Source organism: Podarcis muralis, chromosome 17 (genome assembly GCF_964188315.1).
Source record: "Podarcis muralis chromosome 17, rPodMur119.hap1.1, whole genome shotgun sequence".
Lineage (NCBI taxonomy): Eukaryota > Metazoa > Chordata > Lepidosauria > Squamata > Lacertidae > Podarcis > Podarcis muralis.
In genome coordinates, this window is record NC_135671.1 from 27,385,315 (window position 1) to 27,524,531 (window position 139,217).

At 43.4% G+C, this 139,217-nt stretch overlaps 2 protein-coding genes across 6 annotated transcripts in view; one reads left to right on the forward strand and one right to left on the reverse strand.

The window, feature by feature from the left end:
- ACER2 (alkaline ceramidase 2) overlaps positions 1-12,427 on the forward strand; it is a 19,635-nt gene extending 7,208 nt beyond the window's left edge. Inside the window, exons 2-6 of the mRNA XM_028712712.2 lie at positions 654-768; positions 1,686-1,827; positions 3,016-3,153; positions 5,215-5,352; positions 7,905-12,427. Of these exons, the coding sequence (XP_028568545.1) occupies positions 654-768; positions 1,686-1,827; positions 3,016-3,153; positions 5,215-5,352; positions 7,905-8,091 (720 nt within the window). The 3' untranslated portion in view covers positions 8,092-12,427. The remainder of the gene's footprint in view (positions 1-653; positions 769-1,685; positions 1,828-3,015; positions 3,154-5,214; positions 5,353-7,904) is intronic.
- Positions 12,428-26,826: 14,399 nt separating this feature from the next.
- Positions 26,827-115,562, reverse strand: SLC24A2 (solute carrier family 24 member 2). 5 transcript variants are annotated; one of them, XM_077921003.1, is made up of 11 exons: positions 115,334-115,561; positions 111,707-112,787; positions 62,480-62,509; positions 60,210-60,318; positions 49,484-49,534; positions 44,898-44,993; positions 43,147-43,235; positions 35,857-35,985; positions 31,108-31,197; positions 29,953-30,119; positions 26,827-28,721 (listed from the first exon to the last, which is right to left on the reverse strand). In XM_077921003.1, exons 2-11 carry the CDS (start codon positions 112,637-112,639, stop codon positions 28,472-28,474), a joined length of 1,944 nt encoding a protein of 647 aa, XP_077777129.1. In that variant the 5' UTR covers positions 112,640-112,787; positions 115,334-115,561; the 3' UTR covers positions 26,827-28,471. The 5 variants fall into 5 exon arrangements, with proteins under 5 accessions (XP_077777129.1, XP_077777130.1, XP_077777131.1 ...); XM_077921004.1 differs by lacking the exon at positions 115,334-115,561 and adding an exon at positions 114,262-114,494; XM_077921005.1 differs by lacking the exon at positions 49,484-49,534 and having other exon boundaries at positions 115,334-115,562.
- Between the last annotated feature and the right edge of the window lie 23,655 nt (positions 115,563-139,217).

Sequence of the window (139,217 nt, forward strand, 5' to 3'; positions counted from 1 at the left end):
TTTGTGGTTGCAGCCTTGGCAGTGGTCTTCCAGGGACCATACCTGTTGGTCTCCACCATTTTCGTATTGTGTCAACATGAGGGTGATGTCTTCTCCAGGCAGTTGAGAGCACCGCATGTCCTAGAAAGAGTTGACTCAGGCAAAGCGATAGTCTAAGTCGTGCATGGCATGAGGTCTATCTACACCATGGGTAGGCAAACTAAGGCAGATCCGGCCCAATCGCCTTCTAAATCTGGCCCGCGGACGGTCCAGGAATCAGTGTGTTTTTACATGAGTAGAATGTGTGCTTTTATTTAAAATGCATCTCTGGGTTATTTGTAGGGCATAGGAATTCATTCACCCCCCCCCCAATATAGTCCGGCCCCTCACAAGGTCTGAGGGACAGTGGACCAGTCCCCTGCTGAAAAAGTTTGCTGACCCCTGGTCTACACTTCTATCTTAATTTGTGTGTCAGGGCAGGGATGGAGTCTTGGGGACGGGGGGAGATGTTGTTTTTATTTCTGCCTCCTCTTATCCAGATATTTGCCTGGGAAAGTGCTAAGCTTATTCCGTTGTGCAAGATCCCTCCCAACATTTTTTGTTTTGGTTTTGTAAAATACCACTTTATTTAATCATTCCTTTCTGCTTATTTTTTTTCTCGTTTCCCCCCTTAGATAAGCAACATCTTATTTTTTGTTTTGCCACCCATATGTATGTGCTTATTCCGACAATATGCAACCTGCTTCAACAGCGGAATATATTTAATATGGACCCTCCTTGTGGTGGTTGGTAAGTCCTTCTGTGTCTGTCCTATGTGACCTGAAATTTTGAGAAATCATATTCATTTATTTATTATTTGAAAACCAGGCACACTGGGGTGGGGGTGGACAACAAATAAGGTGCTTGGAGAACGTGCCCGATTTCAGAAGTACAGTACACTCCCAAAATAAAATATTGGAAGTTGGGTGCCATTTTGAGCCTCTCAGTTTCCCCTGCTATGTATTAAAGAAGGTAGTTTTCCATTATTATGAACATTGTGGGATACGTCATGGTGCTTCCAGTTGGATTCTTATTCTGGGATGGCTTCTCCTCAAGCCGACAAGTTTTATCCACCCTCCATTTAATCTGGATTTAGCCTTTCTGGCAGAAATCCAGTAAGTATAAAAAAAGTCTGTCGCCAGTGACCCATTTCTGCTAATATGCAGATTAAGTCCCTGTCTGTAAGCATTGAGGTTGGTTTCGGTCCTGGTCTTAATGGTCTAGAGAGGAAGGGCAGTGTGTATTATTTTACTTACCTCAAAGAGTAGTAGGCCAGCCCTGTGGGTTTGCTCAGTCAGGCCCTGAACTACTCATCAGCTGATTTCCTTTTTGCACCTTCATATATAGAGATATCTATTTTAAAACATCCTCACAGTTTCTCAATTAAGTTCTGCAATGAGATAACTGACTGTGCAAACAAATCCCCTCCCCACTGAAGTTTCCCACAAATACTTTGCTCTAAAGTTAATTTGGAAGCTTTTGGGAGTGGGTTTCAATCTTCAAAACCTAGCTCTTCGCCGTGTGTTTGGTCGCTTGCTTGCGTTAAATTTTCAGACGCTTGTCTGTGCAAAGCCGCCCGGCTGTTGTTGAATCTCGCTGAGAAGAGAAGAGGACGTTTGAACTGTGCTGTAATGACCTCTTCGATTCTGAATGTGTCTCCCCTCCAGGAATTGGATCTGTCTACTTCCACGCCACGCTCAGTTTCCTGGGTCAGATGCTTGATGAACTCGCTATACTCTGGGTTTTGATGTGTGCTCTGGCTCTGTGGTTTCCCAGAAGATATCTTCCCAAAATGTTCAGGAACGACAGGTAATGTCTCTTAAGCGCTGGTGTGCTGGTCCCGAGGATTTACCGTGCGGCGAGGTCCAAGTCCAGTCCGAGGTCGAGGGTGTGGTATGGAGGCTGCCCGTCAGAGCTGAAGCTGGGTCCAAGGCAGGGAGTCGGGCGAGGTCAGGAACTCTGGCAGAAGAGCAGGACAGGGTGCAGGCAGGAACAGGCTACCAACAATGTTGTTCCCACAACTTGGGACTGGGGCTGGCTGGCTTTTATCTGCCACGAGGCATAGGGCGGCCCCTATCCTCTGGTGACTCGCCTCTCCTGGCCTGGAGGTGAGCACTCCTCCTGTGGGAACTTAGTTCCCTCCGCCTCTCTGCCCTGAGCCTCTGCAGCTCAGGAGAGGCTGGAGGGTTACTGGACCCAGAGGCAACCTCAGCTTCCCCTGACGGGGCTGAGAGTGGAGCACCTGCAGGCAATGGGTCCCCCATCACCTCAGGAGCCAGAGCAGACTCAGCTGGTGCCTGCACCTGAGGATCCAGCACAGGTGAGGACCTTTCAGGCTCATGCCACGGCTCAGCTGGTTCTGGAAGCGGGGACTCCTGTGCAGGCTGGGATTCCTCAGGTTCAGCCTCCGAATCCCAGGCCATCACAGCTGGCCTTTAAAGAGTGGGCTGCATTAATAACACAGTGCCCTTCTCCTCGGAAGAGGGCAGGAGAGAACCAGAAAGAAAGAAGGGCATTTTCGCTGGCCAGGTTTAATTCAAATCCATCAAACCTCCTTTGGGGAAGGTTCTCAGGCAGGGTGGAAGGAGAAAGAACTTGCCCAGGTGAAGACCACCTGGTGGAAACCCTTACACACATGGTTCTCAGTTGTAAACTATATGCTGATCTCCATCAGCAATTTCTATATCAACTCTGCATCCCCAAATGGAAACCAGAGTCGGAGATCATACATTTTCTATTACTGGGGAATGATCAGGAGCTCTCCAAGTTAGTGGCTAAATATCTCCATTTGGTTTTTTGTTGTCGAAATACACTGCAGACGTCTGATCTCCCTGGAGACCAAGAGATGTGACCATAGACTGTTCTGCCTCCTTTCTTTTAGCAAATGTTTTGTACCACTGGGGAAGTGGAAATTCTGTATTGATTTGCTTTGGATGTTGTATGTGATGTCAGTAAAAGGTTTAATGATGCTGACTCTTTTTTAAAAAAAAAATCCAGGGGCCGATTTAAGGCAGCAGTGGGCATCCTCTCTGGGGTCACCACCTGCCTCGCCTTCATTAAGCCTGCCATCAATAACATCTCGCTGATGACATTGGGTCTTCCCTGCAGTGCCTTGCTTGTCGCAGAGCTGAAAAGGTGGGTGTCTGTCGCTGTGACAAAATAGATCTTCTGTTTGGATGCCTGCTTACCGTTTGGAGCGAACGCATTCTGGGTGTGTGCAGGGCCAGATTTAGATTTGATGAGGCCCTCAGCTCCTGAAGGTAATAGGGCCCTTTCTATGTCCAGCTGTCCTATGTCCACAACAAATTGGTGCTGTGTTTTGTGTTGAGTATATGCTATATGGTAGTTGATGGCCCTAGTAGGTATCTCAAGCCATTTACACATCACAAAACTTGTATTTTATCAAAGTAATTGTTGAACTGGAATACATTAAAGAAGAAGTATATTAATAGTGAAATGCAATTAAGAAGTATATTAATAGCGAAATAATTATTAAGCTCTACCTTAAAATGATTTTTTTATTCATAACAAACTTAATAATGCAAACACATTGGCATTTGGCAATAACAAAAGTTCCATTAGAAACACAATTTACACAGACTAATTATCTAGTCTCTAGAAACTTGCTATAACATGAAATAATAATAAGTGAAAATATATGATGCAAACTACTAATAATTTTAAATATCAGAATGTAGGCACCCTATATATAGAAATGAACAAACCAGTGATATTTTAGGGAGGAGGATAGCAGGCAGGGCCCATGACTTACATCATAGGAGCCTACACAACACAAAACACAGTTGCTGTATGTAGGTTTTATTTTATTTGTTTTTTATCTTATATTTTGGAAATGTACATCCAGGTTTTTTCCCCTTTTTGGGGGGGGGGGCAAGAGAGTGGGGCCCTAAGCTACAGCTTGTTTAGCTTATACGTAAATCCGGCACTGGGCGTGTGACTTACCTGTGTGCAGGGTGGCAGAAGCACACCTGGAATTAAGACACAAAAGAGCTTAAATGTTCCCACGGAAATTGCAAGCATCCGGACAGGAACTGTTTTGGGTGGACGACTTGACAAGGTGATAAATGGTTCTGTAAATAGCCTGGGTGCATTATAATAACTTCTCTCCCTTAGGGTTGCAAAACAAAATATCTTGTCACGTTGAAGAGGTAACGCAGGCTCCCAGTTTGAAAGCTGCCACCTGGGCCCTCAAAAGGGGCTGTGATGCTGAGAAGAGGGATTATAATTTTTTAATAATTTATTATTTATGCCCTGTCCATCTCTCTCCCCCCCTCCCATTTTTAAAAAATATCGTCTGTAACTGCCTGGCTGTTAGGTAAAGGTAAAGGGACCCCTGACCATTAGGTCCAGTTGTGGCCGACTCTGGGGTTGCGGCACTCATCTTGCTTTATTGGCCGAGGGAGCCGGCGTACAGCTTCCGGGTCATGTGGCCAGCATGACTAAGCCGCTTCTGGCGAACCAGAGCAGCACACGGAAACGCCATTTACCTTCCTGCCGGAGTGGTACCTATTTATCTACTTGCACTTTGATGTGCTTTTGAACTGCTAGGTGGGCAGGAGCAGGGACCGAGCAACGGGAGCTCACCCCGTCACGGGGACTCGAACCGACAACATTCTGATCGGCAAGCCCAAGAGGCTCTGTGGCTTAACCCAGTGCCTGGCTGTTAGTCACCATCTGAATGGTCTCATTTATTTGGAAACCAGAAATGCCAGTGGAACTGCACTGGGATGAGAACCCCTTGGGCAGGTGTAACGCACCCTAATTTACCGCCAATCCTTCTTGCAACAGTGTTGTGCGGAAAGTAGGAAGACGAACTCAAAGTACCGCTTCACACGGGATCAGGCACTCTATGGCATTCGCTCCTGCCGTGCGCAATGACGGCCATCAGCTTGGATACCTCTAAAAGTGGCTTAGACTTTCTGTGTTTTAGTTGTAAATTTTGGCTTGTGGCATTTTCTGAGCCACGTGCTTGTGTGTTTTTTTAAAGAGTGCTTTTAGACGATGCCCTTGATATTTGTTTTCATGCCATGACCTGCCTTGGGGCAAGGGGGTGTATGCAACTGTTGCCCCCAAATGTACAAAGCTCATCGTCTCCGAGTTTTGTTCAGTTCTTAATCTTGGGTCAGATGTCATTCCGTTGCTGTGCTTTTAATGATCTCCTGGCTTGGCTTTCAGATGCGACAACGTGCGAGTGTACAAGCTGGGACTATTTTCTGGCCTCTGGTGGACTTTGGCTCTTTTTTGTTGGATCAGCGACAAAGCATTTTGTGAGATCTGGTCGTCATTCAACTTCCCATATTTGCACTGCGTATGGTGAGTCCATTGTGTTCGGATTCTAGACCTTGCCACAATTCCCGCCCCCCTCTCTCTGCCCTCCGCTTCCCGGTGTTACACCTTGCCATATTTGTTGGATGAAGAGACTATATAGAAAACTCAGACCACCCTTCACCAACGTCAGGGGTCCCCAAACTAAGGCCCACGGCCCGGATAAGGCCCGAGGGACTCGTTTATCTGGCCTGCGGCGACCCCCGCCAACCGCGGCCGCCACCTGTGGCTGCCACCCGCTCTTACCGGTGCTGCTCTGTGCAGCTGCCCACTTCCGGGTCGGAGGAGCACCGAAAATAGCTTGTGCGCATGCACAAGCATTATTTCTGGTGCACATCTGGGTCAGAGGAGGCCCGTGCACATGCGCACAAGCTAATTCCGGTACCCCTTCGACCCGGAAGTGTGCCGGAAATAGTGTATGGCACGCGCTCCCCCGCCCTCCGGCCCACAGTGCGATCAGCGCTGGAAACACCAGCTTGAGGTGCGGTAGGTTTGCTGACCCCTGACCAACGTGGTACCCGCCTCCCCGATGCCCATCAGCCCCCCCCCCCCAGCCCCACACACTGGAGGGCACCATGTTTGTTACAGCTGGTCTGAGTTCAGTGTAGTCTGTGAAGGCTGATCCAGACACTACAGGTATTCAACTCTGTTGTTTTTACAAAAATGAGCGTTGGGAGTGAAAAAAAAGTTTTGTTGCCTTAATGCCAGATTTACATTTCTAAGGAAACAGCCCTGTGCTTGGGGCAAAGCGCATCTTTTGCCTGCCTAAGATCCCCGGTTCAGTCCCTGACATCTCCTGCTTCAGCCTCATGATACAGTGATACAGTGGTACCTCGGGTTACATACGCTTCAGGTTACAGACTCCTCTAACCCAGAAATATTACCTCGGGTTAAGAACTTTGCTTCAGGATAAGAACAGAAATCGTGCTCTGGCAGCGCGGCAGCAGCAGGAGGCCCCATTAGCTAAAGTGGGGCTTCAGGTAAATAATAATAATAATAATTTTTTATTTATACCCCGCCCTCCCCAGCCAAGGCCGGGCTCAGAGCGGCTTACAAGCAATAATAATAACAAGATGAATGATTACAGCTTAAAAACAAAAATAAAATACAACATTAAAATAATGGAACATTAAAATGTAAAGAACAGTTTCAGGTTAAGAATGGACCTCCGGAACGAATTAAGGACTTAACCCGAGGTACCACTATATAGTGATACATCACGATGCCAAAAAGGAAGGAGTGCAAGGCACCAGGGCGAAACTGCTGCTGCTCCCACCAGCGCCTGGCCTGTGGAGGGAGGAGCCCTGGCCTCACAACAACAACAACAACAACAACAGTATTATAATAATTTATTATTTATACCCCATCCATCTATCTAGGTTTCCCCAGCCACTCTGGGCGGCTCCCAACAGAGTATTAAAAACATGATAAAACATCAAACATTAAAAGCTTCCCTAAACAGGGCTGCCTTCAGATGTCTTCTAAAAGTCATTTAGTTGTTTATGTCCCTGGCATCTGGTGGGAGGGCGTTCCACAGGGTGGGTGCCACCACCGAGAAGGCCCTCTGCCTAGTTCCCTGTAACCTTTCTTCTCTCAGGGAGGGACCTGCCAGAAGGCCCTCGGAGCTGGACCTCAGTGTCCAGGCTGAACAATGGGGTGGAAACGCTCCTTCAGGTATATTGGAATATTGTGAAGCTCCTTGACATCTGACGGGAGGCGGGTGCCACCATCAAGAAGGCCTTCTGCCTGGTTCTTTGTAACTTCACTTCTCGCAGTGAGGGAACCGCCAGAAGGCCCTCAGAGCTGGATCTCAGTGTCCGGGCTGAACGATGGGGGTGGAGACGCTCCTTCAGGTATATGGAGATGCTCTTTCACGAGGCACTGGAGTGAAGCTTCTGCCAGCACCCAGCGCATGGAGGAAGCACTCAGCCTGCCTGCTCAGCCAGAGAAGGAAGCAAAGGTGACGGCCTGCAGGGAAGCCCCCCCCCCCCAATATACCACTGGGTTAAACCCCCATTGCAATCTGGCCCTCAATCCAGCCCTGGACAATGTATCGATACATCGCCCAGGCCTAACGCATGGTTCCTTTTCACATTTGCAAGGAAATCAAGACAGAGCTGTTCTGCCTGGCCTTTGGTTTGGACTTTGTCTGACCCTTATGCTGCCCTCCCTTTATGGGTTTGATCTATCAGTTACTTTTAAAACGAGGCTGCATTTTAAATTGCATTGTAACCTCTATTTTAAACTGGTCCCGTCCCCCCCATTATGTTTTTACTGTGATTTTTTTTAAAAAATTTTTTTTTTGACAAATATTTTATTATTAAAATAATTCAACATTAATACATACATATTACAAATATACTCTCTCTTTTCCCCCTGCTACGTTTTTACTGTGATTTTATTGGCATTAGCTGCCCTGAGCCGGGGAGAGTGGGGTATAAATAAAATTTATTATTATTATTATTATGAATATCGGTTGCACGCTGGTGGTGAGGAGCAAGCTGTACTCACCCTCCTCCATTTCTGTTCTGTCCCCTCAGGCACATCCTCATTTGCATTGCCGCTTACCTGGGCTGCGTGTGCTTCGCCTACTTCGATGCCGTCTCGGAGATCCCTGAGCAGGGCCCGGTCATTAAGTTCTGGCCCAGCGAGAAGTGGGCGTTCATCGGGGTCCCTTACGTCTCCCTCCTCTGCGCGCACAAGAAATCGCCCATGAAGATTACATGATGTGCAGCGGTTCTAACCTGCCGGAGGAAGAGAGGCCAGAGAACGAGACCTGCGCCTTTCTTCCTCTGTCTCTACAAACTGCAGTTCTGCAAAGGGAACCCATGAGGACGTACCTGCGTCTTCCCTGCCTCCCACCCCTCTCTCGGGCTCCCAAGCAAAGTTCTTAGGAGCGAGCAGCAATGGCAACTCTTTTGCACCCCTTATCTGTGGTTTTGGCAGAACTGGAGTTTTCCCCCCTATTAGAAGTCTTGAATTATAGTACTGGCAATGTTTTGCCGTGTGCGCTTTGCATAGCGTTCTCTAGCTGGAACTAGACATCGTGGGAGATGTGCGGTTGCTGTTGAAAAGGCGCCAAGCCAGGACCGCCATCTCTTTTCCCCCTTCCTCAACCACCTACCTCCCCCCACAATGTGTGGCGTCTTCCACAATTAAACTCTGCCTCCCTTTTAATTGGCTGCCAGCTGCTCTTGCAGGGCGGGGACTCCCAGAATGCTCTGACATCACAGCATGTCAACTTTGACAATGCCACGCGATTTCCCATAAAGCCCAGCTCCTGACAAAACCCCTCCAATCAACTCCGAGAGAGTATTTATACAGGCAATCTTTCGTTGTGAAGTAACCACAGGATCCAGCTGTTCCTGAAGGCTTTTGAAAGGTTTGCTTTGTAGTTCTACCACTATCACCTCTCTCACAAACTTGGGAGGATATTTATACCGACAGCATCTTCAAGGACAAAATATATTTCTAGCCAATCTGGTCAGAAGTTGTTGGGGGTTTTTGGGGAGTGGGGTGGGCAGGGATTCACAAGGAAATATGTTTTGAGAAGCCGGCTTTTCTTCTCAGTTGCTTGATTAAGTAGTTTGTAGGCTTAACACTGAGACTGTTCTGCTCTAGGTCTCCTCCTGTTGTACTATGGTAAACTCATTCTCACTGGGCATTGCCAATTTACAAATGGCAGCTGGGTCTGTGAACCTTTCCCTTGTTGATTTCTGCAGATCAGGCTGCTGCTAACGGCATAGGAACAAGCCAGCCCTGGTTGCCTCTGTCTTGTCCACTGTCCCCCTTACTTGGCAGGGTGATTATCTAGTGGCCACTTGCCACTTGAAGGGAAAAAACAAAACTCACATGCTTCTATACAATAATCTTTATTCTCCGACGGCTAGTCCTAGGCTTTGTGACTCAGAAGGCAGAAGCTGAAAGAGATCATTTCTGCGGTGCGCACCATCCTGCACTATCTCTGCAGCTTTCTTTTCTTTCTTTTCTTTCTTTTTAATTTTCACAGTATTATAAACAAACAAACAAACAAACAAACACATAAAACAGACAAACATAAATCATAGCCTTATTGAAAATTACAGTTATTAAATTTGTTAAGTGACTTCCTCGCTTCCCCTTGGTTGAATTTCATTGCATGTCCTTTTAGCGGTTTTCCAAATCCCAATTTTTATGAAATTTAACTTAAACATTAACATCCTTAGATCTTCACCTTATGGAATTAAACATATTAATTCATCACTTAACATAAATAAAATCCTTAGCCCATTAAGTATCTGCAAGCTGTTTTCAGTTAATTTAACTTAACAAATTTAACTAAATAATCATTAAATTTATTCCGCTCTTCCTGATACTCCTCCTCCTTCCGGTCGCGGACACTTCCGGTTAGGTCGGCTAGCTCCGACTATCTCTGCAGCTTCTTATGGCACCTGGAAGCATAGATTTGATCCCAGGTGGGTGAACACAATTATTCTCTCTGCAGTCTTTACAACCCTATTCAGAGGAAGGGGCTTTTTTCCACTTACCTTTTTGTGATGTTCATCTCCCGGGCTTCCGCAGAAGGCCTTGAACTTGTGCAAATTCGCAGTTGCCACCTCGGATCCTCTCTCCTTACTCAGGACTACGAGGCTGGTGGTGTGGAAGACCCCTCGGGAGAGATGCCTCCAATCCATTGGTGGCGTGACTGCATTGCTCAACCACCATTTTAAGCAGAACTGTGGCACTTGGTGGTGGAGGTGGTTTGGTAGTGCCAGGGGGTTGGGGGTCCTGGGACAGACCTTTCTCTCCCCCCCCCCGAACCTTCACAAGTTGGAATGCTGGCTGCCTTGTGCAACCCTTAGACATCATGTGTTTGTCAACGACCTGCTGCTTTTCAAGTTATCGCAGCAGAAATCTGGGTTGAGTTGGCAATGGAAGTGGAGAAGCGTTGGCAGATCAGCCATAGGTGCTCTTTATAAGGTTGGGCCTTTGAGGGCAGTGTGAATAAGGTATTCAATATTAGTCCTACTCAGAGGTGTCCCATTAAAACCAACTGGTATTACTAACTTAGGCCCATTCATTTCAGTGGGTCTACTCTGCGTGAACTCAGTTGGGCTGGAAAATGAGATGGTAGGTTAAAAGCTCTAAATGCATGAAAATCTCTCCTTCCATTGAGAGATTTGAATTGCAAGATCTAAGAATGAACCTTCAGATTCCGATCTACTTGCTTGAGCTCTGAGCTTCACCCTTATTATTTGGGGCTGTTTGTCAATCTATGACAATAAGCAGACTAAAAAAACACTGTTAGGTGATTGTGGGCAAGGAAGCAATTAACCAATTAAACACTTCGTTATTAACATATAATTAACATATATGTATATATCATGATGCACACTTTTCTGGCTTCTGTTTCTGTTGAGACATCTTGGCCTTGATTTTTAATAGATTAATCCCCACCAATGAAATGAGATGTTAAAACAAATAAAAATAAAATAAAATCCACATTTAGCTAATTGTGCCCCAAGTACTGATTGAAATGACAGAACATGGCTTTATTATCCCACCTTCAGTTCCCTTTTGGTAGCAACTGAATAATGCATTGAGTTCTTGGAAAGAGATTAATGCAACAATAAGCCACCAGATTTTTTGAAAAACCGATTTACCTTTTAATCTGCATTTAAATCCACGGCTCTTTGCGAGCAAATAAATGAACTCTGAAAGGTTGAAGTTTAGCTGTCAAATATGGTTTTTTTTTTGCCACATGTTGCCATGACAGAGTTTTAGAGAGTGCTCATGCAGAGAGCACTAATATTCTGGCACCTGTTTTAGTTTTAAGGAGGTTGCAGTTTCGTTTCAACAACAGTGAAGACTGTGGTTCACAAGCTGAATTCATAAAAGCTGTTTCAACTTTTAGGACAACATGATGCAAATGTTGCATGAGCCATTGGCACAGTCTATAACATCTGACCAGAAAGCATGATGATTAATATAGGCCTCAGAGAATCTAGCTGCTTTGGAGAGATACATCATATTTTTGGGTCCCAACTCCAGGCATAACATACCTTGTTCTAAACTGTATTCTAACAAAAAAAAAAATTAGCTTTTTAAGTTTACCCAGCTCCATATAAAGCTTAATGACAAACCACTTTCAATGTTGTGTAGGTGCTTCCTGCCTTCTCCCTTCACAAGAACTAGGAAACGGACCAGGTAGCCTTCCAGTTAACCATAGTTTCCTGATTTGTCCAAACCATGAAAAATTATGGTTAACACTTTGAAGGAGCCGGGGTATTAAACCACCATTTGAAGCTGGCTTCAACGCCTGGCTTGGGCAGAAGCTACTCACTAACCATAGCTCCCCGGTTCCAACAAAGAACAGTGGAAGATGGCTTGGTTTGTTTTCTGATGTACACAAAAGTTCACGCTCATTGGCTTATTTAGCTGAGATATGGTCCCTCTAACTAAATAAGCTGAGAGCTCAAGCTTGATTTCTAATGGGCCACCTAACTGACCCAGGTGGTACCTTCATGTTTTGCTGTGACAGGAGCATAGCTTACCTCGTGGTGTAGAATGGGCTTCTGGCTCGGAAAACCCACGGCAAGGCCCGTTTCAAACCAAAGGGCTTTGTCTCTGGCTGACCTCAAAAGATTTTCATGCAGAAGAGCCTAGATAGGAATGTGACCCCTTGTTCCTATTTCTTTTCTTTGCACTTCTCTTTGCTCCAATTTATTTGATGTTTATTAGGATTTTCTGGGTACCACCTTCTGTCTTTGTTTTTGTTTTTAAGCTTAGGAAATTTGTGACAATACTCCGGTACAGTGTTAACCCTCAATGTGTGTTTTGGTTTTCTGCGGATGTTAAAATACACACACATGCACAAACCATATACCGTGAATTGCTTAAGGACTCCACGCGACTCATGGGATGGTACCACTTCAAGAATGCAACCTAGCTAGCGTTTTAAAAGTGAGCAAGTTTCATGTAGAACCTAGCAAGCTTTTAATTCCTTTGTGTATGATTTAGTAAAATGTTCAGTGTTAAATCTTCTTCACTGTGTACTGCAATAAAATCTTTCCTTTGGAACTTCTCTCTGAAAAGAACGGGTTTAATAGAGGCTGTGACGGAAAGATCTGTTAGTAATTTCCATTGCCATCAGGGAAGCCAATGCGTTGCCCCTTTCTGTAGCCTGAAAGAGGCTGAAATGTATATAGTTCTTCTCTCTAATATAGCAGGTGTCTTTTCCATTACAGAGATGTAGTATTTCGAGCAGTATTAATGGAGGTAACTGCAGAGGGGTCAGGCAGAGGTTACCGATAGGTTTGCAGAAAGCTCTGCACTTCTTATTATTTTTTCTGCAAAAGGAAAAAAAAAAAGTACTTGGAAAAAATTAAACATTTCTGTAAAAGTCACATTTTTTTCAGTGTTTGGAATTTTGCTTTCAGACTTTTTATTTTGATCCACTTTGGAACTGGGTAAGGCTGGTTGGGAATCGTGAAAAAGTGGAGAGGGAAAGAATAAACAAACATTGCCAGAACGTCTTCACATTTATTTTTTTAAGGCGTCAAATTCCTCATCCCTGAAAGCCTGCCTTGGATTTGCTGTAACCCTTGGGATAAATGTTTCATCTGCTTCCTTGAGGACTAGAACCCTGTTCATATTTTGTTTTTTATAAAATTAACACTGAGAAGTTTTCCTTTTACTCTGCTTTCTTAAAAGTACATTCCAGCATTTGGGACTTACATAATAGGAAGCATGTTTTAAGATTGAAGCTAAAACATACATTTAGTGTGCAGGATTCTGGTCTCAGAGAGATACGGTGATTGCTCTTAAGAGTCTGTGTCCTGGTGTCCTCACAGGCTACATGCCAATTTAATGCAAAGCGTTGCTCAAAATTCATATGTTTTGGTTTGCTGTATCAGTACAACTCTTCTGCTGGAAGAGGTCTGCCAGTCTGAAGTGAGCAGAGGCCAGGCACAATGTCTCTCTGTGTGTGCATCAAAAAGAAGAAAAGCAGAATACACTGGGGGAGAGTCCTCTTCACAGTATTAAGTTCTGAATTGCTTTCAAAGCTTGCAAATCCTCTACGGGTAGTATTCTAAAATGTGCATGCAATGTACGAACAGACCCATATTAAGCATCTTTTGATCACGGAACAGCTCGGTTTTTACCTTGGCCTTATTTTCTCCAGGTGGGATCTTAAGAGCTCAAAGACTTGGGCATTTCCCACCTCTTCGGGTGACTGACACTCTGTCCTCCATATTGCAACTGGTGGTTGTTGTTAACCCATCTCAGTTCCCAAAGCCATTTTGTCATAGGGTAAGGAAAGTTCCTCTTTGAACATCACAACTCTATAGGCCTTTTGGATGCATGAGAAGCACTTCTGTGTCCAGGGCAGCTGTCTACCAGCTCCATCTGGTACGCAGGATGAGACCCTACCTGCCCACAGACTGCCTCACCAGAGTGGTGCATGCTCTGGTTATCTCCCGCTTGGGCTACTGCAATGCGCTGTACATGGGGCTACATTTGAAGGTGACCCGGAAACTGCAATTAATCCAGAATGCGGCAGCTAGACTGGGGACTGGGGGCAGCCGCCGAGACCACATAACACCGGTCCTGAAATGCATATATTGGCTCCCAGTACATTTCCGAGCACAATTCAAAGTGTTGGTGCTGACATTTAAAGCCCTAAACGGCCTCGGTCCTGTATACCTGAAGGAGCGTCTCCACCCCCATCGTTCTGCCTGGACACTAAGGTCAAGCACCAAGGTCCTTCTGGCGGTTCCCTCACTGCAAGAAGCCAAGTTACAGGGAACCAGGCAGAGGGCCTTCCCGGTGGTGGCACCTGCCCTGTGGAACGCCCTCCCATCAGATGTCAAAGAGAAAAACAACTACCAGACTTTTAGAAGACATCTGAAGGCAGTCCTGTTTAGGGAAGCTTTTAATGTTTGATGTATCACAGTATTTTAATATTTTGTTGGAAGCCGCACAGAGTGGCTGGTGGGGGGGCACAGCCAGATGGGTGGGGTATAAATAATAAAGTATTATTATTGTGTTCTTTGGATTCTGGCTAGTATAAATGTATTAATAATGGGGCAAGCATCACACAGAGAGAGAAAAATGGGAGGGGGGAGAGAATACAGTTTCACAAATTTATTTGGCTTTCCCAGACTCTCTAAGTGTCCCTATTTTCCAGGGACAGTCCTGGATTTGCAGAAGCCACCCCAATTTCTGATTTGAATGCCCCACTTTCCCTTACTTAGAACATCCTTATTTTCATTGGAGAAATGCTGGAGGATATGATTTCCTTTATGAAGTACAGTGGCACCTTGGTTCTCAATCTGTTCCAGAAGTCCGTTCCAAAACCAAAGCATTCCAAAACCAAGGCACGCTTTTCCATAGAAAGTAATTCAAAACGGATTAATCCCTTCCAGACTTTTAAAAACAACCCTTAAAACAGCAATTTAACATGAACTTTATTCTCTAACGAGACCATTGATCCATACAATGAAAGCAATAAACAATGCATTGCAGTCACACAATCATTCAGTAGCTGAACTGGGTTCCACAGTCACAAAAACAAAACAAAAATGCAAAATAAATAACAAATACAGACAGACCTCAGCGTAACACTCAAATTGGAAGTGTGGCACTCAAATTGGAAGTGTAACACTCAAAACGGAGCATGTTCGGCTTCCGAAAAACATTTGCAAACTGGAACACTTACTTCCGGGTTTGCAGTGTTTGGGTTCCAAGTTGTTTGAGTACGAAGGCGTTTGAGAACCAAGGTACCGCTGTATCTCTTATCGGAGAGAATTGGGGAAAACCTCTCACTGTGGCATCTAGTTCCACACGGGGGCAGCATTGACCTAACAGTGTGAACTTAATGCAGGTGAGAAACTCTGCAGAAACTTGGCAGCATGTCACAAAGAGGTTTCTCCATAGCAAAGCAGTGGAACCATTTTTCTTTTAAAAATACCTGCCTCTATTACTTGAAATTCACTAAGGTATGCTGCATTGCGAGGGTGTGTGTGTGTGTGGTCAAGATGACACTCTGACACTCTGTGTCCCTTCAGATGACACTCTGTGTCCCTCAGCCTGGACACTGAGGTCCAGCTCTGAGGGCCTTCTGGCAGTTCCCTCATTGTGAGAAGTGAGGTTGCAGGGAACCAGACAGAGGGCCTTCTCGGTAGTGGCACCCGCCCTGTGGAACGCCCTCCCATCAAATGTCAAGGAAATAAACAACTATCTGACTTTAGAAGACATCCGAAGGCAGCCCTGTTTAGGGACGTTTTTAATATTTCATGCTGTACAGTGGTACCTCTGGTTACATACACTTCAGGTTACATATGCTTCAGGTTACGAACTCCGCTGACCCAGAAATAGTACCTCGGGTACTATTTGCTTTGCTTCAGGATGAGAACAGAAATTATGCGGCGGCGGCATGGCAGCAGCGGGAGGCCCCATTAGCTAAAGTGGTGCTTCGGGTTAAGAACAGTTTCAGGTTAAGAACAGACCTCCGGAACGAATTAAGTACGTAACCAGAGGTACCACTGTATTGTTTTTAACACTCAATTGGAAGCCGCCCAGAGTGGCTGGGGAAACTCAGCCAGATGGGCGGGGTATAAATAAATAAATAAATAAATTATTATTATTATTATTATTATTATTATTATTATTATTATTATTCCAGCTCTTATGATTCTATGGCTGTGACATGGGACTTTCCTGCACCTACTGCCCCACCACCACCTGGCCCCAGCTGATCCTGAGGCTGTGAGGTGTAGTGTGAGGAGTTGCAGCTGTAGGTCACAGTGGACAGAAATCAAGGAACCCCCTCCCCTTGCCTGAGCCAATGTAGCCCTCTTGATTGAACCCAAAGTTAGTCACCCTTATGTGTGATCATGACAACATACCAAAATTTTTGGGGGGAGGCTGCAAAAGAGCTGAGCCAATAGGAGTTTGCACCTATGATGCTCACAGATATTGTAAATCTAGGACCACCAGGGCAGATTTACCTGGGACCAACGTGGCCCCCTCCCCATTTGGGTTTGTTTTTTCATTTATTTTTTGTTGCTGAAAGGCTTACCCACTTTGGGGGACCCCTGCCCTTTTCTGTTGTTTTGGGGTGCGCTTAGCTGTTTTGCCTGTTTGGGGGCAGTGGAACTGAGCACTGCTGATTTTTCCTCCTGTGAGGAGGAAAGTTTATTTGATGTCTTAAAGGTCCTCCTGCACCAAAAAACATTGGGGCACCTCTTGCAAGTTCTTGTGCTAAAAAGAACAACCAGTGTTTTAAAGGTCCATTGCCCAATTAATTACGGATGCTTGAAAATAATAATCAAAAATCTGATTCTTCAACTAAGCATTGTAACTGCCGCTTAAATATTGCAGCCCTGCATTAAATTACTTAATTAAGGAACTGGAAGACTTGTTCTCTGTGTATATGTATGTTTTGGCATTTGTCTGCCTTGCTTTCAATGGTTCTGTGGCAGTCCATTCTGTACCTTGCGCAGAGCTGCCCTCGTCCAAGAAAGGTGCACTGGTAAGAGGTTTAAGGATATATAAAGACGCTTGCATCAGGTTCCTGCCACTGAGAGATGTCCGGCTCCATGCAAGAGCCGCTCACAAGCTGGACGGCACATGGCTTCTCCCTGTGCGCGGCGGCTGTGCGTGAGAAAGAAGGCTCTGAGTTAATGAAACAAGCTTTACCTCAGACCTTGCTTGAGCCAGTCAGAGAGGGCAGCTCCATCTGCAGCCCTCCCAGTTCTCAGTGCTGTTATCTCAGCCTGTGCTGTTTCCTAAATTGTGACTGACAGGTGTAGATAGATTTCCTCGCAAACGAAACCGTAGCATTAGAATGGAAAAAGCTTATTTGTCCAGTGTGGTGGGAGACTTCACAGAGCCGCTCAGTCAGAAGGGGGAATGTCAAACTGTGTCCGCAGCCCAAAGGATGTAAAAACCAGCAGTCGGACGCTGTGATTTGTAAGTGGCAATTGCGCTACACAGACTTAAAGGTAAAGGGACCCATGACCATTAGGTCCAGTCGTGACCGACTCGGGTTGCGGCGCTCATCTCGCTTTACAGGCCGAGGGAGCCGGCGTACAGCTTCCGGGTCATGTGGCCAGCATGACTAAGCCGCTTCTGGCGAACCAGAGCAGCGCACGGAAACACTGCTTACCTTCCCGCCGGAATGGTACCTATTTATCTACTTGCACTTTGACATGCTTTCAAACTGCTAGTTTGGCAGGAGCAGGGGCCGAGCAACGGGAGCTCACCCCGTCACGGGGATTCGAACCACCGACCTTCTGATCGGCAAGTCCTAGGCTCTGTGGTTTAACCCACAGCGCCACCCACAATTGCGCTACACAGACTTAGCACCAAGTAATTTCTGGTCCATTTTGCACCAAGGAGACGCTTCTGTAAATTACGCGAGTGGATGCTAAAGTTCGTTGCGACAGTGAAATATTTACAGCCTTTACAGTGAAATATTAGGTATGTCTACTCAGAAGCAAGTCTAGCTGTGTTCAGTGAGATCTGCTCCCAGGGGGGTTGCCGTTCTAGTCCGTCCATTAGCCATTTAAGTCCATAGAGCCTATGTTGTGTGGGAATAAGTCAAAATGACCCCCGTGTGACTTGCTTCAGAGTAGACGTACATAGAATGGCACTGCTACTTCTGTGTGTAATCTCTTACATAATTTGCTAACTTATTTTCCTACTTGCCTGAACCCATCAATCATTTCCTTCTTTAGTCCCACTTAAATGATGAATGCCTTATTTGCTACTTGGGTGCATAGCAACCGAATTGCTTTATCTATTTTATTTAAACGCCAAGCTTCAAAGGAGACTAGGTCCCCTGCTATGTATTCCCCCTGACCCCCAAATCTTGGCACACCACCATCTCAGTCCCCCACATAGCTGTCAAGCGTTCCTTATTTGGCGGGACAGTCCCTTATCCCAGTGCCATGTCCCGCTGCTGTCCCTTATTGATGAGGCTTTGTTTGGCTGCTGGCTGGGCTTTCTGCCTTTGGCTCAGAGGGGCTCAGAAGTTGAACATACCTGTGCCCAGAAAATCCCTTATTTTGGCTGCTGATCCCTTATTTTCGAGGCTGCTGGTCCCTTATTTTCAAATCTGCAAGTTGACAGCTATGGTCCCCCAATGCTTTCTTTCTTTCTTTCTTTCTTTCTTTCTTTCTTTCTTTCTTTCTTTCTTTCTTTCTTTCTTTCTTTCTTTCTTTCTTTCTTTCTTTCTTTCTTGTCATGATCACTGTTGGCACATATTCTGATAGGATAGCTCAGCTTGAAGAACATGAGGCTCTTAATCTCAGGGTTTGCCCCCCCCCCCACATGGGGCAAAAAAATTCCTGCACTGTAGGGGGTTGGACACTCATAGTCCCTTCCAACTCAACAGTTCTAGGATTTTCTATATATGGTTAAGGCTTATGACTTATGTGCATCGTCTGTGTGTCCCACCAGTGGGTTTATTCAAGTGTTTGGAACAACTGATTGCAAAGAGAGGAAAGTTCTTCCTGCCTGGGTTGATTCACATGCTCATCGGGCCCCCTCAAATACTCTCCTCATATCACAGGCCTTGAATGGACAATATGTTTGCTGAATATATACCTTTTTACCTTGGTTTTTGACACTTTATTTTTAGGACCCACCGTATGCCTATTTTTGTTTGTTTTTAACACTTGTAGCTGCAAGAACAGGTGCTAAGGAACACGACAATAAAGTTTGCCAGAGAATGTACTATTGAACATGTAAAAATTGACAAAACACATTTGCTGAAATTGTTAAGAAGCTGGAAACAACACTATAATCTCTTAGCTCAGCTCTTTTTTTAAAAAAACAAAACCCTCGTCTTTGTAATAATTGCACGTCAATTTTTGTACAGTAACTGATGCAGGCACGAGATTGAAATTGGCAAGGAGCTTCACTAACCCTGTGATGTACAAGTCTAACAATAATGAGCTGTAGCCCTCTTCCTTAGTCAATGCCACCCCCCAGAACTACTTTCCCCCCCTTACAACCTCTTGCGAAATGCTTCAGTTCCTGCTGAGTTGCCCTCATGACACACTGTCGACTTTAAATCACCAGATTTCCTGCATGTGCTCTTGAGCACTGTGACGTTAACATATGAGATTGCTGGAGGTGAATTAGTTAAACAAGTTACCCAATCAGAACCCGGGGGTGGAGTCAGAGAGACTATAAAACCAGCTCAGGGAGGGGTGAAAGGGGAGTTGGTTGCGAGTTGGGTGGTTGGTTGGAGTGGGAGTGAATTGGGATAGAGTCTGGGGGTAGGTTGAGTTAGTGTAGCGAAATATGTTGAGTCAGGAACAGTTAGGAGCTAGGAAGACAAGTAAATACCTGAGAGGTGGTTTAGTGAGTGAGATCAGGTAGCGGAGGTTATAGGTCTGGATAGGCACCCTATGATTGTAATTGACTGATACCGTTTATGAAACCACACGCTTGTTAAACTGCCATAAATAAACAGAAGTTTATGTTCCAATTTAAACCTGACTGGACTCAGTATTGTACCAGGTAGGGCCTGGGTGGTGGCAGCGAGAAATCAAGTGGTGGCACAGGGATCAATAGATGGTGAAACGTCCGGGGACTCTGTGTGGTCGCCACAAGCACACCTGTTGCTAAACACAGAGGTGCTGGCACAGTCCCACACGAGCCCAGCACACGCTTCCTGGCACCTGACAGATGCTAATCTGGGTGAGATAGGACTGCTTTTTCGAGGAGCTAAATTTCCTTCGCTGAGACGCTCTGCCTTCTGCCTGCTACCTGCCCTCTGTCCTCCATTAAGGCTTCCAGGAAAAGCCTCTAGCAGGAAGCCTTGTGGGGCAGGCTGCAAGTCGCGAGAAAAGCTTAAGGGTGGCAGAGCAGCCTTGCACTTAATAAGCTGTTTTGATAGGTATTTTGACTGTTGACTAGCTGAAGCCATCAGCAGGAAGTGGGCATTGCGGGAAAGCCAAGCTCTTTGAGCACCCAGACCTGCTTGCCTATCTAGGCTTGTTGGACTTTCGAGGGACCACTAGATTCAGAAAACAGAAAAGCATCTTGCTGAGAGACTAGCATATGACTTCCTTGCTGCTAAGCAGCTTTAATCTAAAAATATCTAGGTCCGAAGTTGCTACAGTGATAATTGGAAACGTACCAATTTAAATCTTGCTGATGTGTTTGGTGCGATGACAACTATCTCTGGGGGGAGAGCTGTGTCATGAACAGTACAGGGGCAGAGCCCAGAACAGGAACCTCATGCCAAATTCCCTCCAGCAAAGAGTTATAAATAAAGTTTATATATTTAAGAAGACACATTACTCCCCTGCCCGAAGAGGCCTAAGGTTTGTTAGGCTTGCTGGGAACTGTAGCTTTGTGTGGCACAAACTATGTTTCCCAGGGTTCTTTGGGAGGTGGAGTTGAAGGAGAAAAAGAAAACACAGCCTTGTTTAGGTCGCTCACGTTTTAAATTTGTTCATTTATTTCCACACTTATATGATTTTTAAGTTACACAAGGTGCCTTATGAGGAGTTACAGGAACACAGAGTAGCTGTGGAAAAGTGTACACGAGTTACAATAATTAAAATTCAGTACTTATAGTGAAGAAATACATTCAGAAGAATATTTCTGCAACACTTATGTACAAATAAGAGCTTTCACACTATGTACAAATTTTTTATTCACAGAGAAAATACTGATTCATTTGTCCCATTTTCATTCGAGGAATAGCAATAAATAAATTCACATAAAAATAAATTATTATTTTGGGCCTGCATATATTAATTTCTTTTTTTAAAAAAAACAAAACACAATTCTTTAAAATAAGTAAATAATTAGCAGCTTGAAATCAATACTCTCCCCCGTAAGTAACAAAGGAAACGTGGGTTTGTTTGCTTGGGGTTTTTAAAAAATACTCTATTAAAAAAATAATATATGATTGTCATTCATAACGCTTTATCAATGTTTTCACAATCAATGGCTGATCTTGAGAAAGTGCAAATTTGTTACTGAACTGCAATTTACAGGATACTTATTCAGAAGTAGTTCTACTGACGTATGTAGATCTATTCTGGAGAAAGTAATTTGCAAACTGCAGCAGTGGAACAACACAGGTACAGCTTTCCAGGTCATTCCCCCAATGACTAAATGTGATGTTGGAGGCTTTTGCAATATTAATTTCTGAAATCAACTTAAAAACAAAAAAAAGTTGCTATCAAGGTGGTAATCTGACCTTGGAGAATCAAATTTTTGGAATTACACCGGAGAAGAACTGCACGGAACATCTGCTTTGTATGAATAAAGTTGAAGGAGCAATCCCTGGGATCTCTTCTTAGGGCCAGGGAAGAAACTCTTAAGAAGGTGCAGTCAGCTAGTAGAGACAGTACTGAGCTAAATGGACCAGTGGTCTAACTCTGTGTAAGGCAAGCTGCCTAGATTGGTGGCCAGTGTTCCCTGTTAAAAAAGAAATGCAATTCGCATTGAGTGCCACTATCTACAGAACACCAGCAGCCTTCAGAGGTCCTCTGCAGTACTGTTAGCAACCCGCTTTTTCACATCAGAATGACGTGATTCTTCAGGGGTCTAAGGTAGACCCCTGGACTGTTAAGTCCAGTCAAAGGCGACTATGGGGTTGTGGCGCTCATCTCGCTTTCAGGCCAAGGGAACCGGCATTTGTCCCCAGACAGCTTTTGGGGTCATGTAGCCAGCAGGACTAAACCGCTTCTGGCGCAACAGGACACTGTGACGGAAACCAGAGCACACGGAAACACCATGTACCTTCCCGCCGCAGTGGTACCTATTTATCTACTTGCACTAGCATGCTTTCGAACTGCTAGGTTGGCTGGAGGTGGGACAGAGCAACGGGAGCTCACCCCGTCGCGCAGATTTGAACCGCTGACCCTCGGATCGGCAAGCCCAAGAGGCTCAGTGGTTTACACCACAGTGCCACCCCCGTCCCTGGTAATTCAGGGGTCTATGGCAGACTGAAACAACGCAAAGCTTCACGTTTTGTTATTGCTGAGGTCTCCAAAGGGGAGGGGGAGCACAAGGTGGAAAGAGGGAGCGCTTACAGCACCCCCTTAAGAATTTAATTGGGGGAAAGCCATCACAGGCAACCGTGCAGAATTCCCTGTACACCTGAAAGATGGAACGCATTCCATCTCCATCAGGGATCAGTTACTTTATTTTCAGTTTGATACTCTTTTCCCATCACTTCTCACACAAAAAATTGGATCGATTTATATTTATATAACAGGGTGTCTGTTTTTCTATACTGTGCATAGATTTATTAATTGGCATTTGCGGGATAGTTTGGTGCATGCTGCCTTCAGTTTCTTTGCGATGCTGCAAGCTCCTGTCTGACAATGGTTTGTTCTGCTGCTTTGTTCTGTTTCTTATCTGGCTTTTTGAGGATAGCTAAGAAATATTGCAGTGTTTCAGTGCTGCCTGCAGCTTGGAATGCCTTGTTGAGGCAGCAGGGCAGGTTGCAAAGGTGTTAACCACATAAGCCTACGGACACCCATTCCTGTTACTTAGTTTTTGCATCTAACAGTGCAACCCTAAAGGTAACAGGTAAAGGTAAAGGATCCCTGGATAGCTGGGTCCAGTCAAAGGCGACTATGGGGTTGCACGCTCATCTCGCTTTCAGGCCGAAGGATCCAGTGTTTGTCTGCAGACATCTTTCCGGGTCATGTGGCCAGCAGGACTAAACCGCTTCTGGCACAATGGAACACTGTGACGGAAATGCAGTTTACCTTCCCGCCACAGCAGAACCTATTTATCTACTTGTTACTTAGTGTTTGCATCTAACACTGCAACCCTGTACAGGTCTATTCAGTCGCACTGAATGCAACGTAGCACTGTTACGGTCGCCTGGTCTGCACAAGGGTTTCTGCTTGCTAGCTGTGCTCTCCCAAACTCCACAGCTGTTTGCAGGGTGGCGGCGGTGGCAGAAGCACACAGAGGGAGAAGAGGGAACCACAACTGTGCCAGCGCTGCTACTGCAAGTTTTTAGTCAAGTCTGGCTCACGGGTCTCACTTCCAGGTAAGTGGATACAGGATTGCAGCCCAAATGTGTGTGTTTAAAATGAACCTGAAGCATGTTTGGGCGCAAGTTCCATTGGGGTCCACGTGCTTTACATGCAAGCTGAATGTGTTTCTGTACACGAGAAATCTGCACTTAACGCCTAACATCTAACCATTTCGAACTCAATTCAAAATCGCCATCTACATCCATTCAGGTGACCGTCACTAGATAAGCTTTTCCGTCTGCATGCAAGGAAAACCTCACTTGTATTAGGGCTCTGATGGGAATGTCGGTACTAGTTTAAACTAGCAGGAGCTGAAGCACTCAGGGGACATTTTATTTTTAACTACAGAAGGACCAGAAATTTGCAGAGAAAGCTATCAAGAGCAACGCACCACTTAAATCTCACTGGTGCTTCTCAAAGCAGGAACTGCAGCACTTTACAATGGCGATGTGAAATTCAACCAAGCCTAATCTATGAGAAGTACTACTTTCTGTACTCTATAAAGGATCTCAGGCATACCTGACTACGGAGTTTTGAAAAGCATACAGTCATCTCATTGATATTAAAATGTCCAAGAAAGTATTGGGCAAAGTCCTGGATTAACTGAAGTCAGCCTGATGTTTCATAACTATACAGAATTAGATAGCACCAGGGCTGTTGTGTACTCTGCGCTAAAAACAAATTTTAATTAAGTGCCTAAGGAATTCAATTTTAATTCAATTTTAATTAAGTGCCTAAGGGTGGCGCTGTGGGTTAAACCACAGAGCCTAGGACTTGCCGATCAGAAGGTCGGCAGTTCGAATCCCCGCGAAAGGGTGAGCTCCCGTTGCTCGATCCCTGCTCCTGCCAACCTAGCAGTTCGAAAGCATGTCAAAATTGCAAGTAGATAAATAGGAACCGCTCCGGCGGGAAGGTAAACGGCGTTTCCATGCGCTGCTCCGGTTCGCCAGCAGTGGCTTAGTCATGGTGGCCACATGACCCGGAAGCTGTATAATAAAGCCGGAAGCCAATAAAGCAAGATGAGCGCCGCAACCCCAGAGTCGGTCACGACTGGACCTAATAGTCAGGCGTCCCTTTACCTTTACCTTTAAGGAATTCAAGTCCTGCACCAAGAAAAGCTGAATTCTGCAACTGGAATTAATTATGTTAATTTGCCTCTTTTGTTTTCCTGAGAAGGGTCAAAGAGTTACTAAGAGAAGAGAAGTCATACTCCCTACTGTTGGAAACTAAGCCTCAATTCTGGTTTCTGAGATTGTCTACAGTTTCAGTGGTCTAGTTCCTGATGGGGTTATTCTTCCCATTGTGTCTTGTAAATACATAGTTATGCCTTGACAGCACTAAGGGGGTAATCAGGGCACAAATAAACATGTGTGGCTGCATTTCATGTGCTGATGTTAAGTAACCTGCCAACGATTTGTGCTACAAGGTTCTAATAACCTAATATTGCACTTTTAACTTTCCAAACAACTAGGAATGCTGAAGCCATGGAAACCGAGTGCTGGGAAGCACAGAACTCTGCGAGGAGCATCTCTGCCAAACGGAGGCTCCAGCCATTTGTTGGAACTGTTTGTTCCTAAGGTTCCCTGTCCCTCTCCAAATGTCACTGTGTTGTTCTGCAGAACCACCCACCCCACAGCTTCCTGCACAGTTGTCTCCCCAAATGGTGTTTTTGAAAAGCTAGCCTACTTCTGAGTCAGCGGCCTTTCTTCCTATGACATGCATTCCAAACCCTTAATCATAATCTTGCATCTGAAGCTGCTCCAATTTTAACGTGGATTTTGATTCCTGAGAGATGAAGCGCCGTACAGCTTCTTCCTACCCCAAAATGCATATTCTCTCTCTCCCCCCCCCCCAATGTCTTTATTGCAGGTGTGAATCTGCAAGTAAAGGCTACAAACAGCTATTGGATAAAAATGATCTATGATGTTTTGTCAGCCCACCCAACTCAAGCAAGTTAGTACATGCCGTCTTCATCAATGTCATTACATCATTACCTTTAGAAGTGAAGCTACTGAACTGCAAAAGAAGAGAAAAAACAGTTTTTCTCAGCTAATTATGCAAAGTGTTGTTCAGCTTAAGAACTGCAACCAGCTTTTCCACAGAACCAGCTTACGGACTTGCTGTTAGCATAAAAGGCTCTAAATGACTCGGGACTCAAGGACCTGAGGATCATCTTACTCACTGCCAACCGACCCAGGGATTGTGATTGGCAGGAGATGCCCTGCTCTTCATTTCATCCGTGGCAGAAGGCAGAAGGGCAGTGGCATGAGACAGGGAGTTCTTGGTGACAGCGGCCCATAGATGGAACTGCCTTCACAGCTGCCATTTTGAAAAGAAAGCTGAAGACCGCTATGGCAGACATGTCCAACCGGTCGATCACGATCTACTGGTCGATTGCGGGGTGTCTGTGGTTGATCATGGTGGATTGCCCCCCCAAAGCTCCCCCTCCCCCCAAAAAACTCAACAACAGTAGATCACAGTCTCTTGCAAGTTGGATGTGCCTGTTCTATGGGCATGAACAAATTACACTTTAACTTTTCAAACAAAGATAAAAAGGGCCAAGATAAAAAGAAGTGCTTTGGGCATGTCCAAGGGCTTAGATGCATCCCGAACAATCTCTGACCTCCCCCACAACCTCCCCACCCAGTGTCCTATCACAACCGATTTGCATTTCAGAAGAGATGTTTGTGAAACACAAGTGCAAAGCTCCCTCTTTAGGGGCGAACAGATCTTTGAATCCTAGCCCAGGTATTTTAACACAACGTACGGATATTAACTTTGGCTGCAATCCTGTGAGATGGCAGAAAGCCCTGCTAGATTCTGGAAGCTGGAGTAAACCTCTAGGAACATGCATAGAATTGACAACATGGTGGTATGTGTGTCAGTATCAAGCCCAGCCCTGGATGCAACCCCAAAGGGCACAATGAACAAACAGGGCCTCTAAAGGGCACCAGAGATGTTCCAGGAAACAACAGCAAACAAAGGTTTGGCCAGGAAGATGCTGTAGCAGCTTAGAAACAAGAAAGGGAGAGCAGTTATGCTGCTAGTATTTGGTGGAGGGTGGCTAATTTTCCTGCTTTCACTTGTTATCTCACTTTCACCACTTTTGTTTTAATATGCCTAGGCTAATATCTAGGCTTGTTTTCTGTGAGTTCTGTGATTTACCTGGATATAGCTATGCATGAATATAGCTATGTACAGATGCATGAATACACAGAGTACAAAGGAAAGTGGAAGCGTGAGACGAACAGGAAAGCTCAGCATCAACATCAGCTGAGTCCTCAGTTATATGGTCTTAAGTATCATGTTTCCATGGCACATGGGTGACCTAGGATATCAAGAACACTGGTAATGTATCAATCACGGAACTGAGATGGCATGAGTTTTAACAAGGTAAAAGATGCTTCACAGATAAGTGCTGATTATTGTAGAAGGAAGGGCTGGTTTTTTAAAAAAGTTTTTTACAGCTGTTCTATTTAATGCTGAGTCTTAGTAAATATGAAACCTCTTTTGCGTCTCCTTTGCTACTGTCCCTCTTCCTGGGGCTTCTACAGGAGATGGATGAAACTTTAATTGTTCACTGTCCCAATTTGATCTTCACATTTCTCAGCAACTTCAGAAAACGGCTTCAAACCACTGAGTTCCACATCCCTAGAAATGATTTACCTTCTCAAACATCCCCAAAGCTTTAGCAGAAAAGGAACGTGGAAGTGTGCACAGCAGTGCAGGTAACAAAAGGAAATAACCTATGGGATTTATCCGCTTCTGTTCTTGTCCCCATCATAGAGCAGTTTTGAAATTCTATTTTAAAGAGCTACACGGAAGCCACACAAGCATCTTTCATATGACAAGGCAAATGCACTAATGGAAACAGCATTTAAAATGACTTCGTATCCTTACAGTATTGCTGCACTACCAAAATGAGTATATTTACTTAGTAGTGGTAACACTTTTATGTAAATGCTGTGGGCGATGGGAGTCCACACTTCAAGTGTGGGTTTTACCTGTGAGTACCTCAAAGATGTCTTGCTAATATATATAAATATATATAGATGAAGAACAATAGCAAAAACGCAGAGATCCTTCTAAGGAAGCCAGAGCAAGCCAGGGTGCATCTTTTTTGGGATTAAAGGCTGGTTCTCACATGCATGAACATCGCTTGACCACTCGCCTCTCCGATGCTGCACATCTGAGTGTGCAAACTTCCGCCACTGGTAAAGTACTGTATAAGAGGCAATGCACAACCTCTGTGATATGCGACCTGTGGCGCTTCTTTCACACATGTACATAATAGTTGCTTGCTGCTGGAGTAATGCTGTGATAAGCAGGAACATACAGGAGATGCAAGTTTCCGAACTTTTTTTTTTTTGTTTAACTCAACTGGCCTCATATAAAGGTTATTGATTTCTCACAGTCTGGGTGTGTGTGGATCAACCCAACTTCTACTGATCTGTTCTAAACATCTGCACGCTTCTCAAACCTGCAGAGCCTCCGTGTCCATGTCACGTGCTAGCTGCACACGATCCACGGAGAGTTGCCTCTTGTCTGTCGTTCGCTTCATGCTGACAGCACTGGGTACTTTCTGTTACATTACACGAACAGATAAAATCCCAAACAGGAGAATTGCGTCTCCCAAAAGATGGATATTGGCATTTTCCTGTATGTTTATAAGATATTGCACGCTCTCTCTCTCTCTTTGTGTAGCATGTATTTGTTAATATATAGATAGAGAGAGAAAGATGCATGGGAGCAGATCCTAGGTGTAGCATATGTAATAGCTTAACATTGTTATAAAATACATGCACAATACCTCCAACAGATAAGCAGTGGGACTTCTCCAAGACCATGTTTCTGAAGCAGCCACATCATGGTTCAGCGGCAGCAATTGTATGAGCTGAACTTCTCCACGCCTCGCTTCATGACTTCAGCTCTCCCTCTCCCCACTGTTTTAAATTAGAGGGTTCCAAAGACGTTGCTTATCTTGTCTTGCAAGACTGTTTCTTTGTTCTTGTCTGGTTCTGGTTTGGGCATTTGCTTTTGCAATTTGTGTGTGTGGGGGGAGGGGGGTGTTGTTCAAGAAAGCGGCACCTCCTTCCTTGTCAAATAGACACAGGGCACACGATGATCCTGTCTTCTAGAAGGACGCTGACGATCAGGAACACAAAGTAAAGCCCAAACATGGTGAAGCCCAGGAATTTGTTCATCCTCCACTTGCAAGCCGCAATGGAGAGGATGACGAAGAGCAGCATGATGAAAAGGAGGACTATTGCGCAGAAGAGCCCGTTGCTGCTCACGGCCACAGGGACGAAATTGTTGATCACAGCATAGAGGAGCCATGGCAGAGGAAGGCTGTTGGGGGAAGAGAGAGAGAGAGAGACAATATTGGAAATGCTTTTGCAAAGGTAGGCTTTGCTAACAACTGGAAGACAATGTGATTTAGCTCACAGGCGACATTGGAAAGGCTATCAGTAGAGAGCATGGAAACATTTCTTTGGAGAATGGTAGTGCATTAGAATCTGGAGGAGACTCTTGAGAGTCCCATGGACTGCAAGAAGATCAAACCTATCCATTCAGAAGGAAATCAGCCCTGAGGGCTCACTGGAGGGACAGATCCTGAAACTGAGGCTCCAGTACTTTGGCCACCTCATGAGAAGAGAAGACTCCCTAGAAAAGACCCTCATGTTGGGAAAGATGGAGGGCACAAGGAGAAGGGGACGACAGAGGACGAGATGGTTGGATAGTGTTCTCGAAGCTACTAACATGAGTTTGACCAAACTGCGGGAGGCAGTGGAAGACAGGAGTGCCTGGCGTGCTCTGGTCCATGGGGTGTCAAAGAGTCAGACACGACTAAATGACTAAACAACAACAAGTGCATTAGAAGGGGCAAAGGGTTTTCTGCGCCAGAATATGACGAGGAGGTTGCTGGCTGAGGTCCACTGCAAGGAGAACCAGCTCCTGTCACCTTGAGCATTACACCATTCTCCGGACAGTGGTCAAAGGCAGCAAAAGTGCATTTTGCCACACCATCAACACGGTGGCAGTGAAAGCTATATGATAAAGCCAACACCAACTAGTGTAAGAATGTCACATTTAACATGCCTTTATGCATGGGTGGGTTGTTAATATAAACCACTCACTTTTATTTGTGATACGCAGTTGTGTCTTATTTTAACTTGTTTTTAATCCAGATTTTAGAGCATTTTATTAGCTGGTGTTCAATTTACTCAGAGTAGACCCTTTCAAATGAATGTGCCTAACAAAGTCAGGTTCACTGTTTTCAATGGGCCTGCTTTAAACTTAGTTTGAATACCACCCACTGTTCCTATGTAAACCTCTTAAGAGATTTTTAGTATGTTAAGTGGTAAAAATGATAAACAAATCCACGAAGAGAAGTAACTTTGAGGAGCTTTCACAGGTTGAGAACTACTTTTCCCTTGAGGTGTCGTATTTCTAATTTACATCTTTTCCCCAAAGTAGCAAGGAAGAACTGCAACTAATAACTGTAGTGTGAAGTTTCAATCTGTGGCTTAAGTTAAAATTGGGTGTTGCCGCTTTTTTAAAAAAGAAAAACATTACTTACCCCACAGTGATGTCAAAGATGTTACTTCCGACAGAGCTGGATACTGCCATGTCCCCCAGGCCTTTACGTGCCACAATAACACTGGTAATTAAGTCAGGGATCGATGTGCCAGCAGCTAAAATCGTCAGACCCATGATTTCTTCACTGATGCCAATGGTTTCTCCCACCTAAACACAAAATAATACGCTGAAATCGTGGAAGCGAGAAATATTTCTTTGTGAAACATACTTAGCAGAGTAGAGAAGTATACTCTAGCCCAGGCATAGGCAAACTTGGCCCTCCAGATGTTTTGGGACTACAGTCCCCATCATCCTTGACCACTGGTCCTGTTAGCTAGGGATGATGGGAGTTGTAGTCCCAAAACATCTGGAGGGCCGAGTTTGCCTATGCCTGCTCTAGTCTCTCTGTGTGCTTAATTCAGGGCTGACGTCCTCAATGGAGCAGGTCGCCAGGAGGAAGAATGGTTACATGTCCAAGCAGTCCTTCCCTTTGCTCTTTGGTGATTCCATCTTTAGTCTTAGCTGATCTATGAAGAGAGCTTTCCTTATTGACCTAATAACACTGATGGTCTTCTTTCAAAGGGCTTTCAGCATTTGTTACCTGGTCCCTTAGCTGGTCTGGCGTTCTTCAAGCTGTTAGGTGTGCTGCTGATTTCGCTTTTGAGCACCGTGCTGTTTTAGCTCCCCAACTCCATAAGTACATTTCTGGATATAAAAATTATCCTCAGAGGTTTTTCTCCAGATCTATAGCACTTTTTCAAAGGTAGAGGGCTGTGATTGGATACAGGGCCTTTTCGATTGTGGCACCACTTGTCTGGCATCTTTCCAGCACCAGCTGAAGACCTTTTTATTTTTCCAGGGTGGGTTTCTTCAGTACCCTGTTCTGTTTTTATGCTGAAATGGCTGTTTTACTTATTTTATGGTATTGTTCTACAACTCCATATCCCTTTCCTGTTTTAGGTTGCCCCGGAAGGTCTTAAATAACAGTACTAAATAAAAAACAGCTTCCGTCCCCCATCCTTACATCCAGAGCTTCATCTCACTCTACCAGTTTTATCGTCAAGGTACAGAAGCAGAGTAAAAAAGCCATTAGATGTATCAAGTTAAGTCAGACCGGAACGGTTACACACAAAACAGAGATGTATCTTTCACTTACTTGATGTGCCCACCAGACCATTAGGTAAGAAAATACTGCTATCCAAGAGATCGATCCGAAAAATGTTAAGGGGAAAAACTTCTTTGAGCTCTGAAAAACAGAAAGAATGGGAACAGTAAGCAGAGGTGCTACTAGTTTACTCCAAAGTCCACAAAATGAGGCATTCTACTGAAATTTACCCAGATTTCCCTAGATGTATAATCTGTTTTGCTTCTATGTGCATGGCCAATCCACCCCAACCACATTTTTATCCTTCTGACTTGAGGGATTAAGGCAGACAGAAATAATCACAAGAAATTCTCCTGTAATAAACCTTTTCACAATTTAATCCTTAATGCATCCAGGAGCCGGCCCTTGCAATTTGCTGGATGTTGTTACCCTCCTCCTCTAGTTTTGAAATGCCCCTGTGTCTTGGAAGCACATTTCCGCAAGATCTTTGCATCTCTAGTGTGAGAGAGGGCATGGCAAAAGGGTTCTGAAAGGATTAGTTGAAACTATCCATCGGCTTTTCCCAGTAGTGATGTATGGAAGTGAGAGATAGACCATAAAGAAGGCTGATCGCCGAAGAATTGATGCTTTTGAATTATGGTGCTGGAGGAGACTCTTGAGCGTCCCATGGACTGCAAGAAGATCAAACCTCTCCATTCTGAAGGAAATCAGCCCTGAGTGCTCACTGGAAGGACAGATCCTGAAGCTGAGGCTCCAAGACTTTGGCCACCTCATGAGAAGAGAAGACTCCCTGGAAAAGACCCTGATGTTGGGAAAGATGGAAGGCACAAGGAGAAGGGGGCGACAGAGGACAAGATGGTTGGATAGTGTTCTCGAAGCTACCAGCATGAGTTTGACCAAACTGTGGGAGGCAGTGGAAGACAGGAGTGCCTGGCGTGCTCTGGTCCAGGGGGTCACGAAGAGTCGGACACGACTAAACGGCTAAACAATAACAATCCATCGGCTATTTCCCATCTGAACATTTCCTTCCAGAAGAAATGCATAATTTTTTTTTGTAATGCGTATTGGAAAGAACCTAGCACCTTCCTTATCACTAGCCAGCTTTCCTGCCGTCATGGCAATAGGACATGCTGACAAGTATTTTTTATAAAGCAAATATCCAATTTCCACCCTGACAACACCAATTGGATTCAGCAACTTGAAGGAAGATTAGCTGGCTCAGTGCAGCTGATATGCAATGCTTCATCTGAGCAATTTAGATTTCCTTGATGCACATTTCAGCTCTTAAATTATGAAGTGCAATAAATTACAACTAGAGCGACAACCTTTAAACATTAGGTTAATCAATGCAAAAGCTCCCCAAATAATCGGGCAGCACATTTTAATAAAGTTAATTATTTTAACTCTAAGTGCTTTTGTGTAAGTACGTGCAGAAAAATAATTTACATTATTAAAATGTGCTGCCTAGCGAGCTTTTGAATACAGCGCAGCTACAGATGATAGGCACCATCAAAGAAGATACATTTATTCTTCATGGGATGTAATGCCTCTCCTACAATGGTATCACTTTTGAAAATACACCCACATCCCCCAAAGCATGAAGAATGAATTACCAGTTTGATTAAAGCCAATCCATAATTGACTAAGATTTCTTTAACTGGGTGACAGTCATCATTACTACCAAATAACTTTTGATAAAACAAACGAGTTGTTCCTTAAAGCATATTCCTATGAGCAGCACGAATCCATTGTTAGAAATACGTGAATTAATTAAGATTTCTTTGGAAAACGTGCCCAAATAGGTTTTGAGAACAAAAAAAAAGGCGTACAGGGACATCATTTGAATCAGTACATTCCTCAACCCCAGGCCCCAGCTGGTTTGCAGTAGCCCTGCCTTGCTAAGACAATTTTTCTTTAGGTGTTTAATCTGTCTACAGTGGTGTCCAAACGTTTTTCAAAGAGGGCCAGATTTGATGAAATGAAGGACCGTGACTTTTTTTTAGGAATGAAGTTGTTGAGCTTTTATTGTTTTTTATGATTTCCCCTCAAAGTTGTTGAGCTTTTATTAGGATTGAAGTTGTGGAGGTTTTTTTTTTTTTAGGATTTTACCCCAGGAAATAAACTGCCACAGGGGCCAGATTAAACTGACCGGCAGGCCAGATTAGGCCCCTGAAATGGACTTTGGACATGCCTGGTCTACGCTTTACGATGGTGCAACCAGTTGCCTTGCTGCTCATTTGCGCATGCTACAAAGGTGTTAAAGCCTAAAGGTAAAGGTAAAGGGACCCCTGACCATAAGGTGCAGTCATGACCGACTCTGGGGTTGCGGTGCTCATCTCGCTTTATTGGCCAAGGGAGCCAGCGTACAGCTTCCGGGTCATGTGGCCAGCATGACTAAGCTGCTTCTGGTGAACCAGAGCAGCGCATGGAAACACCGTTTACCTTCCCGCCAGAGCGGTACCTATTTATCTACTTACATTTTAACGTGCTTTCGAACTGCTAGGTTGGCAGGAGCAGGGACCGAGCAACGGGAGCTCACCCCGTCGCGGGGATTCAAACCGCCGACCTTCTGATCAGCAAGTCCTAGGCTCTGTGGTTTAACCCACAGTGCCACCCGCGTCCCTGTGTTAAAGCCTACTTTAAGGGAAATACATAACGGGGCTAAAAAATACCGCTGTTGGCATTTCTAAAGGAGAGGAAGTTCTCCCATATTCACAATGGGAAATGGACTCACAAACACCTCCTTTATGGTGAGCATCTTAATTCACCAGGCTGCTCGGCTCCTTTCAAGTCTACTCCCTCAAGGACTACTTTCTTAGCAAAACTGTTTCTGAAATATCAAACTCTCCTCTTCCATCCCAAGACTTGTGCACCTGTTCATAGTCACTTCCCTATCCTTGGACTTGTCTGTCAATTGTAAGCTGATAGCCTTTCAGCTGAGAATGTAGGCATGATTTAGCCTGGAATAAAATGTGTAAGTCTTATGTGGTTAGAGAGTTAAGCAACTGCACTGGTTGGGAATCAATGGGACTTAAACGTGCTGAACTTGGGCTGGATTGCACCCCTTGTTGTTTCTGTGTTATGAATAGCATTGAGCATCTTGCTGGAACGTAAAGAAATATTAAACTACAGTAGCAGAACTGGACTTCTATTACTGAAGGAAATACAAAATAGTAAATAGAGGGACTGCAACTTCACTTGGGAGGGGCAGGCTGCTTGTCTCTAAAGGTGAGAAGCGAAACCTGCACAATCTTAGGCTGCAAAGCTTTTTATATTTGCATGGAAGGAAGCTCCACTGAAATAATAATAATAATAATAATAATAATAATAATAATAATAATAATAATAATTTTTATTTATACCCCGCCCTCCCCAGCCAAGGCAGGGCTCAGGGCAGCTAACAAGCAGTAATAAAAACAAGTTGAATGAATACAACTTAAAAACAAGATTAAAATACAACATTAAAATATTGAAATATTAAAATATTAAAATGTAGCCTCATCACAGGAGGAGAAACGAAAAAGAAAGAGGGGGAGGGAATCAAATTGGCTCCAAGCCAAAGGCCAGGCGGAACAACTCTGTCTTACAGGCCCTGCGAAAAGAAATCAGATCCTGCAGGGCCCTGGTCTCATGAGACAAAGCGTTCCACCGGCCGGAGCCACTGTTGAAAAGGCCCTGGCTCTGGTTGGAGCTAATCTAACTTCCTTAGGGCCTGGGACCACTAGGGTGTTGCTATTTATGGACCTTAAGGTCCTCCGTGGGGCATACCAGGAGAGGTGGTCCCGTAGGTACGAGGGTCCTAGGCCGTGAAGGGCTTTAAATTAAAAACAAAAAACAAAAAACGGAATTTCTTTCCAGGAAAGAACTGGTGTGCTCCCTTGATTCTATTATGGAAAACACTTTCTCCAAATGAATGCAGAAAGTTCTGCAGAAGAGGGGACTGAAGGAAACACAAACTGTTGGGCGCCTGCGGAATCCAAGGGGGACTATTTCTTATGCATATGTACTGATAATAGACATCTAAAGAAACAGCCACAGGGACCAACATGAAAGGACTATTCATGCCGTATTTTATAGGTTGCCATTAAATATTTACATAGGTAAATGGCAATATATTCACAGCTATTGTCTGCCAGCTTAAGAACGGCTCAAACCAAATGTCATTTCCCGCAGCAACTCTTGCCGGGTATTTTCTCCACCAGGAAATTTAACGGAGGCAAAGGGATCGTGAATTTAGTTACAGATCCCTAACAACCGTACACATCTTGAGAAGATCTGCTACTTAAGATACCTGTTATGCCTATTGGTGTGGTTGCTCGAGAGCGATCAGGCAAGGTCCCTCACTGGTCTTTTCAAAGGCTTTATTATTGGAGCAAAACATTTGCAATGCAGAACGCCTCCATTCCATGTCTTGCTCACTCACTAGCAGAATCTGAGAGTGGGCGGTCCTTAAACTTTCCCCAGCAGAGCAGTCTCTTGACCCCCAGCCGACGCCTCCCCTCTCTGCGCGAAAGCCTACTGTGCAGGGAAGGCTTGGGTAAAAGAGGACCTCCCTCCTCCCCGCTTTGCTCAGGCAAGGTGTCCTGGCACTGCCTTGCATCCTCCGAGCTCTTCAGCTCTTCCCCACTAGAGGCGGGGCTTCCTTCCTCCACTGAGGAAGTGCTGCTTCCCACGATTTTTGGAGGCTCTCTGTAATCCAGCTGCCCTTCCCCCTCTCGCCTCTGAGCTGATGACAGTTCCCTGACAATACCCAATATTTCAAATCCTATACAAAAAGGGAAGAATCATTGCACTGCTTACAGGGTTTCTGACGTCAGGCAGGGTAGCCCATAATGGGAAAACGATGGGGAGAATAGCCAGATAGGTGAGCTGTTTGCGGGGCGTGTCGGGCCAGGCCAGGCTGAGGGGCTGATCTTCATCCTCCTCTTCCTGTTACAAGGGAGAGAAATTGCAATAATGTTAATTTGGCTGCAAAACGGAAAGTTGTGCTTTTTATGTCGCACACCGCCCTGGGATTTTCAGATAAAGGGTGGTAAATAATAATAATACCAGCATAAAAGCTATACAAGTTTTAGCATCTTGTGATATAAGAAAGGTAACAGTTACAAATCAGTCTTGGGTTGGGTCCCAACTATGTACACTTTTCACTGAATTTCCTTTTTTTAAAAAAACAAAACTTTTTTTTTGCAATATTATATAACCCAGATTTTGGATGGCAAAGGAGCAGAAACTTATTTCAGTGAATTTGCTTTGCTTCTGCTAGTAATGGGGAGCAGCAAAAAGCTTGACAGAGGACTGAATAATCAAAACTTCTCCCTCCTCTTTCCCATCCAGCTCCTGAACATTCACGAAACATTTCCCATTCATGTTCAGCAATAAGGGCTAAAAACGTGCTTTGAAAAAATGGAGCATGTGCCCAGAATGTGTGATTCTGTGTTCTATAGTGCAGAGCCCATTCAATGTTGCATGTGCTCACAAAGGATTGGGGGGGGGGGGCAAGCACCTGTACTGTGAAAACTCATTTTCTAGCCTAGAGGCTATTCACTACGTAGAATGTTCGGATAGGAGAATCAGTTACAATTTAGCCATAAAAACCTTGCACCTACTTAATATTTCTTAATCTAAACAACTCTGCAAGGGTTTTAATGATGGGGAAAACGGGATTCCTGTACAGGCTACAGAAATGCTAAATCCCAATTAGGATATACTTTAACATGTGTTTTGGTCCATAATAAGGTAAAGGTAAAGGTACCCCTGCCCATACGGGCCAGTCTTGCCAGACTCTAGGGTTGTGCGCTCATCTCACTCTATAGGCCGGGAGCCAGTGCTGTCCGCAGACACTTCCGGGTCACGTGGCCAGCGTGACATCGCTGCTCTGGCAAGCCAGCGCAGCACACGGAACACCGTTTACCTTCCCGCTAGTAAGTGGTCCCTATTTATCTACTTGCACCCGAAGGTGCTTTCGAACTGCTAGGTTGGCAGGCGCTGGGACCGAACGACAGGAGCGCACCCCGCCGCAGGGATTCGAACCGCCGACCTTTCGATCGGCAAGTCCTAGGTGCTGAGGCTTTAACCCACAGCGCCACCTGCGTCCCTTGGTCCATAATAGTCTTGCTTTAAACTGGCTCCCAGTACGTTTCCAAGCACAATTCAAAGTGTTGGTGCTGACCTTTAAAGCCCTAAATGGCCTCGATCCAGTATACCTGAAGGAGCGTCTCCATCCCCATTGTTCAGCCCCACTGAGGTCCAGCGCCGAGGGCCTTCTGGTGGTTCCCTCACTGCGAGAAGTCAAGTTACAGGGAACCAGACAGAGGGCCTTCTCGGCAGTGGCACCCGCCTTGTGGAATGCCCTCCCAACAGATGTCAAAGAGAAAAACAACTACTAGACTTTCAGAAGACATCTGAAGACAGCTCTGTTTAGGGAAGCTTTTAATATTTAATAGGGTATTGTATTTTAGTGTTTTGTTAGAAGCTGCCCAAAGTGGGTGGGGTAATAATAATAATAATAATAATAATAATAATAATAATAATAATAAACTATGATGTTGCTGTCTTCCTGCATTACCAGCAACAGCAGTTTGCGACAGCGCTGCTGAACTGAGTAGCTTTGCTACAATTCTGAAGCAGCGTGACTCAGTTACTATGTGTAAAATCACTGAACTGTACAATTGGAAGGGACCCCGAGGGTCATCTAGTCCAACCCCATGCAATGCAGGAATCTCAGCTCAAGCAGCCCTGGCAGATGGCCATCCAACCTCTGCTTGAAGACCTCCGAGGAAGGAGAGTCCACAATCTCCCGAAGGAGCCCATTCCAAATTGTTTTTAGGCAGGTCTAGTGGCTGTTTCATCATGCTAACGTCATAGGCTCCAATATTTTTGCAAGTGAATTTTTGCCGTAATGCACCATTCCAGTTTCCTCCTGAAGTGGAGTGTTTCACATGATTCCGTATCTGCATGTTGCATAAGCCGTTCCTTCACCTTGCCAATGCTGAATGAACTATGAGGGAAACTGGCTTAGCTGCCACAGGCGTCAATCACCTGCGCGGAGACTGTGATCTGCGTGAGGTTACTCTCAGAATTGGTTGCTTGCCAGTGATCTGAGCTCACAGTCTGGCTGGCCAGGGGGAAACGAGGACAGAGCTCCTGAACCATTAATAGTTGTGCAGAAGAGGGATTTTCAGCTGATGCAATTTGCCTTCCACCTGCCTTGCCCCACCCTCCAGTCTTTGCTTCTCAATTTGTATTGTATTATTTTATGCACTGTGGCTTGCCGTTGTTTTATTGATTGTAGTTTCGAAATTATTTATTGCAATTGTTAAGATCGGGTTTCTGTTTAATTTTTATATGCTGATATTATAATTCTATACTATTCTAATGATTGTTGAATGTTACTTTATTGGATGTCGATTGCTTATTTTAAAGCTGTTTCATTATCACATTCTTGTATTGCATTAGATTGTTGTAAGGTGTACATTCTTTGTTTCTTCAGCTTGTAAACCGCCTTGAGTATTCTAAGATAGAAAGGCGGTATACAAATTAAAACTGATGATGATGACAAGTCTCTCTCTCTGCTACACAACTATTAGAGGAGCAGGGGCCACCCAAAAGCAGTCAAAAATTGCTTGTGTAGATCAACCCAGCAAAGGGAAATTAAAGTCCAGTACCAAAGTCCAGTACCAAAGTAAGGGACGCGGGTGGCGCTGTGGGTTAAACCGCAGAGCCTAGGACTTGCTGATCAGAAGGTTCGAATCCCCGCGACAGGGTGAGCTCCCGTTGCTCGGTCCCTGCTCCTGCCAACCTAGCAGTTCAAAAGCACATCAAAGTGCAAGTAGATAAATAGGTACCACTCCAGCGGGAAGGTAAATGGCGTTTCCGTGCGCTGCTCTGGTTCGCCAGAAGCGGCTTAGTCATGCTGGCCACATGAACCGGAAGCTGTACGCCGGCTCCCTCTGCCAATAAAGCGAGATGAGCGCCGCAACCCCAGAGTCGGTCACGACCGGACCTAATGGTCAGGGGTCCCTTTACCTTTACCAAAGTCTCTGTAATTATACTGGTTTGTAAAGTTGAGATGGTCTACTGCTCCCAGCCTTTCCTGTGATAATTCACTCCTTGCCTACTTTGTTGGTATTAACCATGTTTTGGAGTAATGTGATTCACCTTTGCTCTGCTTCTGTCTGTTCATTCTCCTTAAAAAACTTTAAATGACCAATGGTTGCAGTGCTGATGACACAGATGTGATACACCTTAGGAGCAGAACTGCAACCCATGAGTTGAAGAGATATAATTCTACAGAACCACACCATCTAAATGCATGTTCTCACTCTTCACTCCCCCAAAAGCTGTTTATCTTGTTAGAAACATTCAGTGGTCCCAAGGAATAATGGGATAGGGAGAAATGGCCAACTAGTAAAGGTAAAGGTACCCCTGCCCGTACGGGCCAGTCTTGACAGACTCTAGGGTTGTGCGCTCATCTCACTCTATAGGCCGGGAGCCAGCGCTGTCCGCAGACACTTCCAGGTCATGTGGCCAGTGTGACGAAGCTACTCTGGCGAGCCAGAGCTGCACACGGAAACGCCGTTTACCTTCCTGCTAGTAAGCAGTCCCTATTTATCTACTTGCACCCGGGGGTGCTTTCGAACTGCTAGGTTGGCAGGCGCTGGGACCGAACTACAGGAGCGCACCCTGCCACGGGGATTCGAACCGCCGACCATGTGATTGGCAAGTCCTAGGTGCTGAGGTTTGACAAAAGTGGCCCAGTATGCATTGCAAGGAGACAAAACACTCCAGAGAGGAACTTTTCCTGAAATGAGTAAATTCTGTGTTATCCCTCTGATGTATCAAGCAAAACCCATTTTGCCACAGTCATTCAATAAAGCTGTTTACTAATCACAGAGAAAACAATATGGACTTAAGTTTGCCCCTTTTCACTAGAAGTTGTCTTTGCCATGGCAGGCATGTGTGCATATATATATATTTCTGATTCGGTTTCCATAGAAACTGGTAAAAAAGGAACACGTCTGAGTGGGAGGAGATGCTAATGTGAAAGTGAATGTTATTTTTAGGGAAGTCACAGGTTAGAACAATTACAGCTGAACTTGCTTAACTGCTTATCTAACAGGGGAATGGTGCTTTTAAAAGGTATATAAAATTTCTGGATGATCTTCCATAGGGCAGCCTAATTTTTTCAGCGAGCGGCTCCTGTAGTACTTTTGGCCTTTTTTAAAATCAAACATACTCAGTGCCAAGCTATAGAACATAACATTCTAATGCTAGCAGCAAGAAAATATACAGTAATGCATGGCCTTTTCTTTGGAAAGCGAGTGGTAGCTTTTGTTTATCGGAAATGAAATAGAGTGCATTGCTACTCTATGAAATATAAATGGTTGCAAAGTACACTACTCTCAGATTAGTAGAAGCTATGAGGAACAGGCTTGCAAGATAGTGTAACAAGTAGTTCAGCACCTGCCATTGGGCAGCTGTGTCAGCTTGGAAAGGTTACTGAAAGACCAGCAGATTAAGGCTTTAATCCGGTGTTCCCTCACCTGTACGTAAGTCCCAAAGAACTCAGTGGTGCTTACTTCTAAGTAAACATGTACAGGTTTGGGCTGTCGGTGCAGTATAAATTTTCATGGCCTAGAACAGGGGTGTCAAACTCAAATTCACCGGGGGCCGCATCAGCAGTTTGGTCACCCTCAAAGGGCCGGTTGTATCTGTAGGTCCTACAGTAAAGTGGAGGTTTCCTGTGTAGAACGGCCGGCACCGCTAGAGGGCAGACGTTCTCTGGCTTGTAGGCTGCCGTGCATGCGCTGAAGAGGCGGCTTTCTTGGGTCAAAAAAAAAAAAAAAAAAGTGAGAATAAAAGGTGAAGGCTGGCGGCCGGCGGTGGATACACGGGCCACATGACGAGGTCTGGCGGGCCGGATTCGGCCCGCGGGCCTTGTGTTTGACACCCGTGGCCTAGAATCTCAGCTGGGGGATACATGACAATGTCCACAACTCTGTGTAAAGCTTAAAATATGGAACAGCAATTGCTGATAGCACCAGCATCAGAGTTTGACTATGTCAATTAACAGCTATACTGGGGCAGGAAAACATGGTATCTAGTGCAGCTTAAATGAATGGAATCAAACTTCTTGATTAGTCTCAATCCAGCTATCTGACACGCTGTTCTCCCTCTGAAATTCCTCTGGCAGGGAACTCCAACATTCATATAAAACATGGAGTGTTCTAGGAAATTAAAAGGTTCACCCACTGGTTTCTAAATGTTGCCATTTCTGATGCCAGATTTTTGTTGATTTCTTCTTTTGCAGAACTGGCAGAGGATAGCATGGTTTGATCCAGTTGTATGGACTTGCAAAAAGTCAGGTCCCTTCTCTTTACAGTTTACTCAAAATAAGGCAGACATAGCACTTTGCTTTTGAAAACAAGACTTCCTGACTCTGCAGGATTTTCCAGTGGGCTTAGAAAACGCTAGACACACAACGACTGTACATAGAATATTCTATGAGATGCAGTTGTGCTTCCTTGTGCCTCTGTTCTTCCTGAATAATTTCTGAGCCCTGAGTGACAGGAAGGATAAAGACTTCCAAATTAATTCGTTCAGTTATAGACCCTTTTGTGTTTTTTCCCTGTGCTTAAAGAAAACACTTCCTTGTTAGACAGACAAAGGGCAAGATCCAGACCAAACTAAGCAGCCTTAAATCCTGGTGATTCAATGGGAGAGTAGAACAGATGCTCAAATATCTCCCAGTGAAATCAAAGTGCTTAACTGAAATTAAAGTCCTGGGTGATACCTAATGTAAACAAGAAGATAACAAAACAATATTCATATGGAAAATTAAATCACTGCGCTTTGTCTTTTTTTGTCTGTCTGCTTTGAAGACAGCCTCGTTTAAAAGCTGAAATTATTTCAAGACTATTCAGGAACATCAAAAGGTGGAGCCACAGGTATCTTTGCTATGACTCTAATTATGAAGTCTTGAAAGTGGGAATCCATTTGTCAAAAACACATTCTGGGTCAAAACTTGTGTTAGTCTAAGTTAAGATTTACCTGTGAAAGAGGGCTTTTTATCCTTCTTTTTCTTTTCGATTAAACTTTTTTATTGTAATGTATTAATAAAATCTTATAAATAATGAGAAATAAAATAAAACGAGAGAATGCGGGTTAGGTTGCTGCACTCACAAGTGTGTCCCTTTTATGAATCCAGTTAATCACAGCTGACAGGCTGCAGTCTTGGGAGGAAATGTTTTGCTCAGCGCAAGGAAGGAATCTCTATTAATGGAACCAGGTGATGTGAACGCAGTTCCCTAGGCAAACGTGAGAAATGCACCCGGGAAGGAAACATCGCTGATTTTGGCCCAACCTTGAGAAAAATGTTCACTCAGAAGTTTTGGAGAGCCAGTTTGCCACGTATCACACAACACGGCTGCTGCATCAGCTTATGTGAAACCACTGGGCTTTTTTAAATCTCCAAGGTGATTGTTCTCGCATATAGGTTATATCTTGATAGGCGGTAAGCTTCCCCCACCCTGGGCCCACAGACTTGGTACGGTAAAAACATAAGGGTGCTACTGAAACGGACCAAAGGCCCACTTTGTCCAGGGTTGAGGAAGATGAGCCAGCATAGTCCTTTGTCAGCGAGGACAGGCACTGAAGTCCGGCAACATCTGGAAGGCCACAACCTCCCCATTCCTGGCCTACACCCATAATTCTGTTTGCAACAGTGACCAGCTGGATGTTTCTAAGGGGTGTGTGAGGAGGGCATAAAGCTAATGGCCAAGTGATCAAACCAAGTGGCCAACACTACAGCTTGTGTCCATGCAATTCACAAACACCGTATGATAACTAGCTATACCTGTGGAAGACTGAATTCTTGTGAGGAGGGAGAAGAGGAGGCGGAAGAAGAAGAAAAGAAGAAGAAGAAGAGTCTCTCTCTCTTTCTCTTTCTCTTTCTCTCTCCCCCTCTCTCTCTCCAGTCTTCCATAATTTTATGAATCTCTTTGCCCTTTTATGGTACTTCCTGTGCATCACAAACTCATAAATAGGGATGGAGGAGACAGGGGGGAGAAGGGGAAGGAATAAGATAGCAACCTCTACTGCTCCAACAGCCGTTCCGTTTTGCATAGCTCCGTCATTTGGTGGTGTCACTTCAACTTCGACTTTTGCAGCGTTTGGGGCACCTGAAGCATATTCCAGAAATTAAAAAACAAAACGTAAGCAAAACTGAGAACATATCAGTTACTTTTCAACCGTTAATCTGTAAACTCATTGAAGAGTTAAGCACCGGTATTTAATTAGCTGATATAAGAGTTAGTTTGAGACAAAAATAGTCTAGCTTAAACCTACTGAAGCCAGTGGCATTCAAAGGAGAGTCAAACTGAATGCTAACAGAGTTTAATATAATATCTTTGTAATCTTTACCTTCTTTGCTCCAATATCAAGTCTATTAATTAATCACCTCCTTGTTTACACAGCTGCTCATCCAGAGCGAATTAGTCTCTTGTCGTGCATCTGCCTCTTACAGACACAGCCAACTCCCAGGACCGCAGGTGGAACTGCTCAGGAGATGAAACTGGCAGAGAGAAGCTCTGTGATTTGCTCCTCTTTGCCCATACATAAGCATTTATGTTGCAAGAGTGGAAGAATTTGTAGTGCTTTGGGATTCTCCTAGTTCCTGTTCCGCTAGACCTGACTGGTGCAAGGATAAACCTGGGCTATTCACACACATCACAATTTAAAGACTCATGAAAAGGTGAAGGAGGAAGGCATAAAAAACACTGCTTATTCTGCAGTACATATATTCTCTGACTCCTAGCCAGTCTCTAGAAGAATGTGGATGAGGGATGCGGGGCTATCCCTTAATTGAGGGACCCACACGTGTATCAGCTGGTGGGTTGCAAATGAGCCAACTTGTTGACCATCATTAGCCTGTGTGATCACAGAGGATTATCTAAGCCAGGGGAGGGAAACTGGCTGAGTGGGACTGCCCAGCTGTCAATCAGCTGATTCTAGTATGATGTCAGGTGATACCTTCAAAGGGGTTCACTGTCACTGCATCACACATCATGTGGGCAGGTGGGTCTGGTTTGGGAAATGGCTTGCTGGGCCTAATTAGGCCGGTGGGCTGCTGTTCCCCACTGCTGATCTAAGCTTAAATAAAATCAAGCATGGAAAAAAAGACGTTGCAGAAGGAAAGCTTGTTCTTCACTTCTGCTTTCAACTTGGCAAACGCAGTTGCACCACATATACCAAGAAGCCAAGGGCTTCACACAGGGAAGAATATCTGCACTGGAAGACAGATGAGAATGCCAGACCCATCCACCTTGTGCAGAACAGCTGCAGGTTTCTTTGCAACAAAAAAAGTACCTTCTATTTTGCAATTATACTATAAATACATAGGTATTACCTCAATTTTTTAAAAATGCGGTATTTTCTTGAGTAAAGTATAGCATTTCTATTCACATATTTAATTCTCTCCTCTTAGGCAAAGATCATAAGACAACCTGGCTGGTAGCCAGATTCTGCGCCCAGATTTGTAGGCACAGATCATCCTCTAGAATAAAATAGCTTACTAGGGAAATGCTTAAGTTACCCTTTGGGGCGCCTAAGGGTCAATTTTGTTTATGCTAGCCCAAATCTCAGTTGTACGGGTGTATGTATATATCTCAATTTTAACTCATGAGCTAACGCTGCAATCTGCTCCGATTGTATATTTTATCTTTATGAATGCTGTTTTTATTGTGTTATGTTATGTGAGCTGGTCTTTGACCGTAATAAATTATCTATCTATCTATTCACATATCCGCAAACGAAATAATTAAATATTATTATGTTTTGCCTACCGGCATGATTAGCACTTCCATTCCGTTTTTCACCGTCCTCCACCTGACACTTTTTGGCCATCTTATGAAGAATAGATGCCCTTTCTTTGAATTTTCCTGAAAGAAAGAAACACATTTGTTAAAGCATAGCTATCGGAGGTGGCGGATTCCTGTTACTGCCTCAGCTTCTTGCACTGTGAAACAGCAAGCTGAACTTATATCTTCCAACTTGAATAGCTGCAAAACGGTGGCTTAGTATTGTGTGTGTATTTGTATCATCAGAAGCTACTGCAAGGCTGAGAGACAGCACCTTGGACCAAGGGGGCACATGGATTTGGTTTCAATTAACGCTGAATGACGAAACCTGTCAGAATTAACACCAACTTTTATTAATAGGATGACTGCTATGCTTTGCCTTTCCCCCCATTCCTAGGAGACAAATTCCAGAAGAGACGACTAACAGCTCAGTCCTATGCAAGCTTACACTAGATCTCACTAAATTAAATGGATTGCAGCCTAAGAGGCCTGTGGCAGCCCAGAGACGAATGCATTAATTGTGGCAAAATCAAATGTCATGCTAGAGCCCACCTAGTAAATATAGGGGTGAATACCAATGATATCTGTCTGACTGCACAACTAACTTCTGCATGAGCAATGAGACTTCCTGCTCCTCTCCTCCCCCTATAGCCCACCCGCCGACCCCAAAATCTTTTCCAGAGGATCCCCCAACCCTCTGGAACAGATAGGGGGGTTATACCGCAAGGGGGCGGAGAGGAATTGGAGATTCACTCATGCAAGGGGGGGGGGGGAAATTAATTAAAATGTTTCTTTTGCCTTCCTCTGAGAATCTCAAGGTGGTATACAACAGTTTTAAGACACATATGAAACACTAAAACACAAACAATAAAATGCAGCCAACAAATCATACGCTATTTACTTATCAATTAATCAATAAAATACTTTAACCCAATAAGACCTTTATGCAACTCGGAGACCTAACTGCATGACATTTGTAATTATCCTACAATATATTTTCTCCGTTCTGATAATGAATTTTGATAATGAGCAGGAACTGGCTGAGAGAACACCATGGACCAGTGTCTGATTCAAATTTAATGTTGTAAAACAACCCAGAGTTTGCAGCAAACCAGTTTCCCATTTTATCTGAAAATAAGAACCTGTCTTTTGCACAAACCAGGATACTTCCCATGATGGATATTGTTTTGCTCTGTTGTTGTCTTTGGACAAAAAAGCTTGGCATATTTGCTAAACCATGAAAAGCCTACATAGAAGAGGTGAAAGTAAAAAAATGAATGTATGTACCCTAAGCAGAAATCTGTTTTTACAACTGCATTCAACTCCTTTGCCTGGGGGATGAGGAGAGCACATGATTGTGTCTCCAGCTATAACTGGGATCAGCCCGCAGCACGGACTTCCGGTATTCATCTTAACAATTGCTTTTCAATTAGTAGTGGAGTGATTTAAGGATATAGCTCAAATATAATGGTAGGCAGCGGGAAATACCGAATATTTGTGGGGAAGTGGTGGAAGAGAAATATTTTCCTATTTCCCTTTTCATTATGTTTCTGAGATGCAGACAACAATGGTTTTTGCCCTAAAAAAAAAAAAAGACCTTCCTGAGATCAGATTAATTTCTAAAAATGTAACCTTTGTGTTTTTCTGAAAGGCTTTTGGAGAGCAGAAGATGGCTGGATGCAGAGAAGCAACGGAAACTGGGACTAGGAACATAGAAGGTTATCTATGAAGGCATAAAGCTTGGATATAATCATGTAATCAAATAAAAGATAAACATGGCAATTGATGGACACCAATAAAATTCGTCTCTCCAGCGGCAAGATTCATCCATCCTGAAGCATTTTTATTATTTGATGTTAGCAGTGTCCGATGGATGTATTTTAAAGTTGGTACTGGTTTGACACAGAAGAATGCACTTGGCAAACATGGCACAGCTTGAAAACAGGAGCATTTAATACAACGTAATGTAATAGTGAGATCAATGGGTGCTTCAAGAAACAAAAGCCAGACTATATAAAGAGTGGTTACAAAGAGAAATGAAGAACCGATTAATGAGATGTCATCTGTTCATTAGTTAGTTCATTCTAATGCAGTGGAAAACGCAAATCTAAAATAATAGGTACAAAACCTCACATGGTAAAGAGTACAAATCTACTTATGGGTAGAAAAATGGATACAGATCGATTATGGAGTCATCAGAAGAGGCACACAAACAGAAAAGGCTGTTTACAATCTGGTCCTATTGGCCGGGTCCTATTGCAAGATCACACCTGTTCCTCTTTCAGCCAGAGGGACTCATGAACAGGCAGTTGTTCCAACCCCCCAACAAAGCCAGTGGTTGCCATGACTGCCAGGGCCATAATGGGGAAAGTGCTCATTTCAGCCGCTTAGCATGACACTCAAGAGAGCAAGGGAGGGGAACCTGGCATTGTTAATCTAAAATCCCACCATCCCTGACCACTGGCCATGCTGACTAGGTCTGTTGAGAGCTGAAGTCCAGAAGCATTTGAAAAGCCAGCCCCATCCACACAGCAGACTTTTCCAGTGCTAAAGGTAAAGGTAAAGGGACCCCTGACCATTAGATCCAGTCGTGGCCGACACTGGGGTTGCGGCGCTCATCTCGCTTTATTGGCCGAGGGAGTCGGCATACAGCTTCCGGGTCATGTGGCGAGCATGACTAAGCCGCTTCTGGTGAAACCAGAGCAGCGCACGGAAACGCCGTTTACCTTCCCGCCGGAGCGGTACCTATTAATCTACTTGCACTTTGATGTGTTTTCGAACTGCTAGGTTGGCAGGAGCAGGGACCAAGCAACGGGAGCTCACCCCATCGCGGGGATTCAAACTGCCGACCTTCTGATCAGCAAGTCCTAGTCTCTGTGGTTTAACCCACAGCACCACGCACACCCCACTTTCCAGTGCTACAGGAGCCCTAAGAGCTTGGGAATCACGAGCTACAAGGAGAATTTGTCTTTGCCTCCGTCATCCGATACACCTTTAGAGCTGCAAACCAATGTCCGAACAACAATATCACCACGGCAAAACTTTGGAGCCCACAAAAGCCAAGAAGGCCAATGCAATTCTCTGCATGCAAATGCAGAAGAGCAAGAGTCATGCATTTCTGAGAATTGCAGGGCTGGAAAGGAGCTTCTTTCATGTCTGACATGGAGCTAATTTAAGGTGGATATGTCCAAGTATAGATCTGTAACTGCTCTTTAAAAGGCTTTATACAGAATTATTTTTATACTTGTGGAAGATTACCAAGGCACAGCAGCTAAGCACAAAACTTTTCAAAACATTTTTGCTACAGAGCCTTCCACTAATAATGGGCATAAAAAGGTAAAGGGACCTCTGACCATTAGGTCCAGTCGTGGACGACTCTAGGGTTGCAGTGCTCATCTCGCTTTATTGGCCAAGGGAGCCGGCGTACAGCTTCCGGGTCATATGGCCAGCATGACTAAGTCGTTTCTGATGAACCGGAGCAGCGCACGGAAACGCCGTTTACCTGCCGGAGTGGTACCTATTGATCTACTTGCACTTTGATGTGCTTTCGAACTGCTAGGTTGGCAGGAGCTGGGACCGAGCAACGGGAGCTCACCCCGTCATGGGAATTCGAACCGCCGGCCTTCTGATCAGCAAGTCCTAGGCTCTGTGGTTTAACCCACAGCGCCACCCGCGTCCAACAACGGACATAGTTTGTGGCAAAACGCCAATCTTACTTCAGGTTCGAGATCCATTCAGCACCAAATTAGTGAGAGAGGGAAGAGCAAAGTGCCTCACATCCTTCCATGGATTCTTCCTTGCAATTGCCCTCTCCCTGCATTACGATTGCAAAAACTCTCAGTGCAGTTCCACCTTTGGTTCAGCCATGGGGAGGAGACGATAGTAGCATCACCCATCTCTCATTCATCCATCGAAAACTTTGGATAAGGACTGCGTGTGCTGACAAGATTGAGCAAACTGCTAATTGGAATAGCTTACATTTTTAAAATGGCTGCACAGGTGTAAACTATATCTCAGTTGTTAATGTGGATTGCACAACATCACCTAACCTCGATGAAAACACTCACATCAATTAACCAAATATTTTGATGAAGCTCTGAACAATTTGCACATAGGTGTTTGCAAGATCGAAAGGTCATCTCCTAGCCTTGCTATATCCGAAATGAGAAGTATGATTAATAAGTTTCACTGGGTCTTGCGTTAATAAATCTAGGCACATTTAGACAGCAGTCTTTTTACACACTTAGATGGGAGTGGGTCCCACTGAACTCAGTAGGCCTTGCTGTGGACATGATCAGGTTTGCATGAAGAACAAAGTTTTGAAAGTGTGTGCTATGTCAAAGCAAAACTGATTTGCTGTATGGCAATAAAAAAAGAAACAGCAAATGCGAGTTGATAAAAATGTTAAGAAGTATGGCAGCACATCACGCTATGTCAGTGAAATCATGCAAAGAGGAACTGAAAAAAAAACCCAAGAAGAAGAAGAAGAAAAGTAATCACAGTAGTTTTTTTTTTTTTGAAAAAAAGAGTATAAAAAAATGCTGAGACAAAAATTCCAAAATATTTCTTACCTTCTTCAGTCATTGTGTCATAATATTTTAGCTTTCCATATGATCCAAGCTCTACAACATCATAGTAAAAGACACAGAGATAAGGAAGCAGCAGACATTCAAAGTAATCAACATGCTTTCACACATTCTCAATAAAATTCACAGCAATAATCTTTCTGCAGAGTAGGGAAGCACAGCTTGTCAAAATGAGAAGTATTTATGAAAATTGCTTCTGTAGTTAATGTAAGCATCTTGGATAGGTTGGTTGGAGCACAAAACGCAGTACGTTTTGGGGTGTCACTGGAAATTACATTTTCTCTTCTAGGGTTACGTTTGAAGTTTCACCTTCTGGGAATCTTCTTTTGTAAACTACAATTTTATGCTACGATTTAATATTTATTTAGCATCAATAGTCTGCAAGATGCCTAAGAACACGTTCCGGTGAAAGCCTATTTAATGTTTATTGGGATACAATTGGAGTTTTTTTTATTAATTTATTTTAAATTTTATACCACCTTTTATCCAAAAATGCCAGGGAGGTGTACAAAATTAAGAACATAATTTACACAGCATAATAATAAACAAACATGATAATACACAGCATAATAATAAAATAATTGTAAGAACAGCCCACCCTCCCAAATTAACAGGCCATAGATATTTAATGGCCTGGATAAAGAGGAATGTCTTTGCCTGGAGCCTAAAGATAAGTAATGATGGGGAAAGCATTACACAGACTGGGAGCCACCACAGAAAAGGCCCGTCCTCGTGTTTTAACCCTCCAAACCTCTTGGGGGGGGGGACATAGAGAAGGGCTTTGGATGTCAAGTACAGAGTTTAGGTGGGTTCCTATGGGGAGAGGTACTGAGCTCTTGAGCCATGTAAGGCTTTTAATCATTTAATTTAGGTTGTGGCTTTTTATGTGATATACTCTAAATATACTTCATTTTGTTTTTCATGCAGACTGGGTGGGAAGTCAAAAAGAGCTGCTGTATAAGAATGGAAAACGATGTAATTGTAAAACTGAAAACTTAAATAAAAGAGGGATGCTTCAGAAATGTACATTACAGCCGCGCTGTGATTTCAAAGAAAACATCTGAGTCAGGGAGCTTCTTCACCCCTTCGTCAAACAGAAGGAAAAGCCTTCTGCAAAGTGGAATTATCTTGTAGCACCAATGCAGTAAAGCTAAGATTATATAAGATGCAAATCAACTGTGGAAACAGTGTTGGAACTCTCCAAGTTCAAAGGGAAAGTTCCACTCTGAACTGGAAATATCAGCTCATTTTAATACTTGGGGGTGAGTTAATTGTTCAAAATGACTTTCAAAATTATTCATGAGATAAGTAGGGGCGCAAAATAATGACAAATTAAGGCAAATTCTTTAGAAGCACTGTGATTCCCCCCCATCATTATGTTCTAGTCCTCCTTCGGTAATTCCATTTCTGAGCATTTATCACCGACTACCAAAACTGAAGCTTTGCAGAGACCTAATAATAGAATTTCAGATGTTATTCTCCCTGCTTTAATGGAAGCACTTAGAAGCAGCAACTTAGCAGCAACGGTCCATTATTTCGCTCTTTAGTAAACTCTTTCGATTGCATGTTCTCTTCTAAAAACGGTCTGGGTTCAGGCACGTTTCCATAACACTTGATCTCTCTCTTACATTTAGATCTAAGATAACAGTGACGATTTTCCAATCTTAATTGCTAATAAGTAGAGGGTTTTGTTTCCTGATAAGTATGAAATGTATCTTACCTGTGCATCCCTGTACTGGCTAAAATGTATAGTCAATTTAAGAAATGACAGCCTCTTGCTTGCTATGCCACTGTTCAGAACTTACAGTTACGTGGCATTTACTTCAAAAAGTAAAAAACCAGGAAGTGGTTGAGTTTTTAGGGAAATGTGATTTTTCGGTTGACTTGCCTAAGATTCCTGAATGCCCTAAACACACCTCGTGGCGCTATCTGCCAGGAAGGCATGAATAAGTATCAGTGCCACGACAACGGTTAAACAGGACTTGCTTCAGAAGGCTTCCTTAATGAGAAAACCATTTTCACATAACTCCCCAACCCATGATATTTACAGTAGGAAAGGGACAGAGCAAAAACATAATTAAAAGGGTACTTGAGAAGAAAGAGGCAGTCTTGCATTCAGGTCAGGTCCTTTAAGTTTTTAAAAGTTGACAAAGAAAATTCTATATTTTAGATTTTTGAAAAATTAAAAAAATCAGCTCTTAACATTTGGTGGTCATGGTGAAGGGGGAGGTTGGGTGATTCTCTTGTCATAAGTGATTGACACAGGCAATATCAATTACATTCCCAACCATCTTACACAATTCATCATCTTAGGAGGACTGGTGTATTTGTCTCCAACTCATCGTTCAGCCTGGACACTGAGGTCCAGCTCTGAGGGTCTTCTGGCAGTTCCCTGCAAGAAGCGAATTTACAGGGAACCAGGCAGAGGGCCTTCTCGGTGGTGGTGCCCGCCCTCCCATCAGATGTCAAACAGATAAACAACTATCTGACTTTTAGAAGACATCTGAAGGCAACACTGTTTAAGGAAGTTTTTTATGTTTGAAGTTTTTATTCTGTTTTTAATGTTCTGTTGAAAGCCGCCCAGAGTGGCTCAGGAAACCCAGCCAGATGGGCGGGGTAGAAATGATAAATTATTATTATTATTATTACAAGAACAAATAAATGGCTCATTTTTCTACTGGCATTCATAATGCATGCAAGAACAATTGCATTCTGTTTTGTTTTCTTTTAATATAATTTTTATTGGTTTTTACACATGTTTTCCAAACATAACATCCCATTTTAAACAACAGTAACAAACTTTGGTTATCACAGCCTAGGACTTCCATCAACCTCAACTGATGGTTCCTTTCTAATTTTGCATTTTATTATTATAATTATTGCTATGAAATCCAAATCCTAAATAAACTCCTTCTTTGTCTTCTTTCACAATTATTTATATAGTTCTCCTTACAAAACTTCTTGTAACCCTACAAGCGATGTCAATTGATTACAATTGTCTTTCAAATATATCATGAATTTCTAAGCACAATTGCATTCTGACATACTTTTGGCATTCAGAGTGGGGTTGAAAGGAGGAGCATTCATAACACATGGCTCTGTCTAAAACAGGGGTAGGCAAACTAAGGCCCATGGGCCACAAGTGGCCCGCAGGGGTCGTTTAACTGGCCCACAAACTGCCCCCAAACCGAGCCACCCACTTGGCGAGTATTTGCGTGCTGCGCTAAACTGGTGCAGCATGGTGCAGGGACTCGCTTCCACGGTGCCAGAAATCACGTCTGTGGATTCTCAGATGCCGAAACATGCACGATCCGGCCCACGGAGGGATCTCCGCTGGAGTGAACCGGCACAGGCGAGGTAAACCTTGCCGACCCCTGGTCTAAAAGCTGTATGAAGGACTACATAACACAGGGGTTGGGCAAGGCTTACTTTGCCTGGGCCGGTTCACTGCTGCGGAGCCCTCTCCATGGGCCAGATCACAGGCGCACATGAGCGAGCGTGCCCGTGATTTCCGGCATCTGCATAATAATAATAATAATAATAATAATAATAATAATAATAATAATTTATTTATACCCCGCCCATCTCGCTGAGTTTCCCCAGCCACTCTGGGTGGCTTCCAATCAAGTGTTAAAAACAATACAGCATTAAATATTAAAAACTTCCCTAAACAGGGCTGCCTTCAGATGTCTTTTAAAGAGAAGAAGATAGCTGCTTATTTCCTTCACATCTGAAGGGAGGGCGTTCCACAGGGCGGGCGCCACTACCGAGAAGGCCCTCTCCCTGGTGCCCTGTAACCTCACTTCTCACAATGAGGGAACCGCCAGAAGGCCCTCGGAGCTGGACCTCAGTGTCCGAGCTGAACGATGGGGCTGGAGACGCTACTTCAGGTATACAGGACCAAGACCGTTTAGGGCTCTAAAGGTCAGCACCAACACTTTGAATTGTGCTCGGAAACGTACTGGGAGCCAATGCAGATCTCTCAGGACCGGTGTTATGTGGTCCCAGCGCATCTGCGCAGACGCCATTTTGGGCACTGCGAAAGCGAGTCCCTGCACTGTGCTGCACCGGTGGATGGCTCATGGGCTGGTAAAACAACCCCCGTAGGCCACTTGTGGCCCACGGGCCTTAGGTTGCCGACCCCTGACATAACAACTCTTCCCACTTCCTCCTGAATGGGAGCAGCAGCGGTTTCAGGTGCAGCCACAATCATTATCTTAAGCTGACATTCTTTGGGATCCTGGAAAGAGAGTTTATCCTTAACGTTGCTCATTTAAGGAAAATAATAGCGCCTGCCAAGTGGAAGTTTGAGGAAGGTACCAGGACAATCTCAGATGGATATAATAATCAAGGAGGAGGAAAGAAGAGGAGGTGTTCAGGGAAGGAATTTATTAAAAGAAAGAGACTAGGAGAAATGAAATAAGTATCATAAATTAACTGGGGGTGGGGGAGAAATGCAAAGGATTACATATTGCGATCTGAAGTGGTTTTTGAAAGGACGGAAGGGAGAGGGGTCATTGCACCACATGCCTCAAATCAAAGAATGAAAATGAACAACTAAGCAAAATATCAGATGCCCAGTATTTTGTAATCAGATTTTCCCATTGACAGAAAAGATATTAATAGAAAGGAAGGAAGGAACACGCTAGCAAACGCAAGAGTAGGAAAGAAGAAATCAAGGCCATAAGTGCACAACATATTGGCACAGCTAGGGATCTGAAAGGTGTGTTATCTGTGTCTCCAATCTAAGCCTAAACAGATTCACTAGTCTAGGATTATTAATCACTTTTGTTTCAAATTCTGATACCTCAGAATTTCTGCAAATGCATTATGCAGAATCAGCCCCTGAGTAAGTAAGCTATGGTTTGTTTAGCCTGTGGTTTCTTTCAACTATGGTTTGGCGTTATGTCCAAACCCACCAGGCTTGCTTAACCACGAGTCATTCAGCCACTCCTTCCCAGTTTCTAGCCAAGTTACAGAGGTATGAGGCACGAGCAGTTGGAAAACAAACCAACCTTTATGGATGCTGCAGATTCTCAGAAGACAAACAATTACCCAGGATAATGGTCTGGGGAATACTTTAAATCCTTAATAAGTGCCCTAAGTTAATGCTATTATTAGCATAATAGGTGAAAAAGCAGTGGCATATCGATTTCTTTAAAAAACGAAATGCATTTTGGATTGTGCAGCTTTTTAAAGTATCCTGTTTAGGATTATATTCTTGCCATAATATTCTTGCCATACATTTATTATTGCTGATTATTAACAATATTCACTAGAAGTTTGCACATGTTCAGGCAGATATAGAAGCACATCTTTTCCCACAGGTCTTGTGCATTCTTAGTCTGAAGCATCTCTCATCCAATCTCTCTTAACGTTCTACACATCTCAGCTCTTAACTCTCAGCTGTTCGTCCAGCAGCCATTGTATGATATAAACTATTGGTTTATTCAACATTGCCCTTGCCATACTGGGTCCTATTAATCTCCCTCTTGGCAGTCTCCTTTTCCAGGAACTTGTGTCTTCTTAAGCATTCCTTTTCAGATTCGTTTCCGCAGCCAACACAGCACATACAAGATGGAGATTTACAGGCAATACAAAGTGAAGATTGAAAGCAGATTCAGGTCTCTCTTATAAGTTGTATTCTATCGAAGTTGATAGTAATTAAGATTTTTGATTTATTTTCTAGCTTGTTTATTAGTGCTTTTTTTGCCACCGCCGCCGCCCCACCCCCCGCAGCCTGCTTCCTTTCTGGGTGCTAATTAACTGGCAGACAGAAAATCAAACTCATATTAACTTCCAATCTTAGTAATAGTGAAAAGAAGGAGGTATCGCTGACCCAGTGGCCTAATTTAAGGGCTATTATGCGATGCATGGACCCAATGACTGTTCCTCTCTCTAGATGATCCTCCACTCCCGAAAGCTTCTGTCTCTGGCGTGATGAACATCTTCTTCTGAGCATGTGATGCTCATTGCTGAACTCCCTTATCTTAAAAGGGAATTTTGGTAACGAAGCTTCATACCTTGGTTATCTCAATCACAACATAATTATCTCTGCCGACAGGAGTGTCAGCAGTCCATGACTAGTCCGCCACCTTTCCTCCCTGGAAGTGGCAATGTTGCAACTTTTTAGCACCCCACATTTTTGGAATTTGAAAGTTGAAAAAACACTCCACTCTGACAAGGTCCCGAAGCCCTCCTGCCGCCTTCCCAAAATTCAGTAAGTGCTTGCCTGGCTTTGGGAAGCAGGTGTGAGGACTCTGGCAGAGTCCCTGAGTCCTCCCTCCTCCTTCCCAAAGCCTAGTAAGCACCTGCCCAGCTTGGGGACAGAGGCCAGTGGGCTCGAAGAAGAAGAAGAAGAAGAAGAAGAGGAGGAGTTTGGATTTGATACCCCGCTTTATCACTACCCTAAGGAGTCTCAAAGTGGCTAACAATCTCCTTTCCCTTCCTCCCCCACAACAAACACTCTGTGAGGTGAGTGAGGCTGAGAGACTCCAGAGAAGTGTGACTAGCCCAAGGTCACCCAGCAGCTGTATGTGGAGGAACAGGGAAGCGAACCTGGTTCACCAGATTACGAGTCCACCGCTCTTAACCACTACACCACACTGGCTCTCTAAGACACCTGCCAAAGCCTGACACCTGGGGTGCTGCAATAGGAGCTTGGTGCAGTTGCCTGTGGGGAAACAAATAAATGGAGACTGGGTTTCCTCTGCTCACCCGCACAAAATCGCAACTGCATAAGTAAAATAAGTTTAAGATTAAAGTTACCTGTACACATTTGTAAGTTTGGGGATTAAGACGGAATGGGGTGAAAGTACACTTAAATAATCACATATTTATATGGTTCTTTTTACGAATTAAAAAAAAAAAAATGCTTCAAGATGCGATAACTTATCCTGCAAATTTCTTGCAAAGTTTAAATAATGCCAGTGGATTAAAAGGACTTAAGAATCAAGTGATGTCCTGATATGGCAAGATAGCTAAGGACACAATTTTTTATTACACGCTTTTCCTGGATGTAAGTTCCTTTTTTTTAAAAAAAAAAGATATTTATTAAAGTTTTAGACAATAAAACAAACTTCACATTCACAACCAAAAAGAAAAAACACCATCACAATCAATCAAAAAAGCCAAAAAAGAAAAAAGTACAATAAAAAACCCCCATACAAGATAGAAGAAAAAAGACATGGGAAAAAACACACATAAAAAACCAATTTCTTAGATATTATTTTCATAACCCTCCTTCCAGACTTCCTCACATCTCCCTTTTCTGTGTTCCCTTTTACAAAATCTTATTCAGCAATACTTCACCCTCTTTCAAATCTTATTTTGTATTATACATTTCAACTATTATGTCTCCAATTTTTCCCTTTATTATCAGTTATTTGAGTTTGACATAACATTATTCTAACTTCACCTTTGTTCTTATAAACCAGTTTTTGTATATTCCTTTCAGCTATGTCACTAATGCCATATTATCTTTATATCCTGCATCATTCTAACATTCATACAGTTTACAATGCTTTTGCAAGTAGTCTTTAAATTTCTTCCAGTCCTCTTCCACCAGCTCTTCTCCCAGGTCTCAGATTCTGCCAGTCATTTCTGCTCTGGATGTAAGTTCCATTGAGCACTGTGGGACTTAGTTTTGCGTAAACAGGCATAGACTTGTGCTGCATGAAAATGAGCTACAAATCAGGAAATTCCTAGCTTTAATGTTTGGTGGTTTACTGTTGTAGTTTTTATCTATTGTCATAATTTTATTATGTTTGTTTATAGTCATAAGATGTCAGCTGCCTGTAAATGCAGTAGTGAACGGTGAGACAGATACAAATAAAGCTCATTTTCTTAAGCAAGCCATTATCTCTCAGTCCCTCTCTCTGTAACTGTAATATGGAGATAATCGTGCCTCCCTTTTTGGTACAATTTAATGTATGCGAAGCATTTTGAACACTCTAAAGCACTTTATGAATGCTTTAGATTCCCAGAAGACAAACAATTACCCAGGATAACTTAATGGCCTGAGGAATACTTTAATCCTTAATAAATGTCCTAAGTTAATGCTATTATTAGTACAATAGATGAAAAAGCAGTGGCTCTCCCCAAACCATCTCCCTCAGTGGCCATCCCACCTGATGGTTCAACACGTGTAACATTAGCGGGACCACTGGACTATATGGAACTTGCAGAACTGACTGGGAGACTCTGAGACCAGAGAGAAGAGACGGTGGAAGAAGACTGGAAGAAGTTTAAAGACTACAGTGGTACCTCGCAAGACGAAATTAATCCGTTCCGCGAGTCTCTTCGTCTTGCGGTTTTTCGTCTTGCGAAGCACGGCTATTAGCGGCTTAGCGGCTATTAGCGGCTTAGCGGCTATTAATGGCTTAGTGGCTATTAGCGGCTTAGCGGCTATTAATGGCTTAGCAGCTATTAACGGCTTAGCGGCTTTAAGAAAAAGGAAACAAACTCGCAAGACGTTTCGTCTTGTGAAGCAAGCCCATAGGGAAATTCGTCTTGCGGAACGACTCAAAAAACGGAAAACTAGCGAGTTTTTCGTCTTGCGAGGCATTCGGCTTGCGGGGCACCACTGTATTTGAAAAAATATGTTACTATTTAAATATTAGAATAGCTTTGGAAGTGGATATAGGCTGTAGGGTTAGAAGTAGAAGATAATTTATTTTAAAATAGTATTATTTGTAAGGGATAAAATATGAAGATTTTTATGGTAAAAGCAAGTGTGATAAAAAAAATGGTTACAAATTATGATATATGTAATCTGCTAAAGATGAGTTAAAATGAAAATCAGGTAGGGGGGACTTGGAGAAGTTCACCCAACAATGTTTAGAAAAAATAAGATAACAATTTGTTTGTATCGTTTGCTTTTTTGTTTTTGTTATTCATTTGTGTTACAAAATGAATAAAATTTTTTGGGAAATTTTTTTTTAGCAGTACCAGTTTGCTAAAAAACTCTTTGAACTCTCAACCCCTTTCCCCTTTTGTATTGTATCTACTAGACCGTAAGCTTGTATAAAGGAACTGTACTTTTTAAAAAATAAAATCTTTATGCAGCACCTTGGTAACTTTAATCACAATTGTCATCGTCATCATCTCACAACTAGATGACCGCATCACCTGGAGGATTTATAGTTTTGCTAAAATAATATTTCAAGATCAGAATAAGATCACCCAATTTTTGAATACACGCATTTCTGTTCTTGGCTTATAATGCAGACTGAATATTAATTCTGATCCAGCTTTCCCCTTCTCTTGTCTCCCTCCTGCCTGATCTCCCATGCTTTCCCCCTCAACCTTTTAAGAAGACTGGATTTCTGGAATATCCATCTAAATACTTTTGTTACAGGAGAGGAGAAGTACCCGTATTTTTTGCTCTATAAGACGCACCAGACCACAAGACGCACCTAGTTTTTGGAGGAGGAAAACAAGAAAAAAAATATTCTGAATCTCAGAAGCCAGAACAGCAAGAGGGATCGCTGTGCAGTGAAAGCAGCAATCCCTCTTGCTGTTCTGGCTTCTGTGATAGCTGTGCAGCCTGCATTCGCTCCATAAGACGCACACACATTTCCCCTTACTTCTTAGGAGGGAAAAAGCGAGTCTTATAGAGCAAAAAATACGGCAAACCTCCTTCAACACTGTGTTATGTTTTTAAAAAATGGTTCTGAAAGGCTACACAGCAGCTGCTTAGGGCAGATGATGCAAGACAGATGCAGAGCTATGCTTTGAAGGAGAAAACAAAGAAATATAAAAGGAGACAAATTATACAATTTGGTTGGGTGTCTTGGGGTTTGTTTGCTTCTTTTAGTAAGATGACAGAAGATATGAATCTTATTTAATTTTTAAAAGCTAACCTTCACAGTCCAGACAGATTATTACTGGCAAAGCTAATTTCAACTGAGCAGCTGCAAAGCTTTCAGTGGCAGTTGCAAAGCTTTATACAGTCAAGAGAGTCCCAATCGCTTCTGACAACATTTTCAAGCACATGTACTTATCTGAGCGGAGACTTGGTAATGCTTAGAACGTAAGGAATGAAAGAGTAGCAGCTTTTCCTTTAAGACTGGTGAACGGTACATCATTTGGTTAAAAATGACAAAAAAACCCAAGATCTTCGTTTCAAAGAGATGTGGAGTATTCACTTTTTTAAAAAAGTAATTAAATAGTTTTCAAGTGAAACCCAAATTCCTTGCGCTTCTGATACAGAGCAATTTAAATTTTGCAATCACTTGAGTAAGCAAATTATGAGAATATTCTCATAGTTTGCTAACGTACGATTACTTATTTTTGGAGAAATTCGAGCCTTGCAAATGCAAGCGTTATTTCAGAAGACATAATCTGTATGAAAAGCTAAAGCCAAGACTTAAGAACACACACACACACACACACACACACACACACACACAGCTGCATACATACAAAACACACAAACAGGGCTGTGTCTACATTTGTCTATTTTATCTGAAGGAAGAGGAATTGTTTCAGCAGGGCCTTGTTTAGAAGGCTGATTTTAAACCAATGTTTGTGAATGGGAGGTTTTTGCACGTGTGGAAGCCCTACTGAGATGAAAAGAAAGCACCCATTTTGTCAACTGTGCCCGAAGAGAACAGGAGAAAAGAATCATTAGCTGCAGAAGGCAATTTTAAATAAAATTAACAAGAGGGAAAGAAAAGCAACAGAGAAAAAAAACACGTTGAAGCGATACCTTCAGCAAGTGGATCAAGAGTGTGAATCATAAGCTGGAAAATGCTGTTCCTCATTAGACTGTTGTGCAGAGATGCAGAGCTCCCACCACGCTGGAGACGGGGCTTAGTCTAAAGGGAGAAAGAGGGGGAAAAACTATTTAAATCCTGTTCGGAAAGTAAATTTACTTCATGTACTACAACGCTGTGACTCCTCCCTACTATGTATATAAAAGCAGGTATTGTTATTTTTTACATATTTTAGGAAAATAATTAGATAACACAATAAGGTCGTACAGTCAGGACTAACCCGCTTGCTAAACGAATTCAGAGGCTGTTAAAAATAAACGAAGAATCAATATCGGAAATGTTTATCAGGACTATTTGGACTAATTAAGGAATGAAGTGCAAAATTAGATCATCACTCCCCGAACTTCAGAGCATGGGAAGTCACCCAAAGATATATAATTTGGCATAGCTGCTCGGCTTTTTTAATTGTATTATAATTTGGAATGTTTTAATGTGGTGTTTATTGGATGGTTACAATGGAAAACTTAGTAAATATCATTTTTTAAAAAAAAATAATAAGAGAATACAGTCTTAAATACTTCACATAAAGCTAGGTTTTCAGTCCCTGGGTCACATTATATAAACCTCATAAACACCAGTACCTTAAGAGCAAATGACAAGTTAGTTGTGGCCATTGAAGAAGGGGCCTCTTCCAGCCCACAACAGAGATATTGAGCAAAATGAAGGCTCCAAATTGGTCTAAAAACAAGACCAGACATCTACCAAGGTAACTCTTCCCCCTTACTGGTTTGTGGCAGGAGTGGGCATTTGTGGAGGGGAGTAAAAAAAGGACAACTGGGACATTCAAGATCAAATCAGAAACTGGGACGGCTTCTGAAATTCTGAGATTGCCCCTGGAAAAATGGGATACTTGAAGGGTTTGCATGTTGTGCTATGACCAGTGTGGTTTGATTCCTTTTTGGTGCAGCAAAAGGAGGAAAACTGGAACTTTTGAATAGTGTGGTAGTTTTATTTCAACCGTGCTTTAAAGCAGGGGTTGGCTACATAAGGCCCGTGGACCCTCGTCGTCTGCAGCTCCTGCAGCCAATGGGAAGCTGCGCAAGCCTCCTCCGCATCGGAAGGAGCGCCGGAAATAGCATTTGCGCATGCATGCGCACTCCGGCCCAAGCCACAAAAACTTTGCCGACCCCTGCTTTTTAAGTGACATGTGAACCAGACCTATGGAAAAGCAATGAAGTTCTTAACATGATTTCCATATTCATATGCAATTCATTCTTCTGACTCACTGCAGTATTGTAGGTGGAATTATAACTCTGGAAATACGGATGACTGTAAGATATACGAGCAGTTGGTGAAAAAGAAAAGAAAAAAATAACCTGCAGGGCAATTCTTTTATAACCAGGGGGGTTTGGTTAGGCACATGAGCGCTGGGAGAGGAGCTAAGCATGACCTGGGCAAACACATTCACAAAACCGTATCCACTGAGGTGAAACGAATGAATGAACAGGCATTTAAAGAGAGTTAGCTATCAAAGGAAAGGGAAATGTGTCCTTGGCTGCCAGTTAGCCAATGAAAGTGAAGTTCTTCACCTAAACTGGGCCAGACAGCTTCTACACCTTGGTTTCTTGTGGGCTGCAAAACTGCAAGGAGAGGGGCAAGCAACTACAATACAGTGGTCGCTCGGGTTGCGAACATGATCTGTGCGGGATGCACGTTCGCAACCCGCAGCGGTGCGTCTGTGCACATTCGGGTTGCGTTTCAGCACTTCTGCGCATGCACAAAGTGCGATTTAGTCCTTCTGCACATGCACGACTGCCGAAACCCGAAAGTAACCCATTTCGGTACTGCTGGATTTCGGTGGTCCGTAACCCAAGAAAACGCAACCTGAAGCGTCTGTAACCCGTGGTATGACTGTATGTGGCTTGGTGATTAAGGCCAAGGAAAAATGGCAGACTCTGACTTGTATCCAGTCCTAAGTCATACTTGACAGTAGACCTATTGAAATTAAAGAGCATACCTAACTAAGAATCATTCATTTCAACAGGCCAACTGTGAATAAAACTTGAATAAAGCTTAGTTGGATGCAATCCCTCTCTATATGCATCCATCTTCCAATAAAATGCAAAAGTAAAATCCCATAAATAGTTTTAGCACTAGAATTCTAAGTTTTACAATTACATCTTCACATATATAATAAAAAAAACTGACTATGCATTTTAGAATCAAAATGACTAGATATACAAAGACACTTGCTACTGCCTACCGTTAGTGTCTGGTCATCCCCGGCATTTGACTGCATGAGTGGAAAGGGGGGAAAAAGACAAAACAAAAGAGTAAAATGGATGACAAAGCATGCTAATGTTTTCAAAAGAAAGTGTTAAACAAAGTGTCAAGACAGCACAAGAATTTCTCTCTCTCCCTAGAAATGCTAACATACATTCTCAGTCACATCTCAGTGTCATGCAACTCTTAGACATTTATTCTAGACATATGCATCCGAATCATTCATCTATGTAAATAAATATGTAAATAAAGGACCTCAGAGTAATCTTGCTGTAAGAAGAACGGCTTGAAGAAATAAGGATGATTGCCTTGACATTTCGAAACAGAGACTACATACCTACTATACCTGTAATTGATATTTAGGACCAATGAGGACTTCCATTAAAATGTAAATCTCTTCAGAGAAGTAATGGTTTGGACAGTGGAAAAGCAGTCCCACATCCCAATCCCCAACAACTTGGAGGCTTCCCATGGATGCTATTTACAAATTTATTTAAGTGCACATAACTGTATGCACACAATTAACTCCATGTCTCCTCACATCTAGCTTGGCCTTTACAGGAGAAGTATAATAAATAATAAGTATAATAAATAAATAATAGGACGCGGGCGGTGCTGTGGGTTAAACCACAGAGCCTAGGACTTGCCGATCAGAAGGTCGGCGGTTTGAATCCCCGCGATGGGGTGAGCTCCTGTTGCTCGGTCCCTGCTCCTGCCAACCTAGCAGTTCAAAAGCACATCAAAGTACAAGTAGATAAATAGATACCGCTCCGGCGGGAAGGTAAATGGCGTTTCCGTGCGCTGCTCTGGTTCGCCAGAAGCGGCTTAGTCATTCTGGCCACATGACCCGGAAGCTGTATGCCGGCTCCCTCGGCCAATAAAGCGAGATGAGCGCTGCAACCCCAGAGTCGGCCACGACTGGACCTAATGGTCAGGGGTCCCTTTACCTTTTATAATAAATAATAATAAATAAAAAGAGTTCCTCTTTAACCAGGCCTTTGCCTGATTGACATCTAATGCACGTTGGCTGCACAGAGGGGGAGGGGGAGACCAGGCAGCAATTTCTGTCTTGCCTCTGCTGGCAAAACATCCATGGCTGGCCCTGCTCCAGAGATGCCCAAACTTCAAAGATACTTTAATAAGCACATTGCTGGTATTTCAAGCCACAAGCTATTAGGGAATGAAGCCCAATTTGTAAGTTTTAGTGATGCAAAACATTGCAGAGTATGCTGTACACTGAACATACTATGCAATAATACACATGATATAAAGTAAGAGAACCCACACTTTATAAAACAGAATTTCCATCTCAGGTCAATAGATAGAGCTCGTTTGTAGTTGACCTCAGAAGGAGAACCACTGGCAGAAGATAAAGCTGAACTTTCTTATATTCACTTTGATCCAGTATTTATGAAGAATGAACTCTGTATGATATTTAGGGAATTGTTGGGATGTGGGCTAAAAAGAAATCAATTATGGGAGGTTCCATAGTTCAGCAGTAGAGGGCACAACAGAGTTCCAACTTAAATCTGCAGAAACTCTAGATCAGGCATGGCCAAACGTGGCTCTCCAACTGTTTTGGGACTACAATTCCCATCATCCCTGACCCCTGGTCCTGTTAGCTAGGGATGATGGAGTTGTAGTCCCAAAACTGCTGGAGGCCCAAGTTTGGCCATGCCTGCTGTAGATGAAGAGTTGAGATGTTTAGATAGCAGGACTATCTAAACTAGATAGCAGGATGTTTAGATAGCCCCATAGAAGCTACATGTGAATTGTGGTAGACGATGTGGTAGACTAGATGAGAAAACTTCCATTTCCTCCTTTTTTAACTTATTACGCCAAGGAAAAGTCAACTGGGGTCAAAATGGAAAAGGGTTCTTCTGTTGTAGAAGCACAGGTAATTTCCTTCACAAGCTTATCTGAAGATACAATTTACCATCCTGCCGAATCGCTACTGTACCTGGTACTTTTGTTCTACAGCTTCCTGGGCTCCAATCAAGCGTTGATGACTTCAACCCACTGCCCAACTATTGTTGTTGTTGTTTAGTCATTTAGTCGTGTCCGACTCTTTGTGACCCCATGGACCAGAGCACGCCAGGCACTCCTGTCTTCCACTGCCTCCCGCAGTTTGGTCAAACTCATGCTGGTAGCTTCAAGAACACTGTCCAACCATCTCGTCCTTTGTCGTCCCCTTCTCCTTGTGCCCTCCATCTTTCCCAACCTCAGGGTCTTTTCCAGGGAGTCTTCTCTTCTCATGAGGTGGCCAAAATATTGGAGCCTCAGCTTCAGGATCTGTCCTTCCAGTGAGCACTCAGGGCTGATTTCCTTCAGAATGGAGAGGTTTAATCTTCTTGCAGTCCATGGGACTCTCAAGAGTCTCCTCCAGCACCAGAATTCAAAAGCATCAATTCTTTGGCGATCAGCCTTCTTTATGGTCCAGCTCTCACTTCCATACATCACTAGTATGAGTGCCTACCTTCCACTTTCTCTGGTCTTCCTCCTTGTTCTTTCAGCTAGCCTCTCCTGCCCCATCACAACTCTCCTCACCAGTCAGCCCATCCCATTCCATTCCATTCCATTCCCTGCTCTGTTTGCATTTCCAAGTCATTCAGCACTTCAGGGCTGCTGACCCTGCTCAGTCCTCAATGGATTGTTTCGGGTTCCTCCCCATTAGATATCCACCCCACCCCCCAAGATTCCTTGAACTTCTGCAGATCTCTGGGTTCACCCAAACCTCACAGTACCTGCTCTCTTGTGTGCGGATGGAGCTGTTTTGTCTTACGTAAGGATCATCTCCCACCCCCTGAAATCTGAAAACGGGGGAAGCCAATGGAATCTGCCCAAGATGTCCCTGTTCCTCTCAGCAATGCTATTTTCCATGTTGTTTGATTCCTGGTTTTCCATTTTTCCTTCCAGGCAGATTTCTGTGCCCACTGAGTCCTCAATGAGCTCTTTTGGGGGAAGGTGTTCCTAAAGATTTATTTTTTTGCCTTACTGCAAATCTTGGGGTTCTTCTTCTGCCATGGGAACATATTCACCCAGTGCTTTTCCAGCTGCACTGGCTCCCGGTGGAGTACAGGGTCAGATTTAAGGTGCTGGTTTTGACCTTTAAAGCCCTTCACAGCCTAGGACCCTTGAACCTACAGGGCCGCCTCTCCCGGTATGCCCCACGGAGAGCCTCAAGGTCCATAAATAGCAACACCCTAGTGGTCCCAGGCCCTAAGGAAGTTAGATTAGCCTCAACCAGAGCCAGGGCCTTTTCAACACTGTCTTCAGCCTGGTGGAACGCTCTGCCTCATGAGACCAGGGCCCTGCAGGATCTGATTTCTTTCCGCAGGGCCTGTAAGACAGAGTTGTTCCACCTGGCCTTTGGCTTGGAACTAATTTGATTCCCTCCCCCTCTTTCTTTTTCCTTTTTCCTTTCTCCTCCTGTGATGAGGCTGCATTTTAATATTTTAATGTTTCAATATTTTAATGTTGTATTTTAATCTTGTTTTTAAGTTGCATTCATTCAACTTGTTTTTATTATTGCTTGTTAGCTGCCCTGAGCCCGGCCTTGGCTGGGGAGGGCGGGGTATAAATAACAATATTATTATTATTATTATTATTATTATTATTATTATTATTATTATTATTATCATTATTATTCTGAGCCTCCTAACACCTTCCTCTTATGTGCGGGTGGTGCCATTTTGACTACATGATGATTGACACCTGTGCTCAGTGAAGGAGGAGTGATGTTCTCTGTAAGTAATACTTTTCAGACCTATACAGTATTTGGATTTGGTACGAGACGGCAGTGGCGAACAGAGCTGTGCTATTATTATTATTATTATTATTATTATTATTATTATTATTATTATTATCATAAGAGACCAAGAGCGGGATGTCTGTTAGTGCAATGGGGCTTTCTGCACTCTTCTTCCCACCCCACACCCCTGCAAAACTGGCTGGGGGGGGGGGCATCAGGAGATCACTGAGAACAGCATGTGGAGGAAAGGGGGACTGTTCTACCTGGCAAGCTGAAAAGCTTGTGCTGGCAGAACTATTGCCATAGTGCTATGATTCCCTCCAAAACACACACACATTTCTTTTCAAAAAAGAGTTCCTGGCACAGTATTACAAAGTATTTCCAGTGTGGCGAACAACAGCAAAGCATAAAATCATTAAATATAAGTTGTGTGTATGTGTAGGATTGTAGCTGCAGGGTCTCTCGAGTTCCTAAACAGATTTACTGAGAATCAATAGGACAAATAGCTCCAAGTAAACAGATTTGGGACTGAGATGTTGGACACGTAAGAACTGCCCCCAAACAGAGACGAGACAATCAATATAGAAGTCAAACAAATTATGCAGCAAGGATGCAACCTGACTTGTTGAACACGATCTTTAGTACTGTCTAACACAGTACTAACTCATATTACGTCCTTGTGACGATTATTCAGAAAGACAGCATTTCCGCTACCATGAGAATGCACTATAAGGGCAACTCGCTTGCTAGTTAATCAGAACAAAACAGCACAAAATCGGAACGGCAAGTTCTTCATTATAGATAAAGCGTTCAGCACCTACTGGGGACTGAAGCATTGTCTCTTCTAATTATTCCTGGCACTTTACCTGTATGACTGTGACATTCCAAACACAAAAAGAAAACGGTCTCTCAACCTTCATGTCTGGTATCAAGCTGTTCTAAGTTAAATGGAACATGGTGACCTGACCTGTTGTGGAGGGCAAACTTCTCTCTCTCCCTGCCTCATACAGGATGGAGATGATGCAACAACGTGGTACAAAGCTTACTGCCTATTCTGACTAGCTGAACAAATATATGGATGCATTTTTATTTGGTTTCAAACAGCACAATTAACATTCCAAAATACAAACAAGTTTCCCAAATCATTTTCCTCATACAAGTTTCAAAGGAATGTATATTATAAGCCCAGTCTTTTTTGGTGTTTAATTTTGCTACCGAAATGTCCAAGGTAAATTATCTCCTCAGAAAGAGATCTGTTGGTGGTCTTGGGGGGTCAGATCCTTTAGTAACATTTGACAGACATGGCGTCTTCGGAAAGTTGCATTGTTTGACCAAGCCCCTCAACCTTCTGCTGAGGTAGGTAACCTTTTCAGACAAAAATTCTAGATTCTATTATATTCACCCCTCTAATGGAGATCTAGTGTTCAGCTTCTAGTACAGTGGTACCTCGGGTTAAGTGCTTAATTCATTCTGGAGGTCCGTACCGAACCTGAAACTGTTCTTAACCTGAAGCACCACTTTAGCTAATGGGGCCTCCCGCTGCCGCCACGCCGCCGGAGCACGATTTCTGTTCTCATTCTGAAGCAAAGTTCTTAACCTGAAGCACTATTTCTGGGTTAGCGGAGTCTGTAACCTGAAGCGTATGTAACCCGAGGTACCACTGTATCTTACCACTTCCAATATTACTGCTGCCAGGAGAAGTATCAATGAGTCATCGTGTATAATCAATATTGCTTTGCTGTCATATAATGAGAGATGTGCTAAAGATACATTAGTGGGATTATGTGCGGAACAATTTCTGAAATCTCCCCAAAAACTTTACCAGAAAAACTTTACAACCCCACCACATACATATTAGAGAGTCTCCATATTATAACGCTGCCAACATAATGATGCTGAAGATCAGTTCATATAATGCACCTTTACTAGGATGAGATGCCAACTATGTTCAGCCTTGAGTATGGACTCTTTTAATTCTAGCCAACGTTGTTTTAAGTGGCTGGTTGCTTGTCCTGGATGGTATCCCACCTCAGGTCTTCGAGGTCTCCCACCCAGATCTGATTCCTACACTTCTCTGAATCAGGATTTGGCAGCTAAAAAAGGCAATGTAATTCTGGGCTGCATCAATAGGAGTATAGCGTCTAGATCAAGGGAAGTAATAGTGCCACTGTATTCTGATCTGGTCAGACCTCACCTGGAGTACTGTGTCCAGTTCTGGGCACCACAGTTCAAGAAGGACACTGACAAGCTGGAACGTGTCCAGAGGAGGGCAACCAAAATGGTCAAAGGCCTGGAAACAATGCCTTATGAGGAACGGCTAAGGGAGCTGGGCATGTTTAGCCTGGAGAAGAGGAGGTTAAGGGGTGATATGATAGCCATGTTCAAATATATAAAGGGATGTCATATGGAGGAGGGAGAAAGGCTGTTTTCTGCTGCTCCAGAGAAGCGGACACGGAGCAATGGATCCAAACTACAAGAAAGAAGATTCCACCTAAACATTAGGAAGAACTTCCTGACAGTAAGAGCTGTTCAACAGTGGAATTTGCTGCCAAGGAGTGTGGTGGAGTCTCCTTCTTTGGAGGTCTTTAAGCAGAGGCTTGACAACCATATGTCAGGAGTGCTCTGATGGTGTTTCCTGCTTGGCAGGGGGTTGGACTCGATGGCCCTTGTGGTCTATTCCAACTCTATGATTCTATGATTCTAAAGCTGTTCTTACAAGATGGAATATGATTTCGTGCAATTTTGCAAACCTTCTAAGCAAAGTTTCTCCTAAGTTGACAAAAAATATAGAGGAGGTTGACTTATCTGAACAAGTGTTTGGTAGATAAGGACTAAAGTCTCTAAGAGCAAATATATTATAAGCTCAAAAGGGCTTGTGGGAGTAACAATCCTTAAACCTTATTATAACCTATTAAGGTAGCCAAATAAAGCACATTGCATTTTGGTATGAGTCCAAAAAACCTATTTAGCACCAAACTTCTCTCTTTGTTCAGCCCAGGCTGGGATGAAATCACTCCTACTATTCCAAATATGACAAAATTAAGAGTTGAAGCCACTAAATAATAATAAAAATGGCTGTGATCCATGTCAATATATATATACATATTTTAAAAACCCAACAACAATAGAAGTCCTCATTTTCTTTATAAAATAAAATAAAAATGTCCTGCTAGTTTTTACAGCATTGCTATCATTTCATGCTGTGAGATTCTTCCACTGGAAAAGTTGTTGAGATGCCTGCTTCAAAGAATTGCTATGAATAAATGATTCCCCACAAGTATCACTCCATATGAAATATTTGCTGTGATTTTAAGTATACTTGCTTGAAATCAAATCAAATATGCTTGTGTACACCATGCACCCAAAATTACATTTAAGGATACATAAGCTGGACCATAAAGAAGGCTGATGGCCGAAGAATTGATGCTTTTGAATTCTGGTGCTGGAGGAGACTCTTGAGAGTCCCATGGACTGCAAGAAGATCAAACGCATCCATTCTGAAGGAAATCAGCCCTGAGTGCTCACTGGAAGGACAGATCCTGAAGCTGAGGCTCCAATACTTTGGCCACCTCATGAGAAGAGAAGACTCCCTGGAAAAGACCCTGATGTTGGGAAAGATGGAGGGCACAAGGAGAAGGGGATGACAGAGGACGAGATGGTTGGACAGTGTTCTCGAAGCTACCAACACGAGTTTGACCAAACTGCAGGAGGCAGTGGGAGACAGGAGTGCCTGGCATGCTCTGGTCCATGGGATCACAAAGAGTCGGACATGGCTAAACAACAACAACAACAAAGCTGATGTATCTATTGTTACAGGTTTTGGGTACCAGAGTCTGTGGGTGCAAGTAACCCACAATTTCTGAAACTGGCAGAAGTTGGACCTAATGGTCAGGGGTACCTTTAGCTTTACCTTTACAACATCAAGTTGAAAGCTCATACCAATAACTAACTTAGTTTGTCTCTAAGGTGCTATTGGAAGGATTTTTTTAAATTATTTTATTGTATTTTATTTATTTTATTTTCTTTAGTCTTGTAAATGTTTGATTTGAAAGAGGTAGCAATAAAGCAGCCAGAGAACACCTAGTTCCTACTGCTGGTTCCATAAAATCCACAGTTTTAGCGATTTTATTTCCTTCCTCCAAGCCTGGCAAATGCATTTTAATTACATCCAAAGGTGAAGATAATAACTGCATCACCACTGAATCAAACAACAATGTTTTGTCATTTTTTATTTTTTTTTGCAGCTAGAAGCAAACAGAGAAGGTCTGTTTCCATGACAAAACATAATACGAGCAGGGAAATACCTACAATGCCACTCAAGTTACAAAGAGAGCTTAGGAACAGAAATGGCAGCTTTCTGAAGAGGTCAGCTTTAATGTCAAATGAAGTTCATTTAGTGGAAAATGCATATGATTTAGACCTTTCTGAAGAGTGTTTTTAATTTTTTTTTTTTTAGAAAATCAGAAGAAAGCACAGCCAGGTTTTTTAAAATGTTAAGAACGATTCCACCATCCAAAAAAAAAAGCAAGATGGAAAAGGATATATGTATCCCAGTGTCTTAAGTAACTTTTGAAATATATTCTGCCAGAACCTCTAAAAAAACCCCTCTATCTCTGAAGTCAGGAAGCAACTATCAAGAACACTTCTCCTCTGCAACCTAAGATGTCTGATAAACTCTAATGTGCATAAGTTTTCATATAACTTTGGAGCTTTTCACCTGCTATTTATTTGCCTTGCATTAGTTTGAATATGCTTATGATTGAAAAGGAATTCAAATCCTTGCTTCACATTGCACCAAAATCTGGAAGCATCTGAAAGACCATGGGAGAAATGAATCTCAAAGATGCTGGAAGAATAATGGTGACTTTATTTATGTAAAATGCCCACCACATTTTGGCCAGGAGGCCTTTATCAAGGGCTAATCTAAAAAACGTGGGGACGCGGGTGGCGCTGTGGGTTAAACCGCTGATCAGAAGGTTGGCAGTTTGAATCCCCGTGATCCGTTCCTGGGTCCCAGCTCCTGCCAACCTAGCAGTTCAAAAGCATGTCAAAGTGCAAGTAGATAAATAGGTACCGTTCAGGCGGGAAGGTAAATGGCGTTTCCGTGCGCTGCTCTGGTTCGCCAGAAGCGGCTTCGTCATGCTGGCCACATGACCTGGAAGCTGTACACCAGCTCCCTCGGCCAATAAAGCGAGATGAGTGCTCCAACCCCAGAGTCGGCCACGACTGGACCTAATGGTCAGGGGTCCCTTTACCTTTACCTTTAATCTAAAAAACAACAACCCCCACTAAAAATAACAATTATTCAGCAATGCACAATGTTTTGGGGAATTATATAATGTAAATCAATGAGTATGTCATTTAGGCTAAAAGAAGACAAAAAACAAAACAAAAAAAATGCACTAGTTTATTCAAGCCTTGAGGGGCTGTTGCTTAATTTCAAAATCCATTGTCTAATTTCATGTCCATATTCCAAGAAATGACTCACACAATGTTTACCCTTTGGAATCATTCACTAAATCACTAACAATGCTATATACATCATTAAGAGTCGATGCAAAAAGAATCTATGTAGGTCAAACTACAAGGATGCTCAAAATAAGAATAGAGGAGCATCTGGGTAACATTAGGAACCAGGAGATTGGCACCCCTTTGGTGAGTCATTTCTTGGAATATGGATATGACATTAAAAACTTTCAGTTCTGGGCAGTGGAACAAGTTTATTCAGCAAATGAAAAAAAGATCTACTTAATAATGAACTACAGTAAACTCACATTTATAAGTAATATGATTAGAACGTCCAAATCACTCTTGCCAAATGTACTTTATGGCTGGCTAAACCAGCTGTGTTGCACACACACACACACACACACACACACACACACACACACTCACACAAAAAGATAAGTAGGATTTGGCACGAAATCAAACTAATCTCATACATCTGCCTTTCTCTTGATCTACAGCACATGTGGAACACAACTTTCCCTAGCACTGTGATGCATCAAGTTCAGAGGGGACCCATGGCCAGCAGTTGCTGTCCTGGTCCAGAAGGTCTCTACTCGAGACCTCACCTCATCTTTCACCTCTCTCTCCATTGTGCTATAGCTCTTGTCCTCTGCAAACTTCCCCAGCTTCAGAACTGGTTCTAAATATGCACCCTTTGGTTTAAAAAAACAAAAAGAGCGGAGATAAAAGATAGAAGAACCTGAATAAAAATACCCTCCTCCATGTATATTTTATTGCTTCCTCGACACCTCCCTTTCCATGGAGGCGCAGATTGCAGCTATAACAAAGGCGGCGTTTTTTCATCTCCGCCAAGCTAAGCAGTTGGCTCCTTACCTCTCTCGCCCTGAGCTAGCCACTGTGATCCACGCGACGGTCACCTCCAGACTGGATTATTGTAACTCACTTTATATGGGGCTGCCCTTGAGACTAACCCAGAAACTCCAGCAGGTGCAGAATGCCGCGGCGAGACTCATTACGGGGTCCTCGCTGCGAGATCACATTCACCCGGTGCTATACCAGCTGCACTGGCTCCCGGTGGAGTACAGGGTCAGGTTTAAGGTGCTGGTTTTAACCTTTAAAGTCCTATACAGCCTAGGACCCTCGTACCTACGGGACTGCCTCTCCTGGTATGTCCCACGGAGGACCTTACGGTCTTCAAACAAAAACATCTTGGAGATTCCAGGCCACAACCAGAGCCAGGGCTTTTTCGGCTGTGGCCCCAATCTGGTGGAACGCTCTGTCACAAGAGACTAGGGCCCTGCGGGACTTGACATCTTTCCGCAGGGCCTGCAAGACAGAGCTGTTCCACCAGGCCTTTGGCCAAGGGATAGTCTGACCCCTCCTTTGGTAATCCTCACAGAACTCTAGCCCCATGGTTGCCATTAATTTGACTCTGAATTAATTTTAGAAAGAATTGATTTTATAATTTATTTCAATTAATTGATTGTGGTTTTATGTAAACTGTGTTATTTTTACTGTTGTTAGCCACTCTGAGCCCGGCTTCGGCTGGGGAGTGCGAAATATAAAGAAAATATTATTATTATTATTATTATTATTATTATTATTATTATTATTATTCTCTTTTCAGAATCCTTAACATTTGACGTTTAGGATATATCGTTTTCTTTAAAAAAAAAAAAAATTTGATCTATACAAGATATCTACATACAGACCTTGAGGATAAACTCTCTAGATGTAAAATTCTCTTGCAATAAAGAAGTATATCCTATTGCATAGAATTGGCTGCATCTGCCCCTCTTTTGGGGTCCCCTCTTCTGTCTCTGTCCTCCACACCCCTGCTCACACATAATTTTTCACTGTAAGACACTAAATAACTCCTGCGCATTATGCATCACGATCACACTAGTCCTTCACAGGCATTCAGAGCTGTGTTAATTTAACAGGCTAGGAGCCTGCAGGGCACACGGCTCTGCTCTATCAACCATCTGAAGCAGGGAGACTCCTGCACTCGTAGAAGCTCCATAGATGTTTTAAGAGCCAGGAAAATAAACCTAAGATGTTCTAATATGATTTTTCACGAGTATAGAAGGCTCTCCACTTCAGAAGGTCATCTGACAGAAGTTGGAAGGTGACCTGAATAGTGACAGGGGACGGAACTTGCATGCTTGTCCTTACCTCCCCATCCCCAGTTTCGATGCATGTGTTAAGGGAACACAGTTTTGAGTACCCGTATCAAAAATCGGAGTAGTATATTATAAAAATTGACAGTGATTTTCGTTGCAAATCGCCGAAGAATTGATGCTTTTGAATTATGGTGCTGGAGGAGACTCTTGAGCATCCCATGGACTGCAAGAAGATCAAATCTCTCCATTCTGAAGGAAATCAGCCCTGAGTGCTCACTGGAAGGACAGATCGTGAAGCTGAGGCTCCAAGACTTTGGCCACCTCATGAGAAGAGAAGACTCCCTGGAAAAGACCCTGATGTTGGGAAAGATGGAGGGCACAAGGAGAAGGGGATGACAGAGGATGAGATGGCTGGACAGTGTTCTCAAAGCTACCAGCATGAGTTTGACCAAACTGATGGAGGCAGTGGAAGACAGGAGAGCCTGGCGTGCTCTGGTCAATGGGGTCACGAAGAGTCGGACACGACTAAACGACTAAACAACATCATCAAAACTGGTCTAGTGAAAATACATTTTGCAAAGATATTTTGTCCTCGAGTCTTTAAGAGATTAACCGCTTTCTCATTTACCATTTATATGGTGAAATTCAGCATAGGAACTAAGTAGGGTATACATGCAGGGGGGAAAGTCCACGCTCCCCCCCCCCACTGTGGGCCCCCTCCAGAGCAGATTTAGGGGGTGCAATGGGGCATTGAAGGAAAATCCCATTGCAGCAACGGACCTCATTCCTCCCCTGCTACAACTCAGATGAATTCTGCTCATGCGAGAAATCATAGAACATAACTAATTTCAATAATAGTACAATACCTGCTACCTGCTGTGGAGTATAGGGCTTTTTGCTCAGGTGCTAAGGTCCAGGGTCCCATGCTAACAGCACTCATAAAATCTTCTACGTAATAAAGGGATAGTTCAGCCCGACACAAATATGCACCAGCCAAAATGCAACATCAAGGAGCTTGAAAGGTTTTGATGTTGTTGCATGATAAAAAGCACCTAACAACAGAACCAGGCTGCAAAATAAAATTATTAGGCTACAGTATTGGGTTGACCTTGGCTGTTCAAATAAGAGGCAGAGCATTTTAGAATGTCCTTTGCATACTTCTCCAATATATCAAGTTAATGCTGGCACAGTATTTCTGTCTAGAGAAATTTAAATCTAGACGGCACACACATCCATTTTTGTGTGTGTGACATTTGTACTCTTTAGAGGACAGAACATTCTTGTCCCATTTCAAAGGGATTTGTGGAGTCAGTCAGGGGCAGTATTTAGAAAATATCTACCCAAGTGTTTAAATTAATAAGCATCCTTGACTGAGAGAAGACGTCCCCTACCCGTGTCCAAGGAGGTTTAAAAACATGTGCTTGCATTTGCTTAAGTGCTGCCAGCATCTAAGAACTACACATTGATGTGAAACCATGTTTTATTACCAGAGATGATCTTATCTGGAACCAACATTATTAAGTGACATCTCTGGAACTCACCTAAGTAGAAAGAGTATCACACCAATGGTGTATATCACAACCCCTTTTTTACATTGTCACCCACTCTACAATAGATAGAAGACATGAAACATATCTGGGAACACTTCTTTTACAACACATTGCCTCCTCTCTGACCTCCCAGGAACCCCATACCAGAGATATGCCACAGTAAAGACATGTGAATTCTGTGTCATCGTCCCCCAATTATTGGGCAAACAACTAATATTTTATTTCCTCACCATCAAAAACAGGATTCCTTATCTTGTTCTCAGCTGAGAAGGATTATAATGGGCACAGAACAATCTCCACGGAGAAAGATCAGGAGAGTTTGCACATGAACGTGCTTGTGTACAACGCATGCACACCATAGCTGAGACATACAGACTTACAGAGTGATAGTTTAATTGTGCCTGCCTGCAGCTAGCAGCAGAGGCTACCACTGGTGACTGGCAGTGGCCACCGGGACCACATAACACCGGTCCTGAGAGCATTGGCTCCCAGGATGTTTCCGAGCACAATTCAAAGTGTTGGTGCTGACCTTGAAAGCCCTAAACAGCCTCAGCCCAGTATACCTGAAGAAGCATCTCCACCCCCATTGTTCAGCCTGGACACTGAGGTCCGGCTCCGAGGGCCTTCTGGCGGTTCACTCATTGAGAGAAGTGAGGTTACAGGGAACCAGACAGAGGGCCTTCTCGGTGGTGGCGCCCATCCTGTGGAACACCCTCCCATCAGATCTCAAGGAAATAATCAGCTATTTTCTCTTTAAAAGACATCTGAAGGCAGCCCTGTTTCGGGAAGTTTTTTAATATTTAATGCTGTATTGTTTTTAAGACTCAATTGGGAGCCACCCAGAGTGGCTGGGGAAACTCAGCCAGATGGGTGGGGTATAAATAAATTATTATTATTATTATTATTATTATTATTATTATTATTATTATCCTATGGCATGCCACTGTCCTCCCCTCTGCTTGCTTCCACACACCTTCTTTGGAGGGTTGAGCAACCCTGTGGTCCAGATTTGGGGGGTGGGCACAGGAGGGCTGAAGTGGGGAGCACAGCAAGGGAAAATCTTCCTGCACTACACTGGATACTACTCTTCAGTGCTGCTAATGCAGTGGTTTAACTTCACCCCCAGAGATGCACCCCTCTCGAGATAGATGGATGCCAACAACACAAGTGATCCCTAGATTCCTAGGTCATGCCTGCGTTGTGTGAAAATATGCCAGGACCGTGAAATCTAATAATAATAGTAGTAATAGCAGCAGTAGTAGTAAATTTTATTTATACCCCACCCTCCCCAGCCAAAGCCAAGCTCAGGGCGGCTAACACCAATAAAATAACAGTAAAAACATAATAGGGGGAAAAGGTGGGGGGCAGAAGAATAAAAACCAATTTAAAATACAGGTAAAAATGCAATTTAAAATGCAGCCTCATTTTAAAAGTAGCCTATAAATCAAGACCATAAGGGGAGGGAAACATGGGTCAGACCAAGTCCAAACCAAAGGTCAGGCAGAACAGCTCTGTCTTGCGGGCCCTGCAGAAAGATGTCAAGGGCCCTAGTCTCTTGTGACAGAGCGTTCCACCACATAGGGGCCAGTGCTGAAAAGGCCCTGGCCCTAGTTGAAACCAATCTAACCACCTTGCGACCTGGGACCTCCAAAGTGTTGTTATTTGTGGACCTGCAGGGGTCATCGTGCTTTCGCAAGGTTCAACAAAGAGAAGCGGCTATTATTTTAAAAAGCTTAACTAATTTTGGGGAGGACACTTCTAATCTTGACATTCCTGGCAGAGCTGTTGTCTAAGGATTTCTTTCTGAGAAACTGGAAATCGTTTGAAATCTCTTCCTGCCTTTGACAGAGAATGCCTTTCATTGTGCAGATAAGGAAGACTCACAATATCGATTGAGACCTATTTTTAGGAAGAGAGGGAGCAGGCACACCTTGTTTCTGCAAAGAACTGAGATGGGTGAAGGTATATAGCCTCTATGGATGTTGGTGCAATCAAAATAGGTTTTTAAAAAAAATAAATGTTCAGCCATTAACTGTTTATTAATATTAAATATTCAAGAATTAAATAAAAAAAGCCACCCTTTCATTTTCCTTGCTCCTTCCTTTTTCTTGTGGCATCTTCTATCTCTAACCAATCCTAACACTGATTATAAAACGGTACTTTAGTGCAAAGAGACAATCCAATGTATGGAGAACACACACAAGAGAATAAATCTACTGCAATTCTATAGAACAGAGTATATAGACTCTCTACCAAAAAGGAGATAAACCAGGAACTGTAATTTGGGAGGGGATCTTAGTATTCGAGTATTGCATAAATGCAGTTTTTCTAGTATCATCAGAAAACTACTATATCATCCATCATCTATCTATCTATCTATCTATCTATCTATCTATCTATCATCTATCTATCTATCTATCTATCTATCTCATCTATGTATCTATCTATCATCTATCTATCTATCTATCTATCTATCTATCTATCATCTATCTATCTATCATCTATCTATCTATCTATCTATCTATCTATCTATCTATCTATCTATCATCTATCTATCTATCATCTATCTATCTATCTATCTATCTATCTATCTATCTATCATCTATCTATCTATCTATCTATCATCTATCTATCTATCTCTATATCTATCTATCTATCTATCTATCTATCTATCTATCATCTACCTATCTATCATCTATCTATCTATCTATCTATCTATCTATCTATCTATCTATCTATCATCTATCATCTATCTATCTATCTATCTATCTATCATCTATCTATCATCTATCTATCTATCTATCTATCTATCTATCTATCCTGGTTTCACAGTGAAATCCTATGCATATTTATTCAAAAGTCTATTTTATAAAGCACACATCAGGAAAGAGTTCATAAAATTTTAAGCTATAATCTTACACGTCTGCTCAGAAGCAAGTTCCATGGAATTAAATGGTGCTTATTCTAAGGTGAATGTGCACAGGGTCCCAGGCTTAAACAGTTCAAGTTCATGATGTCGATTTACCCTAAACTATGTCAACATATAAGCAAACTTGCCAAGTTATAATGCCAGGCTTTTGAGGAGTGGTAGCTGGATCAAGAGGCTCGCTTGGGAAGCTGTAAAGGTAAAGGTAAAGGGACCCCTGTCGCGGACGACTCTGGGGTTGCGGCGCTCATCTCACTTTATTGGCCGAGGGAGCCGGCGTACAGCTTCCGGGTCATGTGGCCAGCATGACTAAGCCGCTTCTGGCGAACCAGAGCAGCGCATGGAAATGCTGTTTACCTTCCCGCCGGAGCGGTACCTATTTATCTACTTGCACTTTAATGTGCTTTCAAACTGCTAGGTGGGCAGGAGCAGGGACCCAGCAACGGGAGCTCACCCCGTCGTGGGGATTCGAACCGCCGACCTTCTGATCGGCAAGTCCTAGGCTCTGTGGTTTAACCCACAGCGCCACCCGCATCCCTCTTTTGTTAGCTGTACGACTGGTTAATTCATTGGCACAAGATAGTACAGTATCATTAATGTGCTGAGGTGCAGAAATCAAAGTGAAAACTTCATTAGCAAAAAAAAATAAATAAATAAGCTGTTTTTGATCTAGTAAAGGCAGTGCCAACGTTACATGCATCATAGTGATGTGATATTAAGATCAACAACTTAAGAGACTGAAGATCTCACATCAGCCATGAACTTTTCTCAGTGTGGCACATTTCTGAGTCTCAGAAGTCTTCCACCACCAAGTCAGTATATAAGAATAACAGTGGTGGCATACCTCTAAGTCAGGCATCCCCAAACTTGGCTCTCCAGCTGTTTTAGGACTACAACTCCCATCATTCCTAGCTAACAGGACCAGTTGTCATGGATGATGGGAATTGTAGTCCCAAAACAGCTGGAGGGCTGAGTTTGAGGGTGCCTGCTCTAAGCGATGTTGTAAGGACAAGTCAATATTTCCATTCTGATTGTTTATTCCAAATTCACAGAGGATAGCAAATGCCTTCAAGGGGCAATGCAATCTATGTTTAAGCCACTGCACTCCCCCCATCTTGATTTAGAGCAGTACATTATCTGTACCATGCCACGCTAACATGTCAACGATAACTGACACTCATACAAAGGACAATATAGTTATAAAATCACACAGAAGGATTCAACAGAACTTAATTGCTTCTTTTCCAGCCAACTATATATGTAAGACAATCACATGACTCCATTTTAGACTTGCCAGCTTTTGTGGCTCGCAGACCATGCCCTCTGATGGAACATACAATTGTTGGATGCTAGTTCTTTTTCTTTCGTTCTCTTTACAAATTTTAATTGGAAGACCTTTCTGGCACAATGATAGACAATTGGTACAAAACCGTTCAGGAAACAGCCCTCCTTGAGAGACATTAACAAATAACCTATGGTTGACACGTGGACAATTCAAGAAAGACGGCTTTATCCCAATGTGGTTTAATTTCATGACATAATGCTAGCATTCCAGAAAACGAACAATCCCATCATCAACATTTGGCTCAATCTGGTTTATCATTTTTTAACAACAACAACAGCTATTATCTCTACTTTGAACCCACCTCTCACATCAATAGTCATACTTAATCTAAGCACAACCACAATGGTTCCTGATTGGGTATTTAGCTAGCATGCTAGTTCTGAAAATGGTAGCAGATGTTCACTGATTAACTTCCATTTTCCTTAAGATTCTGCAACTATAAATGCCATTTAGGTCATACTCACATTTCTTGTACTCGGTCTTTTATCACAATTTAGCACTCTGCTTTATATGAAATTGTCCAATATTTCATATTTAGGCTTTTTGTGTAATAATGTGTTTTCTCAGTGTATTGCCTTATGCCAATATAATTATGAGCATTATTCACAGATTCCGTTAAAAAGATCCTTTTGCACCAACAGTAAGCATCCATTTTCATAAAACAGCTTTCTTTACTCAGCTTAACTGGGTAAGGTAAAAGTGTTGCCAACTTATCTTCAACTTAATTGTGGACGAAATGGACATTTATTCAGCAGTGATCTGTACTTGTAGGAAATTGTTTTTTTGTTTTTTGTTTAGTTGTTTAGTCGTGTCCGACTCTTCGTGACCCCATGGACCAGAGCACGCCAGGCACTTCTGTCTTCCACTGCCTCCCGCAGTTTAGTCAAACTCATGCTTCCAGAACACTGTCCAACCATCGCGTCCTTTGTCGTCCCCTTCTCCTATCTTTCCCAACATCAGGGTCTTTTCCAGGGAGTCTTCTCTTCTCATGAGGTGGCCAAAGTACTGAAGCCTCAGCTTCACGATCTGTCCTTCCAGTGGGCTGATTTCCTTAAGAATAGATAGGTTTGATCTTCTTGCAGTCCATGGGACTCTCAAGAGTCTCCTCCAGCACCAGAATTCAAAAGCATCAATTCTTCGGCGATCAGCCTTCTTTATGGTCCAGCTTTCACTTCCATACATCACTACTGGGAAAACCATAGCTTTTACTATACGCACCTTTGTTGGCAAGGTGATGTCTCTACTTTTTAAGATGCTGTCTAGGTTTGTCATTGCCTTTCTCCCAAGAGGTGTCTTTTAATTTCGTGGCTGCTGTCACCATCTGCAGTGATCATGGAGCCCAAGAAAGTAAAATCTCTCACTGCCTCCATTTCTTCCCCTTCTATTTGCCAGGAGGTGATGGGACCAGTGGCCATGATCTTTGTTTTTTTTTATGTTGAGTTTCAAACCATATTTTGCGCTCTCCTCTTTCACCCTCACTAAAAGGTTCTTTAATTCCTCCTCACTTTCTGCCATCAAGGTTGTGTCATCTGCATATCTGAGGTTGTTGATATTTCTTCCGGCAATCTTAATTCTGGCATGGGATTCATCCAGCCCAGCCTTTCGCATGATGAATTCTGCATATGTTAAATAAGCAGGGAGATAATATACAGCCTTGTCGTACTCCTTTCCCAATTTCTCAGGCGACAGATGAGGTGATCAGGTACTCCCATTTCTTTAAGAACTTGCCATAGTTTTCTGTGGTTGACACAGTCAAAGGCTTTTGCATAGTCAATGAAGCAGAAGTAGATGTCTTTCTGGAATTCTCTAGCTTTCTCCATAATCCAGCGCATGTTTGCAATTTGGTCTCTGGTTCCTCTGCCTCTTCTACATCCAGCTTGCACATCTGGGAGTTCTCGGTCCACATACTGCTTAAGCCTACCTTGTATAATTTTAAGCATAACCTTGCTAGCATGTGAAATGAGTGCAATTGTGCGGTAGTTGGAGCATTCTTTGGCACTGCCCTTCTTTGGGATTGGAATGTAGACTGATCTTCTCCAATCCTCTGGCCACTGCTGAGTTTTCCAAACTTGCTGGCATATTGAGTGTAGCACCTTAACAGCATCATCTTTTAAAATTTTAAATAGTTCAGCTGGAATACTCTCACTTCCACTGGCCTTGTTATTTGCAGTGCTTTCTAAGGCCCATTTGACTTCACTCTCCAGGATGTCTGGCTCAAGGTCAGCAACCACACTACCTGGGTGTACGACTGCTTTATTATATTTTATTATATTTTATTTTATTTTTATTTTATTATTTTATTATTTTATTTTATTTTGCAAGGGGATCACCTAACATGAGTGCCACAGCTGTGTTTTTTATATACAAAATGGTATTGTACGTCAGTCCCAACTCTGCTGTTGTATGAATCTTGCTTCAGCAGTGACTTCTGAGATAGCAAGGTGCTCTCCATGGTACTGAAGAAAATACCTTCCTTTTCATTAAAACCAGAGTTTGGCTGGAACAACCTGGCAAACAAACTTCTGGCAAACATTTTTGATTGTACTGGAGACCCTCCCTCGCATTTTGAGCAATTATTTTTTATTGAATACCCTTCCCCATTTTTTAGATATCTGGGGACTGTGTCAAAAACGAGTGAAACTGTTCTATACAGAACAAATAGCACATATTGGGATAATTTGTGCTATTTCCCCCCTCAAGCCTAAATAGAAATCACTTGCTCAACCTATGCTAAGATGATCCTTGAAGATTATTTTGGAGCATATCTACTTAAGCCAGCAAAGAAAATGAAAGTACTTTCAGATCTGTAGATCCGTTGCCAGGGTTTCTAAGGTAAAATTTCATTTTATGGAAAGATTTCATTCAGAACACATACTGGGCTGCATAATTTTAGGTTTGCAAACCACAAGCAAAAATTGATTTTGTCAAGCCAAGCAAGATGGAATTTAAAAGCTGAGCAATCCCTGGTCACAGAAATAATCCTGAAATGAGCCAAGTCTCCATAACTGGCATAAGGAATTTAACCTAAGCATTTAGTCACTAGCAGTGACCTGAGTTCTGTGAACACCCGTTCTGCTCTCTGTCCTTGCCTGATGATTCTGGCACTTCGCTCCCATTGATTAGTTCATTAGCCTGCAAGAAGACTCTTTAAAACAGGCATAGGCAAACTCAGCCCTCCAGATGTTTTGCAACTACAACTCCCATCATCCGTGACCACTGGTCCTGTTAGCTAAGGGTCATGGGAGTTGTAGTCCCAAAACATCTGGAGGGCCGAGTTTGCCTATGCATGCTTTAAAACCTTTGGGGATTTACGGTAAATGTTGGTTTCTATTGTACGTTCTTCAGGATAAAACCATAACTGGAGATATAACAGGAGGAGGAGGATTTTGTGCTACAGAAATTTCTGAAGTTACAGTATAAAAAGAAACTAAACGCACACATTTGTCAAAGTTAAAAATGATGCATTCAGAATGCCAGGCAGCACTCTGAGCAGCTTAAGTGTTTCTACATATATCCATATTTGGCTATACACCATCCATTATTAATGTCATATTTTCTATTAAAAGTGCACACATGGCCTTAAAGCTGTCAAGGTTCCAGTCTTAAAGGGTATCCTAGCATTTCTGTGCTCTGATGCCCTTTCTGCTTACTGAATGCTAGGTAAAGGGAACCCTGACAATTAGGTCCAGTCATAGCCGACTCTGGGGTTGCGGCACTAATCTCGCTTTATTGGCCGAGGGAGCCGGCGTACAGCTTCTGGGTCATGTGGCCAGCATGACTAAGCCGCTTCCGGCAAACCAGAGCAGCGCACAGAAACGCCGTTTACCTTCCCACCGGAGCAGTACCTATTTATCTACTTGCACTTTGACATGCTTTCGAGCTAGGTTGGCAGGAGCAGGGACTGAGCAACGGGAGCTCACCCCGTCACGGGGATTCGAACCACCGACCTTCTGATCGGCAAGTCCTAGGCTCTGTGGTTTAACCCACAGCGCCACCCGTGTCCCAGTACTGAATGCTACAAGCATCAAATAAGCATGTTAATGTAAAACCACCAAACACATAAAGGATGGAATCCAATGCTGATGTTCCATTGCTGTTTCATTGCTGCCTTTCTTCCAGAAGATGCTTCCACAAGCATATGGGCTTGTGTGTACCCTCTTCCCTTTATACTAGCTTCCCTGCAATTCTGGAGGGTTCCCGAACCCTCTGAAACAGACTTTCAGGGAGTGGAGTAGGTTGCAGCAAGAAGGAGTAATTGGCAAAAAATAAATAAATAAAAATGCTTCCCCTCCTCTTGTATCAGCAAAGGTGTCCACTGGATCAAAAGCCATTGTGTGAAGAAAACATTTTCATTATATAATAAAATAATAATAATAATAATAATAATAATAATAATAATAATAATAATAGTAGTAGTAGTAGTAGTAGTAGTAGTAATAAACCCCGCCTATCTGGCTGGGTTTCCCCAGCCACTATGGGTGGCTCCCAACAGAATATTAAAAACACGATAAAACATCAAACATTAAAAGCTTCCCTAAACAGGGCTGCCTTCAGATGTCTTCTAAAAGTTGTATAGTTCTTTATCTCCTTGACATCTGATGGGAGGGCGTTCCACAGGGCGGGTGCCACTACCGGTGAAGGCCCTCTGCCTGGTTCCCTGTAACCTCACTTCTTGCAGGGAGGGAACCACCAGAAGGCCCTCGGAGCTGGATCTCAGTGCCCAGGCAGAATGAGGGGGGTGGAGACGCTCCACCCCTCTGGGTTATTATTTTTTTAAATACTAGTTTACATAAATAGGATTGACTTGCAATCTTTTCAGATCTTACAACTTCTTTTTTTTAAATGAGTAAACACTCCCAACAGCTTGCTGACAAACCTAAAAAACCTCTGGACCAACTCTTAGAACATTAAAAACTTGCTTACAGAATCATGGAAATGTAGAGCAGGAAGGAATCACAAGTGTTATCAAGTGCAGGAATCTTTGCCCACATCATTAGGTGTGTTTTGGTTGGTTCTAATGAAGTATTTATTAGATACAACAAAGGTCCGTATAGTTCAAGCTATGGTTTTCCCAGTAGTGATGTATGGAAGTGAGAGCTGGACCATAAAGAAGGCTGATCACCGAAGAATTGATGCTTTTGAATTATGGTGCTGGAGGAGACTCTTGAGAGTCCCATGGATTGCAAGAAGATCAAACTGATCCATTCTTAAGGAAATCAGCTCTGGACAGTGTTCTCGAAGCTACCAGCATGAATTTGACCAAACTGCGGGAGGCGGTAGAAGACAGGAGTGCCTGGCGTGCTCTGGTCCATGGGGTAACGAAGAGTCGGACACGACTAAACGACTCAACAACAACAACAACAATAAAGTATTGCCTGATCATAGCATAGACATCCAGTTATTATTTTTATGACTTCCTTTGGGGTTTTGTATAACTTGGAAAAATGTCAATTTACCCATTCCAGAATAGAATCCTAGACCTGGAGAAAGATGATTCCTAATACCTAGAGAGAAGATGTCACCCTTTGAAGGGTTTATTGACTTTTTATCTAATCACCGCCTAAGATTAATCTCTGGTTTTGCTAATATAAAAACAGCCATGTTACTCTTTACTTCTGTTCCCTGCACAGTAAAGAAAGGAGGCAGATCTGGGTAACTGCTGTATTCTATATTTTCAAGAATAGGAAAACCACCATTTTGTGTTTCCTCATCCCAGCAATCCAAGGTGTAATCTGAAACCTACATAACACCTAGCAGACACTAATCCAATCAAGTATACTGCATCCTCCTGCACACCATCTTAAGACCTTGACTGAAAATTCTTCTGAGCTTTAAAAAACAATTACAAAAAACCTCCCACCGATCATATGGATTTTTATTTTATTTTTTTGCATGCTGAAAGGGTTTTAATACTAATTTCAATATAGCATTTGATAATTTTGTATTTTGGAGTGAGCTGCTCAGAACCCTGTTTTTGGGTGGCCAATATAAATACCATAGTAATTAGCATTTTCCTGTCCCTTGGGGGCTCTGCACAGATTGTGTGCTGGGGTGAGGGGTCAAGGCAGGCACTGAACATGACTCTTCGCCCCCCATCCTTGTTGGCTTTTAAATGCCAGGAAAAGACTGCACTCTTTTTCTGAATTTGAAGGTATTTCCTTCCTTTTTGCTCGTTTTTGTTTGTTTGTTTGTTTGTTTGTTTGCTTGCTTTTACTTACTGATGATTAATTTAACCAACCAACTAACTATTCATTATTATTATTTGCATATCATGTTCTTACCAATGTTTTCATCTTTATTTCAGATGTTTTGGCTGTGAGATGCCTTTCAAAAGGCAGGATAAAACAAAACAAAATCATCTGAATATACAGCAGCCTGGGAACAAGATTGCTAACTAAATTTCAGAAACCTGCCGCTCTGCTTTGGAAACACAAGCCTTTGAGTTTGCCAGTTTCTAAAACCGGGTTAATTTTGGGCAGTGCTGGGAGAAACCAATGTTGTGATTTAGCTTTTTGATTGCTGATGACTTCTTAAGCTGGATTGCAGCGTTAACCACTGGCTTCTTTAAATCAGTGTTTCCCAAACGTTTTTGGGCAACGGCACACCTGTTTACCGGAAAAAAATCTCGCGGCACACCACCATTAAAGCCCCGCCCCCGTGACGTCATTCGGGGAGCCGGCGGCCCGGGCCTGAGCTGGAAGGAGAGGCGGTGCTTTTCGGCACAAGGCAATCGGCCTGGAATTGTTTCCCGCGCGCTGCGAAAGGGAACAGCTGCGGTCGCGCGAACCCTCCGGCGCTGGGAGGGGAAAGGGCGGAGTCGCAGAGCACCAGCTGGCCGAGCGGTTGCGCGCAGCGTTGCGCTTTTGGAGAGCGTGCGGCTGCTGCTAGGGGATCCGGGGACGTGAGCAGGCCTGGCCCGACCCGGGTTGAAGGAGGACAAGCCGGCAGCGCGCCAAGTGAGTTCGGTTGCGCACGACGGCCCCCGCTCCCCCCACCCCCGCCGGATCCTCGCCGCCGCCGCCTCTCGCCCGCCTCCCTCCCACGGCACACCACCCGATGTCTCACGGCACAGTAGTGTGCCGCGGAACACCGGTTGGGAAACACTGCTTTAAATAACGAAATCTGCTGTGAGACTGCATAGCTGTGCTTCCTTAATACCTGCTATGCATTAGGCAGAGAAGCTTTTGCTACCTAGCCACTGTTGCCAGCAATAGGAGGACTTAAGGCTCCAGGTTAGAAAGGTCAATCCTGTATTAGTAACATTGGCATTTCCATGATCACTATTTTCAGTGCCGCATGGAAATAATATTATTGGGCTCGCTGCAAAGTAAACAGATGTGAGGCACAACACAGACCTCCCTCCCACTGACTCTGCAAGTTATCTGTCTATACCAGCAGCACCAGATCTGTGGGCCAAGTTAGGCAAGGCACTTTCGTAAAATTAGCAAATTGTGTGGATAGCTGAATAGGACCTTTGCTACCAATGCAAGCACCAGATGTGGGGCCCTGATTTGGACTGCAGTCCAATGCGCTCTTACTATAGCCATGGGCTATAGCATGTCAACAAAAAGACGGGGAGTGCTTCACTGTCAACAAGAATCAGCTGGAAGATCCACTGTTCTCTACCTAAGAAAGAGGTTCCAAGACGGCTTACCTGCCTTATGCAACAAGCACAAAAAAAGCCTTCCAGATCCCATCGTTATGCAAAGATTCATGTTTTCTTTTTTACATTCTATCTTGTCTTTTTATGCAGTGCAGAAGAACTTTTGCTATTCTCAATTGGCTTCTATAATTGAGTTTTGTTAAAAGCAATTATTGGGGTGAAAGTGAGAGACTGATAAGGGACTAAGACCAAGACGGCTGTAATTCTGAACAACCTGCAGGTGTTCTGCACTGTAATCTAAATGGAAAAGATTGATTCATTCATTTTAGGCATTCACTATGGGCCCCGTTAAAAGCCAAATTACCAATTCATCCCACAAACTTCTAACAAAATACAGACATTCTGTTTTCCTTGTTAGTGTGCTCCAAAATGTTACACAGATGTTTAATTATTTGCATCTAGCTTAAAAGTAATTAGTATTCTAATCAAATCTTTTTTATTTCTTTCCTTTTTAGCATAAAATGAGATTTTCTCAAGCAAAATGGCTGCTCTGAATGGCTATTATAAATTATTGTCCTTCTATAGCACCTCTTCTTATTCCATTACAGTGGTACCTCAGGTTACATATGCTTCAGGTTACATACGGTTCAGGTTACAGACTCCGCTAACCCAGAAATACTGCTTCAGGTTAAGAACTTTGCTTCAGGATGAGAACAGAAATCGTGCTCCGGCGGCATGGGAGCAGCAGGAGGCCCCATTAGCTAAAGTGGTGCTTCAGGTTAAGAACAGTTTCAGGTTAAGTACGGACCTCCAGAACAAATTAAGTACTTAACCTGAGGTACCACTGTATAGCATTTCATATTAGAAATTAAAACATAAAATGTCCTATGGGGAAATTCTATGAAACCTGCTTGTAGCTTTGCTGCTATCTCAAGGGTTTTAGGTTGCATTTTCACCTGCCAACGTAGTAGGAAGGTAACTGAATACTGTCTACCTCTTAAAAAGATTGTAAGTTATGGGAGAACCATTTGAATGCTTCTAACAAATACAACTATCAAAATTACATGCTGAAAAATATTTGAGTTTGAGAGCATAGAACTACATATACAGTGTTGTCTGCTACAAGGAAAAATATGGCTTGTAAGGGTAGCCAACACTGTGCCCTCCAGATGTTGTAATCAACACCTCCAATCACTCCTGACCACTGGCCATGCTTGCTGGGGGCTGATGGAGCTGTTAACCAAAACATCTGGAGGGTACGACATTGGCTCCATCTCTATTAGCTAATGGTTGATGTGCAAACTATTGGTTTAACTCAAATTAACAGCATAGGTGGTACTTAACTAAGTGCTACTTAGAGTAAATCAGTTGCAATTGATGGACATGACTAAGTTTTGTTGTTGCTCTTTAGTCGTTTTGTCGTGTCCAACTCTTTGTGACCCCATGGACCAGATCACACCAGGCACTTCTGTCTTCCACTGCCTCCCGCAGTTTGGTCAAACTCATGCTGGTTTCGAGAACACTGTCCCACCATCTCATCCTCTGTCTTCTCCTTCTCTTTGTGCCCTCAATCTTTCACAGCATCAGGGTCTTTTCCAGGGAGTCTTCTCTTCTCATGAGGTGGCCAAAGTCTTGGAGCCTCAGCTTCAGGATCTGTCCTTCCAGTGAGCACTCAGGGCTGATTTCCTTCAGAATGGATAGGTTTGATCTTCTTGCAGTCCATGGGACTCTCAAGAGTTTCCTCCAGCACCAGAATTCAAAAGCATAAGTTAGGTCCATTAATCTGAATAGGTGTACCTTGAGCAAAATTTAATTGGATACCATCCAATGTTTTGGAGAAAAAACGCTAGCTCCTTGTTCCATTGCAGCCAATGGACCCCCTCTGTGACATTTTGCTATTGGCTTGGATGTCACCTTCAGAAACCAAGCAGTACCAATGTAATCAGCCTGTATAATATCAAATTTGTCACATCCGTCTTTAGAATTTCTGGAGTCCGAGTTGTGGGCGGCACACCAAATGTCACACCCGCTCAGGGATGACACCTGGAGCAAAGTACATGGGGACTCCATGTGTTCCGGCCGAGTTCTGCAGGATTCTGTTTTGCTACCACACTAACCTACCACCTGGGGCACCCTTTCACTCCCCACCCAAATCTGAGCTTATGTGCAATTGTATTTTTTTTTAAGTCCTAATATAAAAATGTATTGTTAATATGAATACTACTTGTCAATCCAGGGGGAGAAAGGACAAGCGCTCCAGTTTTAAAAAGCTACACAAGCTGCAATTACAGTCAATCGCAGATATCTATCTCCTTTGAGGGAGGGGGAACCATTGTGCTCCTGTAAGTAGATAAGCAATGGGCGAAGCCATCTTATAAAAGGTGATTATCTCAATGAGTTTACTAGTCTAATTTAAAGAGTATGCGTTAAATGAAGAAATAAATTGCACAAAGACAGATGGAGAGATTATTTTAGGAAAGGACTTGTAATGGGGATGGCATATTGGTGCTTGAAAAATAGGAAGACTGTATCTTCTGCCATCCCTTCTCACCCAATCACTGATCTCCCGAGTCTACTAGTATTCTGTGTAGTCATATGGTTGGTTGAGTTTCAATGAAACCTCCTTTTCACAGTCATTTTCATAGCCAATCCTAGATCACCTTGTTCCATCTCTGCCTCTTGGATGCATATCAGTGGTGGCTTTACAGGAGAACTGCTATTTATTTGGTGCACACTCAGCCTCTGTACTCTGCTTGTACATTCTGCTAGCAGAATGAAACACAGCTATGGTAGTCCAGGGGAAGAACATATACATTTTATCAGTATCCATTTCCTTAGCTTCCTCTTAACCCAGTTCAGTACAATGGGTACACCAAGGGCAAAGGAACCTACACCCTCCAGATTCTCCTTATTCAGCCATGCCCTATGGATGCGGCTCAGGGATACGGGTGGTGCTGTGGTCTAAACCACTGAGCCTCTTGGGCTTGCCGATCAGAAGGTTGGCGGTTCAAATCCCTGCAACAGGGTGAGCTCCCGTTGCTCTGTCCCAGCTCCTGCCAACCTAGCGGTTCGAAAGCACACCAGTGCAGGTAGATAAATAGGTACCGCTGTGGTGGGAAGGTAAACGGCATTTCCGTGCGCTCTGGTTTCCATCACAGTGTCCCGTTGCACCAGAAGTGGTTTAGTCCTGCTGGCCACATGACCCGGAAAGCTGTCTGTGGACAAACTCTGGCTCTCTCGGCCTGAAAGTGAGATGAGCGCCGCAACCCCATAGTCGCCTTTAACTGGACTTAACTCTGCAGGGGTCCTTTACCTTTATCTATGAATGTGGTTCACTTTCCGGCCGCCAGAGGCTGCTTCAAACCAAACTGCAGGTGGACCTTTTTAGCATCATGTTTCTACTTCTATTCAGCTCCTGTTTTATGTGATCAGAAGGACAGACGTAGCACAACGAGTAAAAAAATCAATTCTATCTGAAGCATTTTACTGTTCTAAGGTACCTAGGCACCAACACGAGACATCAGAACCTGGGAATTCAGTATTGAGTGGAAATAAACATCTAAAGTAGCTTAACTTTAAGGTGCTTCAAGCCTACTGAAAAATCCATATCATAGGCTTGAATTAGTAACACTGTTTTCTGCATAGTAGCGTCTTTTTCTGAGCTGCTGCCTACATTTATAAAACATAAGGGACGGCTTCATCTGCAGCATCTGAAATATTTATTGTGAGGCATAAGCCTAAAAAAGGCAGAAATGTATAATCCACTGATAAGAAACTAGATAGTACTATACAGTGCTTTCTTTCTAAAAACATGTTTAGAGGTACTCTCATTTTCCTACTCATATTGAAATACTGCCCCTCAATGAAGCCAAACTTAGATTCAAAAAATGTTTAGGGGTATGTGTACCCCTGCGTACCCCCAGAAAAAAGCACTGGTACTACCATACCTGCATCTGCTATGTGAGAAAATGAGTTGAAATAGCTACATGCATTAATGACTATAATGCAATCGATCTGTTGTGGAAACACAACACAGCAACGTGGGATACAGCATTAGAAAAGCAGTCATTAGGCCTGGAAGTACTGGCTTTGCCCAATGCTTGCCTAGTGATTTGGTAAAAGTTTTGCTGTTGCTGTTGTTTAGGTGGAAGGGTATTGTTGAAACTTTATATTGGAAGACAGAGTACCAATTACTGTATTTTTCCATGTATAAGACCAGTGGCGTAGCGTGGGGGGTGCAGGGGGGGCCGGCCGCACCAGGCGCAACATCTGGGGTTAGGGCAAATCCTCAGTTTAGGGGGCGCAAATCCACGGGTTAGGGGGCGCAAATCCATGGGTTAGGGGGCGCAAATCCACGGGTTAGGGGGCGCAAATTACTTGCCTTGCCCCAGGTGCTGACAACCCACGCTACGCCACTGTATAAGACGCCCCCATGTATAAGACGACCCCTATTTCTTTTTAACACAAAATTAAGAAATTAAGTTGTTAAGCTTTTTTGGGGGGTGGGGGAGGTCACTTCCACCAACCTCTCACCTGCCTGCCCGCCACTGCCAATCGCTTGCCACAGCCACTGCCGATTGCACACCTTGCTGCAGCCACCAACTGCCTGCCCAATTGCCACAGCCAATCGCCAGCAGGCCTTGCCACAGCCACCAATCACCTGCCCAATCGCCGCTGCCAATCTCCTGCTTGCTGCTGCCATTAATCACACGTCCCCCTTCTGCATTCACTATCCATGTATAAGACGACACCTAATTTTCGCCTAATTTTTTTTAGCAAAAAGCATCATCTTATACATGGAAAAATACGGTATAGACCTACCATTTTATTTTCCTATTAATGTTTTGAAAATTTATAAAGAGAAGAGTCCAGATGATAGCCACAGAAGCAGCCACATTTTTAATTTGAAACCCTTTAGTACAAGAACAAGATAGTTGAATTGAAATGCTACCTTCATCTATTTCTGGCACCTTAAGACAACCAAGCAGTGGCAAAACAGCATCAACATCAGACACAAGCCAGAAAGTAGAATCTCTATTCCATACCTTCTCCCGTTTTAATTTCTTCAAGTCCATCATCCTTGCCCTGTATATTAACTAGTAGGCCACAAGATTCACCATAATCTAATATACAGGATGAGCACTGAACAGAATCATTGCAATGAGAATAATCTTTCTAAAAGATTAGATTATTTCTAAAAAGAAACATCGAAAGTATTAAGAGAACATACCACTAGAAACCAAAATTCAAGTCTGGCTCTTCTGACTTCACTAGTGGAGAGATTTCCAAAGGAAAGATTTAGTGAGGATTAGTGGATAATATGTCTGCTTCAGATCTGGGTGAACCAGAAACAAGTCACCACTCAGCTACGAAAACTCAATAAAGGTAAAGGGCCCCCTGACCATTAGGTCCAGTCGTGGCCGACTCTGGGGTTGCGGCACTCATCTCGCTTTATTGGCCGAGGGAGCCGGCGTACAGCTTCCGGGTCATGTGGCCAGCATGACTAAGCTGCTTCTGGCAAACCAGAGCAGCGCACGGAAACGCCGTTTACCTTCCCGCCTGAGCGGTACCTATTTATCTACTTGCACTTTGACATGCTTTTGAACTGCTAGGTTGGCAGGAGACGAAAACTCAATGCATGACCTTGAATAAGTCACAATCTATCTACCAAGATTGCTCAAAGTTGTAAATCTCGCGCTAAAGCAAATTTGTACAACAGCATTTTTGCCTTCGTTTTCTTTTCTAAAGTGCCTCTAACCTTGTTCAAAAAAACCACTTTGGGGAATATATATATTTTAAAAAGATGGATCGTTTCAGAACAAGAAGAGACGAGTGGCTTCCAGTCAAGCATATTTTTGTTTTAGCATACTTCATCTTCTTCATGACACAAATGAGAATATTTAGTCAGCAACTAGATTTCCTTCATATTAGAATCAAACCTTGCTTCAACTAAAATCAATAGCAAAAACCCCATTGGTTTCTCCAAATGAGTGAGTTCGCACACAACATTAAGTCAACCTATGTCTTCAGTCCTGCTGCTGCTGCTGTTGCCTCCTTCAGACAAATCACAAGCTGAAAACACAAGAACAAACCTTGGTCTGAACCAAGACAATATACCAAGGCAAACCATGGCATACCTTGCAGCAGTCGGAGGACTGGGGAAGGAGTGCAGGATTCCCAATGTCCTGCCTGAGAATGTGAGTATAGATTCTAAGCCACCATTTGACTTCATGTTACATATAAACCAGCTCTTTTTACTGCACGTCTCAGCTGAATAGAGTTATAAAGCTTTTTTATATATATCACAGCACTCCAACAGGATCAATTCGGATTGGGACCAGCAATTACAAGCAAAAAATGGAGAATGCTCAGACAAGCAATCACCCCTAATGGGTGCTTAAAATTGACTCTGCAAATACTGCATGTACCATGGAAATCTGAAACCAGCAGATGTTGGCCAACTCCCATCATCCTTGATTACTGGCTGGAGTTGATCAAAGCTATCTACAAGGTCAGGGACGCGGGTGGCGCTGTGGGTAAAAGCCTGAGCGCCTAGAGCTTGCTGATCGAAAGGTCGGCGGTTCGAATCCCTGCGGCGGGGTGCGCTCCCGTTGCTCGGTCCCAGCGCCTGCCAACCTAGCAGTTCGAAAGCACCCCCGGGTGCAAGTAGATAAATAGGGACCGCTTACTAGCGGGAAGGTAAACGGCATTTCCGTGTGCGGCTCTGGCTCGCCAGATGCAGCTTTGTCACGCTGGCCACATGACCCGGAAGTGTCTCCGGACAGCGCTGGCCCCCGGCCTATAGAGTGAGATGAGCGCACAACCCTAGAGTCTGGCAAGACTGGCCCGTACGGGCAGGGGTACCTTTACCTTTATCTACAAGGTCACCAGTTCCCAACCCTGTCTTATAGCTGGCAAAGAGGTCTCACTTTCTCCTGTTTCTTGCCCCATTCCACTCTATATTTTGCTTATTAATACTTACACAAAAATATATTTTTATATAACATCCACTCACAAAACCTCAGGGTGGTGTACAGCAATGTATAACCTTTAGAAGCAAGACAAAGCAATCATTAAAATGATCAGCTACTTACTATGCTTGGTCAAGTACTGGAGAAATTATCCATGATATATCATGAGATGCGATTGATCAGTTCCCATAGGCTTCTAATCCCATTTATACTGCTTTGTGCTTTTGCTATATGAACAGCTAGTAATAGAATACTAGATAATCTTTTTGAATTCACTTCCACACTGTCACATTCTAATGATAATTTTCTCTTAGTTTTGATGTACTAATTTTATTTGAGAATTCTACATGTTGTCAAGCACTAAGGTTTTTCACTACTGGAATTCCTGACCAGAATTCATAACTGAGATCTTTAAAGATTTCTGCTGCTGAAAAGATTCCAAAATTGGATCTCCTTACACCAGCAAGAATGGAGAAATGAACTAAATAAAAAAATTCCTTCCAGTAGCACCTTAGAGACCAACTAAGTTTGTTATTGGTATGAGCTTTCGTGTGCATGCACACTTCTTCAGATACACAGTGTGCATGCACACGAAAGCTCATACCAATAACAAACTTAGTTGGTCTCTAAGGTGCTACTGGAAGGAATTTTTTTATTTTGTTTAGACTTCGGCAGACCAACACGGCTACCTACCTGTAACTAGAGAAAGGAACTGCAATCGTAACATTGAAAAAGCACAGTTGAGTTGAAAGCAGATTCTCTAACACATAAAAATAAAATAAAGCATATGAATCTGGAACTGGAATCTAGCTTCAACTTCTTATATCTTCTTATATCCTGCATGCAGGTGAAGCTTAAAGAAAACTTGTGTATCACTGATGACTCGTGCCTTTTGTCTTCCTAGCTTGTTCTGTTGCTCCCCTAAACCTATCAGGTTTGATTGTCTATTTGGAACGCGATGCTTGCGTTAAAGTTAAAATAACCTGTGAAGCAATTTAGGATAATTTCGAAGCCATCTTCAGACCCTGTAATTTTATGAGAATAAGTCAAACGTATCACAAACTCCTCCTCCTACATAATGGGACCTGAAAATATGGTTTTGCCATTAGAGTTAAGGACACATCCTTCCACCAATGTCAAAGTTGAGCTCTAGTGGTCCTGAGTGACACTCTGCTCAGGATTTTGTTGTTGTTGTTTAGTCGTTTAGTCGTGTCCGATAGTGATACGGATAGTGATAAAGCAGGATATCAAATCCAAACTCTTCTCTTCTGTTACAGAAAGTAGGGCACACACTCTGTTTTCAGAAGTTTATTTGCATTTTGCTGGATCTCTGTTGCTTTTCACCATAGCATCAGAGTACCGTGCCCTGTGAACAGCTGCCTTAATGAACAAAACATCATCCATCTTGAAATATACTCAGAGTCGCAAAGTGATTTCATGCTCTTTATTCAGCTCATAGTGGTGAGGAGGAATGAATGAATGTCCCCTCAAGGTATCTGCTTTATATACATTATTTACACAATGGGCTGCACATGATTGGCTAATTCTGGAATTCTACTGTAAGCCATTCAGGTTGTGGATTCACTTATATCTGGAGCATGATTGGGTGGTTTCTGCCAACCAATCATACTGCTGCATTGTTCTAGGACCAATCAGACTGCTGCAATTTGGATCCTATTGTTCTAGGACCAATCAGACTGCTGCAGTTTGGATCCTATTCAACTCAGTACATAACACATCTATAAAGAGAATCAAGTCTCACGTTAAAGTTATGGAACTGAGGAAAGTCCACCCTCTGTGAGTAATCTGTGAGTAAGATAGGATCTGCTAGGTCTAACACGAAATCCAGATTGATTACCAATCTGAAGCAAAACAAACATTAAAAGCGGCTATGAACTGATGGACCAGGCAAAGTGGTCATAGATTCTCATCGATATAAGATATATTTATTGTCATTGTCCCATACAGAACAATGAAATTGGAAACAATGAAATCCCTGATTGGGTGTGCTTTTCTTATGCAACCGCTACCTTCCTTAGAACAGCCATGGCTGCCAATTAAATAACTAAGCTGTGTTAAGATTTTTACAGTCAATATTCTTTCTACTGATTCACTTACATACACTAATCTTCTTAGAAGCAGTGGCTTTCAAGCCTGCGAGACCATTTCTTTCAGAACAAAGCTTCCTTTCTGCCTGCCTGATTGGATTAGAGAACCATTAGACTCAAAATTCCTAAATTAACACATGAATTTGCAATTTATTTCTTGTTTCTTTTTTGTTATGTGCTTGTATTTGTGACTGCAGTGATATGCTATTTAAAGCCAGAAGAAGTTCATTTTGTTCTCATTTTACAAGTCTATTTTTATTGCAGTACCTGGAATACAGAAAACAGACTGCACCATTTCAGAATTGTGGGGTTCCATTTTAATAAAAGGTACTTATGTTATTGCCATACAATGGAATGCTTATGCATTAATGATATTCTCCTCTTTGAGGGAGGGGTGATCTCACTTTTTTCTTTCCAAGAATATACTAAATATACTCTTATTTCTCGGCAGCCATCATCACTGTTTGTCTTCCTGGATTTGATTGTGCGCTGGAATATTTTAATGTTGTGTGTCTTATTTACTAGGCATTTCCTTGATTATTCTTGGATATTAACCTAAATTAACCTAAACAATAAATCAGCAGTCACAGAATTCTTGGGATCAGGCTGCAGGACTCGTGCACTAAACAATCAAGATTAAAAAAATACAGTTTCAACAAAAGAAGGAGAAAAGCCGTTATTGTTTTATCTCTTCCTTCATGGCCAATACATTTATATTAGTTACAAGAGAAAGCAGTAAAGGAAATTCTTTTAAGAAATTTATGTAAGGGATACTTTGTTTCTTTACAGAATGTCCCATGTGTGCCAACAGCCAAAGTACAGTATTTTTAAAAAATGTGTAATGTTGACACTAGTTAGTTACATAATAAATGCCCCTGGTAACATAATTTACTTTAGACTAAGAGCAGCAACCATTAAAGAGATAATAAAACTAACTCCTAGGCATAATTTATGGATAATTTTATTTATTGCATTTGTCAGTGAAGCTTCAAGTTAGATATTTATATCTCCAACAACATGAAACTTATTGGGATATTTCTGTATTTGCGCAAATCTCTTCCTCCTCTTTATGTATATTCTAAACATTCCCAGAAATGCACCTATTCCTCCAGCATTAAACTATTTGTATATTTCTTCCTGTTTCCCCTTCATTTCCCTTTTCTAAATGTAAGCTTTTGGCCTTCTGTGGAGCTATTTATGCCACAAACCATATGTCTCTTTTAAGCCTATTCCCACATCTCACCTTAAAAGAGTTACTCAAGGTCACCGCTATTTATGGCTTTGCCATTTAAAGAAAGACACATTTTAAAAGGAAGAAGAGCGAGGAAGACACAGACAGCTAGTGGCAGATCAATAAAAACAGCAATTACCGACCAATCATTTCTGGGCTGAGATACATATCCAAAATTTGTCAGCATTTGAGATTACTGTAAAATTGCCAAATACACTTTAGTTGCATCTGGTTCAAGCTGGAGCAGAGGGATATTTTTAAGCTGCTTTTCAAGCAATGTGAGCCCTGAACCTTGCATCACCCTAGAACGAAACACCAATCAGAAAGGATAACACTTCTCTGTCCTTAGAAAATACAGGGAGCGATCCTGTTCCCATGGAAGTCAGTGGGTGCTTTAACAGCGGCAACTTCCAGCTGAGCAAGACAAGATTTATCTTGGATTTACATTATCAGCCTTCTACAAAAACCATACGCCAACACACCTGGAGCAAGGATGTTTTTCATCCTAGCAAGTAAAACGTCCGGGGACCAGATAATTGTGTGCTGTGAGGCTTGCAGCCAATTCTATGCAAAATTAATGTCATAACTGACCACAGGATTGGCAGCTAGCAGAGCAGGAGGAGGCATAGCAGCAAGGCATTCTGCATATGCTCAGGAATGCTACCTCTTCATTCCTGCAGGCTAGTAGAAAAAACTGCCTGTTACAAAGCGCAGACACAATTTTTTGACCTCCTGCCAACCTAGCAGTTTGAAAGCACGAAGCACAAGAAGATAAATAGGTACCACTCCAGCGGGAAGGTAAACGGCATTTCCGTGCGCTGCTCTGGTTCGCCAGAGGCGGCTTAGTCATGCCGGCCACATGACCCGGAAGCTGTACACCGGCTCCCTCAGCCAGTAAAGCGAGATGAGCACCGCAACCCCAGAGTCGGCCATGACTGGACCTAACAGCCAGGGGTCCCTTTACCTTTATATATATATAATGCTTCTCAATATTAATTTTTAACTGGCAAGTTACCCGGTGGTGACAGAATGTTGTTGTTGTTTAGTCATTTAATCGTGTCCAACTCTTTGTGAACCCATGGACCAGATCACACCAGGCACTCCTGTCTTCCACTGCCTCCTGCAGTTTGGTCAAACTCATGCTGGTAGCTTCAAGAACACTGTCCAACCATCTCGTCCTCTGTCGTCCCCTTCTCCTTGTGCCCTCCATCTTTCCCAACATCAGGGTCTTTTCCAGGGAGTCTTCTCTTCTCATGAGGTGGCCAAAGTATTGGAGCCTCCGCTTCATGATCTGTCTTTCCAGGGAGCACTCAGGGCTGATTTCCCTCAGAATGGATAGGTTTGATCTTCTTGCAGTCCATAGGACTCTCAAGAGTCTCCTCCAGCACCAGAATTCAAAAGCATCAATTCTTCATCAATGAGCCTTCTTTATGGTCCAGCTCTCACTTCCATACATCACTACTGGGAAAACCATAGTTTAAATATACGGACTTTTGTCCACATGGTGATGACTCTGCTTTTTAAGGTGCTGTCTAGGTTTGTCATTGCTTTTCTCCCAGGTGACAGCATACAAAGTACTAAAAGGATGAAACCTCTCCCCCCCCCCCCCATAACCAATGCTTGGGGAATTGCAAGGAAACTATCAAGGAAACTGCAAGCACACCTGAAGGTGATGCACTTTCAGCTGAAGTTCATGGCTATTCAGAACACAGTTTAGGGTAGAGGGATTTTGATCCCTGTAGCAGCTTTTTGGTTTCTCGCTGAAGCAGATTTGCACAGCAGAATCCCATTTTCTCACTCAGCAGATTTCTATGTGCCAATGCCATGGGAAATTTCCCTACAAAAACACAGTCCTTCTGTAACGAACAGTCCTTCAAGACCTTTACTTTAATCCTAAACATTTGCAGCAACAAATCTGCTACCAAGCCATGTATTACAACACCGTGCAGCAGAGTGGCTGATCTTTCAAACCTGGGCATATTTGCATACAGGAGAAATCAGCTGTTAAATTAACAACAAAATATTTCCTCTCCAATGTGTTGCTGGAAAAGCAATTTTTGGCAGCACTTTTAGAACAGGCACTTCTTTCCCAAAACAAAAAATGCACCACCTCAAGGAATGGTTATTGTCTCCAGTATTTGGAACACAGTAAAAGCTCAATTTGAACTTACTTGTTTATTCAAATGATAGCCCTACAACAAGATGTTGTTGTGGTATGGAGGTCTTCTGTTCAAGGCTCCAACCATTCCATTCCATTCCATCCCACAACAGTTAGTCCTCTTTTGCCTACCGCTCCTTACGTCGTTGTCCAATCTCAGTTTGGTAGTTTATTTTCCTCTAAATCAGTCAATATTTCATGGCCACCACTGAGTCTTCATTACAGTGCTTGATGTTTTTTCTTTTTTCCTTTTTCCTTCTTTCTTCAGACAGTGTGGTGTAGTGGTTAAGAGCGGTAGTCTTGTAATCTGGGGAACCGGGTTCGCGTCTCTGCTCCTCCACATGCAGCTGCTGGGTGACCTTGGGCCAGTCACACTTCTTTGAAGTCTCTCAGCCCCACTCACCTCACAGAGTGTTTGTTGTGGGGGAGGAAGGGAAAGGAGAATGTTAGCTGCTTTGAGACTCCTTAAAGGGAGTGAAAGGTGGGATATCAAATCCAAACTCCTCCTCCTCCTCTTCTTCTTCTTCACTCCTGCAAAGTTATCCTGAGTCTGTGGATACCTCATTCTTCTATGTAACTATTGATCTGTTGTCTACATAAGCAATGGCACTGAAATAATTGAATTGGGCACTCTGGTCAGTGACCGAAATAAATCGATTCATTCAGTCAATTAATTGAATTGGAATTAAAATACTGAAGATTAGAGACAGACAGACAGACAGACTATGCTAAGTACAATAAGTAGCCCTTGCAAATTACATTAGATCAATGGTAGGGTGCATCCATTTACTCAAACATCATCTTTAAAACAATTATTGTTGATAATTTCAGCTGTAATTTTCAGTATTAGACAATTTCAAGCCTACAGATAATTTAAGTGCAGCTTAGAAATCTTAATTCAATGGGCTTTAAGCAAGCTAAGTAAGTACAGGATTGCGGTCTAAGTTCTCAATGTTCTCATCTAATTTAATTCCCAATAACTCTGAAAAGTATATCTGCCTGAAGTGGTTCATCAAATGTCACACAGCAAGCGCAATGACTGCATGGAAATATTGACCTGGGGTGTTTCATGGCTAAACACACTCTACTAACTAGTCTTCGGACGATGCCTCTAAAAACATTTACACGGGGATGGAGTTCCCATATGAAGATTGCAAAATTTACAAGCCAACAAGAAAGCTCGCTTTCACTGCCCTTGGCACAGAGGTTCTTTAACTTCCAAGAGAGAACAATTTCAGCCTTGCATTGCCTCTTTGTCAAAAGCAAGGACTGTACCACCTCAGACTCTCACATTATGAATCCATGTTAATGTAGGCTGACAAAAGGGGAAAGATAGCAAATGTGGTCATTTCTAAGAATAAAATTGAAATGAAATAGTCAGGTGCAAAGTACCCTTAGAACAGGCATGGGGAGCCTGCAGCCCTCCAGATGTTGCAGAACTAAAACTCCCATAATCCCTGGCCACTGGCCATGCAGGCAGGCGTTGATGGGATTTGGAGTCCAGCCATATATGAAGGGCAACAGGTTTCCCACTACTGCATTAGACCCTCCTTTTTATTATTATACTTTGCTAAATTATGTGAATGGGACATGGGTGGCACTGTGGGTTAAACCACAGAGCCTAGGACTTGCTGATCAGAAGGTCGGCGGTTCGAATCCCCGCGACGGGGTGAGCTCCCATTGCTCGGTCCCTGCTCCTGCCAACCTAGCAGTTCGAAAGCACGTCAAAGTGCAAGTAGATAAATGTTGACCACATGACCCGGAAGCTGTACGCCGGCTCCCTCAGCCAATAAAGCAAGATGAGCGCTGCAACCCCAAAGTCGGTCACGACTGGACCTAATGGTCAGGGGTCCCATTACCTTTACCTAAATTATGTGAAAGAATCAATACAGTCAACTTATTGTACTCAAGGTTTACAGTCCTTAAAATGGACAAATTTTTATATGCAGAAAAATGGAAAGATCTTTGAAAATGTAGGTGGATTTGTTCAAGAGTCTGGGATAACCAAGTATAATAAAATTAAGTTTAATTATAGGAAAGTATTTACAGCTGCCTTGAATCCCAGTTTGGGAGAAAGGTGGGATGTAAATACATTTAGCAACAGCAACAACAATGCAATATGCCAAGAAAGAATTCTAACTCTCAGAGAAGGGAATTGACTTTATAGGTATTTATGCTGTAGAAAAATACTTCCTCTCTTTGTAGCACGTCTGGGTTGTATTATATAATTTTTAATATCACTAACTTAGAAAACATTTTGAACTGAAATTATACATATGCGCAATCATTTATAATTAACTGCACTGAATTGTATTTTAACCTTTTTTATTTCTATTGTAGCTGCCAACAGATAATATTGTACAGCCTGGCAACCTGAATATAATTTCCCCCCCTTTAAACGATAGGAAAATGTGTTGAAAATAAATACTTAGGACAAAAAGGCTTACCACTCTCACTCTCAAAGAAATTGTAAAATGTGTTATTACTGTTTAGTACAAATGGCACAAGGATATTAGCTATAGCTGCAGCTGATGTCATAATAAGCTGGGTAAATTCTAGCCTACTTACAAGGAAGCTATTGACATGCTAAATTGTTAAGGGAAGGGAGAAAAGGAATGTTTGATGCTGGGAATGGGAAGGTTTAGAGCCAGGTATACAGACTTGTCCACACCCTAGCATGGCTCAAAGAGCATGGACAGACAGTCCCACCTACATACTATGGACCTCTATGAAGTAATATAGCCAAAGTTACGGTGTTCATAACTTTCTACAGCTTTTACCCACAACTGAATTCCTACTTTGAGTTGTCTGTGTGCCTTTAACCTGCCCTAGGACCTTACAGTGAAGGGTGGGTAATAAATAAATAAACTGAGGGCCTTCTGGCAGATTGAGGGCCTTCTGGCGGTTTCCTCACTGCGAGAAGCCAAGTTACAGGGAACCAGGCAGAGGGCCTTCTCGGTAGTGGCGCCTTCCCTGTGGAACGCCCTCCCACCAGATGTCAAAGAGAACAACAACTACCAGACTTTTAGAAGACACCTGAAGGCAGCCCTGTTTAGGGAAGCTTTTAATGTTTGATGTATTATAGTATTTTAATATTTTTTTGGAAGCCCAGTCAGATGGGCGGGGTATAAATAAATAATAATAATAATAATAATAATAATAATAATAATAATACTTAAAACAAATGCACCATCTAGTCCTGAATAAAGTCTTAAAACATCTTAGCTCTGAGTTAACAAGGATAGGATTGATCAGGCAATCAATTAATGCTATGAAGTTTACAGTGCAGCCGTATGCATGCATAATATTGCAATCCAACAGTGCCCTTTTATATAGGCCTAATCGAAAATACCGTAAATCAGATAAGCAGGTAAAGGACTGCAGGCTGCACTGATCACTTTAATGTGCTTATGAGTATTTCTGAAGCAAAAAATCATCCTTGGTTTTTAGGTGAGGCACTCATGGAGTAGGCAGCATTTTAGAAGATGTATTTCTCTCCTATGTATGACCAACAGCAGTTTTTCAAGTAAGAGACTTGTATTAAAAACAATAAGCAGATGAAACTTTCCCATTGATTAACAGGTCTGTAAGGCTGCAGTCCTATACACATGTACCCAAGAGTAAATCCCATTGAATTCAGTGGTGTTCACTTCTGAGCAAAAGTGCAAACGACTGTGCTGTAAATCCATTAACCTAACCAATTAAAAGTTGCAGCTCTAATTGAAAAGCATATGAAAGACGTACATGTATAAATATTTATACATGTATCGTTCTGCTTATCCATATAGACTCTTGTGCAAATGTCCAAGGCTTTCTGACAATTGCTCAGTCCCATTTGATAAAGACAACCATAACTGAAGGAGAATTACGCACCCCAATACGTTCAGAATGTCGTTTACATATAATTCTATACAACCAAGATTCAAAGCATTTACTTTAAATAGTATTCATCCTGTAACTGACGTAGTTCTCAAACATTCACGAGCTCCTATGGAAACAAACTTTTGTTTTTAGAATGGGTTTAGGATAGCGTAACACTGAACTTTAAAGTCAGGTAAATAAACTTTTTAAAAACAAAAATTAAAAGAAAACATACAGCGTTTGAACCTCTCTCAGTTTATCTCTCGTGCTTCTCTCTATGTATGCGTACTGCCTCCTTCTTGTGGATGCATTGTTGCTGTACAGTCACCATCATAAAGCCTCTCCATACATACCGTAATTTTTCTTGAGTATTCCTGGGAAAGTTTGCTAGGCAGCGTGAGCCAAGTGTTGCCAACTTATAAAGTGATGCATATTTTGGCAAGTCAAAGACAGCTGGGTACGAGTCTGGAGAAAAGAATGCTTCAATACAATTGTTGTTGTTTAGTTGCTTAGTTGTGTCTGTCTTTTCATGACCCCATGGACCAGAGCACGCCAGGCACTCATGCTGGTAGCTTCGACAACACTGTCCAACCATCTCATCCTCTGTCATCCCCTTCTCCTTGTCATCCCTTCTCCTTCCCAACATCAGGGTCTTTCCCAGGGAGTCTTCTCTTCTCATGAGGTGGCCAAAGTCTTGGAGCCTCAGCTTCAGGATCTGTCCTTCCAGTGAGCACTCAGGGCTGATTTCCCACAGAATGGATAGGTTTGATCTTCTTGCAGTCCATGGGACTTTCAAGAGTCTCCTCCAGCTCCATAATTCAAAAGCATCAATTCTTTGGCGATCAGCCTTCTTTATGGTCCAGCTCTCACTTCCATACATCACTACTGGGAAAACCATAGTTTTAACTATACGGATCTTTGTTGGCAAGGTGATGTCTCCGCTTTTTAAGATGCTGTCTATGTTTGTCATTGCTTTTCTCCCAAGAAGCAGGCGTCTTTTAATTTCGTGACTGATGTTTTGGGACTACAACTCCCATCATCCCTAGTTAACAGGACCAGTGGTCAGGGATGATGGGAGTTGTAGTCCCAAAACACCTGGAGGGCTGAGTTTGGGGATGCCTGCTCTAACCACTTACGCAGGCTCTCTTTTGTAGTAGCTTGTATACGTCTAACATGAAAATTCAGGTGTCTTATGACTTACTAAGATTTTTAACCTCAACCATTGTTCATCAAACAGCAACGCCTCTTCTCCATCTCAAATAGTAACAGCTGTAATAGTAAATGATGTGTTGATTAAAGACGTCTTTATAATTCACTTGTTAAGTGTTTCTCACTAAGATTGTAATTAGTGTCACCATTTTCCCATGATGTGTATACAGTATTTCTTAATTCTCATTGCCACTGAAAACATGCTACCCAAAGTAATCTGTCTGAATACTCCCCCACCCCAAATGCAGGATGAGCAAACAAGGGACTTTATTATACTGAAATTATGTTCTTGCAAAGGCAAACTGCTGCAAACATCCCTGGATTGCTCGTGGTCCCTTCCAACTTTATGATTCTATGAAATGACTTCTGTAAATAACTGCAACAAGAAAATATCGGCCATAAAGATGGTGCCAATTTGTACACGTTGTTGTTCTGCCACTAACATTTGGTTTCTTTTGTTGTCAAGCACACAGTACCGGGTGGAGAGATTAGAATCCTTTAGGCAACAACTAAATTGCAGAGCTACCAATTACCACCTGGAAAGGTATGTTTGACTTCCAATATTAAAGCTACTCTTATTTGCCTACCCCTTGGAATTTTACCAATCAATTTCCAATTTTGTTTTTCTCTGGTCAGTTCACCATATGTGCAAAAACGGTTTCCCTCCTCTTCTTTAAGGTTTTCTAAAGAAGAGGAAGACACCTTTTGCAAGAGTTGAGCTTGAGCGAGAAAAAAGTATGTTGCAAAAAACCCAGCTGAGTCCACTGAAATAATGAAGTGCTTCAAAAGACATAAAATGTGTTTTATATATAGAATGCAGCAGATTATTGAGGTAGTGAGTCAAACCTGAGTTAGGCTGCACAATTACCAGGGAATAAGTCCAACTGCAGTCAATAGGACTTATTTCTGAGTACAGTAGACATATCTAGGATTGCATTTTAAAACAATAGGCAGGAATTTCCCCCACAAATGAAAAAATATAAACTAAAATGGATCTATTCATAATACTGTGTGATGCACTAATAGCTTTTCTTTTTTTATGCTAGAGTTCCTTTTTCAAAGGTGGTTCTTTCATCAGTAGTTTATTGCAACAGACTGAAATGACATACTGTCCTCTAGCACCGTAGAAATGTCCAAATTCAAATGTTTTTCATTTAACTGGGACTGTGTACATTTCACTGTTTGGGATTGGGGATTTGTTGCTAGGATAACTCTTTAGCTCTTGGTTCTTTATTTAGGTCTCTCAGAACTCTCTTGACCTGCTGTCAGATTACAACACAAAGTCTTAGAGATAAATACCACAGACAACAGTTTCCTTGACTAACCACTTTCCAGCTTAAGAAAGCTAAAGCTCGTTTTGCATATTTGAAAGCAGAGGTACAGAAAAACAGTAGGAACTGCCAGTTTAGTCTTGCATCTTGTTAATACCTAGAACAACCATTGCCGTATAAATTTATTCTGATTCTACGATGAATGCACTTTGATTGTCATACATTCTGTAGAAAGAAAGTGAGAAGGAAATAAAATACTTTGCACTGAAAACGAATTGCATTTGACTCTCCATTAGAATATAGCAATACTGCTTGTCATTTATTTCCTCGCACAGAACAAGGACAAATGCTGCAGCCAATAACAGGCTCAATAACAGGAGATAGCTTGTCCCAATGAAAACCAAGAACACCGCCTCTGCAATGCTTCTAACCTCTGTTGCTTCAGGAGCCAGAGTCCATGTGCCATCGGGATTAGTCATTAATGCTTTCTACAGATGCCAGAACAATCTTGTTGAGTGCTTTAGGAAACCATTCTGTAAACTACTGTGAAACTTTCAAAACATTTGTTTAGATGTACCAAAAATACTGCAACGCTATACATAAATACAGTAAATCCCACTGAACTCATTGAACTTCTGAGTTGCAGAATATCCACATTCTATACTACAAGGAAGAAGCAAAATGCCCTTTCCTTTATATTCCAACAGTGTTCTCAGTTCTCTGAGTGTTGGTCCGCAAGTAGCCAAAATGTTCGTAACCGCACACAAGACGGATGAACCGGCAACCTTGTGGGAGCCCCAATATTTGCAAAAGTTAGAGGATGTCCCCCACAGAGGAAAACACTCTAAGGGGGACATGGAATCCATGCCACTAAAGCCCACTAAGGGCTTATGCCCAGTTGGCACGCTCAGGATGCTGACTAACAGAGAGGGAAAGCAAAATACGAGGGGGAAATGGAAGTGCGAATAGAATGAAGTGTCTGGAATCCTGAGCAAGAGTATTGCAACATTTCTGTGCACTAATAGCAAATTCAATTCGCTGAGTGCTGATCCTTGTGTAACTAAAAAAAAGGCACCATCTGTGCACAGGGAAGAAGTATCTGCAGGCTTGAAGTAATCCCAAGTTTGCAGAAGTAAAGCAAAGTAGCAGCCCACTGAGCTGAGCATGTTCAGTAGCCAAGAGTGATGACCGATGTCAAGGGACAGGGGTAGAAAACCAGCTGGACAGAAAACACAGTGGAAAAGAGAAACCACGAACAAACACACTCAGCTTTTTGTTTCAGGACCCACCTGACTAGAACAAATATCTGCCCGAAGCAAAACTATCCATCCAGCAATTTCTCCATAGACTGAATTGGGTGATCTGGCCCACAGTGAGCCACAAAAAAAATCAAGTGCACTGTCCAACAGTTCTAACAAAGAAAATCCATCAAGATGTGTAATGCACATGAATATTTTAAGAAATAGATATACCCTCAGCCATCAGTCAGACCCCAGTCAGTGTGAGCATAACCTCATCCATTAAAAACCTTCCTGCACATTTAGCACATAAAAATGTGCATTTAACAAGTGCTACTCTCCAATACCCTCTCAAGGTTTCACTTCTATCACTCAAATCTCTTTTTCCAGCATTTGAGAAAATGTTACAGTCACCATCCCTAGATAATACCTCAACTGCTTTTCTAACTACTGCATGGAATGTGGTTGTGCAAGTGTCCTGGATTGGATAATGTTGTAAAATGATGTGTCACGGCGCACTCATCTCCTCGCCAAACTATTTGTAAACCCTGCTGCCCCTCATCGAGAACGCCCTTCCAGCAGATGTCAAAGCGATAAACTACTACCTGACATTCGGAAGACATCTTAAGGCAGCCCTGTTCAGGGAAGTTTTTAACCTGTGATATTTTACTGTATTTTTGGTTTCTATGGAAGCCGCCCAGAGTGGCTGGGGAGGCCCAGCCAGATGGGCGGGGTATAAATAATAAATCATCATCATCATTATTATTATTATTATTATTATTATTGTTGTTGTTGTTGTTGTTATCGAGATGCATTTCTAAAAGTAACAAACAAGAGTCATGCTGCACCAACGCTTGGCCATTTTGTGAAACTCTCATTTAATCTTTATACTGTAATTCTTTGAAAGCGATAGGCTCCCTCCCTCCTGTGTTTGAGTGCAAATCTAGCTAGATGTTTAAGAAAGGAGGGAGCTATGCTTATGAAATGTGCAAAGGACCATGATGACAAAGTAAAACAAAACCTACATTGAACAGAGCTGCCATGTTAGGAAATGCCACCCCGGACACACGAGGCATTGCACACACAGCTCAGAAACAACAGTAATTAAGGCTGCTAAACAGGGGGGGGGGGTGCTATGTTTGTGCCAGTTTCGCCAGCCTGCTATCCTGCAGATGATTTGGACATCAGATGGTCTGTAGGGCACCAGATTGGTGGAAGCTGGTCTAAGCGCTAATCTAAAAGCTTTCCAGACATCTCCAAGACAAAGATACGTTGCCAACCAATGCACCCAATACTGTCAGGCGGGTTTGGGCCTGCAGATGTTAGTCAAGATAACATAATGGATCAGTATGCTATTGTAGCATCATGATGCATTGTGCGCCACTATAGTTATTGGGGGCTCGTTAGCCTGGGAAGGTAGTCTATCCAGGAGAAGGAAAACTCAGAAAACTCTGACCCTAAACTTCTGCTGCCTTGGGGACATCTTTGGGAGAAGGAGTAAACCCTACACATATCCAGAGTGGAGTCCCTAAGATGGTCGGGTGGTGCCTTGAACGCCTCCTCCTGGCATCTCCTGCAGCCAAGCTGGTGCCAAATGTATTGCTTACTTTCCTTTGGACCCACAGCAAGGCTGAGGAGGGGGCGGTGTCTTGTTGTCTGGGCAGCCCAGGACCTCCATATTCAATGCCCAGGCTTGCACCCCAGGGAGGTCAATTCAGTACTGCGGTTTGACCTCATCCCCAGAGGCACACTCCATGGTCTCTCAAGACCGACAGAAGCCAACATCAATATCCGACTCATGATCGTTTCGTAAAGATTAGTAAACCTCTTACCGTATGTACTTTGCTCACAGTCACAAGAATTATAGTGAGACTGTCTAAACTGGCCCACTCTGAGCCAAGGAAGATGTAACATGACTCACCATTTATGGGTAAGGAATAGGGGGTGGGTACGGGCAGTCTCTGTCTCCACTCCCATCAGTCCATTATGAATTCCTTTCATCCTTCCGCAACCATCCTTAACCACAACCAACCCTGCTTCCAATTGTGGTAAATGGTAAACTCTGTTTAGCATTAACCATGGTTAAGGATATGAAGAGGGTGTGTGTGTGTGTGTGTGTGTGTGTGTGTGTGTAGAATTTGCACCAGAAAGGAGACAGACAAGAATAAAGGAGCCCACATTCCTATGGCCCATGCCCAGTCTCTCTACCAGTGGACTCTGTTGCATCTACACCAGTCCCTTTTTAATGTACAGATTGGAAATTCTAACCCATGTTAATGATTCAGATCACAGGAAATTGTAGTTTTTCTGGAATAAAACGGTGCGATTGCTGTTTCAATCCACCTTTTGTGAAAGCTTGAATTGAGCATAACTGATCATCTCATCAATGAACACTGCATTCTCCAAAAGAGTTTGTAAACTGTTAGGAAGATCCAGAATGTTATTACACACCTAGAATGATCATGCAAACAACTGTATATTAATCAGATATGACATTTCATACTTTCTCATATAAAACCTTATGGTAGATATATATTGGAAAGCTTTTTTTAGAGCTGGGAGAATGCAGACACGTATAAACATTCAATTCATATGGTAAAGACTGCTTAGTTACATTTCTCCTCATGCAGAGTGTTTACTCTGAAGTAATGCAAACTGTATCTTTAAAGTATCCCAATGGAAAACAAGACGTGCATAACTTCACATCGCAACATTTTACTACAGAGGCAGATGACTGTAGCAGGCAAGCTTGCCTAAATGTTTTCAGCAGGTGCCGAAATAGTACACTGAAGAGTACAGTTTACACCTCACTTTTAAATGAAGATATCTGGTTCTGCTTTGGCCATTTGCAGATGGCAGTTGGCCAGTTTTAATCTATTTTGGTATTTTTACTTTTGAATGGTTGTGAATTCTTCTTCTTTCTGCTGCTTTGACATGATACCTGAACTGGCAAAGCCTATTTATAGCTGCTGCAGCACCACCACACCCACAGGTAGGTCTATAAGGAGATGGGAATAAACCGGCAAAACAGAGCTGGCATGACCCAAGGAACCTTTAGGTCCTAAATCACAACCTGTGCAAAGCATGTTTGGTGAGATGTTTGAATTGAGCCACAGTATGGAGGAGGAGGGGGACACAGGTGGCACTGAGGGTTAAACCACAGAGCCTAGGACTTGCCGATCAGAAGGTCGGCGGTTCGAATCCCTGCGACGGGGTGAGCTCCCGTTGCTCTGTCCCTGCTCCTGCCAACCTAGCAGTTCAAAAGCACATCAAAGTGCAAGTAGATAAATAGGTACTGCTCCGGCGGGAAGGTAAACGGCCTTTCTGTGTGCTGCTCTGTTTCGCCAGAAGCGGCTTAGTCATGCTGGCCACATGACTGTATGCCGGCTCCCTCAGCCAATAAAGCGAGACGAGCACCGCAACCCCAGAGTTGGCCACGACTGGACCTAATGGTTAGGGGTCCCTTTACCTTTACCTTTATGGCGAAGGAGAGCAAATATATTATTGAGTGTATCAGCTCTTTAACTCACAGTATTATATGCTTGCAGAAATGCATTTGTGGCTGAAACTGTGAACTATTTCGCATTTGTAGCAGCCCTTGAGCAAGCTCTCGAGTGTGCAGGTTTGATGACATCGTGCTACGTACAGAAATGAAACGGTTCCTCCAAACTCTATATACGTAAGCTGTTGCCGCAACCCGTGTCCCTCCCAACAGTTCAAAATGCAGCTGTCAGAACTGCGCAAATTGCTGAAGTCATATCCACAGTCCTGACGTGAAGGTCATTATCCACAGGTCATGCATGTGGCACCATCCACGAGCACAACAGTACAGCACACTCTGAAGGCACAAGGTTTTGGTTTGGGACCTAGATGTATAAATGCTACCTCCTTCCATCTAAAGCCACCAGGCCCTTTGGTCTTTGTCTGAAACCCTTCACTGTATAAGCTGAAGCAGCCCACAAAGCAGAACCGTTTCAGCAGTAGCACACGGACTATGGAATTCACTGTCTAGTATTCTGCTTGCCTTGAGACATGTTATTCTTCCCATATGCTTTAGACCTGAGCAGTAGCTGAATGCTTATCGTGGAAGCCTATTTTACTGCTGATGCTTTGAATTATTTGCTTTGCTTTCTGGTTTGAGGTTTTTATTTGCAGCTCAGGAATTACGGATCCCATTTAATACATGACTGTTGGACATTCTAACAGTCCCACATGCAGAAAGAAAAGACGGCTAATAATATCAAAACAGTGGGTGACGGGGAGGGAAGCAGAGGCTGCCGGGAAATGTGAACCAGCCCTGATACAGACACAGCGGCAAACCACAAGCTAAGTTACGGACAACGCAGAACGGTTTTAAAAGGGAGTGGTACTAGTTTCTCCATACGATACTAACCTTTGCTTCGACTTCGGGCGATACTTTTTCCACCTTGTTCTTGCTTAGCAGGCTTTTCACCAGTTCTTCCACTTGCACGTTGAACTTCATGAACGTCACGTAGACGAAATAAGCAAGCAGCAGCGTTAAACTTTCCCACCACATGATGAAGTTATCCAAAAAGAAGATGATCAGCAATATCAGGTCCATGATGTAAAAAGACACATCCCGAAAGAGGGGCCACCAGGTGAGGTGCAGGATCTCCTTGGAAAATAAAGCACACATCCCAATCACAAAGAGGATATTGAACACGGCAGAGCCAACTATTGTTCCAATGCCGACATTGCTGTGGGATATAAAAACTCCTATTAGAGAAGTGAAGAGTTCTGGGGCTGAGCCACCAGCAGCCATGAATGTTGCCCCGGCCACATCATCAGAAATCGCCAGCTTTTCTGTAATGACTGTCAAGGAAGGAACAAAGAACTCATCACAGACAATGGCTAAGGCTATGAACATGTAAACCATTCCACAAATATGAAGTATTACGGCACCCCTCCGTCTTTCTTCCAGAGAAAAAAGATCTTCCGGATACTCTCCCTTGGAGTGCTCCTCCGTATGGTTATCCTGCCCAGCTTCGTATTTCATAGAAATAGGTGAATCTGGAGCGCCGGTTTGATTCTGTTCGTTAAAGTCCAATAGAGTTCTTTGATGCATGTGCTTTGACTTATGGCTATCTAGATTGCTGGCTGTCTCTGTGCTATAAGGTTGCGACTGGAAAAAGGCACTAATTGAAAGATACAGCGTGCTAACGGCCACGATACCCAGGAAAAGTCCTGTTATTCGTATCAGTCTCAGCTTTTTCCTAACGTTTGGGTGTTTCTTACAGCCAAGCAGTGGTTCTGGCAGACACAATTCCTCAAGAAAGTCAACAACAATGTTTTTGCACGGAGCCATTCTGAGCTCTTTCCTGCGGTCCAAGAATTTAAAGTCAGACAGATTGTTCTGTCATTCTTCTTTCACTGTTCAAGTAAATGTTGCTTTGACGTGTCCTTTCAGAAACCGATCGCTTTATGCTTCATGTGGAACACATTCCTTGGTTGTGCTTAAAAAGAGAGAAATGTTTTCATCAGTTTAGTTACAAGGTCAAACATCTGATGCGTCAAAAGACATTTCCCTGTACATTATATAAAAAAGAGAGAGTTAAATTTCCTGCTACATTAAACCAAAAAGACTAATAACACATAAAAGTGCTGCTTAACATTTTATGTGATGGAAAACCTGGGACTGCCACCGGGTACGCAGTCAGCAGGGAGGATTTTTTTCTGATTTTGAATCACTGCACTCTAGTCATCATTTAAGAATCTGAGCACTCATTTACTAATTTCTCATAGCTGAAGCCAAACCTGCCAAGTTCATGATCCCAGGATCAGTCACTGAGCGTACCTGTCCTGATCCCTCATTCTTTTAGTCAGCATCAAACTAATGCAGGTGCATGCATACACTGATTGAGGGGAAGTGCGTAAATTCATTTTTCGGGGGGGGGGCAGGGCAGGCGGAATCTGTGACTGCTGTTTGGTGAGAAGAAAACGCAACAAGCGTCAATATTATTGTCAGGAAAGTGTGCAGAATGGTGATCTGGCTGACACCGCGGAGCATTCCAAAAACCAGTCCCAATTCACAATCCCTTTGGACTGAAGCTTTAGGATTTAAGCCACTTTAAACAATTAATACCCACCAAAGTCAACTGAATTAGACTGGCTGAAATCCAGCCGCTTCATATGGATCCACAGCTCTGTGGACCTAGCTGCAAGTTGTTTCTTAAGGACATTAAAGGCATTAAATATCCGATATTGCAATATGAAATTTGCAGCGTCGAAAAGTGAAAACACCCTGGCAGTCCTTTGGAAGCATAGTTAGAAGAATACTCAAATACTATCCAATGCGATGCACTCACTAATAGCAAACTCAGAGCCACTGTAAACTCGGAGCAATATAAGACGCACTGGAAGAAGACACTGCAAGAGCTTAAAGTGTGTTATCCTAAAAAGAGAAGCTGTAAAAACCTTCTCACTGCCTTGGTACCCACCGCCATAAAGGCAAAACATGTACAATGGATTCAACTGTCCTTTCCTCCCTGACCCTCCTTTTTGTAAGCAGTCATGGCATACTTATGGCCGAGGAATTAATTACTCTCTAAGCCTCTCCTCCTCCGACCTCTGCTCATCCCTCAGACTCCGCTGTGCACTTTTCCCGGCAAACTGATCCTATTACCGTACAGACTCAGGCTTTCTTGTACTTTTTTTTTTTTTTGTAAGTTACCATCCGCAGGGCGTATCACAGTGCAGTTGAAATATTTGCTTCTCTCCAAATCAGAAACCCAGTCTGACCGAAAAACAATGACAAAACCTTCCCTATTGCATGGATGTCCCTTTAATTTTTTCCCCCCCAGAGAGAGGGATTTAACCGTATCCATCTCATTCTCCGAAACAAAACAGCTCTTCAGGATGACTGGAGCAAATCAGCCACGGCAAAGGAAAACCCCTTAAGGAAGACTGCAAAAACCTAGGCACACTTACCTGGCAGGACTTCATACATTTCTTTTTCTACTGCCCTATATATGAGATAATAAGAACTAAGCTTCTCCTCTTGATCCCGTCCACCATCACATCTAAGGAAGACTGTTTGAAATCGCTCCTTGTGGACGCAAATCCCCAAATTACACGTGGGGTGGCAATCTATATAGTGCAGGCTTTGAAACTCAGGGCTACTCTGACTGGGTAGTGTGTTCTAGACCTGGACCTGTTTTAATTCTTTTATAACCTTTTAACCTAATGTGCCGAGCCATTTTGGGCCAATATATGCTTTTATACATCTCCATTTTAGACTCCTGGCGTTGGCAACTAAATTTTTACATTATTGTCTTAGGGTAATTTTAAATGTCATCACGCCAGTATTATCACTTTGAATTTTGTTTGGTTGCTTGTCTCTAGCATTTTTTGTCTTATCCTGCTATGGCTGTATGCTAATGCAATAAAGGTTTGATTGATTGATTGATTGATCACTTACCTGGGAGCAAAGGAGTCAACTCCTAGGGGCCGAGGTCCCTTTGGCACCCCAATAAAATATTTGAGGGGACCACCCATGGGTATGCCAGGATTTATGTTGGGGGGGGCAGAATCACAGGATTTTTTTTACTGATTTTATTGATTGGGGGGGGGGGTATGTCCCCCAAGCAGATTAGCATTGCCATTCAAATGGTGTGTTCTCTTTGCCTGGATAACTCAGCTGGTTCTCTTTGCCTGGATAACTCAGCTGGTGAGAATGAGGGGTGCGAATGACGCCAAGGGTTGCGGGTTTGATCCCCGTGCTGCTTATTCCTGCACTCGATTCCTGCATTGCATGGGGTTGGGCTGGATGACCTTCGGGGGTACCTTTCGATTTTTGCAAATTCCAGAATTCTCTGAAACTGGCAGCGCCAACCCAATAACCGGGTGGGGGGTGGGGCATTTAGGGCAGGCTATAAATCCCAATGCATGCAAATCCCAATGAATGCAAACCCTAAATCCCAATGAATGCAAACCCCAATTGAGGTCACGACCCCCCCCCCCCCAGCATCCTAGGCGCCCTCTCCCTCCCCGCGCAACTTACCACCCTGCGTCCTCCGTCCCCGGGCATGAGTGGGAAGCCCCTCCGCGGTCCCCCGGCGCAAAAACTCAGCCTTCTCCTCTCCAGCGCGCTCAGCGGGCGGCGGCAGACGCCTCGGACCCGGCCAGGCAGACCCGCGGCAGCGGCAGCAGCAGCAGCAGCTCCGGGAGAGACCGACCGGCACCGCCAGACGCGCAGCATCCACTGCCGGGAAGAGGACCAGGAGAGCCTCCCGGGGAGCCACGCCCACCGCCCAGCCCAGCCACGCCCACCCAGGGGAACTGGGCGAGTCAGGAGGGCGGAGCCTCTCATCCCCACCCCTCGGGGCGGGGCTTCTCCGCCTCTGCCTTTTCCCGCGCTTTGAGGGGGGAGGAGCCTGGCGCGGTCCAAGCCCCGCCCCCCGCCCGCCTCGCGCGCTTTTCCTCCTCAGCATTTTCCCTCAGTTTCAATTCAATTTCAATTTCGACATGTCTGCCTCCTTTCTTCCACAATAAACCATGTTCCTAGTTATATGTCTTGTCCATATCTCAGGGCAGCCACACACCCCCAATCCTCAAACATTAAGGAAAAGCGTTAAAAAAAATACTCAGGTTCCCCCCCATAACATTTTATTTCCCAACAATAACAATAACAACAATAATAAATTTTATTTATACCCCACCCTCCCCAGCCAAGACCAGGCTCAGGGCGGCTAACACCAGGTATAAAAACAATTGATTGAAATACAACTTAAAAACAAGATTAAAATACAACATTAAAACATATAAAATATAACAAAAACAATAATAAAGATAAAAACAAAAACAAAACAGATTGACTCCCCCCTATTCCCTTCCTCAGTTCCATTGTATTTCAGTGTACTTACTACGGTACATGTCCATTATAAAGTTTTAAGCCAGGCATAGGCAAACTCGGCCCTCCAGCTGTTTTGGGACTACAACTTCCATGATCCCTCACTAACTGGACCACTGATCAGGGATGATGAGAGTTGTAGTCCGAAAACATCTGGAGGGCCAAGTTTGCCTATGCCCGTTTTAACCATATGAATTACTTATTGTCCATTCATAATATAATTACAAATATTCTTCAAAACCCTGCCGATGTATTAAACTGCTTCTGTAAATATGCAGAACTGCTTCTGTAAATGTACACTGCTTCTGTAAATATGCAATACTGTAAAGTCCTTCCAGTCTTCCTTAAATTTGTTGTCGTCTCTTCCTCTTAATTTCATTGTCAGTTTCGCCATTTCAGCATATTCCATTAATTTGACTTGCCTGTCTTCTTTAGCTAACAATGTTGCTGCAGCCTTCGTTGCATACATAAACAAGTTCTTTTGTGATCTTGGTAAATCCATTCCTGTGATACCTAATAGGGAAGCTTCTGGGTTTGTTTTTGGACAAAGGTTGTTTTAAACAACTTCTTCATTTCATTATAAATCATTTCCCAATACTTCTCAACAATTTTGCAATCCCACCACATATGAACAATTAAATACTCAGTTTAACCTGCTCCCCTTAAAAATACCTGGCTCCGTCTTCTTTTTACCCGTAATCTCCCTCAAAAAAAGCTTCACAACTCCCCCCCCCAAAAACACACACACACACAAACACAACAACAATCCTGCTTTCCATGGGTGTATTTTTGTTAAGGGGGGGAGGCAGGACAGCCAAAGGTTTTTGTTTTTTTTAGGAAATCAAAGTTGGGAAATAATGGGTAAAAAGAAGAAGACATTACGGAGGGGGGAAGCTTCTGCTGGGGGTGGGGGTGGCAAAACCTCAAATAACTGAGTATTTTCAATGCTTTTCAATCATGTTTGCCCCCACTCCCCTTGGCTTTGCCAGTGCTGGCTGGCTGGCTACACCTATACAAATCAATACAAGTCTAAGGTTCTGCCCCCCCCCCCCAAATCCTGGCTATGCCCTCAGAGGGGCATCTGCCACTCACTAAAGGAATAAAAACCAATGCAAATCCATGTAAATCCAGCCCCCCTCAGTTATATTATTTGGGGCAGGAGGTACGAAGGGACCTTAGACCCCAGGAGTTGGTTCCATCTATGCCTCAGAGAGGATGAGAAACGCAGGAAGTGCCCAGATCACCTGGTCCATCAAAGCTTCAAGTTGTCTGCACTGACTGGCAGCCTCAGGAGCCAACTCCTAGTGTTGTCAGCCGAAAAATGGCTTATCTCCTGAGTTTACGCCGATAAAACTCAGAAACATGAGGAGTTAGGAGTCCAACATTGTTTATTGCAAAGCAATCGGTTACAGTCGGATCGTTCTGCAAAACTACAACCCCGCCCGGTGGTCCAGGCACGACTATTTATAAAGTTTCAAACAAAGCATTTCAATTTTCACCAGTCATATACATCATTACCTCATTTCATGATTAATACACATGTGCAATAAACATTGGCAATTTCTGCTAATTAAGCTCTGATTCCTGCTGTGTTCTGTTACATTGTGTTAGTGTGCATGTTAGGACCCTGTGTTACGTGTAGCCATTTGCACCATGTAACAACTTGAGCTGCAGCTTTGTGATTCAGCTGTATCTTTGTGATGACTATACAGTGGTACCTCGGGTTACATATGCTTCAGGTTACATACGCTTCAGGTTACAGACTCTGCTAACCTAGAAATAGTGCTTCAGGTTAAGAACTTTGCTTCAGGATAAGAACAGAAATCATGCTCCGGCGGCATGGCAGCAGCGGGAGGTCCCATTAGCTAAAGTGGTGCTTCAGGTTAAGAACAGTTTCAGGTTAAGAACGGATCTCCGGAACGAATTAAGTACTTAACCTGAGATACCACCGTACAGCTAAAGCAAGATAAGCACCGCAACCCCAGAGTCAGTCACGACTGGAACTAATGGTCAGGGGTCCCCTTTACCTTTTACTATATTAGCTGTATTTCTGCCCCAATGTGGGGTGGCAACTTGCAAAATCATCAGTTGCATAAAATAACAGGATACCATAACTTCTCCAATTGAAGCAAACTCAAGGATTTACAGGGGTACACATTATCACATTTATTGTGGCCCTTTTGGCCACTACCACAGCAGGGGCTGAGGTGCATAGCTGTCAACTTTTCCCTTTTCTTGCGAGGAATCCTATTCAGAATAAGGGAATTTCCCTTTAAAAAAGGAGAAATGTTGACAGCTATGCTGTGGTGCCTTGGACCCCACCCCCCCCCCAAAAAAATTGATAGGTATTGCCCTCCAAATGGGTGTGGGTGGGCGTGCCATGTCATGTTATGTGATTATGTGCTCCCCCATATTTTATTAATTTCTGGGGGCAGGCAGTCCTTCCCAGGAACTCCGCTGAAAGCTGGGGTACCCTGAGCACTGTGGAAAACGGATTAGGATGCGGACAGAGGCAACAGCGGATGCCTAAACAAGGACAAGTCTGAGCCATAGAATCTGCTGCTCCCACCTGCGTGCTCTTGTCTACCCAGAAGTTTCAAGGAATGGGGCTTCTTGCCTCCCTGAGAAACTGCACCCGGGGCTCCTATGCTTTTCTGAGAGGCTGGATGTTAGCAGGGGGCACTTTTTCCTTAGCCTTGTCGACTCAGAAGCCTGCCTTGCTGAGTTCAAGGGGATTTTCTTGCTTCCAGGGAACGATGCTTCTGATTGTGGTTGGGCAGTGCACTTCCTTCAGAATAAATCTTGCTGAATTTTTATCTGTAGGGTTGGGGTGCATAACATACCCAAAGTGTTATACCCCTCTCCCCTTTCTTAAATGAAGTTGTTGTTGTTGTTGTTGTTGTTGTTGTTGTTGTTGTTGTTGTTGTTGTTGTTGTTCTTCTTCTTCTTCTTCTTCTTCTTCTTCTTCTTCTTCTTCTTCTTCTTCCTCTTCCTCTTCCTCTTCCTCTTCCTCTTCCTCTTCCTCTTCCTCTTCTTCTTCCTCTTCCTCTTCCTCCAGGGACAGGGAACCTACAGCCATAGCTGTCAACTTACAGATTTGAAAATAAGGGACCAGCAGCCTCAAAAATAAGGGATCAGCAGCCAAAATAAGGAATTTTGCTTAGCTTGTGAGTGCTATCGCCCCTTCCCCACCCGAGAGTGAGGGAGAGAGACTCTCGCCCATGCCGCCTGCAAGCCTGGCATGAGGTGGTTGCAGCGCTGCTGCGGCCGCTGAAGTGCCACCCTTCTGCATCCCTCCCCATCCCCTCCTCTTCCTCCTCCCTCAGGCCGCCACCGCTGCCGCCGCCTCCGGCTTCCCCTGGCAGCGCGGCGGAAGCCTCGCAAGAGAGGGGCTGCCTGCCCGCCCACCGCTACCTGTCTTTCACAACACGCCCCTGAGGGGGAAAAGGGAGAGATGGAGACGCGGCAGCTCATGTGTGTGCTCTCTCTCGCGGCGGAAGGACCCCGAGCCGCTGCTTACCTCCCGAGCCGGGCAAGCATGAAACCCAGGAAATTTAAGGGACATCATCAAGCCGGGACACGGCACTGGGATAAGGGAGTTTCCCACTAAATAAGGGACGGTTGACAGCTATGCCTGCAGCCCTCCGAACATTTTCCGATGTTTTCAGCCCCAACCAGCACAGCCCATGCTAGTGCTTCAGTGCTAGCCTGCAGTTCTGCGAACAAAATGTTACAAACATGCACAGGACAGATGGATTTATTAAATGCCTTTCCTGATTCGCAAGTGGAGTTGCCCATTTTTCATCTGAGAAGACATTGCCGCTGCACCTGGCATCTCCTCCTTTGTCCTTGGGCTGCGAAAAGACCTGCAATCCTGCAGGCAGGCAGGTAGGAAGGAAGGAAGGAAGGAAGGAAGGAAGGAAGGAGGTCACAGCCAGGTGACAGAATATCCAGCTGCCATCACTCAGTGTCTCTTCGGAGGCGCAGCAGCTGCTGCACCTGACTCATCCCTCTCTGCCCTTGGAAGGCGAAAAGACAGGCCGTTCTAGGGACAGAGGAAATAAATGCACAGCCAAGCAACAGAACATCCCAGCTGCAGGAATGAAATGGGACAAAAGGCAAGGAGAGCAGTTACATAATGAGAAGTGGGTCAGGGACTGGGAATGAACTTGCTGCCTTAGCACAATGCAATGCTGGTTAGTAGGGTTGGACCAGTTCTGGTGTAAGTATAGTTTATTCATGCCTTGAGAAGTGTTCTGGATTGAAAGGCAGCACAATTAGGCTCCCGGACAGTTGTTATTTATCTAAGTAGCAGGTAGAGGTGACGATATTAAAGGTAAAGGTACCCCCTGACCGTTAGGTCCAGTCGCGGACGACTCTGGGGTTGCGGCACTCATCTCACTCTATAGGCCGAGGGAGCTGGCGTTTGTCCACAGACAGTATTTCTGGGTCATGTGGCCAGCACGACTAAGCTGCTTCTGGCGAACCAGAGCAGCACACAGAAACACCGTTTACCTTCCCGTTGGAGCAGTACCTATTTATCTACTTGCACTTTGACGTGCTTTTGAACTGCTAGGTTGGCAGGAGCTGGGACCGAGCAACGGGAGCTACCCCGTCACAGGTATTCGAACTGCCGACCTTCTGATCAGCAAGACCTAGGCTAAGTGGTTTAACCCACAGCGCCACCCGCATCCCACTAGGTGAAGATATTAGCTAGTGATAAATCTCAATTCCACGATACCATGTTGATGACAGAAGAAGGTGGGCATTGGGTTGTCATCATTGGGCACATGCCTAGACCCACACACCAGTGGGGGGGGCACTGCCTATCTCTGGGGCTTCATGGCCTTCTGTCACCTCTTCACTGTTTGTCAGCCCTCTCCAAACATGCAAACGCAGATAAGACAAGAAGGAAGAGATGGAGAAGCACAAATAGAAGCTAGCCATTATGGCTATCTTCTACCTCCTTTGTATTCAGAGCCTCTGAATAACAGTTTCTGGAGACCACTGGTGGGAAGAGTTCTCATGTTCTGCAAACGTCTGTCCCACGGACATTTGGTTGGCCACCATGAGAACATTGGACCAGACTGGCCTTTGGCCTGATCCAGAAGACTCTTTTTATGTCCTCTACTTCTCTTGTAGGGATGCGGGTGGCGCTGTGGGCTAAACCAGAGAGCCTAGGACTTGCCAATCTGAAGGTCGGCAGTTCGAATCCCCGCGACGGGGTGAGCTCCCATTGCTTGGTCCCTGCTCCTGCCAACCTAGCAGTTTGAAAGCACGTCAAAGTGCAAGTAGATAAATAGGTACCACTGCAGCGGGAAGGTAAACGGCATTTCCGTGCGCTGCTCTGGTTCACCAGAAGCAGCTTAGTCATGTTGGCCACATGACCCGGAAGCTGTACGATGGCTCCCTCGGCCAATAAAGCCAGATGAGCGCCGCAACCCCAGAGTCGGCCACGACTAGACCTAATGGTCAGGGGTCCCTTTACCCTTTACCTTTACCTTTACTTCTCTTGTACTCTTGGCCGGTTCTGTGGACTAAGCCCAGAGGAAGTGGAGAAGATTAGGGCTGGGTATCACAATTCCACTAGCAGATCTAACACATTTCTCCACTGAGAATTCTGAGAGCCTGGAGCGGGTGATGCCATCTGCCCTATATAACCTCCAAGACTCGAATACAAAACTCTAGAGAAAACCTTAGAATTAAGATGTTTTAATTGTTTCACCTATTTAGCTCCATCTACTGCTTTAGGTACGGGACGCGGGTGGCGCTGTGGGTTAAAGCCTCAGCGCCTAGGACTTGCCGATCAAAAGGTCGGCGGTTCGAATCCCCGCGGCGGGGTGTGCTCCCGTTGCTCGGTCCCAGTGCCTGCCAACCTAGCAGTTCAAAAGCACCTTCGGGTGCAAGTAGATAAATAGGGACCGCTTACCAGCGGGAAGGTAAACGGCGTTCCGTGTGCTGCGCTGGCTCGCCAGATGCAGCTTCGTCACGCTGGCCACGTGACCCGGAAGTGTCTGCGGACAGCGCTGGCTCCCGGCCTATAGAGTGAGATGAGCGCACAACCCTAGAGTCTGGCAAGTCTAGCCCGTACGGGCAGGGGTACCTTTACCTTTACCTTACTGCTTTAGGTATATACTGAAAAGGGAAAATTGGTATATAAAGTAATGTAAATGAGTAAATAACAAACAACAGCCCTAAGGCACAGAGTACACAAAGTCAGGATACTTCTGATGCTTTTTCTTGATATGGAAATGAGATGGGGAAAGCTTTGCTTGCTAGATGCTTGCCTATTCTGTTGCATCCCAAAGCATAAGATGTGGCAGGAGCAAATTAGGGTTGCCGGTTCCCCTGCCTGCCCCACCAACCCGGTTTCCTGAACAGCAAGTATAAATTCAAAAGGTTGGGCGTTTCTGAAACATGTTAATTCACGGATGAGGAAAGTTTCAGCAGCTGAATTCTCCCCTTGGAGCTGTTAGAAGGGTGCAAAAAGCCCTGCCAGAAAAAGATGGAAGTAACCCAAGCTGCACAATGGAGTTTAAAAAGATATTCTTGCTCAGACTGAGGCCTCTGGGGAACATTAGGATAATTGGCAATAAGCAAAACTTAAGATGAGCTCAAACCTATTTTGGGTTTAGCCTGTTGTTGTTGTTGTTTAGTTGTTTAGTCGTGTCCGACTCTTCGTGACCCCATGGACCAGAGCACGCCAGGCACTCCTGTCTTCCACTGCCTCCCGCAGTTTGGTCAAACTCATGCTGGTAGCTTTGAGAACAGTGTCCAACCATCTCGTCCTCTGTCATCCCCTTCTCCTTGTGCCCATTTCTACCCCTTCTATTTGCCAGGAGGTGATGGGACCAGTGGCCATGATCTTAGTTTTTAAGATCATGGGTTTAGCCTAAGACATAGCAATATAAGGTGCAAGCCACCCCACTTTGCGAACAACCAGACAAACCCCACCATGGAATTAAATAGTAGGTGATTGTAAGATTCTCTTCGTTTTCCTGTCCCTTGTAAAATATGCATATCCCATAAATAAATGTGAGAAGAGGAAAGCATGTATTTTGGGTTTACGTCTTTATCACATGAATGAAGACACCTGCTGAAGATCACGAAGGAATAATTGTTCATTCATTCCTTTTCCCAAAAGACTTCCTTCAGTGAGTGGTGTTTATCAGAGCAGTATTCTATTTTTAGGCAATTTTTTATTACGACTCTTTTGTTACATGTACTTAGGCGGCAGAGGTACATGTGCACCAGCATCTGCGGGAGAGGAAGAGAGAGTGGGAGAAGAGGCTGCAATGAGAGCAGCGCTTGAATAGCAGCTAGAATCAGTACATTCTAAAACGGGAAGAGGCAAGCGAAGGAGATTGCCATGACTACAAAGGCGGCATATTTAAATACAAATTGGAGCCGGGCTTTTAAATGCTAATTGCGATAGAGAAATAAGAGACGATCGAAATTGCAATCATTTTTTTCCTAATACTTCACAACGCACGCCCTATTTTAAGAAGGGGGCTAGAGGAAACAAAATGCTAATAGCATGATGTTGAATAGGAAGAGGCGAATAATTTTCCGGCTCACAATGGGGTGGGGGGTGGGGTGGGGGAAAGGATACGGATTATTTTTTTTTATAAAAAAAAAACCTTGTTACACGTATGGCAGAATGTATAGCTGCCATTGGGTGTAGTTGAAGGAATGGGTTTCCCAAACCCAAAACTGACTGTGCAGGCAGTTTGAAACTGCACCAAAATCCCTATATTTCCTTAGCTAAAATGCTTTAACTTGAGCTCTTGAGCCAAAACCCAGCTGTATAAATAAGTGCTCAAAGCTCTCTCCCTTATCAGTCCATGAAGGCCGGTAATGACGGATGGCTTTGTCCATCCCAAAGTGGAACAGGGATGGCACTCTGGGCCTTATCTTACATCCTGACCACAAAGACCACAAAGACGCACAGACCTAGTCCAGGAACAGCGCCAGAGTGTGTTCTTGGAGTTGGTGACCTCTTGCTCCAAGATAAGAGTATAAGAACAGGAATATACTTTTATGGTCAGAAGTACAGGAAGGAATACCCTTTTATGGTTAAGAACACTGGAGCAGGAACATATGTGATGTCAACCTGTGTGTATAGGATTCCTGGGGAAGGAGGGAGTATATACGGTATATACTGCATGAAATTTCTCATTTCTTTGGACTTGCTGTGGACTGACCACGCAGGTGCCTTTCTGCTGTTCCAGAGAGCAGAAATAAAGAACTCTTTCTCTGAACCAACCCTCGGTGTCATTTGACTTCCTTCCTCCTGTCCAGGAGCAACGCAGACCCAATTGCTGAACTCCAATAAGGCTACATAGTGACGACCACCAACTCAGATGACTTTAAAAGGCAAATTCACAGGGGATGAGGCTATCAGTAGCCACAAGCCATTCTGCATCAGCCTTGCCTCTGCTGTCAGAGGTAGCATGTCTCTGAGTACCACTCAGATTGAGGTTGAATCCTGACAAGACAGAAGTACTGTTCTTGGGGGACAGGGGGCGGGCAGGTGTGGAGGATGCCCTGCTCCTGAATGGGGCAACTGTGCCCCTGAAGAACCAGGTGCGCAGCCTGGGAGTCATTTTGGACTCACAGCTGTCCATGGAGGCGCAGGTCAGTTCTGTGTCCAGGGCAGCTGTTTGCCAGCTCCATCTGGTACACAGGATGAGACCCTACCTGCCTGCAGACTGTCTTGCCAGAGTGGTGCATGCTCTGGTTATCTCCTGCTTGGACTACAGTGGTACTCGGGTTACGTATGCTTCAGGTTACATACGCTTCAGGTTACAGACTCCGCTAACCCAGAAATATTACCTTGGGTTAAGAACTTTGCTTCAGGATGAGAACAGAAATTGTGCTCCAGCGGCGCAGCAGCAGCAGGAGGCCCCATTAGCTAAAGTGGTGCTTCAGGTTAAGAACAGTTTCAGGTTAAGAACATACCTCCAGAATGAATTAAGTTCTTAACCTGAGGTACCACTGTACTGCAATGCACTCTATGTGGGGCTACCTTTGAAGGTGACCCAGAAACTACAACTAATCCAGAATGTGGCAGCTAGACTGGTGACTGGGAGCGGCCACCAAGACCATATAACACCGGTCCTGAGAGACCTACATTGGCTCCCAGGACATTTCCGAGCACAATTCAAAGTGTTGGTGCTGACCTTGAAAGCCCTAAACGGCCTCAGCCCAGTATACCTGAAGGAGCATCTCCACCCCCATCGTTCAGCCCGGACACCGGGGTCCATCTCCGAGGGCCTTCTGGCAGTTCCCTCACTGTGAGAACTGAAGTTACAGGGAACCAGGCAGAGGGCCTTCTCGGTGGTGGTGCCTGCTCTGTGGAACGCTCTTCCATCAGATGTCAAGGAAATAAACAACTATCTGACTTTTAGAAGACATCTGAAGGCAACCCTGTTTAGGGAAGTTTTAAATGTTTGATCTTTTATCACGTTTGTAATATTCTGTTGGGAGCTGCCCAGAGTGGCTGGGGAAACCCAGCCAGATGGGTGGGGTATAAATAATAAATTGTTGTTGTTGTTTTTGTTGTTGTTTGGAAATACAAGTGGAAGGAGTGCTGTCCTGCTCATGTCCCGCTTGCAGCTTCCCATAGGCATCTGTGAAAACAGGACCAATGTCCGGTTCTGCATTTAGGCAGGAAGAACCAGATGCAAAAATATAAGATGGAGGAAACCCAGCAAAACGGGTCTAGGGGTCTTGGTGGACCACAAGCTTATCATGCGTCAACAGTGCGATGCAGCAGCAAAAATAAAAATAGCGGTGAAATTCTCAGAGATTGAGGTATTGCATAGGAAGTAACCTCTGCTCAGTTTAGAATGGCAAGAGTTAATGTTTCAACAGACTCTTCAATAATAAATACATCTTGGCTGTGTGATTCAGAGAGCGAAATGTACAAACAACCAAATTAAGACCTTTTTGGGCGGTGGCTCCATTAGCACTAATCCATTACCTGTTAGTTACTCTCAACTATGACAAGTTTATTATATTAGAAGTAATTTAAGCAGGCACAATATAATTACCTGAGTACTACTGCTTTATGTCTTAAATTAAAGCTGTCCATTCTTGTAGCTCAAGTACCATAGTGTTATGGTTGGAAAACAGCCCAAATACATAGGACTGGGTCATATTTTTCTTTCCCTTTTTGCATCATCAAGCAGTTCTTTGATTATGAGGATAACAAGGGGGTATTAAGCACTTTGAAATCCCACTTCATTCAAAGTAAAATATTCAGATATGTACTATAGTCTCTCCCCCTGAATTTAATGGGACTTCAGAAAGGCTACAAAAATAATAAATATTATTATAATCTCACCCGTCACCTTAAAGTCCCAGGGCAGGTTACAACAATTTAAAACACAACATAAAAAATAGTTTAAAACAAACTGCAATCACAAAACTAGGGTGGATCCTGTAAAAATTGTTTTAACAAATCCCAACTGTTTCTTATGCACATTTGTGGGAACTAATAGATGTTTTAGTAAATATGTATTAAATACAGTGGTACCTTGGGTTAAGTACTTAATTCGTTCCGGAGGTCCGTACTTAACCTGAAACTGTTCTTAACCTGAAGCACCACTTTAGCTAATGGGGCCTCCTGCTGCTGCCGCACCCCCGGAGCAGGATTTCTATTCTCATCCTGAAGCAAAGTTCTTAACCTGAAGCATTATTTCTGGGTTAGCGGAGTTTGTAACCTGAAGCGTATGTAATCCGAGGTACCACTGTATTATAAATTAAACCCCTTGTAGGCACATTGATACAAACACTTTCATCCTTATGGGTGACCCTTTTAACAAAAAAATAATTTGCATCCTGCACCTTTCCAAGAGTTCAGCCAAGTAAGAAAAGTTTTATTAACACACACATACACACCGAAAAGAATGCATAAATATATAAATTAAAATGACCTGCATGGTTAAAACTAAATCAGGAAAATCTCGCATCACATTTGGAAGGTATTCAGCCTCAGATTTTCATGGGCCATTAAGGGATTTCACCAAGAATACATTTCTGTGCACCAGCTGTTCAGAACTGGTGCTTTAATGAAACCACCCTTGGTTGCTCTTAAGTATTTCTTTGATTCAAACACAACAAGGAAGATGAGCTCTGAGGGTCCATGCTGGCTGAAAACCATGTAGAAAAAGCTACAGATGCTAAATATTTGTTTGTCAAATTGGTGTTAAGAGCACAGGAGAAAGATTTTACAGCATGCAGTTTGCTTAAAGAAATGGTTTTCTTTTGCATTTTAGCTATAAAATGGATGTTATGTTGAAAACATTGGAAAATCAATAAAAATTATTATTAAAAAAGAGCACAGGAAAAGTGTGCATTAAGAAAACAGCAAGCCTTCCCTGAATCTTAGGGCTTTTGAAAAGATTTGAAATCTTGCTTGAAAACTAATGGCATTAGGCCAGATAGTTTAACTGTTCTGCACAGTTTAACTGAGGGCAACGCACAGAAAACAAAACTTGCTGCTTACAAAATCTACAGCTAACAATCAATGAAGTTAATTACAGTAGCTTTTGGTGATTTGCAGATCACGCAAGGCTAATGCATTTTGGAATAATCTGCCTTGTTTCAGAAGGATTCAGACCTTTATCCAGAAACATCTATGAAACATTGATTATGATAGTGCTGTTTTCAACCTGTGGCTTAGTTAGGTCAGAAGATCAAATAGATGACTCAGTTGTATTTTTTTTATTTTTTTTACATGAGCTGATCAGTTTTGTGTGTGTGCTTGAAGTCATAGCAACCTCAAACAGTTAACAGCTTTAGCCTAGTTTTGTTTCCTTTGGTTTTTCGGCATTTAATTGCTGTGATAATTACTCTGAAATAGAACGGCATATTTAGCAGCGCAAACAAATGTTATATTCCCTTAATGCAATTGCCAGTTTTTCCTTGCATTTCTTTTGACCGTTAAAAAAGTGTCTGCATCAAACTTTTGATAACTTATTTTGAAATAATTTATTTAAAAATGCAACTGTGTGGCACAACTGGTTGCCACCTCTGCCCTCAAAACAGCAGCTATGGCTGGCCTTGATCATGCCTCCATGCCTATGCCGAAAGGGAAAGGACTGGCATTCTAATCTGTGCCCAATTTTCCTGGGGCCATTTATTTTTTCCCATGTTTTAACTGAATCAATATTATTTAAGCTAGTGCATGCACACTGGGAACTGTGAGCAGACGAGAGACCCATAAGTTGTGCACATGGGACCACTGCACAATTTTAAATGGCTGCTATAGTCACAGGTAGGCTGTCTTTCTTTTGTGGTCCTGAGAATGCTCTGTTAAGCTGAGAAACACCGGTCCTTCTGATAGATCCTGACTGGGTCCACTTGTTCCTGCCAATTTCCACCCGTAAGGTGCCCTGCTCCACTTCCCAGTGGGGAGGAGTTGCTGTGGACTGCGTGGCCACCCACTCCCTACCGGGGGTAGGGGATCCCAGCCACGTCAGAGCCTGGCCAGCCAATCCGCTGGTTGGGGGGGGCGTGGCCGGGGCTTTTTAAACTGAGGAGCGAGCCAGAGGACTTCCTCTTTGGCTCGCTTCCTCAATCACCCGCTCTCCCTCCCTATTTTGCAGATTAGGCAATGGCCTTGCTATGGACTTTGGTTGGTCGCCTTGGTTGTCCGAGGGGCCTGGTAGGAATTTTTCCACTTGGCAAATTGGCACTGGCCTCTTGGTTTTCGCCCACCTCGTAGCAATCGTCACAACTTTGTTAGGTTGCGGTTAGGCACTGTTTGACCTTGTGTGGGGGAGGGGAGGTATGGCCATCCCCTGCCCCTCCATGCTTAAGGGTATTCCGTTAAAGGGGGTGTTGATCTTGTCCGAAGCCCGGCTGATCTTGTCCGAAGCCCGGCTGGGGGGCTAGGGCCTTGACACGACCCCGACGGGAACACCAGGGGGAGCTTGAGTTGGTTCGCATCGACAGGGCTCCCCCTACCGGTGGCTTATCCTTACTGGGCTTCCTGCACAATGGGCAGGAGTCAGATATAGTCAGGTCCAATCAATGCCTAAGTCAATACCGCTCACATTCTGTAATTCAATAAAGTTGTGGCCAAATTTTGCCCAATACAGTGGTGCCTCGCAAGACGAAATTAATCCGTTCCGCGAGTCTCTTCGTCTTGCGGTTTTTTCGTCTTGCGAAGCATGGCTATTAGCGGCTTAGCGGCTTAGCGGCTATTAACTGCTTAGCGGCTTTAAGAAAAAGGAAACAAACTCGCAAGAACTCGCAAGACGTTTTTTGCGCCCATAGGGAAATTCGTCTTGCGGAACGACTCAAAAAATGGAAAAACATTTCGTCTACCGAGTTTTTCGTCTTGCGAGGCATTCGTCTTGCAGGGCACCACTGTAACATATACGTAATATCTGTGTCCAAATTGTCACAACCTGTAAGGTTGCGGTAAGGCATTGGTTTGGGAATTGGTTGGTGGAGGGGCATGGATTGTCTGTGCCTGCCCCTCCAATGCTGCTGCTGCAAGGGTTTTCCATTAAAGGAATCCAGGGGCTCGCCATGCTTTTGTCCGAACCCCTGTCAAGGGGCTAGGGCCACGCAAGAGCCCCTGGGAGCATTTGGGGAGAGGTGAGGCATGGTACCCAGTCCCGTCTCTCTCCCCAAAATGTTTTCCCTTTCTGACTTCGCGGGCATGCGAATGTCAGTCTGTCCCCAAGCGGGGTCAGATAGTCGCAACCAATGCCTAAGCAACCACTCACATTGCTTGTAATTTTAATAAAGTTGTGGCCAAAAACCTTAAACTAAAATCATGTGTCAATTGTGTTTTATTGGGGGGTGTCTTGGGGACCTCGACACACAACACATATAAAAACATCATTCAACATTCAACATTCAACATTCAAAGAAAACTTCCCCATACAGGGCTGCCTTCAGATGTCTTCTAAAGGTTGTATCATTTCTTATCTCCTTGGTTCAGGGGGCGCATAAATCCATATCCTCCAACATTTCTCCAATGGGGAAAAAAGGACGTCCCAAGGAAAAGTAGGACATTCCAGGTTCAAATCAGAAACCAGGATAGCTTTTGTAAATCCGGGACTGTCCCTGGAATATCGGGACACTTGGAGGACGTGGCGTCATAGGGGACGGTAGTTTGTTCTCTGCTGGCATCTAGTGATGTCAGCCTCTGATGGCAGTCTTGAATTCCGCCATGGCAATTGTATCAACATCACCCCTGAAAAGGCTAAGCAGTGGTACCTTGGTTCTCAGACTTAATCCGTTCTGGAAGTCCGTTCCAAAACCAATGCGTTCCAAAACCAAGGCGTGCTTTCCCATAGAAAGTAATGCAAAATGGATTAATTTGTTCCAGACTTTTAAAAACAACCCCTAAAACAGCAATTTAACATGAATTTTACTTTCTAATGAGACCATTGATCCATAAAATGAAAGCAATAAACAATGTACTGCAGTCACACAATCAATCAATCAATCAATCAATCAGTAGCTGAACTGGGTTCCACACAGTCACAAAAACAAAACAAAAAAGCCATGAAAACAAAAATGCAAAATAAATAGCAAAAACAGACAGACCTCAGAGTAACACTCAAAACAGAAGCGTGGCACTCAAAATGGAGCATGTTTGGCTTCCAAAAAATGTTTGCAAACCGGAACACTTACTTCCAGGTATGCAGTGTTTGGGTTCCAAGTTGTTTGAGTACCAAGGCGTTTGAGAACCAAAGTACCACAGTAAAACCCAGCAGCCCATAAGAGAAGGCTAAACTAACCCTTTTTTCATAGCTAAGGGTTTTGTTTTTTGCCTCATTAGTCAGAGAAATCTTGAGACAGGTTATTTTACAAAATATATTCTTAGGAGTATGTCTGTGTGTGTGAATATAAGGAGGTTCTAGCCGTGACAATAAAGATTGGTAATGAAATTAGTATTGCAATCTCTGGCCCCAGAGCGGGTCAAGAGCTAATCAATGCTCATTTAGCAGAATGACGGGAAGATGTAGAATAAATGTGGCATAATGTGGCAGTCGGGCTTGACAAAGCCTGAAATTCATTAACTCCCAGTAGTCTGCAAATTGTCCGTCACAAAAGGAGCGCAATTGAGAATCATTACTCTGGCGTGACACTCACCGTTCGTAAAGGGATAACAGCCTAAAAAACCCTAATGGCTCTGTAATTCCAATCTAATAGAGTTGGTAAAAAAATAATAAATGGCGGGGTGGTGGTGGAAATTAGAGCAGGATCAAAACTTTCTCATAATGGCATTGACCCAACCATTTATTATGACCCTTTCAGACACAAGGGAAGAGTAAGCTTCTGCAAGTAGCATGCTGTAATATCACCAAGGTTCAGGAAGTGTGTCTGAAGTTTAGAGAACTGTGAATGATTTGTTTTCCTGGATTTATAAAAAGGAGAATTGGAATAACCAGAATGTTCAAAACATGTCAGGTACATGACTTCAGTAACAGCAACTGTCAGCAACCCTGGCAGGTTGGTCAGTATTACATTGCGGTTGGGGAAGGTCTTGTAGTAAGGTTACTGGGAAATGATATATAATGAATTGAAAAATATGTTGAAAATAACATTTGGGGAAAACCCAGAAGCCTTCCTTTTGGGAATTATAGGGACAGGACTACTCAAACTGTATAGAAATTTATTCATGTATGTGACTACAATGGTAAGAATGTTACTTGCCCAAAAATGGAAAGAAGAAGAAGTCCCAGCAAAAGAAGAATGGATACAAAAACTTATGGAAAATGCAGAAACTGGGTTTGTTTTAAACTGTTAATGTGCATGTAGCCAGAGGGTATGGCTCAGGGCCATATTTCAGTTTGATGAGGTCCTCAAATACTGAAGGTAATGGGGCCCTTTATATGTCCAGCTGTCCTTTGTCCACAACAAATTGTCACTGTTTTTTGTGCTGAATATATGCTATATGGTAATTTAGGGACCTAATAGGTATCTCAAGCCACTTGCACATAACAAAATATGTATTTTATTAAAGTAATTGGTGAGCTGAAATACAATTAAGAAGAAGTATATTATAGTGAAATGCAATTAAGCAGAAGTATATTAATAGTGAAATAATTATTAAGCTCTTACTTAAAATGATTTTTTATTCATAACCAACTTAATAATGCAAACTCATTGGCATTTGGCAATAACAAAAGTTCCTTTAGAAACACAATTTACAAAGACTCATAATCTAGTCTCTAGAAACTTGCTATAACATGAAATAATAGCACCAAACCAGTGATATTTTAGGGAGCAGGCTAGCAGGCGGGGACCATTACAGTGGTACCTCAGGTTACATATGCTTCAGGTTACAGACTCCGCTAACCCAGAAATAGTACCTCAGGTTAAGAACTTTGCTTCAGGATGAGAACAGAAATCGTGCTCCAGTGGTGCGGCAGCAGCAGGAGGCCTCATTAGCTAAAGTGGTGCTTCAGGTTAAGAACAGTTTCAGGTTAAGTACAGACCTCCAGAACAAATTAAATTCTTAACCCGAGGTACCACTGTACTTACATCACAGGAGCTACACAACATAAAACACGGTTGCTGTATGTAGGTTTTATTTTATTTGTTTTTTATCTTATATTTTGGAAACGTACCGTATATCCAGTTTTTTCCCCTTTAAAATTTTTTGGGGCCCCCAAGAAAGTGGACCCTAAGCTATAGTTTGTTTAGCTTATAGGTACCGTAAATCCGGCACTGGTGTGGCTTGTCGCAGTTCACACTGAGTATGGGACAGAGGCAAGCTCCGAATTACAAAGTGGGTTGCCAACAAATCTTAAAATAACAACTTGGCCCACTCCTGTGACTTTTGCAGCTTGATTTTAGGAAATGAGCAGGTTAAGCATTCACTGCATCATCAGACGGTGACAATCTCTGGAGTCCAAGCATCATTTAGAGGCACATGAGCAACTTCAATTAGGGACATTCTGGCTCAATGCGCAAGCGTTTAGCCGCTGCCCCACACTAAAGCAGAGCCACAGCCTATTGCTATCATGTCACTCAAACGGGCCAAGGGGTCAGGAAACAAAAATTCACATTGAGGAGCTATATATTATCACCTACTGTACTTTGCTTCAGCAACGTCAACCTAGGCGTGTGATGTTAGATGCGTCTCTCTTCCCACAGCTGGGTCCAAAATCAGGACCGTCTGTGGTGCAAAGTTTGCTCCACTGATAATTGCACATTCAAAACTGTCAAAGAAAACACCATAGGGGAAAATGGGTTGAAAAACACTTTCTCCCACAGTGCAGTCCCAGTCTGGGTCAGTTTCCAGCTGTTGTGAGTTAAGAAGAAGAAGAAGAAGAAGAAGAAGAAGAAGAAGAAGAAGAAGAAGAAGAAGAAGAAGAGGAGTAGTAGTAGTAGTAGTAGTAGTGGTTTGGATTTGATATCCTGCTTTATCACTACCCGAAGGAGTCTCAAAGCGGCTAACATTCTCCTTTCCCTTCCTCCCCCACAACAAACACTCTGTGAGGTGAGTGGGGCTGAGAGACTTCAGAGAAGTGTGACTAGCCCAAGGTCACCCAGCAGCTGCATGTGGAGGAGCAGGGAAGCGAACCCAGTTCACCAGATTACGAATCTACCGCTCTTAACCACTACACCACACTGGCTGCCAATCACAGAATTCAAAGTTGTGGCCAAAATCACATCTGGCTTGACGCAAAAGAGATAGCTGGCAACAAGGACAAATCTGAAAGCCGGCAATCGAATCAGAAAGACCTCTGGAAACGAAGGTGAAATTTATGGTCACACTCGCAAAGCTGGAGGCACACTGATCATGTCCCTGCACGCACAGAGAAATGTGCAACCGTTGGTTAGGGGTAGGGTGGGGAGATTTTGTTAGAAGTGCCTGTGGTAGATGGTTTGGGACCCTTGAGGAAAACAGGATTCTTCCTCCTCTTCAGTCTTTTGCATTTGCAAAAGAGCAGTGAAAAAAGAATTCGGCTTCTTCGGAAGCTATTCTCACCATGGGTCCAGCTCTAATCCCATTTTAATCTCAGTGGGCTATATTAAACAAAAGCAGAAGGTCTGGCGTTTGAAACTGATTAGCCCTGACCTCGCAGAGATCAGACTAAGTAATCAGGTGTTCTTGGATTGCTGCTGAGAACAGTTTCTCCTTATGCATTGTGGGTAGAAGCAGCAGCTACAACAGCAGCAGCAGCAGCAGCAGCAGAGAAAGCAACACAAAAACTTCTGCTAGTGTAGCAGAGGAGGCATCATGGCCAGGAAATGTTCTAAGGCAGAGGTGGGCAACCTGCAGACCTCCCCAAATGTTTCTGGGCTACAAGCCCCACCATCCCTGATAAGATGGTTGAAAAGGCTGGGAGCTGGAGAGGCAGGCATCCCCCATCCCTATTCTGAGATATTTAGGTGTTTTCGAATTGCTTAGCAGAGTTTGCACCCACAGCTCGGATGCTGACTGCGTATTGGAGACTTGTATGAGACCCTTTATTAGTAAGCGATCAGACTAAGACGTAAGTGGGGGAAATAAGAAAGTATTATGTTCGTTTTAGGAAATGCTGATTAGTCTAGGAATTTAGATGAGCCCAGAGATCGAAGGACAATAAGAACATTTAAGAATGCTGGAAATGTTCCCATCTGAGTCTGTTTTAACCCCATGCAAACCTACCAGCCGTAATATAACCTGAGGAGACTCTTGAGAGTCCCATGGACTGCAAGAAGATCAAACCTATCCATTCTTAAGGAAATCAGCCCTGAGTGCTCACTGGAAATACAGATCGTGAAGCTGAGGCTCCAAGACTTTGGCCACCTCATGAGAAGAGAAAACTCCCTGGAAAAGACCCTGATGTCGGGAAAGATGGAGGGCACAAGGAGAAGGGGACGACAGAGGATGAGATGGTTGGACAGTGTTCTCGAAGCTACCAGCATGAGTTTGACCAAACTGCGGGAGGCAGTGGAAGACAGGAGTGCCTGGCGTGCTCTGGTCCATGGGGTCACGAAGGGTCGGGCACGACTAAACGACTAAACAACAACAACAACAACGCTTCCAAACAGGTGCAATGTGTGAAATCTTGATCTGGAGACTATCAAGGAACCACTTATCAATCGAACGGTCAGTTCCAACTCTGAGAAAAGGGTCAGTGGCTGAAGGCAGCTTGCAAACGGACCACAAAAGAACTGCTGCTGCCCGGGCTGCTCCTTAAGTTTTTTTTTTTTTTTTTGCAGACACCTAATGTGCATATGCCAGGAGGTAAAGCACAGCTAGGGACGCGGGTGGCGCTGTGGGTAAAAGCCTCAGTGCCTAGGACTTGATGATCGAAAGGTTGGCAGTTCGAATTCCCGCGGCGGGGTGCGCTCCCGTCTTTCGGTCCCAGCGCCTGCCAACCTAGCAGTTCGAAAGCACCCCCAAGTGCAAGTAGATATATAGGGACCGCTTACTGGCGGGAAGGTAAACGGCATTTCCGTGTGCTGCGCTGGTGCAGGCTCGCCAGAGCAGCTTCGTCACGCTGGCCACGTGACCTGGAAGTGTCTCCGGACAGCGCTGGCCCCCGGCCTCTTAAGTGAGATGGGCGCACAACCCTAGAGTCAGACACGACTGGCCCGTACGGGCAGGGGTACCTTTACCTTTTAAAGCACAGCTACTTAATTAAGCAGCCGTTAAAAGCACAGTTGCAGCGACAGGTGGGAAAGGTGGCAAACCTCATGTAACCCTGCCGTGTGATATTGTGGGGCACATTTCAGTTCTGAAAAGTTCCCCTTGCCCATCATCTCTTCAAAAGACCATGTGCTCTGGGTGGGTTATGTGGTCAAAAGATCCTGCATTTGTGGAAATGCTGAGAGTATGTTAAAAAGGGAGGCATTTCCCTGCATGTCAGGAAAAAGGAGCTTATGTAATTGCCTTTATTGTTGTTGTTCAGTGACATTTACAAAACCTTTGTATAATTTATGGCTGTGCGCTCTCTGCCTCTCTCTAATGTGCACAGCTCAACACTCATGGGATAGATCTGGACTGTTTTGAAAGCTACATAAAGCTCCAGTTAGATACGAGCTTCTCGGAAAGGTCTGTCAACAAGCTATTGAGCAAGAAATAAGCATAACAACAACAACAAACAAACAACAAACAAACAACAACAACAACGCCATTTCTAGCATTAGCTTGCTGCTGAATACCTGAAGTATTGAGAATATCGAACAAAATCAGAAAGATCACACCAGTTCTGCTTTCCTCTTGGCCTTATTCAAGCATTTTTGAAAATGTGGGGGAATGAAGTTTATGGGGTGAAATCTGCACAATCTCAAAGAATCCCCTTCAGACTTTCTGGCTCACAGACCCTCCAAGTGTCCCTATTTTCCAGGGACCGAGAGGAATGGCTACGGCTGTATTTTCCTGCACATCTGTTCAACAGACCGATGTGCTCTCTGGGACATGATCACGAAATCCGCTGCGTGAAGTGATCATTAGCCGAACACTTGATCTAGCAATGTGCCGTAAAAAACAGGGTTAAAAATTTTAAAACCCACGCACGACCTATTCCACATTCCACCTTCTTTCCTTAGTTGTTTCATAATTGTTAAAAGCTTTCAATGAGTTATTCTGGAGCGAGCTAAGCACTGTTTTGATTGGGTTTCCAGCAATATCTGGTGGAAACACATCTACAAGGTGCACTGGGTAAGGTTTGTTTTGACACTGGGTTTTGGCTGGGATAGGCTTCTGCCACCACCTAGTGGAGAGAAAATAGATGATTAAAAAAGTTCCGTTCTCAAATAACTCGCTTTCCCCAAAGCTTAGAAGATATTTTCCTTTTCTAAACTTACTGGAAAGGTGGCACAGGAAGGGATATAGCTTGGTGGCAGAAACCCTACTTTGCAGGCAGAATGTCCTGGACTCAACCGGCAGCATCTCCAGGGAGGGCTGGGGAAATTTGTTGTTGTTTAGTCGTTTAGTCGTGTCCGACTCTTCATGACCCCAGGGACCAGGCTCACCAGAGCAGTGATGTCACACTGGCCATGTGACCCGGAAGTGCCTGCGGACGGCGCCGGCTCCCGGCCTCTAGAGTGGGATGAGCGCACAACCCTAGAGTCTATCAAGACTGGCCCGTACGGGCAGGGGTACCTTTACCTTTATCTAAAATATCCGGGGCAATGCTTTGAATAACAACGCAAATTGGCAATGCATTGATTTAAGGGCATGCTTTCGGTCCTTAAGTATAAAGAGCTGTTATTGTCACATTCAGACAACCTGGAAGGTTTTCATCTTATCTCATCTCAAGATATAGGGTGCTTCCAGACAGATGTTTATTATGGGATGGGTGTTTTTGAGGTGTCCACATGATGTCATTGGCATCAAAACACCAGCTTGAATTCCTGCCTCCTCCCCCATTTAATCTAGATCTACCCTATTGGGGGTGGGGATCCAGTAGGTTAAATAAAAATGAAAATGAAATTACTTTGCCAGCAATCCATTTGCGAGATCTATCCCCCTCTTCCGCAAAGAAAAAGGGGAAACCAAATGGGCGGGTGAGGAAGCCGCGTACGCTACAAAAACCTATTTCACTGAAATTGGTCGGACACTGAGTTCGATAATAAAACCATCTTAATATTGCACAAAAGGTCAGGCATAGTGCAGGCCAAATGTACGAAGCCATAATTTCAATTGTCAGGATTTTCAAAATGAAAGCAATAAATTATGGGCACTCTTGTGTCTTGGGGGGGAAAAATCGATGCTGTATGTTCTCTCTGCTTCCCACCCCCGCAGCTTTCCTGTGCAAGTTTTCCTTTTTCTCTCCTGTAAGTTTTCAAAGAAGAACAGAGTTACGGCAAACAGCCTGAAAACTGGCTATTAGTTATTTTTCACTTTAAAGAAGATTAGGACTGGGCAAAGCTGCATCACCATGGGCTGATGTCCCTCTTCCTGTGGGTTCAATTCGACTCCCCCTGGCACCCTACAAAATATTTTGGACTATAGTTCCTATCCAGCCCAGACCATGCGCTGCTGATGGGAGCTGTGGTTGACAGGAGCTGGTGATTTCTGCTTGCAGTGGACAAAGGAGTCAAAGACTAAATGAGGAAGTCAGATGAGGAAGAAGTAGAATGGCTAAATTTACTAATAAGGAGCCTTAAAAACAAATTATCTAAGTGCTGAACACATAACAATAACATTTTAAATAACAAAATGTTATTTAAAATGAATAAAAACAATAACAGCAAAACCATACTACAATAGAAAAGCACAGCAAACTCAAGAAAAAACCAGCATAAAGCCCCTGATGCAAATCCAGCACAATAAAACTGTAAATTAGTAGGTAAGTAACCTGTAAGACTTAAGTCTATTGAGATAGCTCAGTTGGTAGAGCATGAGAGTCTTAATCTCAGGGTTGTGGGTTTGAGTCCCACATGTGGTGAAAGATTTTTGCATTGCAGGGGGCTGGACTAAAGGACCCTCATGGTCTTTTCCAACTCTATGATTCTGTTATTTCCATGGTTCTACTCTGAGTATGGCTCACATGTGCTATAACCCAAAGTGTGTAAGCAACTAAGTGAGCAACGGAGTAGAGAATAAAACAGCGTAAATGCTATATATTGAAAGCACATGACTTGCCCCCAAAGAATCCTGGGAACTGTACTTTCGAAGTCGCATGCTTTGAATGTATGGTGGGTGTGTAGCCAAAGTTAAAGAACAAAGAAATGTACTAAACGAATTAGTAAGACAAAAGGGCTCAATCATAAACTAACACGCAAGTCAATGAGCGCTTTAAAATAATTGTTTGCGGGTTGTGTGCTCGGAATCTGGGAGTCTGCGATGGTTTTCATTCCAGAGAATTTGGCAGTGGCCTCTGGAGGCTTACTGATTGATCTACACCCTCTATTATCTACTATTGATTAGCCATAAAAACCATCACTCTTTTGGTTAATTACATGTTGCAAACACTCAGGTCATTTGGGGGGAGCTGTGTATTGCTGTTCCCAAATGGGTTGTGAACAGGGTGTGTGTGTGTGTGTGTGTGTGTCAAAGTTCTGCTGAGTGAGTCTGTGGATCACGTCTATCATTTCCCTCCAAGGGCCAGTCCTG

Bases quoted from the DNA above. Each gene is read 5' to 3' on its own strand.
- SLC24A2 (XM_077921003.1), bottom strand. From the start codon at position 112,639: ATGGCTCCGTGCAAAAACATTGTTGTTGACTTTCTTGAGGAATTGTGT. The intron at 49,535-60,209 runs GTATCGCTTCAA...ATGATGTTGTAG, and splicing joins TCTTGATCCACTTGCTGAAG to AGCTTGGATCATATGGAAAG. The intron at 43,236-44,897 runs GTAGGCAAAACA...AATATGCTTCAG, and splicing joins TGGAAGTGCTAATCATGCCG to GTGCCCCAAACGCTGCAAAA.